The 144,179-nt window shown below is 40.0% G+C and overlaps 2 protein-coding genes across 4 annotated transcripts; both read left to right on the plus strand.

Moving 5' to 3' along the window:
- The first annotated feature begins 39,910 nt into the window (after positions 1–39,910).
- RMDN2 (regulator of microtubule dynamics 2) lies at positions 39,911–105,899 on the plus strand. Of its 3 annotated transcripts, XM_070476876.1 has the most exons (11): positions 39,911–39,999; positions 45,698–46,165; positions 63,588–63,762; positions 65,503–65,605; positions 67,694–67,754; positions 75,745–75,820; positions 78,854–78,931; positions 86,524–86,622; positions 92,950–93,003; positions 93,089–93,169; positions 105,538–105,899. In XM_070476876.1, the coding sequence occupies exons 2-11, from the start codon at positions 45,714–45,716 to the stop codon at positions 105,589–105,591; spliced, it is 1,233 nt and encodes a 410-aa protein (XP_070332977.1). In that variant the 5' UTR covers positions 39,911–39,999; positions 45,698–45,713; the 3' UTR covers positions 105,592–105,899. The 3 variants fall into 3 exon arrangements, with proteins under 3 accessions (XP_070332977.1, XP_070332978.1, XP_070332979.1); XM_070476877.1 differs by lacking the exons at positions 93,089–93,169; positions 105,538–105,899 and adding an exon at positions 91,485–91,545 and having other exon boundaries at positions 92,950–92,988; XM_070476878.1 differs by lacking the exons at positions 39,911–39,999; positions 45,698–46,165 and adding an exon at positions 50,433–50,568.
- On the plus strand, positions 47,713–48,700 carry LOC110127527 (large ribosomal subunit protein eL27-like). The gene has a single exon (XM_070476881.1). It carries the CDS (start codon positions 47,891–47,893, stop codon positions 48,221–48,223), a length of 333 nt encoding a protein of 110 aa, XP_070332982.1. The 5' UTR covers positions 47,713–47,890; the 3' UTR covers positions 48,224–48,700.
- Positions 105,900–144,179: the final 38,280 nt, after the last annotated feature.

Consider the following 144,179-nt stretch of genomic DNA (forward strand, 5'->3'; position numbering starts at 1 on the left):
TCAGATGATAGTATGCCTGCAAAGCAGGAGGCCCAGGTTCATTCCCTGAGTTGGGACAAACCCCTGGAGGAGGGCGTGGCACGGAGGAGGGAATGCCATCGACCGAGGAGCCTACAGTCCATAGAGTTGTAGGGTTGGACACGATTGAGAGACTTAGCACGCACTGGATATGGGAACTTTTTATTATATTTTGAATTTGTTACTGCTTGAACAAGGTATTAATGTATGTAGAGTTATTTTCTAACTGACTATTATTTGATGTCTCTTTTAGATTATTTTCTTTGCCAATTGTTTCTCTTTGGTTTGTGGTGAAGACAATCATACCATTTGCAAACAATAATTTTCACTCTCATTTCTTCTACCTGCTCCCTTCATTGCGTTTAATTGACTAGAACCTCCTCCTCATTGTAAAAATAGTAGCAAGACAGTCAACTCCTTACAGTCTTCTTGATCTTTAACATGAAGGCCCTTATTTTTCCACTATTGTACATGCTATAGCTTAGGGCACCCAACCCCTAGGCCGTGGACCACTACCAGTCCATGGACTGTCAGGAACTGGGTTGCACAGCAGGAGGTGGGCAGTGGGCTACTAAGCACAGTTGCATCTATTGCTCCCCATCACTTGCGTTAACACCTGAACCATTCCCCCCACCACCCCAGACCCTGCTCTGTGGAAAACCATCTTCCATGAAACCAGACCTTGGTACCAAAAAGGTTGGGACTGCTGGTATAGACTACATAGGTCTACATTAATGTTCTGTCACTTACTGAAGAAGTATTAATATAGTCTTCCAAAAAAAAAGAGTTCAGCTTTAACTCCAGTGATCATAAAACACCTATTAGACACCCCAGTGGGGAATGTAGAGTTGACAGTCAGTTGCAGGAACCTGGAGTTGAGGGCAAAGCCAAAATTAAGCATGTGGGATTCCTTGGCACATGGGGGAGTTTGTCACCATGAAACTTGGTGTGTCCACCTGGAAATGAGTGTGGCTGGAAAAGAGGGGCCTCAAGACCAGGACAGAACTCTGGGGACCCCGGGATGATAGGATGATGAGATTACAAAGATGAAGAGGATCCAGGAAGGAGACCACAAGATTACAACAAAACCCAGACTGCTGTGACCTGGAGCCAAGAAGGGAAAAAATCCACAGGGACCCCAGGCAGGGGTGGGGGCTTCCAGAGGATGCTGGTGGGCAGCAGGTTACGGGCCGAGGCTCAGAGAGACCTGATCACCCTGTTTCAGGGCTCAGGCAGGCACCTCTTCCAGAAGAGGAGGCCCCTGAGTCCAGAACCTGCTTCGCTCAGCACAGGGCAGACAGCCGCGTGGCCACACACAGGCCCGGCCCCAGCTCTGTGAAAAGAGCCCTTTGTAACTTCTGTAGGAAGGAAACACCTCCATCCGGGCAGGAACACTACTCGCTTCCTGTTAGAACAGACTGACTCAGGAACAAGGTCGGTGCCAACCCCAAGTCCACAGGGAGCAATGAAGGAGAGAGGAGGACGGGGCGGGCAGACATGTGCTTGGGGGGATCAGGTTAGCAAGACAGGCCCCAGAGAGCCTAGCGCGTGGGGGGCTGCCAGCTGCAAAGCCAGCTTCTCTCAGAAACTCTCCCCTCCTCTCCGTAGGCCTGTCCTCTTAAAGGGCTGAGAAATCACATAAGGCAGCCAGTCTGGGCACCTAGCGAGAGGGTACCTTTAACACTTAGATGCCTGCCAGCCCTTTCTGGGGAAGGTTAAAGCCAGTCATTCTTTCACATAGTCAGCAGCTCTTTACTTAGTACTTACTTTGTGCTAGGCTTGTGCCAGGGTTGGGGACACAGCATTAAAAGGACAGACGTGTTTCACTCCCCCTCGAACTTAAAGTCTAGCGGGAGAAATTAAACAGCCCACACAAACCCTTCTATAATCACAAGCTCAATAGGCCTGTACAGGCATATTCCTAGGGGCATGTGATGTAGCCCTGATGGATACCAGTCTGAGATTCCTGCCGCAGAATGTGATAAAATCTGTAAAAACAGGAGGGAGGGGGCAGGGGACAGGAAACTGCTCCCTGCGCTTTTAGAAGCTGGCTAGTCTGTTAGGCCAAGGCAATGATGCTTTAGGTCCCCAAAGCCCAGATGAAATAGTGGAGCATGAAAGCAGGACAGTTACTCCTGTCAGGAATGGAGAAGCTGCACCTGGCCGCCTAGGGCTGCTGATGTGGAGGGCGTTCACCCCTCGGGGCAGCAGCCTGGGATCCAGCAGCCGCTGTCACGAGAGGCCTGGGTTTCCTGAGGCAGAAATGACAGTATGTAACATGGTCAGCAAAAATGCGTGACTCTATAGTTGAAAGAAGAGCAGAAAATCATATGGTAGTTCTATTTTAAAGTTTTTAAGAAAACTCCATACTATTTTTTGTAGTGGCTACACCAGTTTACATTCCCACCAACATCACACAGGGTTCCTGTTATCCACAATCTTGCCAACACTTATCTTTTGTCCTTTTGATAACACGGTAATATCTATCTTCTTGTGGTTTTCAGTTGCATTTCCCTGATGACTAGAGATGCTGAATACCCTGTTCAGTTCAGTTCAGTTCAGTCGCTCAGTCATGTCTGACTCTTCGCAACCCCATGAATCGCAGTACGCCAGACCTCCCTGTCCATCACCAACTCCCGGAGTTTACTCAAACTCATGCCCATCGAGTCGGTGATGCCATCCAGCCATCTCATCCTCTGTCATCTCCTTCTCCTCCTGCTCCCAATCCCTCCCAGCATCAGGGTCTTTTCCAATGAGTCAGCTCTTCGCATCAGGTGGCCAAAGTATTGGCGTTTCAGCTTCAGCATCAATCCTTCCAATGAACACCCAGGGCTGATCTCCTTCAGGATGGACTGGTTGGATCTCCTTGCAGTCCAAGGGACTCTCAATAGTCTTCTCCAACACCAAAGTTCAAAAGCATCAATTTTTCGGTGCTCAGCTTTCTTCACAGCCCAACTCACATCCATACGTGACCACTGGAAAAACCATAGCCTTGACCAGACGGACCTTTGTTGGCAAAGTAATGTCTCTGCTTTTTAATACGCTATCTAGGTTGGTCATAACTTTCCTTCCAAGGAGTAAGCATCTTTTAATTTCATGGCTGTTAGCCATTTGAATTTCTTCTTTTGAGAAGTGTCTATTTCATATATATTGCATATGTATACTGAAGGTATTTCCATAAGCTATTTTAAAATAGGGAGAGCAAAGGGAATGTCTTTGCCTCGTGTGAAAGTCAAGAGAGACTTGGAACATAGGCTTCTTCAGGGTTGTGCCCATCTCTGCAGCTGAAGTATACCCAGCTAGTCGGCTTGGTCTGTAGCCCACACATACCCTGCAGACACGTTCCCCCAATGCCTCCATGCATAGCACAAACACTCCTACAGAGAGGACAGTGAAAACAGCCTACATCAATTCAGCTATATACCTTGGATTCAAGTGTTCTTTTATTTAATTTTCTGGTTACTGAATATTAAGTTAAACTTTCCTCTGATGGTTGAAAATAACTTAGTCTCTTTTCTTACATAAATCTAAACACCAAAAGTTATTCTGTTGTCTGTGGACAAATGAGGAGATTGAATCCTCAAGTCTTTTATTCTGAATTTCAATTTTCACTCTTTCCTGGGGTGGCTAAGATGGTAAAGAATCCACCTGCCAATGCAGGAGACCCGGCTTTGTTCCCTGGATTGGGAAGATCCTCTGGAGAGGGGTATGGCAACCCACTCCAGTATTCTTGCATGGGAAATCCCATGGACAGAAGAGCCTGGCAGGTTACAGTCCATGGGGTCACAAGGAATTGGACATGACTGAGCAACTCACACACACACACATACACATGTGACGGTACCTACAGGAAGTTGGAGTGAATGTATGAAAACGATAAATACTTATTTGGATATAGGACATTATCATTCCCAAGGTGTTTATACTACGTTGCTACATTTGATCCATGCAGGTGTCCTAGGGGTTAGGCAAAAACTATCTCACTTTTACAGATAAGGAAATTTATGTCCTGAGATGTTAAGTAACTTACTCAAAGACCAGATCATTAATTTGTTTGTTTTTTCATCTTGACCACTGTATTCCTCTGTACTGGTTTTAGGATTCTGGAATGGAAGTTATGTATATCTAGACATAGTTGTTTTAATATTCATCTCTTCCGGAAATTATGGGCAGGAAATAAAATCTGTCTAACAAAGAACTGTAAATTTATTGTTTGTCTGGCTAGTTAAATTTTACTATATTTTGTTTTAATCATGTTCATGAAATTTTGCAAATAGCCCAGAAGATATCCCCTAGAGTCCCAAATAAAACACAGATGCATCATACACACATCCAAATCAATTACATGGCGGTTCCAAACTCTTAATTTCAGCCTTTCATTAGAATGAAAATTTTGCTTTCATTTCACCAGTTTTTTGCAGGGGTTGTGGCTAAGGCGCTGCGGAAAGGAGTGGGGGTAGGGTGTATGAGAGCATCTTCGTGACTTTGGATAATCAGCAGCGCCATCTACTGTCAGTAAATAAGGCAATGAAGCGTTATAACCTGTCAACAAAAATTAAGGCTTAATGAGGGAAAGACAATTTGATAATCCTGGGACTTAATTGGCAAAGGTTTGTATACACACATGACATCCTTAAGCAACTTACAGAAAAAACCAAATGAAATTAAAATACAGTTATGTAATGCTAGCCCGCGAGCTGCATGCCCAGTCGCTTCAGTCGTGTCCAACTCATGCCAGCCTATGGACTGTAACCCGCCATGCCCCTCTGTGCTTTGGATTCTTCAGGCAAGAATACTGGAAGAGGAACTAACTTTGAAAGAGGATAAAGGACGGTGAGTCTCAGATAAACCACTTGGTAGATACGTGACTTCTCTTACCCTTAGTCTTTTCATCTATAAAATATGAATAATTTTAAGGTTACTTTGTTGATTAAGTAATACATGTAAAATTTACCCCAAAGCTAGCAGAACAAGGTGGTTATGTGAACACATTGATTGAGCACTTGCTTAGTGTCAGACTGTGCTAGAAACTTTCTTCACAGCAATCCTGTGAGATGGAAACATTTTGAGATAGTAGGTACCATTCCCAAGATTTCACAACTAAGGGAGAGCCAAGTTTAAATCAAATGTTTCTTCTGGTTCCAAAGTTGTTCTCATTCCTATTAACTCACAAAACATGGCTCTAAATTCCCTTACAATGTATTTCTGTGGATGTTCGCTTTGGAGCCTCAGTGAGAACCTGCTTTTCATGTACTGATTCAGGCCCCTTCCTTATGGTCTGATGCTTATGTATATACATTAGATCTGCTGTATTATATAAGTGTGCCCAGTCAGCCTAATCACAATAAACTGTGGAAAATTCTGAAAGAGATGGGAATACCAGACCACCTGACCTGCCTCTTGAGAAACCTGTATGCAGGTCAGGAAGCAACAGTTAGAACTGGACGTGAAACAACAGACTGATTCCAAATAGGAAAAGGAGGACTTCAAGGCTGTATATTGTCACCTGCTTATTTAACTTACATGCAGAGTACATCATGAGAAATGCTGGGCTGGATGAAGCACAAGCTGGAATTAAGATTGCTGGGAGAAATATCAGTAACCTCAGATATGCAGATGACACCACCCTAATGGAAGAAAATGAAGAAGAACTAAAGAGCCTCTTGATGAAAGTGGAAGAGGAGAGTGAAAAAGTTGGCTTAAAGCTCAACATTCAGAAAACTAAGATCATGGCATCTGGTCCCATCACTTCATGGCAAATAGACGGGGAAACAGTGGAAACAGTGGCTGACTTTATTTTTTTGGGCTCCCAAATCAATGCAGATTGTGACTGCAGCCATGAAATTAAAAGATGCTTGCTCCTTGGAAGAAAAGCTATGACCAACATAGATAGCATACTAAAAAGCAGAGACATTACTTTGCCAACAAAGGTCTGTCTAATAAAAACTGTGGTTTTTCCAGTAGTCATGTGTGGATATGAGAGTTGGACTATAAAGAAAGCTGAGCACCAAAGAATTGAAGCTTTTAAACTGTGGTGTTGAAGACTCTTGAGAGTCCCTTGGACTGCAAGGAGATCCAACCAGTCCATCCTAAAGGAGATCAGTCCTGGGTGTTCATTGGAAGGACTGATGCTGAAGCTGAAACTCCAATACTTTGACCACGTGATGCTAAGAGTTGACTCACTGGAAAAGACCCTGATGCTGGGAAAGATTGAAGGCGGGAGGAGAAGGGTTGGATGGCTTCACTGCCTCAATGGACATGAATTTGAGTAAACTCCGGGAGTTGGTGACAGACAGGGAGGCCTGGCATGCTGCAGTCCATGGGGTTGCAAAGAGTCAGACATGACTGAGCGACTGAACTGAACTGAGTTTAGTCATGCTGTATGTGTGTGTGTGTGTGTGTGTGTATGAAAGTAATATAAACTCTTAGAGAGTTTGATTTGCAACTTTGATCATAACCAAGGATGAAAAGGAGGATGAACCTACAGTCCCACAAGTCCTTAGAGCATTTTGTACAAAGCTCTCTGTTACTATCATCTCACTACATTATTAACTGATTTTTACAGAGCTTTGTCTCTGCAACTGAATATCTCAAGGGTAGAACTCAGGCTTGTTAAATGAATGAATGAATGAATGGAAAATGATTACATATCATTTCTCCCAGGATAAAGAGATGGATAGGGACCTTAAAATTCCCCCCACTCCAGCATATACTAATTACTCATGTGAGATTTATTGACTTGAATTGAATCAGGCTGGCTAAAAATTGTCCTCAGGGTATATCCTTACAGACAAATCACTTGAGGGCTGCTATCCTTTCCTCTTTTTAAGAACTAAATCCAAAGAAAATTTCTTTTATTTCAACTTTATCTTGTATGAAATGTGAGAGGATTTTACTGATATTCAAGATATCAGTAATTAGAAACTGCAAAAAATGCATATGCAAATTACAAATTATATTACCAAAGTGGCATTTAAAACTGAAGGTGGTTTGTCTCTCCTTTGAGAAGAAGGTGGAGGAGGAGAGGGGCAGGGAGAAGCAGCAACTTAACTACCTAGAAAAAAATTTTTTTGGAAGAAAGTTTTTTGTCCTTTCTGTCTTTATTGAATTTGTTACAATATTGTTTCTGTCTTATGTTTTGGTTTTTTGGCCACCAGGGATGTGGGATCTTAGCTCCCCAACCAGGAATCAACCTGCACTCCCTCCACTGGAAGGTGGAGTCTTAATGCCAGGGAAGTCCCCATTAAAGTGCTTTAAATGAAATATCATATACAGAGCAAGTTGCACTTACTGCTCACTTCATTCTCACTCACTCCATCTTTTCACTTAAAAATGAATGTCCTGAGCTCCCACTGTGTGTTGGATAGACAGTGTTCTAAGCTGTGATGGTTCTGAGTAAACAAATAAAATCCTACCCTCATGAAGCTTACATGGGGATTGGGAGGGGCAGGCAAGGAATCTGACAAATAACCAGATGAGATGCTATGGAGAAGAGCAACAGGGGGCAGGAGACCAGAGCACCAGGAAGTGCTGACCTAGATAGCACAGGTACTCCAGGCATCTCAGAGCAGAGACACTTAAGAACTGGTGACATCTTACACGGATGTCTGAGGGAAAGTATTTCAAACAAGAGGACAGGAATGATCAGTGGCCACATAAGGACAGGCCACATCACATCTGTGTACCTCAAAAAAACAACATCACTGACAAAGACTAGTTTTGCAGTATGCTCCAAAGGTTGTAAAGAAAGAGAGGCGAGGTGATGCTCTCTCTGGCAAGACTATTTCCTGCTTTATAACTATTTGATTTACTGTGCTATAAAGGGTGATGGGTTTCCAGGCTAGATCATGGGGCCTTACTTAAGTCTAATGTAGATGGAATGTGGGGTATTTGTAATAGAATACAGTGGAAAACAACTCTATTACCAGTGTACAACACAATGCTCTAAATTCCATTTTCAGCTCTGACATTCTGTCCGGCTATGATATATAAAAGGAGCAGAGGGAAAATTCATTACCTGTACTAGGGGTTGAATGGGCCTTTGTGGGTTGACCTGGAGACCCAACAAACACATCTAACATTCTCTCTACAGAAAAATGAGTTCTGGGTTTCAAATGCTACACTTACAGGCATTCCAAACAGAGACCATTCACAAATTGGAGGCTTCCTGTGGTGGGTCAGAGCATCCCTGGGGGCAGTGGACAGGAAGAAATTAAAGAGCAAAGCCCAGAACTGCCGTAGCTGGAGCATGATGGGGGGAAACACTAATCATGACAGAGAACCCAGACGGAATCCTCGGAGAGCTGCAAACTGCAGCGCCACACAGCCAGTGCTGTTCAGACACCAGGAAGGCAAGCCACAGCCCGTAGAACACTCTGCAAAGCCTCCGTAAAAGCCAACGGATCAAGGTCTGTAAAGAAAGAGGCTGCAAGATATCAGCGTGTTTGCGATTCACATGTTGCGTGGACGTGCCCTTTCTCCCTAGGCGGCCTGAGGCATCATCTATCTCTAAGATTAATAGTGTTAACAGCAGGGGGACTTCCCTGGTAGTCCAATGGCTAAGACTCTGCACTTCCACTGCAGGGGTCACAGGTTCGATTGCTAGTCAGGGAACTAAGATCCTGAATGCCACATAGCCAAAAAAATTAAAAAAAAAAAAAGATTGTCACAGCAAGAATGCAAAGTGGAAAAAAACTGATATTTGAATAACAGCTTTAGTTCTTTATTTTTTTTTTCCATTTATTTTTATTAGTTGGAGGCTAATTACTTTACATCATTGCAGTGGTTTTTGTCATACATTGAAATGAATCAGCCATGGATTTACATGTATTAATAGTATTATGCATCAAAACACTAAGCCTAAAAAAGTGAAGTCGTTCAGTTGTGTCCGACTCTTTGCGACCCCATGGACTGTAGCCTACCAGGCTCCTCTGTCCATGGAATTTTCCAGGCAAGAGTACTGGAGTGGGTTGCCATTTCCTTCTCCAGGGGATCTTCCCAAACCAGGGATCAAACCCAGATCTTCTGCATTGCAGGCAGACGCTTTCACCATCTGAGCCACCACGGAAGCCCACACATACTTTCCTGCAGAGTGGCAAATAGCTGCTGGTCCAGTTTCCCGAAGGGCTCCCCTCCAACCTCCTCCTCCCTACTCTCACTCTCCAGACTCTGTCCCTTTCCACTCCCCTTGGACCTAGAAACTAAAAAGTGAATGCCTGAGACTTCCCCGGTGGCCCAGTGGTTAAGAATCCACCTGCCAATGCAGGGGATGAGGGTTCAATCCCTTGTCTGGGAACTAAGATCCCACACCACACAACTAAACCTTCAAGCTGCAACTAGAGCGCACCCGTGCTCTAGAGCCCATGCTCCACAATAAGAGAAGCTTGAGCACCACAGTGAAGAGCCTGGGCTCAGCAACAAGGACCCAAGGCAGCCAAAATTTAAAATGATAATAATAAAATAAATAAAAGGAAACTCCAATAAAAAGGGGGGAGGGGTGAATGCCTGACCTGCCAGGGGACTTCCAGACCCTACCTAACCTTGTAGGCTTGGTAAAATATTTCTGTGCCCACCCTAGTCAGGTCTCTGCCAAATCTGGCTGTTGAGTCCCCTGGAGCCCACAAGAGGAATATTCTGTAGACCTTTCTTGGAGGATTTGGTTGGGTCAGAGAGATGAAGATTTGCTTGAGCCTGAATGACCCAGCCTGGCTGACCAGATTATGTTTGATTCCATGCCCTGGAGTGCTGCTCAGACAAGTCCTGGAAAGAAGGAAAAGGCACAACCCATAGAGGCAGGCTTGGAAGCCCGCAGCCCTGGAAAGACAAATGGATCATTCCTGGACAATCATGGTGCCGTGGGACCTTGCTTTATGATGGCTGAGTTTACCTGCTCACACAGATTTATTTTGTTGACCCAGGCCACAACCAATGCGTCACAAACCCAAGGCTACTGTTGGAGATAAAGGAAAGATTCGTATGAAAAATTGAGCTGGAGGAAGGGATTTGAGGGTTAAGTCCAAGAAATGCACCTGAGGACTCATAATTTCCTGGATCCATATTTCTTTCCTTTCACATCCTATGTGGTGTATGAGGGCTAAACCCTGTTTGATATCTCAATATCATAAAATGCTTTACAGTCTACACAGACATTCAATATGCCCAATCGTATTTAGTTCTCACAACAGCCTTATGCTGGGTGGTGATTATGATTAATTGTTTTATAAACAAGGAAACCAAAGAAACTCAGAGAAGCTCAGTAACTGCCTGCACCACTTTTGACGTCAGGCCCTTGGACTTTAACCCCAGTGTTCCTTATTACATCATGGTGCTCCTTTAAGTCCTCTTTGAATGCAGACAGTGTCCTCTTTTGTCTGATTTCGTAGGAAGCAGCCCAGTGAGGCTCAGCGATTTGTGTTCATTTCCAAAGCAAGTAGGTGGCAGCATGCTAGATTAGGTGAAGGTTGAAAGAAAATATAAGACAGGGTCTCAGGAGCTTGCTACCTTGCCAGGAAAAGAACACACGTATGCACGAAACTCTTAAAGAAAAACATAAGACTCCATCTTATTTTTTGTCGTAAGAACATATTGATTTCTATATATGAAATATCAGATGAGTTCAGTTCACCGTAACATTGTCTTTTAAACAGCAAGTGAAATAAGTACAAAACCTAGAAGTGGAAATTTTACTTGTGGATGTGTTCCTATAAACAAGGAGAACGAATCGAATGATAGATTTAGTTAATGAGGAAGAAGGCTATCCCAGGGTTGGAAAAGAATGCTGAGGAACAGCAACCTATTCTGGCTGTAGTTTTGGGAGAGACACCTACTCTGACTGTAGCACCGGGAGAGGCATAATTTCAGGTAATGCATATCTGCTGAACTTGCTGAGGAAAGGAGTTGGTTATGAGGTGAAGCCTTTAGACACCCTCTCATCTGTTCTCACCTATCTGTCTGGGTTTTTCTGTGTGGGTTTTTCTCTGTGGAGGATGAGACTAAATCACTTTTCGTGTAGTTTTGTGATTTGATCATTATACCTGGAGAAGGAAATGGCAATCCACTCTAGTATTCTTGCCTGTAGAATCCCTTGGACTGGGAACCTGGCGGGCTACAGTCCATGGGATCGCAAAGAGTTGAACATGACTGAAGCAACTTAACATGCACGCACACACCTGTCATATATGGGCTTCCCAGGTGGAGCAAGTGGTAAAGAACCCAACTGCCGATGCAGGAGACTTAAGAAATGCAGGTTCCATCCCTGGGTCAGAAGATCCCCTGGAGGATGAAATGGCAACCGACTCCAGTATTCTTGCCTTGAGAATCCCACGAACAGAGGAACCTGGAGAGCTACAGTCCATAAGGTCACAAAGAGTCAGGCACAACTGAAGTGACATAGCACGCACGCATGCGCACCTGCCACATATAGTGGGTTGGCCAAAAATTTCATTTGGGTTTTTTTCCATACAGTGTTATGGCCAACACAATATAAGGAGACAAAGATTTTTTTTTTTCTTTCAGCAGCTGGTAGGTGAATTCCTCTTCAAGAGTCCCATCCTCATTAGGAAAATACTCAATAGGGCCTCTCAAAGAAGGCTGGTCTCAGGGAAGGGGAGATGAGTGGGGCAGGGAGTGGTGGTGAGCTACTGCCAAGGCCATGCAGGAAGAGCATACAGTGCAAAAAGGTGGGGTTGTCCACTCCCTATGGAAGGATGGAGGTGGAGTTAGGAAGTGGACGAGGGAAGGAGGGGAGGGAAGATGCAGGAGATGGCTGAGTATGGAGTGGTGTCATCTGACCCCTATAACCCTTCTTTGACATCATTAACTTTGTGAGAGGAGAACGACCAGTTCCAGAGACCTCCGAGGGCCTGAGTGTCCAGGTTGAGGGAAGGCAAAAGAGAGAAACATTTGTGAATGCAGGAGCTTAGCCATGTTCCATTAGGAAGTATCCTAAATCCCTGAGGGCTGGGAGGTCTCAGGTCACACTGGGGTTCCATAGTTGATCACTTTCAAACATTTTTTTATCTGAATCAATGCAGATTGCTTGCTTTACTGGTTTTTAAATTTAGGGGAGGGCGGGGTGGTACCAGGTATCTCCTCAGTCCTCCTCAACTCAAGACACCCTGGTTCCCTTTATGCTCTATATTACAGTTTCTGAAAATGTGGTCTTTGAAGGCTCTTCAGGTAGTCTGTGGTTGCCCAGTGCAATGAGTAGGGTTTGTTTGAAGAGTATATTCTGCTCGAGATTTGAATTCTCCATAAAAGGGTACAGAAATAGATATTTGAAAATTATAACCACAGAGGTATATGCGAGGCAAACACTTCAAATGGTGTGGGGTGTGTGTGCGTGTGTCTGTGTGTGTTCTGTGGTTGCAAGCAGAAGCTTTGAGATAAGTGGTCCAAGGGATTCCTTCAGTGTGGTTTACAGTCTAAAAATTTAATTTGAGATGAAGTTAAGCTAAACACTTTCAAGACAGTAAGAAATCAAACCACTCTGAGAAACTTTAAAACAGCTATTTGAAACTGATATTTCAACTGAGAAAATATCTTGATCCTAAACATTTGAAATTTCGTTTTTGACCATAACGGGGGGATATCTTGGCCACATCACCCTCATGTTTAATTTTATTTCTAATAGTATAACTACTCAGCTTTGAAGTTCAGGGCTGAGACATATTTTTACCAAATAATTTGAGAAAAGATGGGCTAGGAAATCCATTCTTAGAAAAGGTCTTTTGAAAATCTTCATTAGTTTTTATCATTGTGCCTAATTTTTAGCTTCAGTATTAAAAAACACTGTTATATCCTTTTGTTTAAAACTGTGGCAAATAAAAAGGCACAAAATAAAGTCATTTGCAGCAACATGGATGGACCTAAAGATTATCATACTGAGTGAAGTAAGTCAGACAGAGGAACACAAATATCATATGATATCACTTATAAGTGGGACCTAAAAATGATATTACAAATAAACTTATTTACAAAACAGATATAAGCTTGAGGTTTTAATTTGCATTTCCCTGATAATGAGGTTCAGTTAGTTCAGTTCAGTTGCTCAGTCATGTCCGACTCTTTGCAGCCCCATGAATCGCAACACACCAGGCCTCCCTGTCCATCACCAACTCCCGGAGTTTACTCAAACTCATGCCCATCGAGTCGGTGATGCTATCCAGCCATCTCACGCTCTGTCGTCTCCTTCTCCTCCTGCTCCCAATCTCTCCCAGCATCAGGGTCTTTTCCAATGAGTCAGCTCTTCGCATCAGGTGGCCAAAGTACTGGAGTTTCAGCTTCAGCATCAGTCCTTCCAATGAACACCTAGGACTGATATCCTTCAGGATGGACTGGTTGGATCTCCTTGCAGTCCAAGGGACTCTCAAGAGTCTTCTCCAACACCACAGTTCAAAAGCACCAATTTTTCGGTGCTCAGCTTTCTTCACAGTCCAACTCTCACATCCACACATGACCACTGGAAAAACCATAGCCTTGACCAGACAGACCTTTGTTGGCAAAGTAATGTCTCTGCTTTTTAATATGCTATCTAGGTTGGTCATAACTTTCCTTCCAAGGAGTAAGCGTCTTTTAATTTCATGGCTGCAGTCACCATCTGCAGTGATTTGGGAGCCCCCAAAAATAAAGTCTGACATTGTTTCCACTGTCTCCCCATCTATTTCCCATGAGATGATGGGACCAGAGGTTAGATATCTTTTAATATTTGTAGTATCCTTCTGAATTTGCTTGTTTGTGAAGCACTAGTGACTTTACAAACATTTTCTTATTGATTCATGGTTCTTTACATGCTCTGGGTATTCCTCAATTATATGTATCGCAAAAATCTTGTTCCAGGATGAGCTTGTCTTTTCACTCTCCTTAAAAAATTCCTAATTTTGATGTTATCAAATTTAATCAGTTCTTTTTTTAATGATAAGTACTTTTAGTACATACACTAAAACCCAGCAATTCTACTCCTAGATATGTGCCCTAGAAAAACTTGTGCAAAATTCTCCAGGGGTAAAAACATTCATAGTGGCATTGTTCCTAGTAGGAAAAAAAAAACAACCCAAACTCAGATGCTCCCTAAATGTCCATCAAGAAAGGAGATAAATCCATGTAGGCAAATCCATACAAGGTAATGAGCTACAAATGCATGTATCCACGTGGATTTATTTCAATGAACATGAACTTGAGCAAACTCCAGGAGATGGTAAGGGACAGGGAAACCTGGCATGCTACAATCCACGGGGTCATGAAGAGTCAGATGTGACTTGGCAACTGAATAACAACATACCAGTAACTGAAAAAAAAAATCATTAAAATTCCAAGTCAGCCTAAGTTAAAAAATATGTTATTTGGGGGTAAAACAGACATGTTAAGCTTTAAAGAAAAGGAAGGCGGGGGGCACTTTCCCAAACCTCAGGATTAAGGTAACCTCTGGGGAGAAGGAGGGAATGTGAAATGAGAGGGGCACACGGGAGCCATCTAAGTGCTGGGGCTTCTGAAGTTCTTTCTATCCTAAGAAATGTTTGCATAGCTCTTTGCTTTATGATCTTCTTTGAAATGAGAGTCTGCTTTATGTGCTCATTGTTATAGGATCTACTTTTACAATGAAATATTTCAACAGATATTATTCTCCTAACAATTGTATTTGTCATTTGGTTTAAGGGAGCTGAATAGAAGATTCTGGGGAGCAATTCCCAAAAGCCGGCTGTGGAGCTGTTACATCAGAATCTTGTGGGGTGTGTATTAAAACTACAGACTGCCAGCCCCCATTCAGGTGACAGAATCTGGATGTCCAGGGTGGGGCTGAGAATGAGTGTCAGCTTTGACCAGGTAATTTTGTGCTGAGCCACCCCAGAGGACTTCAATTCAGTCGCTCAGTAGTCTCCAACTCTTTGCAACCGCATGGACTGCAGCATGCCAGGCTCCCCTGTTCATCACCAACTCCCGAAGCTTGCTCAAACTCATGTCCATCAAGTCAGTGATGCCATCCTGCCATCTCACGCTCTGGCATCCCCTTTTCCTCCTGCCCCCAATCCCTCCCAGCATCAGGGTCTTTTCCAATGAGTCAACTCTTAGCATCAGGTGGCCAAAGTATTGGAGTTTCAGCTTCAGCATCAATCCTTCCAATGAACACCCAGGGCTGATCTCCTTTAGGATGAACTGGTTGGATCTCCTTGCAGTCCAAGGGACTCTCAAGAGTCTTCTCCAACACCACAGTTCAAAAGCATCAATTCTTCGGCACTCAGCCTTCTTCACAGTCCAAATCTCACATCCATATATGACCAAAGGAAAAACCATAGCCTTGACCAGACGGACCTTTGTTGGCAAAGTAATGTCTCTGCGTTTTAATATGCTGTCTAGGTTGGTCATAACTTTCCTTCCAAGGAGTAAGCATCTTTTAATTTCATGGCTGCAATCACCATCTGCCGTGATTTTGGAGTCCCAAAAATAAAGTCAGCCACTCTTTCCACTGTTTCCCCATCTATTTCCCATGAAGTGATGGGACCAGATGCCATGATCTTAGTTTTCTGAATGTTGAGATTTAAGCCAACTTTTTCACTCTCCTTCACTTTTATCAAGAGGCTTTTTAGTGCTCTTCACTTTCTGCCATAAGGGTGGTGTCATCTGCATATCTGAGGTTACTGATATTTCTCCCAGCAATCTTGATTCCAGCTTGTGCTTCTTCCAGTCCAGCGTTTCTCATGATGTACTCTGCATATAAGTTAAACAAGCAGGGTGACAATATGCAGGCTGACATACTCCTGTTCCTATTTGGAATCAGTCTGTTGCGTTATTCCATGTCCAGTTCTAAGTGTTGCTTCCTGACCTGCATACAGATTTCTCAAGAGGCAGGTTTTCCTCTGCAAAACCTAAGGGTATCTATGGCTCCCTACTGCCCTCTTGTGGCCAGCTTTCCCACCCACCCTGAACAGAGGAGCCAGCCACAACGAGCGAGGCACCACTTCTGCCCTGGATCAGTGGTCTGTTCCGGTTTGGTGGTGGCCCTGAGAACTTTGCACAGTTGGGTTAGATGCCAAAACATGGCACCTAGAGCCCACAAGCTTGTCTAGCGTTTCTGTTGAAGTCTTAAGTGCCTCTCGTCCAGCTTACTCTCCTGAATCTTATCTGCACTCTCCTTCTGACAGTGATGATCTCAGAGCCCCACAGACCCTTCCTACCTGGCTCCAGACACTCCTGCCCCATGCTCTGATTCTGGATCCTGCCTCCCATCTGGACCCACCTTTCATACACACATCTGTCTTATGTTACCTGGTCTGCTATTCTGCCTGAACAAGTATCTGTGGTCTACCCAAACCCTGGTGCTGTACTCACCTGCAGGATCCTCTCCTGCCTGAGACTTCCATAAGACCAGGGCTGTAAAGAGGGTAAGACCCAAAGCCACAGAGGACTTCAGCCCTGAGGCAGAGGAAGCCTCTGAGGCAGAAATGAACATGGCCAGTGCCTGCTGCTTCTCCCACCTCCAGCATCCTTCCTCCTCCTTTTTCTCTCTTCCTTCCTCAAATGGTCAGAGTTTCTGATTCCTGACATTGAGCTTGGAATGGGCAGGTTGGCTCAGAAAAAAAATCATGGAGTTGGAATAAGTCAAAGGAGGATCCTGGACCAGACACCAGGGGAAGATTTTAAGTGTGTGGAGTCCCCACTCATTTTGCTCTGCTTTCGTCCCCAGCTTAGACTTGATATTGCTCTATTCCTGTGTTCCATCCCCACCCACCTACCCCAGGCCTCTGACCCTACCCTCAACTTTAACTTGCTTACTCGACGCTGCCCTGGCTGGTCGAGTCTCGGTGGTGGGGAGCACAGACCACAGCAACCCCAGGGCCACCTCAATAGCTTATTCCTATGGACTGTGGTGTTGACTAGAATTCCTGCCTAAAGCAACCTCTGCCTGATTCATTGGGGACGTTCCCTTAAGCCACCCCTCTATTTTCTAAGACATAGAACCTGGAGTGTTACTGAGAGTACTGTGACTTCACTTGCCATGCATTTAACCATAAAACAAAGTCTTTATTCATAATTAGACACTAGGGAAAATGAAAACCTCACAGTAACCATAAGACCTAAGTTATGAGCCCAACTCTGCCCTCATTGGCTATGTGATTTTGCTAAGAATTATTTTCTCCCCATGGATGCTTCACCTGTAGATGAGAAGACTGAACTGGATGGCCTAAGAGGTCTGCTCTAGCACTGATGGGTTAAAACCAGGTTCACAGTTGCACAGGCAAGTCATATGAACTCTTCGCACAGTGGCGCCCTTCTGGGAAACTCCAGTTGTTGAGTCAACATGTCTGTCTGTTTCATTCCTCAGTGAATGTCAAGGATAGGTCCTTGACTCAGTTCAGTTCAGTTCAGTCACTCGGTCATGTCTGACCCTTTGCGACTCCATGGACTGCAGCACGCCAGGCTTCCCTGTTCATCACCAACTCCCAGGGCTTACTCAAACTCATGTCCATCGAGTCAGTGATGCCATCCAACCATCTCATCCTCTGTCGTCCCCTTCTCCTCCCACTTTCAATCTTTCCCAGCATCAGGATCTTTTCAAATGAGTCAGTTCTTCGCATCAGGTGGCCAAAGTATTGGAGTTTCAGCTTCAGTATCAGTCTTTCCAATGAATATTCAGGACTGATTTCCTTTAGAATGTACTGGTTGGATCCCCTTGCTATCCAAGGGACTCTCAAGAGTCTTCTCCCATACCACAGTTCAAAAGCATCAATTTTTCAGCTCTCAGCTTTCTTTATAGTACAACTCTCACATCCATACATGACTATTGGAAAAACCATATCTTTGACTAGACGGACCTTTGTTGGCAATGTTTCTGCTTTTTAGTATGCTATCTAGGTTGGTCATAGCTTTTCTTCTAAGGAGCAAGCATCTTTAAATTTCATGGCAGCAGTCACCACCTGCAGTGATTTTGGAGCCCTCCAAAATAAAGTCTGTCATTGTTTCCAGTGTTTCCCCATCTATTTGCCATGAAGTGATGGGACCAGATGCCATGATCTTAGTTTTCTGAATGTTGAGGTTTAAACCAACTTTTTCACTCTCCTCCTTCACTTTCATCAAGAGGCTCTTTAGTTCCTCTTCACTTTCTGCCATAAGGGTGGTGTCATCTGCATATCTGAGGTTATTGATATTTCTCCCAACAATCTTGATTCCAGGTTATGCTCCATCCAGCCTGGCATTTCACATAATGTACTCTGCATATAAGTTAAACAAGCAGGGTGACAATATATAGCCTTGACGTATTCCTTTCCTGATTTGGAAACACTCTGTTGCTCCATGTCCAGTTCTAACTGTTACTTCCTGACCTGCATACAGATTTCTCAAGAGGCAAGTCAGGTGGTCTGGTATTCCCATCTCTTTCAGAATTTTCCACAGTGTGTTGTGATCCACACAGTCAAAGGCTTTGGCATAGTCAATAAAGCAGATGTTTTTCTAGAGCTCTCTTGCTTTTTCAATGATCTAGCAGATGTTGGCAATTTGATCTCTGGTTCCTCTGCCTTTTCTAAATTTGATTTGAACATCTAGAAGTTCACGGTTCACATACTGTTGAAGCCTGGCTTGGAGAATTCTGAGGATTACTTGCCAGCGTGTGAGATGAGTGCAATCGTGTGGTAGTTTGAACATTCATTGGCATTGTCTTTCTTTGGGATTGGAATGAAAACTGACCTTTTCCAGTCCTGTGGCCACTGCTGAGTTTTCCAAATATGCTGGCATATTGAGTGCAGCACTTTCACAGCATCATCTTTTAGGATTTGAAATAGCTCAACTGGAATTCTATCACCTCCACTAGCTTTGTTCGTAGTGATGCTTCCTAAGGCCCACTTGACTTCACATTCCAGGATGTCTGGCTCACCATTGTGATTATCTGGGTCATGAACATTTTTTGTACAATTTTTCTGTGTATTCTTGCCACCTCTTCTTAGTATCTTCTGCTTCTGTTAAGTCCATACCATTTCTGTCCTTTATTGTGCCCATTTTGCATGAAATGTTCCCTTGGTATCTCTAATTTTCTAGTCTTTCCCATTCTCTTGCTTTCCTCTGTTTCTTTGCATTGATCGCTGAGGAAGGCTTTCTTATCTCTCCTTTCTATTCTTTGGAACTCTGCATTCAAATGGGTATATCTTCCCTTTTCCCCTTTGCTTTTCACTACTCTTCTTTTCACAGCTATTTGTAAGGCCTCCTCAGACAACTATTTGGCCTTTTTGCATTTCTTTTTCTTGGGCATGGTCTTGATCAGTGTCTTCTGTAAAATGTCACAAACCTCCATCCATAGTTCTTCAGGCACTCTATCAGATCTAACCCCTTGAATATATTTGTCACTTCCACTGTACAACCATAAGGGATGTGATTTAGATCATGCCTGAATGGTCTAGTGTTTTTCCCTACTTTCTTCGATTTAAGTCTGAATTTGGCAATAAGGTGTTCATGATCTGAGTCACAATCAGCTCCCAGTCTTGTTTTCACTGACTGTATAGAGCTTCTTCATCTTTGGCTGCAAAGAATATAATCAATCTGATGTCGGTGTTGACCATCTGGTGATGTCCATGTGTAGAGTCTTCTCTTGTGTTGTTGGAAGAGGGTGTTTGCTATGACCAGTGCGTTCTCTTGGCAAAACTCTGTTAGCTTTTGCCCTGCTTCATTTTGTACTCCAAGGCCAAATTTGCCTATTACTCCAGGTATCTCTTGACTTCCTACTTTTGCATTCCAGTTCTCTATAATGAAAAGGACATGGACATCTTTTTTGGGTGTTAGTTCTAGAAGGCCTTATAGGTCTTCATAGAACCATTCAACTTCAGCTTCTTCAGCATTACTGGTCAGGGCATAGACTTGGATTACTGTGATATTGAATGGTTTGCCTTGGAAACAGAGACCATTCTGTCGTTTTTGAGATTGCATCCAAGTACTGCATTTCAGACTCTTTTCTTGACTATGAGGGCTACTCCATTTCTTCTAAGGGATTCTTGCCCACAGTAGTATATATAATAGCCATCTGAGTTAAATTCACCCATTCCAGTCCATTTTCATTCACTGATTCCTAAAACGTTGGTGTTCACTCTTGCCATCTCCTGTTTGACCATTTCCAATTTACCTTCATTCATGGACCTGACATTCCAGGTTCCTATGCAATATTGCTCTTTACAGCATCAGACTTTACTTCCATCACCAGTCACATCCACACCTGGGTATTGCTTTTGCTTTGGCTCCATCTCTTCATTCTTTCTGGAGTTATTTCTCCACTGATCTCCAGTAGCATATTGGACACCTACTGACCTGGGGAGTTCATCTTTCAGTGTCCTATCTTTTTGCCTTTTCATATTGTTCATGGGGTTCTCTTATTCTTTTTTTTTTATATAAAAATGTTTTTTTTTCTTTTTTTTTTCTTTTCTAGGCTAATTACTTTACATCATTACAGTAGTTTTTGTCATACATTGAAATGAATTAGCCATGGATTTACATGTATTCCCCATCCCGGTCCCCCCTCCCACCTCCCTCTCCACCCGATCCCTCTGGGTCTTCCCAGTGCACCAGGCCCGAGCACTTGTCTCATGCATCCAACCTGGGCTGGTGATCTGTTTCACCCTAGATAATATACATGTTTCAATGCTGTTCTCTTGAAACATCCCACCCTCGCCTTCTCCCAGAGTCCACAAGTCTGTTCTATACATCTGAGTCTCTTTTTCTGTTTTGCATATAGGGTTATCGTTACCATCTTTCTAAAGTCCATATATATGTGTTAGTATACTGTAATGGTCTTTATCTTTCTGGCTTACTTCGCTCTGTATAATGGGCTCCAGTTTCATCCATCTCATTAGAACTGATTCAAATGAATTCTTTTTAATGGCTGAGTAATGTTCCATGGTGTATATGTACCACAGCTTCCTCATCCATTCGTCTGCTGATGGGCATCTAGGTTGCTTCCATGTCCTGGCTATGATAAACAGTGCTGCGATAAACATTGGGGTGCACGTGTCTCTTTCAGATCTGGTTTCCTTGGTGTGTATGCCCAGAAGTGGTATTGCTGGGTCATATGGCATGTCTATTTCCAGCTTTTTAAGAAATCTCCACACTGTTTTCCATAGTGGCTGTACTAATTTGCATTCCCACCAACAGTGTAATAGGGTTCCCTTTTCTCCACACCCTCTCCAGCATTTATTGCTTGTAGACTTTTGGATAGCAGCCATTCTGACTGGCATGTATTGGTACCTCATTGAGGTTTTGATTTGCATTTCTCTGATAATGAGTGATGTTGAGCATCTTTTCATGTGTTTGTTAGCCATCTGTATGTCTTCCTTGGAGAAATGTCTGTTGAGTTCTTTGGCCCATTTTTTGATTGGGTCATTTATTTTTCTGGAGTTGAGCTGGAGGAGTTGCTTGTATATTTTTGAGATTAATCCTTTGTCTGTTGCTTCGTTTGCTATTATTTTCTCCCAATCTGAGGGCTGTCTTTTCACCTTGCTTATAGTTTCCTTTGTTGTGCAAAAGCTTTTAAGTTTCATTAGGTCCATGGGGTTCTCAAGACAAGAATAGTGAACTGGTTTGCCATTCCCTTCTTCAATGGACTATTTTGTCCTTGACTCACTATGACAAAAATCCTTTGAGGTGACTTGCTTGAGGTCACAAAATAAATCAATTTCAGAGGTCAAAACAATAGGCTAGTTCTCCCTCAAAGGTTTATTTCATCAAGACAGCCCAAGGCTAAAATCCCAGCCACCACCACCCACAGAAAAATCCTTGATAGATTTATATCTGTGTGGAACTTCACTTAAATGTTAACTTGCAAAATGGTATGTATTGAAACATGTAGATTGTCATCATTCAAAACTCTTCCTTTAAACTGCATGAAACATTTAAAGATGGTGGTAAAACTACAGCAGTCATCTCTTTCATTCCATGTTTTCTTTTTTTTTAAAGACAAAAAAATGTCAGTTTCATTCCACAGCCCTCATGCCACTCAGGCCCCAAGGCACTGATCCAGTATGGGAGTACTTAGCATCTCACAGCTTTTCATTCCAGAAGGTGAATACTTTACAAGTGAAGGTCACTGGCACAAAAACCCACACAGTTCTGAGTACTGAATCCCCAAATGCCAGTCAGGGTCCCAGGAGGAAAACCACTGAAAGCAAACATTTTTTCCCAAGGCGACACTATCTTATCTCTGACTTTGTGCCCTTATTGAAGAAGAAAGGATTGAATTCTTCCTGCTTTCCCAGAGCAGCTCTTGTGAAACAATGCTTATTTCTTATTTTCCTCTATCATAATTGCAACTTGCAAGCACATAGGTAAAAGGAAACTAGAGATTTTGTAGAATCTCATGGTCAAGAAGTGTCTCTTTAGATATTGATGATTAACTGTGTCACTATTATTTTTTTATGAATAGGCCAGTTTGCCTCCGAAAACTCTGCTACCCTGCCCAGGTAGGAAACCCCGAGGGATGGAGTAGGAGCGGGGAGCTGAGTGCTGAGAAGGCCAGAGACCAGAAAAGCCTTATGATCAAGCCATAGAAGAAACAAAATGCTAGACCTTGACACTGAAGGCCATAGACATGGCCGGACTCAGCAGCTGAAGCCAGAGCATGAGCCCAGAAAGAGACAGTGAACGGGAACAGGGGGAATCCCAGACTTAAAACCTGAAAATAACTGAGCTGCCTTGAATAGGCAATTCTGATTTCTCCTATCTCATTGCTAGCCAGGATTAAGGGATTAAAGATTCTTGACTTCGTCTATTATATAGACCTCTGTTAATGACGCTTTTGGCAATGTAATATATTGCTGGAACACATCCTCCTTTTTCATGCAGGCATTGCTCCTTCAAGTGCAAAAGTATTAGCAGGGGGCTAGCTTAGGTTCCTGATGAGCATTCTGTTTTCTGAAGGTGGTTAATTAACTAGAATTACTCTCAGGAGATAGGAAACACTCGAGACCGAACTATTTGATTTGAAGTCAGGTTTAAGATCTGACTCACTTTTATTGAAATGCCTTAGGAAAGCCGCCACATCTGTTAATGCAGTATTCATTGTTTCGTTTCCTCACTCACGAGGTTCCCTGCGCAGCAGCTGTTCCCCTCACTGTGCCTGCTGTTTGACAGAGACTGCCTCACACAAAAGGGCTGCAAGATAACAGTCACGTGCTTTCTAAACTAGCTGTGGCACAGGAATGATCCGTTAAGGCCATTGAGACATAGGGAACACCCAGGGAAACCTTTTTCACTCTCAGAGAGAAAGCAATGCATGAGGAGAGCCTCTGTCTTCTCTCTTGCCTTTGGAAGCAGTTGTGAGAGGGCATGATTCCTAGAGATGTGCAGCCATCTTGCAACCATGAGAATACAAGCCTTGACTGAAAGTCAACACGCTGTGGCTAGTAGCACGGACATGTGGAAAGTGTCGGGGCTCCTAATGACAATGTTGAGATGCCGAATCAATCTAACCTCTAGACTTTTTAAGATGTGGGATAAGGAAAATCTCAAGTGTTTAAGGCACTTCAAGTTGTTTTTTTGTTACTTGCAACCAGAGATGTCCAAGCAATATATTAAAAATCATAGAAGGCAGAACTAATTCCCATAAGCTGTGAAGATGGAACAAAAATGTTTTAGTTTTTATTCTAATTTTCCTGCTGTGATTCTTTGGATCTAGAAAAATTAGGGAAAAGCAGACAGATTAGAATCCAGACACTCTGATTAGACATTCATTTCAATCATTTTAAACATTTAAAGATAAAAGATAAAAAATAAATTTTAGTTTATCTTTAATGATTCCTAATTCTTTAACTTTCTAGTTTTAATATTTATATTTCTCCTCTTTTGCAAAAACCATACTTTCCAGGCCCAATGTCTTTCCTTACAGCTTTACAGTTGCTACCTCTACAATATCCTTAAGACAATATTTTTGAGAACTCCCTTCTTTCAAAGTCCTCACCACCTAGTTACTATCTTCTGTTCTTTTTCTTCCAGTTCACCTCCTCCATTCTGCTGAAGGCATCTCAAACCATAGGCTCTTACATAGACCATGGAGTACATAAGAATTCTTATTTCAGAAAGAAATCTTGCCTGAGTCTGCCAGCAATTGGCACTTTGTATAAAAATATTCTTAGAATCCATAGTGTATGAAAATAGAGCATTGAATGGCAACTAAAAATCAGGTGATGAGACAATGATTTTGCTTAAAAACTCTTCAATGCAAGAGATCTCTCAATATTTGCATTAATATGTTACCACATGATGTTAAGTACCGAGACAGTATTGTATCAAGACAAGGGAGAGACTGAGAAGACAGCCAGTGTACACAGTAGGCTGCGATCGCCTGCTGTGTACTGCAGAGATCAGCCTCTGGATCTCAGTTACACACTCCACCTCCCTCTCGATCAGAATAGCATACCTTGTTGGCTGATTAACCAGAAACCATTTGCAGTATCCTTTACTCTTTCGTTCTTCAACTCTGGAGGTCAGAAAACCCCTTTCCTGGCTTCTCTTGCAACTAGAAATGGCTACATGTTCCATTTCTGGCCAAGGAGTTACAAGCATGTTTCATGAGGATTTCTGAGACAGCATCTCTTTCCTGATAACCGGCGCCGTGTCTGTCTCTCTCCACTCTTCCTACCATGAGCAAGACAAGCCTTAGGACCAAGAGCCAATGCTGTAGATGACTGTGCAGGGAGATTGAGTCTGGCCTTTGATGGCATCATTGACTGGTGAATCAAAGCCAGAAAGCACTTGCCTTTTTTTAAGCTACTGTTAGTTGGATTGTTTTGTTATTGTTACTTGTGGTTAAAAGCATTCCTGAGTGGGATTTCCCCACTGGCTCAGTGGTAAAGAATCCACCTGCCAATGCAGGAGACATGGGTTCCATACCTGATCCGGGAAGATCCCACATGCCATGGAACAGCTAAGCCCATGCGCCACAACTATTGAGCCTGTGCTCTAGAGCCCTGGAGCCTCAACTACTGAGCCCATGTGCTGAAACTACTGAAGCCTTTATGCCCTAGAGTCCTTTGCAACAAGAGAAGCCTGAGCGTTGCAACTAGAAAGTAGCCCCCGCTCTCCACAACTAGACAAAAACCTGTGCAGCAACAAAGACCCAACACTACCAAAAATAAATAAATAAAATTATTTTTTAAAAAAGCATTCCCGAGTGATATGTATTTTCCACTTTTCTCCTTTGGGCAAAAATTCTTAGAGATCATCACATTTAGAGCATGTGGCCAATCAAACACACAAAAGTATCAAATATATTCCTTGCTTTCACTTTATGCACCCCTTCCTATGCACCATTTTCCTTCTAGTCTTATCATCCTTTATCTAGAGATTTACAACAGCTAATGGTGAGTATGTGACTTTAACCAGTGATATTTTCTGCATACATAAAATTCAAAGGTGGAAGAAAAAGTACTTTAACCACTGAACTAAGAAGCAGTAAGTTCCACATGCTGCAGAAAACACATCATTATCTGAATTTTAAGACACTTGGCAGTGCTGGTTGTTCCATACAGACAATGAAGTAGATCTGTTGACTCAACCTAATAGCTTAAATATAACCCACATTTCACCAAGATGCTCCAGAGGGTGAGTATATGCAGTATCACATTAATATTAGCTCACATTTGATGACTCACTGTCCCCAATCACTGATATAGGATCTTGATTCCCAAAAAATGAGGATGCCTCATGCATTTTCAGAAGTCCCCAGCAAGCATCTTAATATGTCCTCACAAACACATCAGTTCTGCTTTTAGAAAAACCCTCCTCTGTGTATGACTGTATCCACTGACCACCTGCTGTTTCCCAGTGAACACCATGGCTTCCCCAGGACTCAGCCCTGGTCTTCCAGACCTTACATTACATACATTAGAGTCTTCCCAGTGGGAAAGGAACCTCCATACCCTTCCTCCTGTATCTCGCTTGTCACCCAGGACAAAAGAATTTTGCCTACACCTCTCGTATGAAGCCCTCCACTACAAGATCTTTTTGGGACATTAGGTCATGTTCTCCACCTCATTTTCTTTCTCTAGGTCCCTAACCTCATCACTCCTACTTTATATGAACTGAATTTTATTATCAATATAAGTAAGCTATCCAGGGCCTGCCCTATGAATTCACAAAATGAGCCAAGCCACACCCAAATCCCAAGACACTCTCTCTCCATGTCACCTGTTATTTCCCCTGTCCACACCACCACTGCCTCTCCACTGGATGAACTAACATCCCTCCCAGCTGGACTCTCTGCTTCTACATTTGTCTTCCATTTCCTGCTCAGAGTATCCAGGCCAATCCTTTAAAAATGAAAAACAAATCCTTACACCCTCCCACTTCCTATTTTACTTAGAATGAAATTCACACTTCTTACATGGTGTCCATTATGTGGTCCTGTCTACACCTCCAGTCTCATCCTGGACCCACTGTCTCTCCATCACTATGGTGCACTATACCACCCATCTTCTCATTCATCTAGTGGCCAAGCTCACCCCTAGCTTAACGCTTTTGCCCAGCTGTTCCCTCTGTTTCTATTGTCCTTCACTTGATTCTCAGCTTAGAGGCTTAGAGCACTCTTCTCCACAAGGTTTTCTCTGACTGTCCAGTCTAAACTTGCCCCTCTGATATGTGCCCCTATTTCTTTTTTTTTTTTTTTTTTTGGCCACCGCCAAAGGGTTTCCCAGGAGGCGCTAGTGGTAAAGAATCCACCTGACAATGCAGAAGATTTAAGAGACACGGATTCCATTCCTGGGTGGAGAAGATCCCCTGGAGGAGGGCATGACACCCTACTCCAGTATTCTTGCCTGGAGAATTCCATGAACAGAGGAGCTTGGTGGGCTACAGCCCATAGGGTCACAAAGAGTCGGACATGACTGAAGCGACTTAGTACATGTGGCATGTGGGATCTTCCCCAACTGGGGATCAAACCCATGCCCCCCGCATTAAGAGCATGGAGTCTTAAGCACTGGACAAGCAGGGAAGTCCGTGTTCCCCTGTTTAAACTTACCATAGCCCTTAACTCTGCCAGCATGCTTTAGAGTTGATGACTTGTCTGTCGTCTCTCCCAGGTGAGAATGTTACCACCCTGCATCACCCTGAGTATCTTGTTCACTGCATTCTCAGGCTCCAGAACCACACTAGGCATATAATAGGTGCACAGTGAACCCTTGGATATAGCCTAGGTTGTAAATATACAGCCTTAGTTACAGACTTGAAGCAATATCTTTCTATTCATATAGACCTTTTCCTTTCAAAGCTCCAAAATGCATAATATGGAATGTGTTTTAGTTCAGTTCAGTCACTCAGTCTCGTCCAACTCTTTGCGACCCCATGGACTACAGCATGCCAGGCCTCCCTGTCCATCACCAGCTCCCGGAGCTTGCTGAAACTCATGTTCATTGAGTCAGTGATGCCATCCAACCATCTCATCCTCTGTTGTCCCCTTCTCCTCCTGCCTTCAATCTTTCCCAGCATCAGGGTCTTTTCAAATGAGTAAGTTCTTCACATCAGGTGGCCAAAGTATTGGAGTTTTCAGCTTCAACATCAGTCCTTCCAATGAACACTCAGGATTGATCTCCTTTAGGATGTACTGGTTGGATCTCCTTACAGTCCAAAGGACTCTCAAGAGTCTTCTCCAACATCACAGTTCAAAAGCATCAATTCTTTGGCCCTCAGTTTTCTTTATGGTCCAACTCTGACATCCATACATGACTACTGGAAAAACCATAGCTTTAACTAGATGGACCTTTGTTGGCAAAGTAAATATTTCTGCTTTTTAATGTGCTGTCTAGGTTGGTCATAAATTTTCTTCCAATGTGTTTAGGTCTTCGCAAAAAAAATCAGGAAATGATTTTCATGAAAAAGATCCAATAGTAAGTCACTGTAGAAGTAAAATAAAAAAAAATTTTAAAAGGTGCCTAAATGATGTGATTTAAGGGGTTATGATACCACCTTCGACTCCAAAGTTCATCTCAGGCAGAATTCCTGCCTCAGCACTATGACACTTGGAATTGATCATTCTTCGTTATACAGGGCTGTCTCGGACATTGAAAGACATTTGACAGCTTCCCTGCCCTGTGTCCCCTAGATATTAATAGCTTCTCCCTGGTGGTGACAACCAAAGTGTCTCCAGAGATAGCCAAATTTCCTCCAGTCAAATTGTCACCAGGACTTATTAAGGTGAAAAGCCCACAGTCAGGACTAATTATGTTATTCCTCTACCAGTTCTGTGCTGTAGTATCTATTTTGTAGTAAATGTTAATAATGGGTAGAGCTGGTCTAATTTCATTATTATTATTCAGAGTTGCTTTTTATTATTCATACAGTTTATTTTTCTAGTTGAACATTAAAATAATGCTTTTGTAAAGCACCCCAGAATGGCCTGTTTTGAGTTGAAGTTGTGTGGATTAAAATGAGGACACATGACATTCTTAAAATAGTAAATCTTTAGGAACGTGGCATGGCTTTTCATTTATTCCAGACAATTTTTATGTCTCTCCCTGGGGCTTTAACTACTTCTTCATGTAAATGCTGCTTATTTTCCACTGTTGCAATAGAGCACCATGATATTGGCTGTAGGCAGAGGCTCTGGATCCAAATCCCAGGTCCAGCACTTTCCCAGCCATGTGACCACGCACAAACTGCATAGCCTCTAATTACCGCAGCTTTCTAATTTGTAAGATGGGAATAATAGAACTTACCTCACAGGTTTGGTATGAGGATTAACATGAGTTTGTAGCATGGAAAACACTTAGAAGCGTGTCTGCTTTATTGTAACCGATGTTATCATTATAACAAAGAAAATCTTGCACAACCATTAGAAAAAACTAACAACCAATAGAAAAACTGCTGATGAGCATTTGAAACGAATATTATTTTGAGGGCAATTAGGCAATATTGATCACAGTTTCAAACATTAGTCCCTTTGATCTCGGAGTTCCAATTCAAAAAAAGTTACCTACCTGTTTAAGGAATACTTTAACTGTCAATACTCTCCAGCCAAAGACCACCAGGATCACACTTGCAACTGACAGCAAGATGTTCATAAAAGATTATTAGAATGCACATACAGGATTTGAGTTTGGCTTGGGTAGTTTTAGGGAGGATATAAGGAATGCTCTAAAGTGTGCATTGTCAGAAAGAGGGAGCAATTCTAGGAAGTGAATGTGTATATGCTCAGTCATGTCCGACTCTTTGTGACCCCATGGACTGTAGCCCGCCAGGCTCCTCTGTCCATGGGCTTCTCCAGGCAAGAATACTGGAGTGGGTTGCCATTTCCTTCTCCAGGGGAGCTTCCTGAAGGGTATCAATAAATCTTATGTATAAGGAGAGCAGACTAGAGGTAAGAGAAAACTGTAACCAGTGAGGAATTCAAAGTTACTCATTTAGCAAGAGAGGCATGTGTCTGGCCTTTTCATGGTGGTATCCTTGTCTGCGTTGGATGTTCCGTGAGATGTTTACATCCAACAGGAGAAGGCTACGCCCTCTCGGAACCATCCTCTTAGTGCCTTGCTTCTGATTCTAGTTCTGCTCCTGATATGGGTTTCTGTCTTCGGTGTTTTAGGTGGCTTTTGCTTAATACCATGACAGATCAAAGAAAAGACACTATCATGAATATTTAGATATTTTAAGTATACATGTGGACAGAGGATGTGGCCTCTTTACTGTTATTTTGTGACCCCCATCTACTCCTAGATTTTCATTTTTTACATTTTCCCTCTTCCTACCACAGCTCTTCATGAATGTATTCCCTGTTTGATTACTTTCAATGATCTAAGTGATGATCCCTAAAACCCAATCTAGTAAGTCTAATAAAAGCATTATGTTTAGGATTAACCAAAAGTACTGAGAGACACCATTTCCCTGGAATCACAAGAATGATTTTTCAGCAGTTCATGTAATGAATGCGAGCCTGTGTTATATTTGTTGGTTACTGCATAAGTTCAAAGGCTGCCAAATTTTATCACTCTTTTATTCCTGAGATATACTTCAGGAGGCTCTTACTTTTTGTGACAATGGTTGTTAGAAACTGAGGCACTATTTGGAAAAGTAAATTTCCAACTGCTCAAGCGTTTTGAACCTGCAAATTTAAGTTGTCCTTTTCAGTTATTCCAAGCTTTCATTTGAAAGTGTGTTTACTTGCTTACTCCTTCTGAGTAAAGTGCAACAGATGCTTGTGCTAGTAAAGGTCACAAGACCTTGTGTCATCCCCAACACCTCTGATTTTATATGTAGAGCCCTAGAAATATTCCTTTAGATATTGCCTAAGTGACCTCCCTAAGTCCCTTCTAATTCTGAGTCTAGGAATTCACAAACACACTATGGAACCTTGTAGCAAAGATCTGAACAAGTTGTGTTTTCCACAAAAGCACTGGACTGGAAATAATCTTAAGGAAATGGGAAATCAGTGCTAGATGAAGATAATGAACATGGCTTATCATCTCTAAGATCAAGACTTGAAAGACATTTCATAGAAACTTTATGAAACAACGAATAGTATATCTCTAGTCTCTCAGCAATAAAGGGTACTATTTATACTCTTTAACACTTTTAAGTTTTCTTTCCCTGCTGATTAAAATAAGTAACGCACAAGTGGGAAACGTTAATGAACTTCAGATTTTGTGCACGAAAAATTAACTACCGCTGCTTTACCTTTCTGCTCACTCATCATCTGGGCCTAAACTTGCTCTCACAATTCAGCCAACAAGGAGCAGAAATGCAAAGCTAGGCTTCAGTAGGAGAGGCAAGAGAGAGCCCTTCATAGTAAGTCAAGAGTATTGAGCTTTTTAAATTTATTTGCTTATAAATCAATGAGGTTACTTGCTGATTATATAGATTCTCTGAGCACCAAACCTTCAGATTTTTAGTTCTGACATGGGGTCCAGGAGTTTGCATTTCAAAATAAGATCATGAGTTGATGTTGCATGGGCCACCCTTTGAGAAACATCACATGTAGCTGAATTTCTAAAGTAAAGATGAGATCGGGCAGCCTTATTCTAGAGAAATGCCTGTTGTTTTCCACTCTGTGTCTTAATCGCTGAGAGACTGTTTCCTCATCTGTGAAGTGAAAATGAAAATCCCTGCTCTGTCCATCTCAGAGGTTGGGATGACCATCAAACACTAACATGTAGAAGCTTTGAATGCTCCCAAGTGCCCCACGATTGTGAAGCGTCCTGTGTCTGATAAAGGAGGCAGAAAGCATTCTCACACCTCTTGTATGAAATCTTTGACTGTGTTCACAGGTTATACACATCTAGGAATTAACTGGTGGGAGCAAAGGAATTTGGTGAGCAGATAATGATTGTGACATAAATGATTGATTCGGATGATAGCTCTAAACCTGCTGGCCAAGAATGAAAGAGCAGGTGCTGCTCATGTGAGGGTTGCCTCATCTCATCTCCTGCAGGCATGCTAGGACACATGGCTGAGGACTGCCCCACAGGCCCCAAGCCAAAGGGTGTGCACCTGTGAGGAGAGGCTGGAGAAGCAGGGACCACTTAGTCTCAGCAGGAGAAAGAGGACTATTTTCTTAACACTCTCCCTCTGGCAGGAGAAATAGTAAAGAAAACTCCTAATGAAATACTTAGTTTCCAAAACCAGAATTTCATTTGGTTCCTTTCAGCATGGTCTTTGAACCCCTTTTTGCATAAAAGAGCAAAAGTGAATAAAAACCAGATTCAACAGTTGTTCCTCTAGAATAAGGCTGCCTGATACTGTTTTTACTTTAGAAATTCGGCTACATAATATGTTTCTTGAGGGGTGGTCCATGCAACATCAACTCAGGATAATATTTTGAAATACAAATTCCTGGACCCCATCTCGGAAATAAGAATCAGAAGCTTTGGTACTCAGAGACTGTACATAATCAGCAAGCAGTTCAGTTGATTTGTATGCAGCTACACATCCCAGTCTTTCCATTTGTCTTCTTAGTTATAAATGCTAGCTAAAAGACAGTGCACTTTGCAAACCAGAAACTGTGACACTAAAACATTTCAAAGAGTACATATATTTTTAAAGAATTCCAAACTCTCGATAGTATAATTCTGATGAGAAAAGCCTTTTTGATAAACAGAGCTGACTTTAGGCAAGATTTAGGTATCTGAGGTGAAATCAAAAATTTCTACTTAATTTTGGAAATTTCCTTTTTCAGCTTCCTTACAATTCCATGGCCAAGGGGACTATTTCCCTTTACATTACCTTACGTGGAATTAGCCAACTAAAATAATTTTTTTTAAGCAATCACATAGGCTGATCACAGAAGTTCAAACTTGCCAAAATTTCTGGTTGAAAAGTGAAAATTTTAGATAACCTAGATAGTTTCACTTACCCATCAATCTATTTATTCATTTGCAATCTATATCACTAAACATCAGGTACTGAGAGTAGAAAAACGAATAAGGCAAATGGTCCATGCTTTTAAGAAAAAGTTATCCAAAACTTAGAAATTAAGAGTTTATAACATCCTCTTTCAATGCTGGGGCATTGCTTAGCAAGTTTTGTTTATTTCACTAGGAAAATGTACTTACTATATTCACTTGGTAGCTTCCTAGGTGGTGCAGTGGTAAAGAACCCACCTGCCAATGCAGGAGATGCAAGAGACATGGGTTTGATCCCTGGGTGGGGAAGATCCCCTGGAGGAGGAAATGGCAACCCAATTCAGTATACTTGCCTGGAAAATCCCATGGACAGAGGAGCCTGGTGGGGTACAGTCCATGGGGACACAAAGAGTCAGACATGGCTGCGCATAAGCCCACTCATACTAACTGATGTGTCAAGGCTAAGGATGTTGCTAAATATCCCCAAACAGAATTCTCCCTACACCAAATAATTCTCCAGTCCAGAAACAACAACAGAAATCAATAGTACTGAAGCTGAGAAACTCTCTAAAGAGACAAAAAGCCACTGTCTGGGGGAAATGAGGAGAACTTGTCGTTCTTGTGAGAGCAGTACCAGTGTAGCTTTAGTGGTTTCTGCAGCAAGCTGATACGTGAGTAAGAAGCCAGGAAGTGGAGGCTGTGAGTGGAAATTTTTCTCTTCAAGTTTTTGATAGCGATAGCTGCAAGATATGGTAGAGACACAGAGGAGAGGCAGGGTTTTAAGAAAGATAATGGCTGGTATCAAAATATTTAAAGTATTTGGATCAACTGAAATTTTCATTTTTTATTTGGATGTTTGATGCCTTTAAAACCATGACTTAAGCCACAGTAGTACTAAATTATTTTGATGAAAGATCTTTATTGATTCTTCCTCCTAAAAAGAGGAGAAAATCGTGATACATAATTATGGTCACCTCTCCATAATAGCAAACATTTAGCAGAGGAAAATAAAGGAAGTGCCTTTATGTCTAAAGTTGGATTCTCACAATTAAATACTTTATGAAGATTTTTGAAGCTATTTTCACTCTGCAAAATTTCTGTATGCAAATAACTAAATTATTCGAGTTAGTTTTGTCAACAGTCTTTAATTAATGAAATACATAAATGAGTTGTGCCTTCTGAGTTGTGTCTCCTATATGATGTCATCACGTCTGGAAGAGAAGCTCCTCTTAGCACCCTTTTATTTGTTTTGAGAAACGGGAGGTTTCCACTAGTAAGAGAGAGAGTAAAGGTTATTACTGTCAGAAATTTTTTTGTTTTAGGGAGAATCAGAATGGTTGCTTTGCTTCATGCAAGAAAGTCAAAGAGCCCCATTACTGAACAGGTAGTTCTTTCATTGCTAAAAACCTGGCAGAGGCTGACTGGCCGTGGGATGTATTAGCATTAGCTGGTAAGCAGACATCATAGCTGGAGGATGGGTGTTTCTCTTTCGTTGGACAGTTGTTAGCTGCTGCAGCTGGTAAAGTCAAGGGTACTTGGTTTTTTTTTTTAATGGAAGCAGCCAAGGCCATCGTACAGAAGATGATTTCCTGACATCAGCAGTTCTGTTAGAATTCAGCTGAAAACCATTGAGCATATTATCGTATGGATTAAAAGATTTTATGGGGTTACTTAAGCAACAAACCACAATTTCTATAGAATGACTTTTATGATATGTTTCCAGTTCTAAGCAGTCAAACTACAATTATTTTTGATTACAATACAAATGACTTGGTCACTTGCTTAATGAGACAAGCTTTCTTCTAAAATCATTATGGTGGTGAATTTCCTTCTTTTTCTAGATTCACTCTTTGAATGAGAGTCCAAATACACACCTTAATTATAAAGACAGGAACACAACTTTTATAAAATGGAAAAAGTTTTAACAGTGGTTGACTAGTTAATGTGTCTCTATTGCATTAGGACAATAACTGTCTCTATAAGCTGATTTGCACACCAAGAGGCTGCCTCTGTCTACTGAATGATTTCCTGAATGAGATATTGTTCCTAAAGGGAAAATAAGTTTTCTTTGGATTGTCTGAGGATAGTAGGTCTGGAAAATTGCTAACCCTAATTTTCCCAGGAGAACCATAAACAAAATTTACTTACCATCCATGTCCTAAACAGAAATCTTCTGTTTTAGTTTTATATACAATTAAAACTATTCAGTTATTTTGCCTAATTTGTACATACATATATTGTAACAATATTTTTCTAATTGATGAACATTTGACTTCTTTGCTATCTTCCACAAACAATGAAACTGACCTTGACGTATAAATTTGACATACACACTGTCAAAGATGTCCCATAACAGTTGCTCTGAAGATAAAGAAAGAATGCAGAAGGGAGGGACAAATTAACTTTTTGCTCTGAATTGGTTGAGTTCCATTTTAGAGTAAATACAAAGCAGTTGTTTGAACAGGCTGTACTCAGAAACTCAGTGTAAGAATGTGACTTACAAAACTCCTGTAATATCCGAAGAATCTTCATCCCTATCTTTATCTGTCATGGAAAAACTGCTGATAATCATTGGCCAAGGTTAGCATCAATCAGGCAACTTATATGACATTGAACAAAAATGTAATTTTTCTAACACAACAAAAATTTTCTTATAAGAATTCTATACTTTAATGAGGTGGTTATATTTTTAACAAATTGATTAATATTGAATTGCTACATTGTATTACATAAATATTGTTGCTAACTTCTTTTTTATACATGTTTTTTTTAAATGCCATTTAATATTCATTCAGTACCAAAATAGTGGGCTGTTTTATTGTATGATGTGACTGATGATTGATTATACTAATTGCTTAGTCTTATGGCAATAGTTAATAAACTTATCCTTATACCTTTTTCAATAAAAGCATTTTTCCCTTGGCAGGTCCAATTTTAGTTATAGGTATTTTTCCAGAAATTTCGGGAATAATTTTCTTGTGTTCTATAGATCCCTGAAATTTAAAAAAAAGCCCCAAACTCTTTATATTAGACACAGGGTTATTTTCCCCCAAACTCTATTCCTAGTTTATGCTGAACAAGATAGACCCACCATAACTTTCTACCCTGTGGTTTAGAGATAGTGGCAGAGCCCTAACGAGGAAGCCTGCCATGGGATAAGTGCTCTGATCTGGAGGTTCAATCCCCATAGAGGGAGCAGAGAAGGCTTAACGCCAAGTAACTGAAGTAGAACATGCAGACAGAACAGTATTACTTGAGAAGTGCTATGATGTGCTTACCAAAGGTGTTATGAAGAGTTCCCTTCCAACGTTCCATCGCAGGCAGCAAAGCCTCATTTGTACAATAACCTACTTCACAAGACTGTTGGGAAGATGAACTAAGATAATTCATCTACAGAATAAAGCAGGAACTGAGTGTAGGAGTCAATCAATCTTTCTGTTGTGGCTGTAGTTGCTATTAGATCTCCCTCCAGTTTACAGACCTAAGCTGGGGAACTTGGAGCTTCAGTTATGCCTGGATGGCTCCTTCATCCACCAACTTTGTCATTCAATTTCTTCTTGGAAATAAAACCACGTAGGTAAAACCCAAGAAATAAAAATGAAACACTACCCCCTGCACCACATACCCTTGACACTTCTCATGTTTCCACCATCTAAAAGACTACACATTTCGTAATGCTTTTCTCCTGAGAGTAAATAATACTCAAAAAAACAAAGCTTTTCAAACATTTATCAATATAGAATATGAGCACTGTGCCAGGCGCTGGGGATACAGAGATGAATACATCCTTGCCTTGAGTATGTTCGGAATCCAGGATGCAGCAGTCACTGAGCAGGTGGTAATAATAACCCGTGTACCGGAGAGCAGGGCGCAGAAAGTCGGCGGGGAGCGGGTCTGTGCTCATGGGAATGCCTCACCCTTCCACAGGGTTTCGGCAGGGCGTGGAGGAGTACTTCTTAGGGGGAGGAGGAGGACGTGTGAAGTAGCTTCTCAAGGGAAGCAGATTAAATTGGATGAATTGGTTTTTGACAGGTGGCAAAGAGCAGGGTATTACAGACACAGAGAGCAGCCTGAAAAGGACACAGACGCTGGGGAAATGTGTGATTGATGGAGAGAAAACACGGTAGTTTGCCTATAGCTGAAGTGAAGAATTGACGTCTGGTGAAAATGGTAAGAGAAAAGCTGGAGAAGTAGGTGGGGACGAATTGTGAAGGCCTGTACAGAAGAGGTGTTAGCTGACTGTAATGCCGTGCTAGTGGTGATGAGTAAGAATGTCTTTAGTGTGGGCTACTGTAACAAATTACCATAGACGGGGTGACTTAAATAGCCAAGATTTATTTCTCTTGATTCTGGAGGTGGGACATCAAAGATCAAAGCACCAAAAACATTGGTTTCTGGTGAAGGTCCTCTTCTGGGTTGCACATGGCTGGCTTCTCATTGTATCCTCACATGATAGAAAAAGAAACAGCCCCTATGTCTTCTTATGAGGGCATTAATCACATTCTAGAGAGGTCTAGTCTCATAACCTAATTATTTCCCAGAGGCCTCACCTCCAAATACCACCACACTGGGGATTGGGGATTAAATACAATGAATTTTGGAGGAAAAGGAACATTCAGTTCATGCCAAACAACGTCTCTGAGATTCCTTTGCTGTTGCTGGTCAGTTGCTCAGCTGTGTTCCACACTTCATGACCCCACGGACTGTAGCATGCCAGGCTTCCCTGCCCTTCACTGTCTCCTAGAGTTTGTTCAAACGTATGTCCATTGAGTCGACTGAGACTCCTAGTGATTTTCTTTTTCCCCTCAGACATTTCTTTCAGACCTCATTCCTAGTAGAGGGAGGTGGAGTCATTCCTTCTCTTTCACGGCATTTCTACAACAATGCCTGGCAAATACAGCTCCTCTTGTTTTACTATTTAGTTTTAACTTTGCCAAAGATCAATGGCTACCACTATGTGAGTGTCTACCTCTCAGATAATTTTTACTGCTCAGGAAACATAATCAAGGGGAAACAGGTGCGACACAGGCATATGAAAGAATCTGGCTATTTTACCCTACTCCCTTAACATGAAGAACAAGTTAGCACTTTCTTTTGGAGCAGAGGGTTGGCAAGGCACTGTTCTCAGCCCATATTCCACGTTTTTGTTGCAGACCTCTTCTGTGACATATGCTAGGGAAACAGTGGTGAACAACTGAATGGACTCCTGGAAAAGCTTAAATCTCAAGGTGCTTCAAACCTTTTAAGTGTTATCGAAGAGACAGCTGAGTTTCTTCAGGAAAAAAATCTTGTTAAAAGAGAAACCTATGTAAACCTGCTAGACAGGTTTACATTATATTGTACTCTGTTTACATAAAGCAAACATTAGCATTATATTGTAATGTCCTTGCAAACCACAAGATGTGAACAAAAGTGGTTCTTAGAAGGGACTGCTTTACAGTTCCAAATCTTAGATGCTAAGTATTAGTCTGTAGTCTTCCAAAATATAACATTACTTTAATAAAATGACTTTGGGGCTTCCCAGGTGGCTCAGTGGTAAAGAATCCACTTGCCAATGCAGGTGACACAAGAGGAGAGGCAGGTTCCATCCCTGGGTTGGGAAGATCCCCTGGAGGAGGAAATGGCAACCCACTCCAGTACTCATGCCTAGAATATCCCATGGAAAGAGTCTAGCAGGTTACAGTCTCTGGGGTTACAGAGTCAGACACAACTTAGAGAGGGAGCACACACACACAGTAGCTTGCCGTCTTCCAAAATATAACTTCAGTGCAGTTCAGTTCAGTTGTCGCTCAGTCGTGTCCGACTCTTTGCGACCCCATGAATCGCAGCATGCCAGGCCCCCCTGTTCATCACCAACTCCCAGAGCTTACCCAAACTCATGCCCATCGAGTCGGTGATGCCATCCAGCCATCTCATCCTGTGTTGTCCCCTTCTCCTCCTGCCCCCAATCCCTCCCAGCATCAGGGTCTTTTCCAAGGCGTCAACTCTTCGCATGAGGTGGCCAAAGTATTGGAGTTTCAGCTTCAGCATCAGTCCTTCCAATGAACACCTAGGACTGATCTCCTTAGGATGGACTGGTTGGATCTTCTTGCAGTCCAAGGGACTCTCAAGAGTCTTCTCCAACACCACAGTTCAAAAGCATCAAAATATAACTTAGTTTTATTAAAATGACTTGGCTAGGCTTATTTACTCTTGAATATAGCTTGCCTAAGGCTCAAAAACTTCCCTGGTGGCTGAGACTGTAAAGTGCCTGCCTACAATGTGGGAGATCTGGATTCAATCCCTTGGTCGGGAAGATCCCCTGGAGAGGAAATGGCAACCCACTCCAGTATTCTTGCCTGGAAAATCCCATGGATGGAGGAACCTGGTGGTCTACAGACCATGGGGTTGCAAAGAGTCAGACAGGACTGAGTGACTTCCTTTCACTTTTCCCTTTCAAAGCTCAAAATACATTTTATAGTCTTAAAGATCCTATAGAAGCTCCATTAGTAAATAGTTTCATATGGATTGTGAAATTAGTCTTCTGACACTACAGAGCAGTTTTTTGGTTGTCTTTGTGGGATTTTTTGATAAATAGGAGTGCATCCATTTTTAATTCCATTCAACACACTGGCAGGAAATCTACTACTCAAGACCATGTTTCCTGCAAGCCTAAATTTAAAGCTCAAAGCAAGGACAATACAGAAAGAGTGAGTGTGCAGTTTTTAATAGTTCATTTGACAGAATTTTATTTTCATTATATTGACACAAACCACAGAAGGTGAAGCTCGATAAAATCTCTATTGTTAAGCATCTGAGAAGAAAACGGTTTTTACCTAAAGGCAACTCAGGACCATGGTGGGGATTGGGGGAAGGACAAAGGAGAGGGTAGGAAGAACTGAGAGAATTAACTGAAAATACATAATTACCATATGTAAAATATATAGCAAGAGGGAATCTTCTGTGTGACACAGGGAGCTCAACCCATTGCTCTGTGACAACCTAGACAGGATGGATGGAGAGGAAGATGGGGGGGATGTTCAGGACCCAGAAGATACATGCATACCTGTGACTGATTCATGTTGATGTGTGGCAGAAACCAACACAGTACTGCAAAACAATTATCCCCCAATTAACAAAAAATAGAAACTGAGTTAAAGTTAGGATAACTTGATCAGTAATTCGCACGAGACATCCATGTTTGACTCTGTCATGTGGAAGGTTCAAGATTATATCTAGAAAACGGTAGAGAAAAAGGATGATACTAAGGCAAGGAGGTGGGTTTGGGGAGCCTCAGTGATGGACGAAAGCGCGCCAGGGGCAGCAAGAGCGCGCCGAACCTCCGCGGGTGGCCCTGAGCCAGGGCGCGGTGGTCAGGGCGGGGAGATGAGTTTTGGGGGAGGCGACAACCGGGCGGCAAAGTCCAAGCGAGTCGAGGCGCCCGGTGGGGCGCACTTGTCTCCTTTTGTAAAAGATGCGCTGGGCACCCGCTCCGGTGAGTTGACCGCCAGCGGGAAGAGGCGGGAGCCCGCGGGGCGAGTGGAGCCGGCCCCTCCCCCGGCGCCTCCGGTAGCTGGGTCAGGACGCCCCGGCCGCGGCGCTGGATCTTGGGACTCGGAAGCTCCAGGACTACTGACCGCCCGCCGCTTCGCTCCCGACCACCCCGCCAGCAGGTCCCAAGTCTCCGACGACACAGAGACCAGCGCCGCGAAAACAGGTGAATGAGCCGACTGGCAGTGTGCGTCTCTGCCGGCCAGGGTGGGACGCGGGCGAGGGCCGAGAGCCGAGGGCCCAGGCGGCACTTCCGGCGGCGGCCACCGCACTTCCGGGTCGTGCAGGCGTCCTGTCGGCCGCCGCATTGCTGGTGGGCATCCTCCCCCTGGCCCGCGGTGCTGTGTATTTTTGGGGCCGCAGAGCGGGTTTACAGCGGCTTCCTCCAGCGCCGCCTTCGACCCCGGAGGTCGCCAGCATTTCCACGCGGGCCCCCGGCTTGGGGTGCGTGGGGAGCGGGCAGCCGGGCGGAGGCAGCAGACCCAGCTGTTTCCGCCGGAGACACTTACTTCCTCTCTCTTGAGCTCCCTGGGTCTGTCTTACCTGTAAACCTTCGGCAAAGGGTTTTTGTTTTGTTTTGGCAAACTCGGATTCTCTACTTGTTTTACATAAAATGAAGCCTAAATTTTTTGTTCGACAAACATTTGCAAATAAGCCAAACATCAGGGAGCCCGAAATAAAGAATTACTAAATAGGAGAAAAAAAGTGAAAACCGAATGAAATATGAGTATTAGAATTCACTTAAGAAGTATCGAGTTATCCAGGTCGCTGTGGGGAATCTAATCGCTAATTCAAGGTCTCCGAGAATTCCCTTAAGCTTAAAACTCATGGTCAGTTGTAACCTGTACTGTGTACTTTTACCCGATTTGCACAAGTTTTCATCCATCTTCCGAGTTTACCTGAGTTCTGTATTTTATGTATTTCCCCGCTACGATTTGCTGATGAACTAAATGAATGTATATGCTAAATATTGTTTGAAAGCATTGCAAATAACTTGGTAAAGCATACTTTCCATATCTGAAAATTAATTGAAACTAGACCATGAAAATTAAATGTTTTCTGAAGTTAATTTTTTATGACATGTTCTACAAAGGAATTTTAATGTAGAAGTTTCTGTAGAATCAACATTTTGATGATTTACTATTTCAGCAGAATTCTTAATTCTCATATCTGCAAATAATCTTTGATTATGTATTACATATTAATTTTAAATACCAATAATTAAATTATATCTTATTGTACATTATTATTAGCACCTTACAAATTGAAACATGGGGCAGGAATAATACTTAGCATCTGATTAATCTGATTGTCTAATTTCTCTCTATATATGTGTATCTGTATTTTAAACCAAGATTTATTCTTTTTTTCTCTCTTTTTATCTTTCTTTCTTTCTACTGTGCGATCTTAGTTCCCTGACCAGGGATTGCTGGAGGCCCCAGCAGTGAAAGCACTGAGTCCTCACCACTGGACCAAAAGTGCTGAGTCCTAACCACTGGACAGCTAGGCAACTCCCTAGTCAACATATTTTTAAATTGCTATGTTTTGATAATAAACTGCAAGTGTCTACTGCTAATGTGATAATTAAAGTTATATAAATGATGTAATATTAACTTTGAAATTAAATACTGCAGGCAAGCAGGTGTTCTGTTACTCTCCTCTGTTACTCTTTTTAATGAGCTCCTTTTTTCAAATTAATTGACTTAGCACATTCATTTTATACTGATATAAAACTCTGACATAGTATGAGCTATTATTCTCTAGTTGTGGTTATTTGAAACCAATACCTGCTGCATTGATTCTAGCTTTTTTCCCAGTTGATTTTCATAGTTCTGAAGTCGTGTTTCAGTTCTGAACATCTCTGCCCACTCAGCAATTCTCCTTTATGTCCTTGTTGATGCTTTCTGAATCTTCATCATGCAACAGTACCAGGAGTTATCAAGGGTAACAGTTCTCATTCCTAGTTGGGTAACCTCTGGGTAAATGACTTGATAGCTATGTGCCTCAATTTGCTTATCTGCACAGTAGAGATAATAGTAAGACCTGCCTCAAAAAGATAATGTGGGATTGGTATAATTTCTAAAAAAAGGGTCAAACAAAATTTGATAACTCTTTCTCACCTGTTTAAACCTGGTACCCTCTCAGGAATAAGATCTTCCTTGGTAGATCTTGACTTCCATTTATTTACTTATTAAATTAAAAAATAATTCAAATGAGGCTATGTTTTTTTAATGTAAAGTTCAAAGAAGGCCCAGCAGGAATGAGCCAAGAAAGCAATCAATAGGAAGAGTTCTTTTAATAGACGTCAACGTCAGCATGTGAACATCCTGCATTAATCTTTGTATTGACAAGAAAGAGCTAAGATGATCAAGCTTGACGCCCAGTGATTATTAGATGTGATGTAAATATTAAATCATGAACATATAGTGACTTTTCTTGTATCTGTTGCCTTAATACACTTTTAAAATAATTTAGTTTAGGATATATTTTTTTGTTGAAATAAAATCGACCAGCTGATAATAATTACCTCCAACTTTAGGTAAAGTTACAAACTGGTGTGAATCTGCTGCTGGCATTTTTCCTACATAGGATGGGAGTGGACAGATGGTTAGAATTAGAGTTCATATTTATAATGATTAGGTAAAAATACTTTTTACTTAAAAAGATAGTGATGGGCTTCCCTGGTGGCTCAGATGGCCTGCAATGCAGGAGACCTGGGTTTGATCCCCTGGGTTGGGAAGATCCCCTGGAGGAGGGCATAGCAACTTACTCTAGCATTCTTGCCTGGAGAATCCCAGGGACAGAGGAACCTGACAGGCTACAGTCCATGGGGGCTCAAAGAGTCTGAAACGACTGAGCATTCCCTTGTCCTTTGTGCCGTTGTTATGCTACTTTCTTCTACATCTGATAAAAATCTCATGATGTTACTGTCATTTTTGCTGTAACAAGCAAGTATTTAATGAATCAATCTTAAAATGAGAAAAAAATGACTTATATTTTGCCATGTTTGCCACCACTGGTGCTCTTCATCCTTTGTATAGACCCATAAATTTCTGTGGTTATCATTTTATTTCTGCCTGATGAACCCCATTAGCATTCCTTATAGTGAATGGCTGCTGGTAATGGATTCTCTCAACTTTTCTTTGTTTAAAATAGTCTTTGAAATATTAAAATAGTTCAATATTTAAAATAAATATTATTTTAAATAATATTTAAAATAGTGTTTTAAAATTTCTTTGTTTAAAATACCCTCATTTTTGAAAAATATTTTACTGGGTATAGAAATGCAAGTTGAAAGTTTCCTTCAGCACTTTCAAAGGGTCACTCCATTGTTTGCTTGCTTGATTAATTTCTGAGGTGACATCTCTGAGACACTGTCTGCTGTAATATTATCTTCTTTCTCTGTAAGTAATGTTTTTTTTTTTCCCCCATCACTGGCTACTTTTAAGATTTCTTTATTACTAGCTTTCAGCATTTTAATGATATTTGGCCTTGGTTTAATTTTATTTTTCTTGGATTATGTTGATCTTCTTGGATCTTTGGGTTTATAGTCTTTGTCCAACTTGGAATTTTTTTTGGCCATGTTTCCTTTAAGGTTTTGTTTTGGTACCCCTGCTTCCTTTTAACTATATATGTTCTAGACTGCTTGATACTACCCTATAGGCTCTACTTGGGTTTTTTTGTTTAGTCCTTTTTTTTTTTTTTAATATGCTTGCTTTTTGGATCATGTTGAAAGGTTGTTGCTGAATGATAAGACACGGGATTCTTGGCCTCTGGAGGAGACGAATTCAATCCGGGGCCAGAGACGAGGCTGGATCGCTCAGAGCTTTTGTGTAATAAAGTTTATTAAAGTATAAAGGAGATAGAGAAAGCTTCTGACATAGGCATCAGAAGGGGGCAAAAGAGTACCCCCCCCCCTAGTCTTTAGCTGTATGTTATATAGTCACTCTCAGTCTGTTAATGAAAAGAAAGGAATGTCATAAAATTTAGAATGGCACCAGATAATTCATCCCTGGCCATAAAATGATTGACTTGAATCTTGTAGAAGGGCAGATTACCAACAAATAGTTTCCTTTACATAGATTAGGGAACAATATCTGAGTAAGTAAGTTAGGCCGTTTGGCGGAACCAACTTGAAGATAGAGTCTGGGGTACATTAACATAGCTTAAGACAACATTTCCATAAGAAAAAGAAATGTATTGGTTAACTCAAGGTTTGAGAGTAGTTAGCTTCAGGTGAAACCAGGTGTCATGGCAACACAGCATTTTAAGAGAAACCTCCTTTTAAATTTGTATAGAGAAGGAAAAAAACATATCACTGGTTTGTTTCCTCCTGCCATTTAAAAGAGATAAAAATGTCTGGCATTTGCAGCCTATTTCCTCCGTTTGGAGACCCCTGGCCTTCCTGCCTGTTACCCTCTCAATGTCTTAGTCCATTTAGACTGCTATAACAAAATCCTGTAGATTGGGTGGCTTATATACAGCAAAAATTTATTTCTCATTATTTTATAGTCTAAGAAATCCAAGATCAAGGCACTGGCAGATTCAGTATCTTGTGAGGGCCTGCTTCCTGGTTTAGAGATGACAACTTCTTGCTGTAACTTTATGTGGTGGAAAGATTTATACTGTTGTTTTCCTTTAGGGGCCTTCTGACTTTAAGAACAGTGATAAGCAATAAAACTAGTGAAGAGGGGATAAAGTAAAGAAAGATTATGGTGCATTTTGTCAAAGTAGCTGAGGTTATGTGGAGTTAGATGGGCCAGAGCTTAGGTCTTTGATGCAAAATGATGAAAATTCAGAAGGAGGAAAGAGTCAAAGAAATGAGTTTTTTGTTACTTTAAAAAGAAGTGAACATTTGAAAGAAAATAAAAGCATTAAGGACTCAGACAGAAGTAGAACTATGACTGAGAAGCAGAAGAATTCCTGGTCAGAAGAAGAAAGGAGGTGAAGCCTCACATTCATTAGTGTCTCTGCTTTCCACGTTGAATAAAGCAGAGATGAAGTGGGTATAAATATGCCAAAACTTTATATTATATATCCCAAAGCCTATTTAAAAATGTTGTTGATCTAAATCTGTACTCTAAATTGGAGTACAGAATGTGAACTAGATGCTAAGGAAAAGCTTTCTCTTGGGCTTTCCTGAAAGATTATGTAAAACCCAGACGTTAGCACACTAGTTACAGTCCATAGCGTCATGAAGTTAATTTTATACAAATAAGAGGTTCAGATACAGTTAGGCATAATTTGAATTCTTAAATAGTTTTTTTCAGAAATTTATAATGATGCTTTTACCTCTATCATACCCTTTAAAAATACATGACAAAGAGTAAATTTCAGATCAGATGTATAGAATACAGATTCTGAATTAAAGTTGATACTTTACACTGGTTGTCAGTAATATCCTTAAAGGTAGTATTTCTACTCACCCACATACATTATAGAGGCAATTTGGTTTTTTGTTGTCGTTTAGTCACTAAGTCGTGTCCGACTCTTTTGCGACCCCATAGACTGTAGACTGCTAGGCTTCTCTATCCATGGGAGTTTCCAGGCAGGAATACTAGAGTGAGTTGCCATTTCCTTTTCTAGGGGATCAATACGACCCAGGGATCGAACCCGTAGTTTCTGCCACATCTCCTGCACTATAAGTGGATTCTTTACTGCTGAGCCACTGGGGAAACCCAGATAGTAATTTCCATATAGAGGCAATTACTCATAATTTATTTTAGTTTGTGATTTATCAAGTGTTATTAAATTTTTTGTGATGTTGCAGACTTGATTTTTGTTGATAGGGAAAAAAACTAGTATTTTCGTCCTCGGCAAAGACAGAAATAATGTTCATTTCCTTTTTTTTTTTTTAATTTTAGAAACAAAACCTGAGAAATGCCTCATTCCATAAATAGAGAAATGATACTTGGCATTGTGGTGGGAACTGCTGGAATCAGCTTGCTGCTTTTGTGGTATCACAAGGTTCGTAAACCAAGGACAGCAGTGGATTTACCTAAATTTCTTTCTCTGGGTAATTCACTTGATTTGATGACTTTGCAAGATGAAATGCCTAGTGGCCAAGGAACAACAGCGATCTTTCAAGGAAGGCAGCTTCAGATACTGGAGAAGTTAAATGAATTACTGACAAATATGGAAGAACTCAAAGAGGAAATCAGAGTTCTTAAAGAAGCCATTCCAAAGCTGGAGGAGTATATACAAGGTGAACTTGGAGGGAAGGTAACTGTTCACAAGATAAGTCCTCAGCACAGAGCTAGGAAAAGAAGGCTTGCCCCAGCTCAGAGTTCAGCAACAAGTAATAGTTCAGAGGAAGCAGAAAGTGAGGGAGGGTAAGTTTCTTTAAAATGTTTTCTATGTTAAATGGATTCTTTATTGCAGTATTGCTATTATTTAGGTATTTTCATTATACATTCCTAGTCACATGTGCTGTTACTATTTAATAACAAGCAATAAAAAGGAGTGATTATTTCGGCTTATGTTATAATTAAAATCATATTCAATGGAGGTCAGTATTTTAGTTTAGAGCTCATTGACAAAGAGAATATAAGTAACTTACTAGTGCTGGTGGTGTCACTTGAGTATGAGGAAGACAGTGATCATTTGCCAAAACATGTAACCTGTTTTTAAATGTGACCAGTCTCTGACCCCTTATGTAATTAAGAACTGTCCAATAAGTGGTCTAATAAAACTTTCTGCGATCATAGAAATGATCTAAATCTGTCTGCCCAGTATGGTAGCCACAAGCCATGTGTAACTCTTAAGCACTTGAAATGTACCTTGTGCAGCTGAGGAACTAAAAAGTTTTAATCTCATTTTATTGTAATTAATTTAAAATTAAACAGCCACATGACACCAGTGGCTACTGAATTGGGCAGTACAGACCTAAAAAGAGTTGAGAATGTACAAGTGACTCAGTTCCATCCTTGCATAGGACAATTCATTGGATTCTAAAGTCAAGGCATGAATAATATCCTTTGGGGGGAAGACAAATGATTTATGAAAAAAAGGAATTGTGCCTGACTAGTGTTTCTAAGACTCTTAAGAGTCCCTTGAACTGCAAGGAGATCCAACCAGTCCATCCTAAAGGAGATCAGTCCTGGGTGTTCATTGGAAGGACTGATGCTGAAGCTGAAACTCCAGTACTTTGGCCACCTCATGCGAAGAGTTGACTCATTTGAAAAGGCTCTGATGCTGGGAGGGATTGGGGGCAGGAGGAGAAGGGGGTGACAGAGGATGAGATGGCCAAATGGCATCACCGACTCGATGGACGTGAGTTTGGGTGGACTCGGGGAGTTAGTGATGGACAGGGAGGCCTCTGCGATTCATGGGGTCGCAAAGAGTCAGACACCACTGAGTGACTGAACTGACTGACTGACTGAGTGTTTCTAAGGAGTAAAATAGGAAAGTAAGTAAAGATGCACTAGTGAATGTAACATAGCCTGAAATTCATTAGGGCAAGGGTCCTATGTTTTCATCATCGTATTCCTAACACCTGTTTTTGTGCCTAGCACCATGTGTATGTGCTAAGTCACTTCAGTCATATCTGACTCTGTGACCCTATGGACTACAGCCCATCAGGCTCCTCTGTCCTTTGGATTCTCCAGGCAAGAATACTGGGATGGATTGCCATTCTCTTCTCCAGGGAATCTTCCCAACCCAGGAATCGAACCCTCCATCTTCTGTGGCTCCTGTATTACAGGCAGATACTTTATTGCTGTGCCGCTGGGAAAGCTGAGTAGATGACAATAACTATTACTTAAATTAATAGACTATCTGCTGAATATAGGATTGGGAGAAGGAGGAGGGATCTAGAGAAAGGAAACAAGGAGAAGGGGTTTAAAGGTGATTTCACACATGAAGAAATGTAAATGATTGATCAAGTCTTGAGATCAATGCTTGCTGTTGTTCAGTCCCTGAGTTGTATCCGTCTCTTTGTGACCCCCTGGCCTGCAATATGCCAGGCTGTCAATCTTTTACTTGTATTGCTCTATCAAACCATGGGTTTAAAATAACTATTTAGTTTTCTGCTGTCGTCCTGAGTGGTAGCTGCCGAAATGAGCAAGTTCATGAAACCCGGGAACACGATGCTGGCCCTGGCCAGTCACTACGAAGGACACAAAGTGGTCATCGTGAAGAACATTGATGACGGCAGCTCAGACACACCACACAGCCATGCTCCGGTGGCTGGAACTAATCTGTCTCCCTGCAAAGTGACAGCTGCCACAGCCAAGAAGAAAATCGCCAAGAAGTCAAAGATCAAGTCTTTCCTGAAAGTTTATCATTATAATCACCTCAGGCCCACAACGTACTCTGTGGGTATCCCCTTGGACGAAACGGTTGGCAACAAGGATATCTTCAGAGACCCTGCTATCAAATGCAAAGCCTGATTAGAGGCCAAGGTCAAGTTCAAGGCTAGATACAAGACCAGCAAGAACAAATAGTTTTCCCAGAAGCTTCAGTTTTGTCTGTCTTGTTCAGTCATTAAATCCCACCCCACCCCAGGCCAAAAAGGTATTATTTGTATCACAGTGTTATATAAAGCTTTAGAAACCTCCCTTTCAAAAATTAGATTTTATTTCAGTTTAGGTTAAAGTAATACCCCATAATAAAATTCATTGTTTGTCCATTTCATTTGGGCTTTAAGAGACTACATGGGCCATATAGCCTTGCTCACTTAATAGAATTATCTAGTTTTTAAACTCATGTATTCTAGAAGAACCATTTGTTCTTGCTGGTCTTACACTGCCCTAAAAATCCTCTGTGCTCTGCCAGTTTATCCCTCTCTCCCCTTTAACCCCTGGCCACCTGTGATCTTTATACTTTCTCTACTGTTTTGCCTTTTCTAGAATGTCATATTGTTGCAATCATACAGTATGTAGTCAATTTGACTTCTTTTACTTAGTAATATGTATTTAAGTTTCCTCTATACTTTTTCATAGTGCATTAATAGCACAAATCTTTTTAGCACTGAATAATGTTCCATTGTCTGGATATACCACAATTTATCCATTTGCCTACTGAAGGACATCTTGGTTGCATCCAAGTTTTAGTAATTATGAAAACTGCTGCAATAACCATTCATGTACAGGTTTTTGAGTGGACATAAATTTTCATCTCATTTGGGGAAATACCAAGGAGCATGATTGCTAGATTGTATGGTAAGTATATGTTTAGTTATGTAGAAAGCCTCCAGTTGTCTTCCAAAGTGGCTCTACCATTTTGGATTCCCATAAGCAATGAATTCCTGCTGCTCTACATCCTCACAAGCATTTGGTGTTGTCAGGGTTCTGGATTTTGACCATTCTAATAGGTATGTAGTAACCTTACATTGTTGTTTTAGTTTATATTTCTCTAATGATGTATCATGTGGAACATCATTTCATATGCTTATTTACCATTTGTGCATCTTTGGTGAGGTATCTGTTAAGGTCTTTGGCCCATTTTTAAATGAGATTGTTCATTTTTATATTGCTGAGTTTTAAGAGGTCATTGTATATTTTGGATAACAGTCCCTTTTCAAGGGAAATAGTCTTTGCAAGTATTTTGCAAATACTTTCTCTTAGTCTGTAGCTTCTCATTCTCTTGACATTATCTTTCTCAGAGCAGAAGCTTATCAGTTATTTCTTTCATGGATCATGCCTTTGGTATTGTATTTAAAAAGTCATTGCCAAATTTATCTAGGTTTCCTCCCGTGTTATCTTCCAGGAGCTTCATAGTTTCACATTTTATATTTAAGTTTGTGGCCCATTTTGAGTTCAAAATGTGACGGGTGTAAGGTCGGTGTGGCCTCTGTCTCCAGGCCGTTCTCTGGTTTGTGAGGAGAAACTGAAGAATGAGGCAGTGTCTCCCTCTTGGACTAACAGCAGATTGAACAGATTTGGTTACTGCTTGCTCTGAAAGTGGGGGATTCCCTGAGCGTGGTGGTGCCTTCTTTGAAATGCAGCTCACTTGATATTAAGAGTCTCTGGGCTCTCCGCATTGCCCTTGTGGGTCCTGAGGTCAAGGAGAACCAACATAAATAAGCGGGTGATCATGTTGCGTAATTTGCTGTGAGTAACAAAGTCCTCTGTCTCTTATGCAAGAATCGTGTGTCTCCTGCCAGCAACCATGAAACAGGAACAGATTAATTCATTTGAATGTTGGGTAAAATTGGGTTATAAACTGACAGCGGTATGGTGAGAACTAGAGAGCTTTGAAAGGGATTTATTCAAGGGTTTCCCAAAGAAGGTTGTTAGAAAGGGAACAAAAGCAAGATGTAGTATTACAGTATACAGAATATGGAGAAGCTTGTTGAGGGAGTGTTTTATGTCATAGGTGGAAAAGGAAGAGGATGGTATTCTAATAGTTTTGTTAATCTTACCTTTAAATGGGTTACAATATAACAGCAGATCTCCATAATCTGTGCATGTGGTCCATGTAATCAGATGCCATGCTTTATTGCCAAGATAAATTTAGCTTTCAAGTTAGAATACACATTCCACAGTCACATGAATTGCAGTTTTTCAGAAAGATGAGCCATAGAACAATTTTATTTTGAACTGATGTCATTAGATTCTAGAATCTGCTATCATCATATTCTGTGTTATTGCCACGTTAATTCTATATGCAGCTTAAGCATTCAGCATCTAACCTCTTCCACCTACACAGGACATTTTTATGGCTAAGAATGATGGCTTAGAAAGGAAGGGAAAGATTTGCTTTGTATTAAATTCAATATGGGAAAATGCTTAAGGTAAGCCTTTAAGAAGAAAACAAAACATGTCTTCATATGTTTCATGTGCTAAAGAACATTGAAATATTCATAAACCAAGCTTTAATGCTTCCTTTAGTTTCCCACAGTGACTGAATATCTGGATATTTATCTGAAATATTCTCTCCAGACAGGTTCTGCTTTATCTATGATTAATATTTTAAAATAGCATTAGCCAGTGGGGTATAAGTTTATTGTGCTTATCAACTCCTTCAAATCTGTTAGTTCAGTAGTCTCAAACAGATACTATGACTTAATTATTTTCAAAACAGGGAAGTTCTCTGTTTGCCTACAGGGAACCCTTTTGTCGTGGTGCCCTCTATTATGTTTTTCCCTGACCTTTCTTTCTGCCTACCACCCTGAGGCTTTACATTTATCTTCCCAAGGTTTAGTAGAGTGGGCAGGTACCGTGTAGGTAGTTAGAAATAATCTTTTAGACTTAGGCATTCTTTGGGGGTACATCTGGGTAACCATCAACTTCACCTGTCTTAATTTCTTATTCCATTTCCATATTGATAAGGTAGCTATTATTCTTCAGGACGCTTGGCAGGTTTCCACCTGTGTTCCCTGTTCTTTTTTCCTCATTTGACACTTTTCTCACTCCAGTTGCTGCAAAGAGGACCAGAACTGCCAACCAAAATGTCCTGCAGATCAACTTACTTCAGACCTCCTGCATCGTGGAGGCTCTTCTGTTATTCAACCAACAAAATTTCTTGATTTTAAAGCAGCTCGTCCTTCTCCGATGCTTAAAGGCATTTCACGTAAAAGAAGTAAAATTTCCTCGTCTTCATCAAATATGCCTTTTTACCCAGCTTTCCTTGAAAGAAGATGTTCTTTATTTCCTAAATTTCAGAAAAGCAGTATGTCCTTTCATTCTGTACAAAGTAGAGCTAACTTTGATTCTGAAGAAAAAAGAAGCTTCAGTGATTTAAAGTCGCCTTCAGAACACTTTTGCTTTAGATCCAGAAGTATTTTCTGTACCCCGAAACTAAGTATAATTTCCTGTTATGGGAATGCTAGTACTTTTGATGCAAGTAGTTCATGCATATTTAATCCAAATGAAGTTGAAATCATTTCTAAAAACTCAGATATTACTGGTGCTGAAAAATATATACACTCTTATCCTCCTGAATGTAACACTACCTATTTTATGAGTTCTAAATAAAAAATGAATTCCTCTGCCGGTTGGGACACTGTTGCTACCTTGCATCAAAGCAAAGCAACCATGCTTACTCTTCCAAGTATTATTTCCTATTCCTCTGAACAACATGGAATTGACAATGATATTCAAGAAAGAGACCAGTTAAGGAGCAATTCTGTTTATCCTACTTCTCAAAGTCACGTAGAAAGACTTCTCAGCTATGGTTCAACAGCATCCCTCTCAAAGTGTAACTTGCCCTGTTCTCAATAACGTTGAATTTACTTCATTTTATAAAAATGCTAGTGGCTTTGCACTACCTCAAAATGAAGTTACCTCAGATCCCTTTGAAGATGAAACAATTCTCTCTCATTTAAAGATGAAGACAAATCTTCACTTAATGAAATTCCTAAATAAGGTCCCCTTAGACTTTACCCTCTCTTGGAAGGGCAGCTCAAACCAGATGCTCTCCCTGCAGGCAGAGTATATAGGCTGTAGAAATCACTGCTCAGATTTCAAGAAGTCTCCCTTGCTAAGCTTCACTGCACTTTCTGAAAAAGATTTCTACCTTGCAGTCTAAATTTAACATTATTTTCTGTATTTTTTAAAGATAGTTTATTAACATTGGAATATGGAAATCAAAGATTATCCATCTGTTTCAGGCTTTTAACAGATTTACTGCTTACCGACTGCCTAGTCCCAATTTTCTGAGTTACTGTTGTAATGTTTTGTGGTCTGAAAATAACATCAAGTTTTGATAAATAGGTCCTCTAAATGTATTACATTCTTAGAGAGTTTAACATCTTCTTTTATTCTACTTTAGTCATTAAAATAGTATTCCTATATAATCTATATATCTATATTAGTTTACTAATTCCTATTTATATCGGCCTTCCTAGCCCTATTTCTCATGCTAGACATCCCACTGATAGTGTTTTTATACTACACAAGGATCAAATCATAAATAAAAATATACTGTCAGAATATATTGAAACCAGATATTTTAATTAAATAGTTTTAATACACATTTGTGTATGTATATGAGAATTCAGAAAACTCTGAAATCAGAGATTTTTATGACTTTTTTTTAAAGTGAAAATTTTTAGATTTTTTTCCAAAATTTTTATTAAAAAAATTTTTAATACAATTTTTATTTTAAAACATGTCTCCAAAATTTTATTTTTGAAGTGAATATTTAGTTTTTTCCATTCTATTAAAGTTTATAAATATGTTTATCAGAATAACAAATGGAAAGTCATATAAGAATTAAAAATATGTAGAAAATAATTGTTTTTTGTAGACGGAACAAATTTGAATTATTTTCAATTATTTGTTATAATAAAATGCCCCCTAAGTTAATATCATTTGTACTAAGATGATTTTACTCTCATGTTTTTTTCCTTTTAATGTATCATACTTTTTTCTATTTTAATATTTTTGTTGTGTGAAATGCACACAATAAAATTCATTATTGTAGCCATTTTTAAGTTTGGTGGCATTAAATATATTCATACTGTTGTGCAACCATCATTATCTATCATGTTGCAAAAGTGAAATTCTATACCCATTAAGCAATAGCTCCCCGATCCTCTCTTCCCCTAGCCTCTTGACAGCTGCTATTCTACTTTCTGTCTCTGTAAATTTGATTCCTCTAGGTACCTCCTATAAGTGGAGTTATACAATATTTGTCTTTTTGTGAGTGGCATATTTCAATTAGCATAATGATCTCAAGTTTCATCCATATTGTAGCAAGTGTCAGCATTTCCTTTTTTAAGGCTGATAGTGTTCCATTGTATGTATATATCACATTTTGCTTATTCACTCTCTGTTGATGCTTACTTTGATTCCTTCTACCTTCTGAATAATGAATAATGCTGCTATGAACATGGGTGTATAAATATCTATATATTTATATTTATATAAATATAAATATCTCCTCCAGGCCCTACTTTCAGTTCTTTTGATTTACACCTAGAAATGGAATTACTAGATCATATAATAAATCTATTTTAATTTTTTTGAAGAACTTCCACTTTTTTCCATAGTAACCGCACAATTTTATATTTCTCTAAGAATGCAAAATGACTCAAGTTTCTTCACATCCCTGTCAATACTTGTTATTTTGGTTTTTTGATAATAACTATCCTAATGGGGGTGAGGTGGTATCTCTTTATGGTTTTGATTTGCATTTTATCCCATCATGTGGGTTGCCTTTCACTGTTGATTGTGTCCTTTGACACATTTTGAAGTTGTTTATCTATTTTTTATTTTGTTTGTGCTTTTGATGTCATATCCAAGAAATCATTGCCAAATACAATGCCATGAAGCTTTTCCTCTATGTTTCCTCTTAAGAGTTTTATATATTTATGTTGCTGTCTATTTCTTGCTTCAATTATGCTAGTGTTTGCTCCCTATATTTAGAAGCTCTAATGTTTATTACATATATGTTTATTTATATGCTTGTTAAATTGAATCTTTTATAATTATAAAATGTTCTTCTTTGTCTCACAAGTTTTAGACTTAGTTGATTTTATCTGATATTAACATAGCCACCCCTGTTCTCTTTTGGATATTATTTTACATTGAATATCTTTTTTCTTTTTTTGAATATCTTTTTTCATCCTTCTACTTTCTACCTATATGTGTCCTCAGTTCTAAAGTGAGTCTTTTATAGACTCCAGTTGATCCTGATTTTTCATCCATACTACCAGCCTGAGTCTTTTGATTGGAGAATTTAATCCATTTACATTTAAAGTAATCCCTAGTAGTTGCCTTTTTCTTATTTGTTTTTCATATGTCTTATACCCTATTGCCCTTCATTCCCCCCACCGACTCCCTTCCTTTGTGTTGACTTAATTTTTTTATAGTGATACATTTTTTATTCCTTTCTCATTTACTTTTGTGTATATTCTATAGATATTTTTGTGTGTTTAGCATGGGCATTGTGAATAACATCCTAAAGTAATAGCAGTCTATTTTAAACTGATACCAACTTAACTTCAACTGTATATAAAAGCTTTCTCCTTTACATCTTCACTCCCCCGTTTATATTATTGATATCACAAATTACATCTACATAGTTGTATAGCTGTTAGCTAGATTTATCATTATGTTTATACTTTTCTTTTTTATAATAATACTTTTCTCTTTTAAATACTGTAAAAGAATAAAAATGGAGTTATGAACCAGAATTACAATAATGCTAATTTTAATGTTTAACAACATATTTATTTACCTTTACCAGAAAACTGTATTTTCACATGACTTCAAGTTAGTACTGCCTAATATCCTTTGTTTCAACTTGAAGAACTCCCTTTACCATTTCTTTTAAGGCAGGTCTGGAGGTAATGAGCATCCTCATTTTCTTGTTTATTTGGGAATGCCTTAATTTCTCTATCATGTTTTCAAGAACAGTTTTCCTTTAAGAGGATATATACTTCTTGGCTGACAGTTTTTTCTTTCAGCACTTTAAATATATCATCCTGCTGCCTTTAGGTCTACAAGGTTTCCTCTGAGAAACCTAGTGGTAATTTTATTGATGATCACTTTTTTTGGTAATGATTTGCTTTTCTTTTGCTGATTTCAAGAATTTTATGATTTGTCTTAATGTCCTTCAGTTTGAGTATGTGTCTTGGTGTGAATCTCTTTGAGTTCATCCTATTTGGAGTTAATCAAACTTCTTATGTTTCTTTATCCATGTCTTTCCTCAAATTTGGGGGGGTTTTGGCCGTTATTCTTCAAAATAAGCTCTCTGTATCTTTCTTTCTTCTCCTTCTGTGACTCTTATTATGTATATATTGGCCTGATTTATGATGTTCCATAAAGTCTCTTAGGCTCTATTCACTTTTCTTCATTCTTTTTTTCTTTTGACCCTTCAGACTCAATAGTTTTAAGTGTTTTGTCTTCAAATTTGGTGCTTCTTTCTTCTGCTTGTTCAAGTATTTTCTTGATCTTTTCTAGTGGATTTCTCTACTTACTGCTTTTTATGTTCAAGAATTTCTGCTGGTCCTCTTTTTAATAATTTCTAGCTCTTTGTTTTTATTCTTTTTGTTCATATATTTCCCCAATTTCCTTTTGTGCTTTCTCCATTTTTTTCCTTTAACTCTTTGAGCGTATTTAAGGCTGTTATTTTAAAAATTGTCATCTCAATAAGCACAAAAGCTGTATTTATTTAGGGTCAGGTTCTAGAAATTTATTTTGTTCATTTGAAGGGCAGTCTTTCCCTGAACTTTGTATTCTTTGTGATCTTTTGTTGAAAATTGTACATTTTGAAAAAATAGTCATCTATTCTAGATTTGCAGATTGGCTGTATACCAGGAAGACCCACTCATTAGCCCAATACAAAGTCTTATGGGCTTCTCAGGTCTTTCCTAGGCGTTAGTTTTCTGTGGGCCTGAGTATGTGCTTTCCCCTAAATACGTAACTATTTTAAAATATCTTTTCAATAAGAATCTCATTCTGTTCTTCTTGGCAGCTTAGGTGTCTTATAATATTCCTGTCCCCATAATCTCTTGTGCCCAGGCATCCATTAGTCTGTGGTCCCTCTGTAGCTCTCACGTGTCACAGTGACTGCCATAGCTTTCACTGGCCTCTAATGTGATGCCCATATTATGCCTTCATTTCTGCCTGAACTCTAAGGAAAGCTAAACAGAAACTAGTTTTCTCGGAAGCCCTTCAACATGCCAGAGCATTGCAAACAATGCTGAGAGGAGCTGAGGAGCTGAGAATTGCATGACTTTTTCCCATCCATGCTGTGCCATACCAGGGAAGGGTGAAGCAAGGCTGAGTGAAAACACTGTGAAGTTTTCTGCCGTTTGAGTATGGGTTTTTCTTGATGGCTGCAAATCCTTGAGTACTTTTTAGATCTCCCACAAAGCTGTTTGAATCTGTCTGTTGTTTGTTTCATGTTTGCATGGAGGGATGAGGGCCTAGAGTTTCCAGTTTATCATCTTGTTGACATCTGTCTCTCTTAGTATCTTTAAAAAAAAAGTGGGAGCAGTGAGGTGTGTGTGGGTAAGGTTAGGCAAAGGGAACTAAATCAGAATGCCTGATATGGAAAGAGGCCACAGTACTGAAGGCAGGCATGTTTTTGCATATTCTGATGCAACTCACTACTGATGTATTTCTATAAATACACTATTTTCACAGCAAATAATGTCATTTTCTGTTTAAATAATACAATTATGCCTGCAAATATGCTATTGTTGCTGTTAAAGCAAGGAGTCAATTGTGCAACAATGAAGAGATACATAAAATGGCACAATTCTTAGTCAAATTTGGAGCACAAAATAAGCCAGAAAAGTCCTATTGGAAGATGAATGTTTGTAAGTAAATTTGACATTTGAGGGCAGACTTTTTCCGGGCCTGTTGAAAGTGTTAAAAGATTGTTAGACATTAGATAACCTATGAAAGGCAATTTTTTTTTTTGGCCCCCAGTAGATATCTAAGCTCTAACATAAAGTCAGTATGTGTGTTGTGTAGTTTCCCAGGCATATTTATTTCCCAGGCCCTATTTTTAAAATTTGCTTTTAAAACTTTCTCATAATTTTTAATAATGCCAATTATGAGTAGATGATTCCTGTTCACAGTAGGAAAACAATTTTTTTGCACTTGAGTGGGTTTTTTTTAATGTGGAGAAGAGACTAGGCTAATTGTTTTCTTTCTTAGTTTTTTTGGCCAGTTTGTCTATTGTCATGCCAATACCACACTGATTTACCACTGCTTTATTCTCTATATTATAGTCCTGATATCTGTTCTTTAAAATTGTGTTGGCTCTTCTCATTTTTTTCTCTTTAAAAAAATTTTTTTGAGGTACAGTTAATTTACAGTTTTGTGGTTGTTTCAAGTGTACAGTAAAGTGATTTTTTGCTGTAGAGTTTTCTCTGGATATATGCTCAAGAGTGGGATTTCAGGGTCATATGGTAACTCCATATTTAGTTTTTTAAGGAACTTCCATACTGTTCTCCATAGTGGCTGCACAAATTTGCATTCCCGCCAACAGGGTAGTCTCTCTAGTGAAGTCTCGCAGTCGTGTCTGACTTGTTGCAACCCCGTGGACTGTGGCCTACTAGGCTCCTCCGTCCATGGGATTTTCCAGGCAGGAGTAATGGAGTGGGTTGCCATTTCCTTCTCCAGGAGATCTTCCCAACCCAGTGATTGAACCTGGGTCTCCCACGTTGCAGGCAGACACTTTACCCTCTAAGCCACCAGGGAAGTCTCCACCAACAGTGTAGGAGGATTTATTTTTCTCCATACCATCTCCAGCATTTATTACTTGTAGATTCTTTAATGATAGCTATTCTGACTGGTGTGAGGTGATATCATATTGTAGTTTTGATTTGCATTTCTCTAATAATTAGTGATATTGAGCATTTTTTCATGTGCCTGTTGTGACCTGTATATCTTCTTTGGAGAAATGTCTAGTTAGGTCTTCTGCCCATTTTTTATTTTATTTTTTTTATGTTAAGCTGAATGAGCTATTTGTATATTTTGGAAATTAATCCCTTGTCAGTAGCACTGTTTGCAAATATTTTCTCACAGTCCATCAGTTGTCTTTTCATTTTTCTTTGTCATTTCCTTTGATGTGCAAATGCTTTCAAGTTTAATTAGGTTCTATTTGTTTATTTTTGTTTTTATTTCCATTACTTTAGAGATACATCCTCCCAAAAAATATTGCTGCAATTTATGTCAAAGAGTGTTCTGCCTATGTTTTCTTTTAGGGGTTTTATAGTACCTGGTCTTACATTTAGGTCTTTAATCCATTATGAGTTAATTTTTATATATGGTATTAGAGAATGTTCTAACTTCATTCTTTTACATGTAGCTGTCCAGTTTTCCTAGCACTGCTTATTAAAGAGATTGGTTATTGTCCATTTTATATTTTTGCCTCCATTGTAAATTAATTGGCCATAAGTGCGTGGCTTATTTCTAGGCTTTCTGTTCTGTTCCATTGATTTATATGTCTATTTTTGTGCCAGTAACACACTGTTTTGATTACTGTAACTTTGTAGTGTACTCTGAAGTCAGGACGCCTGATCCCTCTAGCTTCATTGTTCTTTCTCAAGATTGGTTGAGCTATTGGGAGTTTTTTGTGTTTACATGCAAATTTTATAATTTTTTTGTCTAGTTTTGTAAAAAATGTCATTGGTAATTTGATTGGGATTGCATTGAATCTGTCTATTTCCTTGAGTAATGGTTTGGTTCTTTTTACACTTGTGCTTCCATATTAAGTTGAGAGTCAGGTAAGTTCCATTGGAAAATACCATTGTGGTTTTGATTGGAATTATGTTAAAACTATAGGTTAATTTGGTACCATATGAAATTGGTTTAAAGTTAAGTTTTTCTGTCAGTGGATATGACATCTTTTCCCATCTATTTAAACATGTTTTAATGTTTTCTGATGATATTTTATAATTTTCTATAGAAAAATCTTACAAACTTCTTGTGGAACTTTTTCCTGGATACTGTGTATTTTTCCTGTTATAGTCCTATAGTATATAAAAGCTATATTTTATAAAATTACATTTTTTAACTTGTTCTATAGATATAGGAACCTGTGTGCTTAGTCACTCAGTCCTGTCTGATTCTTTACTGTCCCATGGACTGTAGGCTGCCAGGCTCCTCTGTCCATGGGGATAATTGATCATATATGTTAGTTTTATTTACTCATCTGTAAATTCTGTTAGATTTTCCTTCAATTTAAATACTGAATACCGTCTGTCTGCTTGAGCTGCTACAAGTACCATAGAATGGGTGGCTTATAAACAACAGAAATTTCTTTTTCACAGTTCTGGAGACTGGGAAGCTCATGATCAGGGTTACAGCAGATTCAGTATCTGGTGAAAACCTACTTTCTGATTCACAGACAGCTTCTTGTGGTGTTCTTGCTGGATGAAGGGAGCTAGGTTTTCTTTTTATTGAATAATCTTCAAATAATACTGAATTATTATTTCCCAATTCTTTCCCAAAGAAATCTTATTTCCCAATTCTTATATATTTTTTGTTTTTCTTTTAATATTGTGCTAACAGAACCTGCAGTACTCTGTTAAATAGAAGCAACAATATTGGATATCCTTCTCTATTTCTGATTTTAAAGAGAATGCTTATAATATTTCATCATTATATGTGAACTGTATCATGGTTTGGGGTTTATATTCTATTATAAGAAGTTCTGTTCCTTGTTTATGTGTTTGGTATTTCTTTTGTCTTGAAATGGAATTGAATTTATTGAAAAAAAAAATTTTGGTGACCACTGTAAAGATCATATAGTTTTCCTCATTTTATCTGTTATACTATAGAAATTTTCTTTATCTGTCCTTGTAATTCATGAGATAAACTCAGTTTGGTTATGATGCATTCTGTCATGTGTGTTGAAATTTTTTGGCTGATATTCTGGAGGATTTTTGTGTCAAAATTTATATGTGAAATTGGCCTATAATTTTTATTTCTTATTTTACTATACTTATTTGGTTTTGGCACTAGTTTTGCTAGCTTCATAAAATGACTTAAATAATGTTTCCTCTTTTTTAATTCCTTAGAATTTAAGTAAATCTAATTCTTTGCATTTATTGATGGAGCTCTCTATATAACTATTCTGTGTTTTCCCTCTCGCTATTAGCATAGACATACAAGTTCTGATTTAATGGCTATAGAATATTCAATTTTTTCTTATAAAAATAGCATCTCTATTGAGATACTATTCATATAACATAAAATTCACCCTTCTAAAGTGTACTGTTTGGTGGGTCTTAGTTTAAATAATAGTGTCTGATATTAAACTAGTTACTTTCTTTTGGTTATTATTTTCTTACTGTATCTCAGGTGCATAGAATTGTACTAAAAACTGTGTTTAGCTTATGCAGACTCTGATTAATGGTCCATGCATATGCCACTTTAACTCATTTATTTAGTTTGCTATTATAAACAGTATAATAAACATCTGTGAAACCACCTGCTAAAGCAAGACTAATCTGACATGCCATATCTGTCTTGTAGCACACTTTTCATTTGCATATGAGTTTGTTTCTTGACTCTTCTGTTTTCAGTTACTCATCCATCCTTTTACCAGTTGCACTGTCTTTAATTATTGTAGCTGCAAGATAGGTATGATATCTGGTGAGGTAAGTCTTCTCTCCCTGCTCTCTTTCTTAACGGTGCTTTGACTAATCTAGGCTGTTTACCTTTTCTTGTAACTTTTAGAATCATTTCATTAAATTGTATGAAATTTCTTCTTAGGTTTATAAAATTCGAGTTACACTGAATCTGTAATCTAGAGAGAATTCATTCATTTACAATATCAGTTGTTTGTAGCCATGAACATGATATATTTTTTCATGAATTTAGGTTCTTTTATAAACAGTTTTTAATATATCTTTTATCATCTTCTCCATAGAATTGTTACATGTTTTATTAAGTTTATTCCTGGGTATCTGACATTCTCTGAGATCATCATAAGTGAAATATTTTATTTAATTTTGTTTTTTAGACTTTTTACTGCTAATATATTAGAAATGAAACTGACTCATATTTTAGTATTATATGCAGCCAACTCACTAAACTCTGTTACTCCCACAATTTGTAGGTTTCTTAATGTGTACCATGTAGGTAACCATCGCATCTGCCATAATATGAAGATTACGTTTGAATAAGGGTGTGAAACAGGTGAGGAGGTAAATTGGCATAGATACTCAGTGGAGAACATACCAGGCAGAAAGACCAGCAAACACAGAGATAATAAAGCAGGGAGGAAGCCAGTGCTCCTGGAGTGCTGATTGAGCAGGAGAGTGATAGGAGATGAGGTCAGAGGTATTGGACTCAATCATAAAGGATCCTATAGATAACTCTAAGGACTTAACATTTTTACTATGATTTTGTCATCCATTGGAGGGTTTTGAGCAAAGGGTTATGTGATCTGATTCAGCTTTTTAGAGGACCGTTCTGGCTCCAATGTTGAGAATAAACTATAATGGTCAAGGACTAAAACAGAGAGACATGATAGGAGGCCATTGCATTAATACAGGCAACCTGGTGGTGGTCTAGACCAGGGGAGTAGTGGGTAAAGGTGGGGAGAGGTAGCTGGATCCTGGATGTATTTTGAAGACAGAAACAACAGACATTTCTGAATGTTGCTTAGCAGAGACAAAGAAGTCAAGGATGGTTCTAAATTTTTGGTTTGAGCAATTAGAAGAATGAAGTTGCCATTAATAATGTTGTAAGTTGAGTATCATTTATACAGTGTCTTCTTTATAAGGACTTTGAAGGAAATTTATTTGAGTCAGCATTGAAAATAGGTGTACTTCTCTCAAGAACTTGCTTCCTTTCTCTTTGTTAGTATCTGCTGGAGACTGTGACTGCTTCAGCTATTAGAAGATGTAAAATCACATTTATGTGTGTTTTGGCAAGGGTATAGGTATCTAAAGTATATGTACTTTTTTATTGGCCTTATTCACATTTGACTTTGTTTTTATCTTTTCTCACCACTTCTAACTCATTCTCTTGTGTGTTATATATCCTTATATAGTTCCTTAAGATCTTTTTTAGAACAAGGCAATGTGTGAATAAATGAAAATAAATTGTTGCATTATATGCCACCAAAAAGGAAATGTGGGAGGTAGTATGAATTTTTAACAACTAAGCTGAGGGTTAAAACATCATCTTGAACCACAAATTTATATATATATATACACATATATATGTGTGTGTGTGTATGTGAATATATGTGTGTATATACACATGTATATATAAATACATGATATATATATTTAATATATATATATACCTGACTGCCTCCGAGTTTAATAAATATATATACCAACTGCCTCCAACTCTGTATCATTCATTCAGCAATATCCAGTGAGTATCCATTATGTGTCAGGTGCTGTTCTAGGCACTTGATGACATCAGTTAATAAAACAAAGAATTGTTTTAAGGATCATGTTGTGAGGGAGCATGCATTCTAGTGGGAGAGATCCTGACAAAAATAACACATGTAGTAGGTTAGTAGAATATACAGTGTATCAGAAGACAGTATGTACTACAGAAAAGAAAAATGTCAAGCATGATAAGGGAGATTGGTGAAGGAAATGCATGTGGGTTGGGAAGTGGTGGTTGCAACATTAAATAAAGTGGTCTGGATGGGCTATATTGAGATGACAACGTTCATCAGAGACTTGAAGGAGGTGAGGGTGTGAGTTATGGCTCAGATGGTGAAGAATCTGCCTGCAATGCAGGAGACCTGAGTTAGGAAGGTTCCCTGGAGAAGGGCATGCTGACCCACTCCAATATTCTTGCCTGGAGAATCCCCTTGGACAGAGGAGCCTGGTGGGCCACAGTCCATGGGGTTGCAAAGAGTTGGACACGACTGAGCGACTAAGCGCAGCGCAGCACTGAAGGAAGAGCATCATCATCCCATCAGTGGGAACAGAAAGCAAAGGTCTTGGTGTAGGAATGTCCTGGCTTGTTTAAGGAGTAGCTGGGCAGCCAGCATTCAATTGACTGAATGAGAAATGTGCTGGGAAACGAGGTCAGAGAGTCGATTGAGATGGGAGGCAAACCTCATCCAGTTTTGTAGATGGTTATTAGGAAATGTACTTAGTTGCTCAGTCATGTCTGACTCCTTGTGACCCCACAGACTGTAGCCCGTCAGACTGCTCTGTCCATGGGGATTCTCCAGGCAAGAATACTGGGGTGGGTTGCCATGCCCTCCTCCAGGGGTTAGTACATGAGCTTTCTCTGAGTGAAAGAAGGTACCATTGCAGGATTTCAAGCCTCAGAGTGGAATGATTTGACTTACATTTTGAAAGGATCTCTCTGGCCATTAGAGTATAACTTTCCAGAGAGTTGATGATTATTTCTGCAATTTTAGGTATGTTACAGCTAATACTGACACCGAAGAACAGAGTTTTCCAGTCCCTAAGGCATTTAACACTCATGTGGAGGAATTAAATTTAGATGCCCTTATTCAGATGGCTGATAATTTACGAGTGAATGAGTCCAGAAAAGTGGAGAGTTTTGAGCTGCTTTGTGACCACAAAGAAAAGGTAAGATATATGTGATAATAACCTGTTTGTATAGTTTTAATTTTTATTTAATCTACTCTTCCATTCATGTTATGACCACAGCAATTGTGTCACAGTTTTCAAAAGCTAAATGACTGATGTAAATTTTTTTTATAATATTACTAAATTTTTTTTAAGTAAATAAAAAAGTTTATTCAAAAAACTAAGATCATGGCATCCAGTCCCATCCCTTCATAGCATATAGATGGGGAAAAAGTAGAAACAGTGACAGATTTTATTTTCTTGGGCTAAAAAATCACTGCAGATGGTGACTGTAGCCATGAAATTGAAAGATGCTTGATCCTTGGAAGAAAAGGTACGACAAACCTAGACAGCACATTAAAAAGTTGAGACATCACTTTGCTGACAAAAGTCCATATAGTCAAAGCTATAGTTTTTCCAGTAGTCATGTATAGATGTGAGAGTTGGGCTATAAAGAAAACTGAACATCCAGGAACTGATGCTTTCAAATTGAAAGCTGTGGTGCTTCAAACTGTGGTGCTGAAGAAAACTCTTGAGAGTCCCTTGAACAGCAAGGAGAACAAATCATTCAATTCTAAAGTAAATCAACCCTGAATATTCATTGGAAGGACTGATGCTGAAGCTGAAGCTCTAATATGTATTTTGGCCACCTGATGGGAAAAGCTGACTCATTGGAAAAAACCCCGATGTTGGAAAAGAGGGCAACAGAGGATGAGATGGTTGGATGGCATCATCGACACAATGGACATGAATTTGTTCAAACTCCTGGAGATGGTAGAGGAAAGAGGAACCTGGCGTGCTGCAGTCCCGTGGAGTAGCAAAGGGTTGGACTCAACTTAGAGTCAGACACGACAACAACAACGAAGGGTTTATTAGGCTCAAAGGTCATAAAAATGAGAACCAGAGATCCCGTTGATTATACAGATTGACATTGATTTTATCAATTTGATATATTTCTTAAATATTTTATAACAGAAAAAGGACAAGATGTACTGCTTCTCAAGGTAGGAAAAGCTACACTTTAAGCTCAATATCTTTCAGTTATTAATATAACAGTCATTAGTATTTCACTGTATTTCTACCAGTAATCATTTTTCAATGTTTAATGTTGGACTGAATTGACAAAGCTCATCCTTCCCGCCACCACCACCACCACCAAAGGGGAAAAAAGGATTTTGCAATATCACAAAGATCTATAAATCTTCTTCTTTCCCATGAGAAATTTAAGGCTAACTTTTGAGGATTTAGAAACTCTAAACACATGAACTCAAAGTTTTTAAATCTTTAGGGTTGTGTTTTAGGTAATTTAGGTAAAAAAAAAATGTGACTGTTCTTTTGAATATATATAATCTCAAATAATTTACAGATATTATCTGAAATGCCCATTGAGGCATCATATTGATAGTAGGTAAGTTAGAAAGGAGAGCAAGGAGAGGATACTACCACCCAGAGAGAATTTATGAATTCTAACACCTATCAATTTTCTCTTCTTCATAGTGTGGAGCTGGTGTCTGCATAATATTCATTGGTTTTTTAAGACCCAAATGTAACACTACATTAGATCACCATGAATATAGTGATCTATATTTTTTTATAGCCATGAATATTTGAATTTAAAGTGTGATATGCCCATGAATACAGTCATTTCTAAGTACCAGTTTACCTACCTAATTTTTTATAACATTGCAATAGTTTAGTCACATTACAAAGTTTATCTAATGGGCAGTTCTGTGTGTTCAGTTTAGAGATGAAATAGAGTTTATTTGGCGGTTTGCTCGTGCTTATGGAGACATGTATGAGCTATCTACAAATACACAAGAAAAGAAGCATTATGCTAATATTGGTAAGTATTTTGTGAATATTAATTATTCTCAGGTAGTAATCATTGTTATAGTAAACCACGAATGAACTTTTAGATAACAGTATATGGTCTCTAAAAATATTTGAGCATATTAGGATAGGCAACTGAAAAACTCAAATTCCATGCTTTCAAAATTTATAAAATCATAGAAAGATGATACATTAAGTGGTAATAATTTGAGAAGCAATAATAATGGTAGTCTTTCACCAAAATTAAAATAACCCTTCTTACTTCCTATAACATAGAACTCCAGGTGCCACAAAGAAATAACTACTCAGACTTTAATGTTTTTTCAAAATTTATCTCAGTAAACCAAGGTAAGCCTTGAGTTGACAATTGTTTAAGCAGAGTGATGAGTCCATGATTGTTCATTATTGCCATCCTGTTTTCTAAAGTAACAACAAAAGAATAACAGCCAGAATGCCACATGATTTGACAAGATCAATACAGAGACAGGCAATTGTAATTCAGTGCACAGGTAATAAGTGCCTGGCAAAGAACCCAGGAGCCAGGAAATTGGAGACTGGAGTTGAAGGGCATGGGCACTCAGTATGAAAGAAGAAGAGTTTGCTGACTCTTGCTCCTCATGACAGTATATTTGAACTTGTTATATTGAGGGAAGATTTGATCGGAGAGTACAAAATTCTTTCCTAACCTGCTAACTGTGGTGTCCCATTTTTGCATTACATCTTTTGAAGTCCTATGACTGATCACACTTGTCTTGCAAATCAAATATGAACCTTATATCTAAAAGGACATATTTGTAACTTTCAGGATTAAGTGATGGACACAAATAGACCACAAAATTAAAAAAAAAAAATTTAAGGGAAATAGGTTTCTTTTCAGGCTGAAGCTGCATCAGTGAGGGTACAAAACCAGTATGTATACTATCTGGCTCCCTTTTATATTTTCAGAGCCATGGAATCACCTCTATTTTAGGCTTATGGCAGTGCCCTCAAAGCTATTTTTGTTCACTTGGTAATGTAGGTAAGATGTTGATTTAGTTTTTAATGTTTATACATTAAAAATATTTATGTTTTTCAAGCACTAGTTATCAAAGTATTGACTCTTCTAATATATGCCCACAATGTAGTATCAGTTGTTATTTTAAAAGACTGCTTTTTAATTTTTTCCAATTTATGTAGATTTATACACCGGGTAGTTCTCTTAATGGAGAGAGCTATAGAATACCACCTTAACAAATTAACAAATAGGAGAATGATTTTAGAATAAAAGATTTTTATTTATAAAGATTATCTAAACTGCTTATTTAGAAGAGCATTTTTCAGATCATTGGATCACATCATTGCTCTTCAAGCAAAAAAAAAAAAAAATAGAGCAGAGAAAAGGAAATTGTATAAAATAAAACAGCAGGTTTTTGAGAAATATTTTGAGAATGTGGTTTAAACAAACCTCTATTCAGAAATTAACAGATTATTAAAAGTTATTCTGAAATGAAGTAAAATTATTTAGGAGAATTATTTATGCACTGAATGTGTTCACTGTTATGAATGATTAGGTAAGAACTTCTCTGGGACACCTTCCCTTACTCTTTAGATAGAGTTGCTGTCTCCATTCTCTGCTATGCTCTTTTTAACCTTGTATTTATCTTTACACATAATTTTTTTGTTTATATACCTGCTGCCTACTGAACAGTGAATTCTTGGAGGTCAAGAATTGTGTTTTATTTGACTTTTTATTCCCAGGGGCTCACATAATATGACATTTAGAAAGTACTCCATAAATGTTGGTTGAGTTAATTATAAAGCAGTGTCTATTAATAATGATTGAATGACTTCTTTTGCATTTGGTTAAATCACTTAGTCCAGTGAGTCTACACTTGAATTTGCATCAGAACTGGTAAAGGCCAGTTAATGCAGATAGCTGTGTCTCAGAGGTTGTGATCGAGTAAGTCTTCCATGTGGCCCCAAATTTGCTTTTATAACAAGATTCTAGGTAATGGCTTCTGGTTTTGGGACCATACTTTTGGAAACTACTGGCTTAATTCAATAATTTACCCCCTACCAACTCACATGAAGGTACCAAACTGTAAGTACATTTATCTTTCAGGAAAGACATTAGGTGAAAAAGCTATTACGAGAGCACCCAAGAATGGATATTGTCATCTATGGTAAGTACATAGAATTTATGCAATAATTGTTCTTGTTCTGTTTATTCTCATGTGTTTTTCAGTATGTATATTTTAAATGTTTTTAAGATAAACTTTCACTGAATATTTCATAACTGAATCTACCAAGTCCAATAACTTTGAATATGATAAATTCTAATTAAATTATATTTATATAAGATTTTGTTTGGAAACAAACGCTAGAATGATGCCATGTTTCTAAATGAAATGTAGGGAGAATGCTTCAAAGAATAAAATCACATCAGCCATTATACCTTGATGACAAGGTATACACATTCATAAGTGAAAGAAAAGCCTGTTTCTAGTATAAGAAAACTCAAACAAAGGAAATTTAATTAGTTGGATGGTTGTAGGTGGGTATCCTTGGGACACCCAAGAAAAAAATTATTCTTGAGAGTATTGTTTTGTTTTGTATCCTTTGTATATTTAGAATTATAAAACACAGGAAGAAATAGATTTTTTTTAATTAGCACTTTATTTTACTCACAGTTACAGTTTTGCAACATTTCTCAGTTCCTTAATTATTTTTTCTCCCCAGCAATATAGGTATGTTAGGTGCTAGTAATACATTGATCTATGACCCTTCTCTCCGACCTAGGTTTTCAGAAATCCACACCTCTTTGGGATTCTTTTATGATTCTGAAATGCTTTAGGCAAAATCTCTCTTAAAATGGCTTCTTTTCTGCAGCTCCACGTTTGTTCTCCTGGAAATTCTTATTTCCTCCACCAATTCAAAATTGCAATCCATTTTCCCACAGCAGACCTGTTTCTTTGTATTGCCACCAGCAGGGGGAGCGCCACTCACAAACTCTCACTTTAAAATTCCTGGGCAGGAGTCAGAACATTTTTTATGTCCCCCAAACACTGAAGGATAAGCTCTAAGGGACATGCCAAAATAAGAGCAAATCTTTTGAAGCTGCTATCACATGGCTTAAAATGAGATACAAGCCTAGCCCGTTCCCTCTCCCATGAGAAGGTGGGACAAGACTCCCAAGTACACTAGCAATTCTATTTGCAGAAATCTGCGCCCCCTCCAGCTCTCTTCTGCTACAGAGAACTCTTTGCCTTCTCTTAGATAGCCTGGAGATGGATGAAGAGTTAAGCCTGGCAGAACTTGTGAGTCATTTCACTCATGCATGTGTCATGCATGGATGAACATCTTGCTTTAGGAACTGGCGTACCTAATAGATAAAGTATTGTTCTGTCCCCTTAGTGCCTCTGCCAGAATTCTAGGAGGAAGGTTAACATCCTGGTAGATATCTTTAAGGTCATTTCTCCAGTATATGAGGGTCTTGGCTATTATTTCTATAGCCAACATTACCTTCCTTTTTTTGCATAACACTATCAATTTGCCAGCAAATTTGGAGAACTCAGCAGTGGCCACAGGACTGGAAAACGTCAGTTTTCATTTCAGTCCCAAAGAATGCTCAAACTACCGCACAGTTGCACTCATCTCACACGCTAGTAAAGTAATGCTCAAAATTCTCCAAGCCAGGCTTCAGCAATATGTGAACTGTGAACTTCCAGATGTTCAAGCTGGTTTTAGAAAAGGCAGAAGAACCAGAGATCAAATTGCCAACATCTGCTGGATCATTGAAAAAGCAAGAGAGTTCCAGAAAAACATCTATTTCTGCTTTATTGACTATGCCAAAGCCTTTGACTGTGTGGATCACAATAAACTGTAAAAATTCTTCAAGAGATGGGAATACCAGACCACCTGACCTGCCTCTTGAGAAACCTATATGCATGTCAAGAAGCAACAGTTAGAACTGGGCGTGGAGCAACAGACTGGTTCCAAATAGGAAAAAGAGTACGTCAAGGCTGTATATTGTCACCCTGCTTATTTAACTTATATGCAGAGTAAATCATGAGAAATGCTGGGCTGGAAGAAGCACAAGCTGGAATCAAGATTGCCAGGAGAAATATCAATAACCTCAGATATGCAGATGCTACCACCCTTATGGCAGAAAGTGAAGAGGAACTGAAAAGCCTCTTGATGAAAGTGAAGGAGAGTGAAAAAGTTGGCTTAAAGCTCAACATTCAGAAAACTAAGATCATGGCATCTGGTCCCATCACTTCATGGCAAATAGATAGGGAGACAGTGGAAACAGTGTCAGACTTTATTTTTGGGGGCTCCAAAATCACTGCAGATGGTGATTTCAGCCATGAAATTAAAAGATGTGTACTCCTTGGAAGGAAAGTTATGACCAACCTAGATAGCATATTAAAAAGCAGAGACATTACTTTGCCAACAAAGGTCCATCTAGTCAAGGCTATGGTTTTTCCAGTGGTCATGTGTGGATGTGAGAGTTGGACTGTGAAGAAGGCTGAGCACCAAAGAATTGATGCTTTTAAACTGTGGCGTTGGAGAAGACTCTTGAGAGTCCCTTGGACTTCAAGGTGATCCAACCAGTCCATCCTAAAGGAGATCAGTCCTGGGTGTTCATTGGAAGGACTGATGCTGAAGCTGAAACTCCAATACTTTGGCTACCTCATGTGAAGAGTTGACTCATTGGAAAAGACCCTGAAGCTGGGAGGGATTGGGGGCAGGAGGAAAAGAGGACGACAGAGGGTGAGATGGCTGGATGGCATCACCAACTCGATGGACATGAGTTTGAGTAAACTCTGGGAGTTGGTGGTGGACAGGGAGGCCTGGCGTTCTGTGATTCATGGGGTCACAAAGAGTCAGACACGACTGAGCAACTGAACTGAACTGAACTGAGTATTAATAAATTAATATGTGTTAAGGTACTCTATTCTTCCATTTCTAGTATAACCATAAGGAATTTCTACTGATCAAGCTACACTGTCTTCATCTCTTTTGGTATTGTAAATGGGTGCTGATTAGCCAGGTTTGGATGCAGAAAGAATACTCAAGCCCTACTCTTAACTCTGAGCCTCTGCTTCCTCTTTCTCTGGTGTCCTCTGCCTTGTCCTATGTGCTGTGTGTGTTTAGTCACTCAGTCGTGTCTGACTCTTTGCAACCCCATGGGCTGCAGCCCACCAGGCTCCTCTGTCCATGGGGATTCTCCAGGCAAGAGTACTAGAGTGGGTTGCCATGCCCTCCTCCAAAATATCTTCCCAGCCCAAGGATCGAACCCTGGTCTCCCGCACTGTGGGTGGATTCTTTACTGTCTGAACCACCAGGGAAGCAGCCCTCCTTCTCCCATGCAGGCGTCTGTCAGTGAAGAATCACATTAAAAAGGTACATTTGATGTTAATCCTCAATTTGAGGACACTTATCAGTGTGAACTCCCAAATTTCCATACAAGAACAACCCTGAATCTTCCCTGAAGGCATCATGAACACTTTAAAATTCACTGTGTGAGGACAGATTACGCTTAACTCTTCCTTAGTGTATTTCCCAGCCTGTCTTCCACTAATCTGGCTGCTTCTCCTTTGTTCATCTATTTTCACTTTTGTTGTGTGTGTGCATGTTTGCTAAGTCGCTTCGGTCATGGCCAGCTCTTTGCCACCCTATGGATTGTAGGCCACCAGTCTCCTCTGTCCATGGGATTCTCCAGGCAAGGATACTGCCGTGGGTTGCCGTGCCCTTCTCCAGGGGATCTTTCCGAGCCAGGGATCAAACCCATGCCTCCTGCAGCTCCTGCATTTCAGGTGGATTCTTTACCACTGAGCCACTAGAGAAGTCCTTTTGTTGTGTACTCACTGCCTCATTTGGGCTCCCCCAGTGGCCCAGCGGTGAAGAATCTGCCTGCAGTGCAGAAGCTGCAGGACACGCAAGTTCGATCCCTGGGCCGGGAAGATCCCCTGGAGGTGACTCACCCCACTATTCTTGCCTGGAGAATCCCCATAGACAAAGGAGCCTGGCAGGCTACAGCTCATGGGGTCACAAAGAGTTGGACATGACTGAAGCGACTTAGCTCGCACACAGCTACCTTATTTATAACGGTGATATTTGACCATGAGGGAAATCTTATCCATATACACACAGAAACACACAGAGTACTGATCCATTTGTGTTTCACGTGTTATTTTTATTCAGTATGACTTTTTAATTAAAACACAATTAAAATCTGGTCAGTTAACAAAATTTAATAAATTCAAAAGTCAATTTTATCTTAATTTTTAGAATTTATTGTGATGTACCTACTAGATTTAAGAATTCTCATTCAATTAAATACAGTAATAGAGGTTTAGGCTGATGGAAAAGAAAAACTAAAACTTTGGTTTGAGAAGCAATGGGTGAAATTTAGGTGTATTGATTCCATAGTCAATTGTAATAAAATATCATGAAAATATCTTATTCTGCTGGAATTTTCCTCAATATGTTAAGACTTTTTCTCATTCATTCAGTATAAATGACAAACCATGGCCTCCAGGCCAAATGCAACTGCCTGCTTTTGTAAATAAAATTTTATTGGAGCACAGCCATCCCTGTGCATTGTACATAGCAATGATGTTGAATAGTTGTAACAGACTCTCTGATCCTACAACCTAAAATGTTTGCTACCTAACCCTGAAGTGAAAGTTTGTTGACCCATGGTTTACAGGGCTCTGTGATGGTTTCTGCTGCTGCTAAGTCGCTTCAGTCGTGCCCGACTCTGTGCGACCCCATGGACTGCAGCCCACCAGGCTCCTCCGTCCATGGGATTTTCCAGGCAAGAGTCCTGGAGTGGGGTGCCATCGCCTTCTCCACTGTGATGGTTTATAAGCCTTCAATTTGAAATAAAAGAACAATCATTAGGAAGAATTTCATGAAGGATTGATATCAAGGGAATAATTGAAAAACAAATGTTATTTTAAAAACTTGTTTTTCATCTTCATATTTTCCAAATGAAGTTGCCTTGTAACTTTAAAGCTACATAAGCTTTCTGTAAAATTCTATTGTTTTTGTTGTACCAGTCTAAAATACTTCTAGAATCAAGAGAGCAAAATTACCAATGGATTTGCAGTTTGTTAGCTGATCAGGCCTGACCTTAATTATAAATAATGTCTTACATATTCATTGTTCTCTACTGTTCACAAATTATATCCACATGCATATGTTTCACAGAACAACCTGTTTCCATTTTATGGAAAGTGTAAACAAGGCAGTCTGTGTGTATGGTGTTTGTGTGTGGAGGCTGGTACATGTGTGTGCCATGTGATGCTGTGATTAGTAACCAAGAGTCACACAATAAGTGGGGAAAATAAAAGCCAGATCTTATATTTGTATATACTCAGTATTTCATCTTTTGCATTACTCTTCCTCTGCTTTTTCACAGTATAAATAGCATTGGAACTAAATCAAAAGCTTCTTGGAGTTGATTTAATAGTTGCTTACTAGTTGTTGAGACAGGGCTGCTTGTCAATTATTAAAATATTTGCTATAGATGCAAAGAAAATATAGAATTTTTGTTAAAGCAAATATAGTTAGAACAACCTCTAGATGGAGGTCATAGACCATATTGTGTATAGTTGCTTACTTGTTCCCATCAACCTAAGAGTTTACAAAGTAAAATTTTAAATTACATTTTTTTAAGATAAACAGTATCAAAAAGAACAACATATATACCACATACATGTAGTTATAGGTGAGATTGATTGCCAGAAAAGAAATGATGGTTCTTTTGGGAAAAGTGGTCAGGTGAACTTTGAATTTATGGTTTGTAAGAAGATAAATAATACTTTAGACTTTAAAGAAACAGACAAAAAAACATAAGACTCTGGTGACAGATTATTTATAAGAGAAAATGCACATATTTCATATTATGGTTTTCATAAGTCGTGTTTTTTCCTTTTTTTCCCCCTTCACTTAGAGTGACTTGTAAAGAATGTGCTGAAAGAACTCTGTAAAAGCTAGATCAGATGTGCATAAGCTTTTCTGATTTTTCAGAAAACAGAAGATTTATGCCACCACTGTAGATCAGTGAACATCGAATCTTTTCCATTGACTCCAGCACGAATAGTTGGTTGGGTGTTCTGTGAATGATGAAGTTCAAATAGATCCAACATAGATTTTTCTAAAAATGTGACATGATCTATTTTTTCTTTGCTAGTGGATAGAGTATGGAAATTAAGCTAATTGTCTGGATTTAAGGAAAGCATGAAAACAAGTTCACCTGCAATCTTCTTGGAGACGATGTTAAAATACAGGCAAGATTCTGGGTTACCTGTGGTATGAGAATGGTTTGAGCCTCAATTATTCAATAGAATATCTGTTGACAATGTCATTATTCTATCATTCCAGATCTGAATCTTAGACACTAGTGTGTTCAGTCATTTTTTTCAGTGGGTGAAGATATGGAAGGTATTCTTATAAAGGTTGCAATTGGCACAAAATTAGGAGAAACAGTGTGGATGATGGATGACAGGAGTAATTAAAAGACTTTCACATGGGAAAGAGATACTAAAAAATATGTGAATGGGGATAAATATGAAAGGAGGGATGGAGAGAAAAATGTCAAAATTTAAGGACATGAGGGAAAAACAGCTGGAAATTAGAAGGAAGCATGAGTGTAGTTAACAATAATGTATTAATATTGGTTCATTATAAAATTTTTCAGTATTGTATATCAATATTGCTACAGTTGTGTTGGGCTTCCCAGGTGGCTTCGTGGTAAAGAATGTGCCTTCCAATGTAGGAGATGCAGATTCAATCTCTGGGTTGGGAAGATCCCCTGGAGAAGGAAATGGTAACCCAATTCAGTGTTCTTGCCTGGAAATCCCATGGACAGAGGAGCCTGGTGGACTATAGTCCATGGGGTCATAAAAGAGTCAGGCACGACTAAGTGACTAAACAACAACAGTTATGATAAATGTATTATAGTAATTTATGATAGTATTTAAATATAGTAATTTAAGTAGTATCTCCTAATATAGGTAAGTTCTCAGCTCGCCTTTAATAGGTTGCTTTTGTCATAACTCTTGCTTTTACTTTTAGCACATTATTGACTTTTCTAATGAAAATTAAGAGGTCAAAAAAATTATAACTGAAAAGTGGCCATTTTATTGGTTGTGCATAAGTTGTTGTGAATTGTGTGATCTTCTGTGTCCAGGAATGGTCTGACTATTCCAAATTAAGAAAATTGTTCTCTTCACCTTCTTATTTTAAAGTTCACATGTTTATCCACAGAAACAATCAAGATAAATAACACCCAAAATTGCATTTCCATTTCAGTTATGAAAATGCAAGTGAAAATTAGGACCTACTTTTGAAATACTGATATTTAAGTAAATGAATATTTTGCCTCAGACAGAAAAACTCTAAATACTTTTGTACAGAAATAGTCTGAATATAAAAAGTAACATATGCCCAATTTTTAGAGGAAGCAGTTTGCTGAACAAATATTGTATCCAGTTTATAGTCAAGTAATTATTGATGTAAATTTTATATTCCTAATGGAAAAAAAGGAAAGAATTCATGAGATGCAATACTGTAGTAATGTGTGTTTCTGAGGAAGGATTGAAGGGCATGGGAAATTTTTGAAAAAACATAGTCTAAAATTATCTTTGATTTTAATATTTTTAAAAAATTTTATATTAGTTTTTGTTTTTAGTGATGATACTTATTTTAATTTTCAAATGACATTAACGAGAACCGTGAACTTTTTATTTTTATGAAAAAGAAACAGGAATCTATTGACAGAGTATATTTTTCAGTTTAATACTTTTAATCTGATTAGTCTTTCCTGAGAGTCTCTTTGTGACTTTGATGTTGATGATTGTGATAGCAGCAGCTCATCTTTCATGAAACTCACTCATGCCGGGCACTATTCTAAGCAATTACATTTTAGATCTTTTACCCTCACACCACATATACAAGATAGAGGGTGTTAGCATCCCCAGTTATAGATGAGGAAACTGGCCTCATATTTATGTCAAATATTTATTATTTTTAGGGTCCTTGCATCTATATGAATACTTTTGTTAAATATTAATGAATAGTTTAGATATATTTTTTAAATGTTAAATTTCATGATATTTCATTAAAAGTTTACACAGTATCCACTGTTTTTATCCTTTTCAGGTATGCAGTTTTGTGTGGCTATGTATCTGAGTTTGAGGGCTTACAAAACAAAATTAACTATGGATATCGCTTCAAGGTATTTCTTGATATTAAAAATGTTTTAATGTAGCTTGTTAATGTTCCATTAACAAGTATAAATCAAATTATTCAACAAATTTATCTCTAGGAATTCATCTTTTTTACTTAAATGAAATGTCAGTCTTTAAAAGTACTGTGCCAAAAAGAATCAAGCTCTTTGGTTGATTAAAAATCATTATTATTATTATAGAACCTGAAAGAAGTCACAGAGTAGATGAGTATTGTTTTTCTAAAGGCAGAGCCTTAGCCTTTTGGTCGTGAGCTCACCTACATCATAAACATGGCTGGAATTAATTCGTTAACATTTTCTACAAATTAATTTGTTAGGAGGAGTAGAATTCAATGTAGGACTTAAATTTGCCATGATAAATGAGTAAAATAAGTAATGAGCATACTCATTATTTATAATGTGCCTGTAGATATAGTTACAGTGGTTACAGGACTGGAAAAGATCAATTTTCATTCCAATCCAAGAAGTGCAATCCTAGAGAATGTTCAAGCTACCATACAGTTGCATTCATTTCACATGCTTAGGCTTCAGCAATACGTGAACCAAGAACTTCCAGATTGTACAAGCTGGGTTTCAAAGAGGCAGAGGAACCAGAGACCAAATTGCCAACATTTGTTACATCATGGAGAAAGCAAGGGAACCAAGAACTTCCAGATTGTACAAGCTGGGTTTCAAAGAGGCAGAGGAACCAGAGACCAAATTGCCAACATTTGTTACATCATGGAGAAAGCAAGGGAGATCCAGAAAAGCATTTACTTCTGCCTCATTGACTATGCTAAAGCCTTTGAATGTGTGGTTCAGCAACTGGAAAATTTTCAAAGACATGGGAGTACCAGACCACCTTACCTGTCTCCTGAGAAACTGTTTGTGGGTCAAGAAGCAACAGTTAGAATTGGACGTGGAACAACTGACTGGTTCAAAATTGGAAAGGAGTACATCAAGACTGTGTATTGTCACCCTGCTTATTTAACTTCTTTGTAAAGTACATCATGTGAAATACTTGCACTGGATGAATCACAAGTTGGAATCAAGATTTCTGGGAGAAATATACACAAGCTCAGATATGATACTACTCTAATGAAAGTGAAGAGGATCTAAAGAGCCTCTTGATAAGGGTGAAAGAGGAGAGTGAAAAAGCTGGCTTGAAACCCACCATTCAAAAACATAAGATCATGGCATCTAATTTCATCACTTCATGGCAAATAGATGGGGAAAAAATGGAAACAGTGACAGATTTTATTTTCTTGGGCTCTAAAATCACTGCAGATGGTGGCTGCAGCCATGAAATGAAAAGATGCTTCTTGGAAGAAAAGCTAAGACAAACCTAGACAGCATATTAAAAAGCAGACAGCACGCTGCCAGCAAAGGTCTGTATAGGCAAAGCTATGGTTTTTCCAGTAGTCATGTGTGGTTGTGAGAGTTGGATCATAAAGAAGGCTGAGTGCTGAAGAATTGATAAGTTTGAATTGTGGTGTTGGAAAAGACTCTTGAGAGTCTCTTGGACTGCAAGGAGATCCAACCAGTCAATCCTAAATGAGATTAAACATGAATATTCACTGGAAGGGCTGATGCTGGAGCTGAAGCTCCAATACTTTGGCTTCCTGATGCGAAGACTTGACTCATTGGAAAAGCCCCTGATGCTGGGTAAGACTGAAGGCAAAAGGAGAAAAGGGCAGCCCAGGATGAGATGGTTAGATAGCATCACTAACTCAATGGACATGAATTTGAGCAAACTCCAGGAGACAGTGTAGGACAGAGGAGCCCGGCATGCTACAGTCCATGGGGCCACAAAGCATAGATAGGACTTAGCAACTGAACAGCAACAACAAATAGTTACATTCACTCAGTAAGTAACCCCTCCAGGTCAATAATTGTAAGGATGGGAAAAGAGTTTTCTTCCTTTTCCAGCTCCCTGTAACCATTTGACAATGTCAAGTGGGTAGATTCCTCTGTTACCTAGTTCTGCTCTTCTCTTTTCCATTGTACCCACACAGTGAAAGAGGAGAGTGAAAAAGTTGGCTTAAAGCTCAACATTCAGAAAACTAAGATCATGGCATCTGGTCCCATCACTTCATGGCAAACAGATGGGGAGACAGTGGAAACAGTGTCAGACTTTATTTTTCTGGGCTCCAAAATCACTGCAGATGGTGATTTCAGCCATGAAATTAAAAAGACACTTACTCCTTGGAAGGAAAGTTGTGACCAACCTAGACAGCATGTTAAAAAACAGAGACATTACTTTGCCAACAAAGGTCTGTCTGGTCAAGGCTATGGTTTTTCCAGTGGTCATGTATGGATGTGAGAGTTGGACTGTGAAGAAGGCTGAGCGCCGAAAAATTGATGCTTTTGAAGTGTGGTGTTGGAGAAGACTCTTGAGAGTCCCTTGAACTGCAAGGAGATCCAACGAGTCCATCCTAAAGGAGATCAGTCCTGGGTGTTCATTGGAAGGACTGATGCTGAAGTTGAAACTCAAGTACTTTGGCCACCTCATGTGAAGAGTTGACTCATTGGAAAAGACCCTGAAGCTGGGGCGGATTGGGGGCAGGAGGAGAAGGGGATGACAGAGGATGAGATGGCTGGATGGCATCACCAACTCAGTGGACATGGGTTTGAGTAAACTCCGGGAGTTGGTGATGGACAGGGAGGCCTGGCGTGCTGCGATTCATGGGGTCGCAAAGAGTCAAACATGACTGAGCGACTGAACTGAACTGAACTGAACTGAACTGAAGTATTAGGTAGGCAAGTCATGGGCAGACAAAAATGCAACTTGGCTGTTTTCTCTTTTTAAAGTGACATCCTCTGTAGCCTTATTAAATCATAATCGCACTTGTAGTTGTGAGCATTTTGATGATTGAATTATTAATAAGCTTAATTGTATTAATGATAAAGTAACACATTTATCATTAATGTGAGGAGGGGAGGAAACAGCATCATAAAGTCCCTTTGAAATTGCTAGGCAGAGTGTCATTCAACACTGCCTGAAACTTGGGAGATGACTTTTTTTTTTTAATTTTCTTTCAGGAACATCTAGATAAAGCAATCGAATTTTTACCTGAAGAACCCTTTTTGTATTACCTCAAGGGAAGATACTGTTACGCTGTAAGTTGATTGCTTCTATCTATAAACCTTATGTGAATATACTGTGATTATATGATAGATTTTCAGTGGCTTCCTCTTGTTCTACCTAGTGCCTGCTATAGAGAAAATTGTGAAATCAATGCATATTTTATGAGTTGATAAATTTAACGTATTATATAAATATATGTTGCATTACATACAACATGCTCAGTCGCTCTAGTTGTGTCTGACTCTGCGACACCATGCGCTGTAGTTCATCAGACTCCTTGTCCATGGGATTCTCCAGGCAAGAATACTGGAGCGGATTGCCATGCCCTCCTCCAGGATATCTTCCTGACTCAGGAACTGAACCCACATCTCCTGAATCACCTGCATTGCTGGTGGATTCTTTACTGCTGAGCCAGTAAAAAAGGCCACATACACTGTTTGATTTTATAAATGTATATGTCTTTTTTCTTTACTGCTTTCCCTTTTCCCTAGAAGTAGTCACAATGTTTCCCTTTATATGTGCTTTCTCAGATGGTGATCAGCCACCTACACCCGTGTACCCTATATTGATGCATGGCTCTCTCTTTTGTGAGAGGATTTTTTCACTTATCCGAGTTTACTGAACATATAGTATGTTCTCACTGGCCAGAAAGTAAATAAAAAACCATCCTTATCTTCAAGGAACTTAATTTACATGGGAACCTAAGATGTATAGAAGTAAATAAAAGCAGCTGGTAAGTCTGAAACCCAGTGTGTTAAATGACACTCATTTACAGAAAGTTAACACAATGTGGAAGTGTATCTTAACAGCTGCATGAAAAATTGCCCCAAAGAGAAATGCTATTTCTGAATGAGAAAATTGGGGTAGGCAGAAGATGAAGCTTTTTAATTGTGACTTATAGAGGATTAGAGATAAAGCAGGAGGTTTTACTTTTAATGAGCACCTGCTGTGTATGTCACGTGTGCATTTTATACTTTATATTTCTTATCACATTTCATCCTTTTAAGAGTAAGCAGTTTCTATTGTGCCAGTTTTCAATATTTTTTTTAAATAGTGTCATGACAGTAAGGGACTCCCCTGATTTAAAAATCATTGACCCAGACTCATAGGAGCCTGGAGCTAGAATGTACCCTATTGGATTAGGCTTAAAAGAAAACCCCAAAAACTCAAGAAGGAAAACTTAATTCCAAATGGAACCTGATCTTCATGCCACAGACAAATGGCAGAAGCTAATGCTAATCCTCCCTGGAGGATTGTACCTTCACACACAAGCCTTAGAACATTCCTACAGAGTTGAGCTCATATCATAGTCAAAAATAACAGAATACATACGGGGAAACAAGCCATCATAAACGGCAGTCAACAGAACAAATGAACAGAAAGAATAGAGGTACATCTGAAAGGACTTCAGATTTTGGAAACATGGAATACAGAGTATTAAACAGAGTATTCAACAGCTATCTATGTATTGTGTTCCTAAAAATAAAATGAATTATGGGAAAATGGATAAAGAGCATGAGACTACAAAAATGATCAGGTAGATATGAAAAAGATGGAACAATTTTTGATATATCTATGTACATCAAAAATACTAGAGTGAGTAGCTGTTCCCTTCTCCAGAAGATCTTCCCAACCAAGGGATCAGACCCAAGTCTCCCACATTGCAGGTGGATTCCTTACCAGCTGAGCCACCAGGGAAGCCCAGGAATACTGGAGTGGGTAGCCTACCCTTTCTCCAGAGGATCTTCCCAACCCAGGAATCAAACTGGAGTCTCCTGCATTGCAGGCGGATTCTTTACCAGCTGAGCTACCAGGGAAGCCCCGTATAATTGTGTTCCTAAAAATAAAATGAATCAGGGGGAAATGGATAAAGAACATGAGACTACAAAAATGATCAGGTAGATATGAAAAAAAGAAACAATTTTTATGTATATTTTTGTATATAAAATTTTTATATACACTTGTATATACAGCTTTTTATATACGTTACCTTATGTAAAGTAGATAACTAGTGGGAAATTGCCATATAACACGGGCAGCTCGACCCAGTGCTCTGTGACAGCCAGAGGGGTGGGATGGGGGTGGGGGAGTGGGAGGAAGGTTCAGGAGGGAGTGGATATGTGTATACACATGGCTGATTGACACTATTGTATGGCAAAATCCAGTACAACATTGTAAAGCAATTATCCTCCAATTAAAAATAAATTTTAAAAAGAAGTATATTATTTCTGATTAAAAGAAAATTCAGTGGAAGGATTTAGTAGTAGATAGGCACTGCTAAAGAAATTATCTTTTGATAATTAATAGAACAAGAGACAAAAAAGTACCAGTAAGTATCTAAAACATTGATTGGAGACTTACATTTAATAATTTTCATCTAATAAACATAGTTGAAACCATGTATCTAGCCAAAGAGGACATACATTTTTCAAGCATATGCAAAATGTTTACAAAATTGACCATACATGAGATCATGAAGCAAGTCAGAATTGATATCATACAGGTTTTCTGATCAAAAAGCAATTATATCAGTATTAGAAATTTAGAAACAAAACAGCTTAAAAACCAAATCTTGAATTAGAAATAATAGGAAATGATAAATAAGGAGATGCCATTTTATTCCCATTTGATAAAACTATTAATATGAGATGTTGCAAAAATATGGAGTAACAGAAATTCCTACATTGTTGTGGGAGCACAGATTGATATAACCATCTTAGAAACAATTGGGTATTATCTCTTGAATTTGATTGCTTGTTTACTGTGTGACACTGGTACCTACCCTATAGAAACTCTTGCAAATGTGCTTTAGAAGGATTCATAAGAATGGCTGTAGCAGCCTTGTTTCCCAGAGCAAAAAAATGGAAGAAGACCCAAATGTCCACTGAAAAAAAGAGTGGATGAAAAATCACTGATGTATGTTTAAATGATGGACTGTCTCAGAGTTGTTTAAATGACTGAACTTCAATTACTCTAGATGAACTCTTAAAACCTATAATGTTAAGAGAAAACAACAAGTCAAAGAAGATGAACAACATAACTTCTTTTTTAGTTCAAAAAAAGGCAAAAATAAGCATAGCAATAAAGTAACATTATGTAGAAAAGCCAGGGAATAATTTTGGGGGGATAGTATTCTTTTTGAAGTATAGTTGACTTACAGTTACTGTCTTAGTTTCAGGTGTAGAACATGGTGAACGTAGTTTTTATAGATTGTGCATGTATGCTCAGTTGGTTCATGTCAGACTCCTTGTGACGCCATGGATTGTGGCCCACCAGGATCTTCTGTCCATAGGACTTCCCAGGCAAGAATACTGGAGTGGGTTGTCATGCCCTCCTCCAGGGGATCTTCCTGACCCAGGGACTTAACCAGAGTCTCTTACATCTCCTGCATTGGTAGACAAGTTCTTTACCACTAGCGCCACCTGGGAAGCCGCTTGTATAGATTGTACTACATTTAAAGTTATCATAAAATGTTGACTATTCCCTGTGCTATACAGTGTATCCTTATAGCTTACATATGTTAATAGGTACATAATACCAATAGTTTGTACCTCTTTTTTTAAAACTGAGCTATAGTTGATGTACAATATTATGTAAGTTTCATATGTACAACATAGTAATTCACACTTCTTAAAGGTTACATTCCACTTGAAGTTATTATAAAATATTTATAGAATAATTTTTTTAAAAAAATAGTGGTTAATAGCTACCTTCCTAAAGGAAGTCAGTCCTGACTATTCATTGGAAGGACTGATGCTGAAGCTGAAACTCCAATACTTTGGCCACCTGATGCAAAGAACTGACTCTTTGAAAAGACCCTGATGCTGGGAAGATTGAAGCCAGGAGGAGAAGGGGACGACAGAGGATGAGATGGTTGGATGGCATCACTGACTCAATGGACATGAGTTTGAGTAAACTCTGGGAGTTGGTGATGGATGGGAGGCCTGACGTGCTGCAGCCTACGGGGGGGTTGCAAAGAGTTGGACACGACTGAGCGACTGAATTGAGCTGAATTGAATGACTACCTCAGAGGCCTGGCATGCTGCAGTCCATAGGGTTGCAAAGAGCCAGACACGACTGGGCAACTGAACAACAAAACAATGGCTGCCTAGAACCCTTGAAGATGGCATTGCGAAGGAAGGCACTTGATGGGGTTGTGGAGAGCATAGCTCCTCTTTTAAGTACTCATTCCTGAATCCCTTTAATCTTTTATATTATATATTTACTATTCATATTTGTTAAAAGTGAAAAAATTTAAAAAGAAAGCAAAAAACAAATGACAGTATGAGATTTAATTTTGGTGGTTGTTGCTTTTTAAAAAAATTCCCCTGAATTGTAAATACATACACCAGGCCCTCACGGCACACTCCTTCTGGATTGAGGAACCTTGGCCTGTTTACATTTCTGACCTGCTGCGTTCCGGTCTGGTTGGGAGCACGGCAAAGGCAGAGTCCTGCAGCTACTGTATTCTGTACAAAGAAATACTATTCGTCATCTCACAATCAAGAATCACGTGAACGAACAGGATCAGCATTGTTCCCCACTCCCACCCCTCTGCCTTCGTTTAGACACGAGGCTGCTTAAGAGTATTTCAAATTGGTTTGGTGACCAGTGCTTTTAGCTCATGGTTAGAATTATGAAAAAGGAAGGCAAGATGCTAATACCATAAAGGCTATATCTCTCGTGTATATAGCATGGATCTATATCTATATATATTATATTGTATGCATTTCGGACTCTTTCGTTGACTATGAGGGGGAAGAAACCCCATTTCTTCTAAGGGGTTCTTGCCCACAGTAGCAGATGTAATGGTCATCTGAATTAAATTTGCCATTCCAGTCCATTTTTAGTTCACTGATTCCTAAAATGCTGATGTTCACTCTTAACCATCTGCTGCTTGACCACTTCCAGTTTACCTTGATTCATGATCAGAATAGAACAGAATGATCTCTATTCATTTTCAAGGCAAACCATTCAATATCACAGTAATCCAAGTCTATGCCCTAACTAATAATGCTGAAGAAGCTGAAGTTGAATGGTTCTATGAAGACCTATAAGACCTTCTAGAACACCCAAAAAAGATGTCCTTTCATTATAGGGGACAGTAATGCAAAAGTAGGGAGTCAAGAGATACCTGGAGTAACAGGCAAATTTGGCCTTGGAGTACAAAATGAAGCAGGGCAAAGGCCAATAGAGTTTTGCCAAGAGAACGCACTGGTCATAGCAAACACCTTCTTCCAACAACACAAGAGAAGACTCTACACATGGACATCACCAGATGGTCAATACCAAAATCAGATTGATTATATTCTTCGCAGCCAAAGATGGAGAAGTTCTATACAATCAGCAAAACAAGACCGGGAGCTGACTGTGGCTCAGATCATGAACTCCTTCTTGCCAAATTCAGACTTAAACTGAAGAAAGTAGGGAAAACCACTAGACCATTCAGGCATGATCTGAATCAAATCCCTTATGATTATACAGTGAAAGTGACAAATAGATTCAAGGGATTAGATCTGTTAGACAGAGTGCCTGAAGAACTATGGATGGAGGTTTGTGACATTGTACAGGAGGCAGTGATCAAGACCATCCCCAAGAAGAAGAAATGCAAAAAGGCCAAATAGTTGTCTGAGGAGGCCTTACAAATAGCTGAGAAAAAAAGAGAAGTGAAAGGCACAGGAGAAAAGGAAAGATATATACCTGTTTGAATTCAAAGTTCCAAAGAATAGCAAGGAGAGATAAGAAAGCCTTCCTCAATGATCAATGCGAAGAAATAGAGGAAAACAATAGAAGGGGAAAGACTAGAGATCTCTTCAAGAAAATTAGAGATACTAAGGGAACATTTCATGCAAAGATGGGCTCAATAAAGGACAGAAATGGTATGGACCTAACAGAGCAAAAGATATTAAGAAGTGGCAAGAATACACAGAAAAACTGTACAAAAAAGATCTTCATGACCCAGATAATCATGATGGTGTGATCACTCACCTAGAGCCAGACATCCTGGAATGTGAAGTCAAGTGGGCCTTAGGAAGCATCACTATGAACAAAGCTAGTGGAGGTGATGGAATCCCAGCTGAGCTATTTCAAATCCTAAAGGATGATGCTGTGAAAATGCTGCACTCAATATGCCAGCAAATTTGGAAAACTCAGCAGTGGCCACAGAACTCAGTTTTTATTCCAATCAAAGAAAGGCAATGCCAAAGAATGTTCAAACTACCACACAATTGCACTCATCTCACATGCTAGCAAAGTAATGCTCAAAATTCTCCAAGCCAGGCTTCAACAGTACATGAACCGTGAACTTCCAGATGTTCAAGCTGGTTTTAGAAAAGGCAGAGGAACCAGAGATCAAATTGCCAACATCTGCTGGATCATCGAAAAAGCAAGAGAGTTCCAGAAAAACATCTGCTTCTGTTTATTGACTATGCCAAAGCCTTTGACTGTGTGGATCACAACAAACTGTGGAAAATTCTGAAAGAGATGGGAATACCAGACCACCTGACATGCCTCCTGAGAAATCTGTATGTAAGTTAGGAAGCAGCAGTTAGAACTGGACATGGAGCAACAGACTGGTTCCAAATCAGGAAAGGAGTATGTCAAGGCTGCATACTGTCACCCTGCTTATTTAACTTACATGCAGAGTACATCATGCAAAATGCCAGAATGGATGAAGCACAAGCTAGAATCAAGATTGCTGGGAGAAATATCAATATCCTCAGATATGCAGATGACACCACCCTTATGGCAGAAAGTGAAGAAGAACTAAAGAGCCTCTTGATAAAAGTCAAAGAGGAGAGTGGAAAAGTTGACTTAAAACTCAACATTCAAAAATCTAAGATCATGGCATCTGGTCCCATCACTTCTTGGCAAATAGACGAGGAAACAATGCAAATAGTAAGAGACTTTTTGGGGGGAGGCTCCAAAATCACTGCAGATGGTGACTTCAGCCATGAAATTAAAAGACGCTTATTCCTTGGAAGAAAGGCTATGGCCAACCTAGGCAGCATATTAAAAAGCAGAGACGGTACTTTGCTGACATGGGTTCGTCTAGTCAAAGCTATAATTTTTCCAGTAGTCATGTATGGATGTGAGAATTGGACTATAAAGAAAACTGAGCACTGAAGAACCGATGCTTTTGAACTGTGGTGTTGGAGAAGACTCTTGAGAGTCCCTTGGACTTCAAGGAAATCCAACCAGTCAATCCTAAAGGAAATCAGTCCTGAATATTCATTGGAAGGACTGATGCTGAAGCTGAAAAAAGCTGAAACTAATGCTTTGGCTACCTGATGCAAAAAACTGACTCATTTGAAAAGACCCTGATGCTGGGCAAGATTGAAGGCAGGAGAAAGGGACAGCAAAGGATAAGATGTTTGGATGGCATCACCAACTCTATGGACATGAGTTTGAGCAAGCTTCAGGAGGTCGTGAAGGACAGGGAAGCCTGGCATGCTGCAGTCCATGGGGTCACAAAGAGTCAGACATGACTGAATGACTGAACTGAAACTGACAGCCTGATATTGTATGCATACCCTACATATGTGCATACACACATGCATCTGAGGAGAGATTATTCATTCAAAAGGTAGTCAACTGTCTGAGTGATATTGCTTTATATTTGCAGGTCTCAAAACTGAGCTGGATTGAGAGAAAAATGGCTGCTACTCTGTTTGGAAATATACCATCCTCAACTGTACAAGAAGCTTTGCAAAATTTCCTCAAGGTATGTTTTGCCTATCCATTATTTCAATGTCAGTCTGGCTCCTGTCTTCATCAGGCCCGCCTACCCTTGCTGTCAAGGAAATCTTTCTCTTCTCCATGTGTAGACCTCTAACTGGAGCCCCAGATTGTGTCCTCATTTTGGCATGTTCAAACTACTTCTTAGAGGATAGTTATGTGCTGAGTCCTAGGTGTGGCAGCCCTTACTGCCAAATCCATTGTAGCTCTCCAGACTGTTTACATACAAAAGTATTCATGCCCTAATTTTTAGAAAGCATGCATGCTCAGTTGCTCAGTCATGTCCGACTCTTTGACACCCCATGGGCTGTAGCCTGCCAGGCTCCTCTGTCCATGGGATTTTCCCGTCAAGAATACTGGAGTAGGTTTCCATTTCCTCCTCCAGGGGATCTTCCCATCCCAGAGATCAAACCCATGTCTCCTGCATCTCCTGCATTGGCGGGTGAATTGTTTACCACTGGGCCCACCTGGGAAGGCCTCCTGATTATTAGACTTGGTCCAAAATACTCCTGATTATCCTAACATAGAACCAGTTTAATCTTAAAGAACTAAAAATTGCTAAGAAGATGAGTTATTTTAAAAGTTACTCTTTGAATTGTAGACAGTTCTATGGAACATTCGTGGGGCATCAGACCAAACCAGGATTTTCATTACCATCCTAAAATGTACAATTGCTCTACTGATAAACTCTAAATAGTAATATGTGTGTGTGCACACATGAATATGTGTAATATATCCACGCATTTAACCAACTTGCTGTTGGGCTAATCTCTTCATTTTTCTCTGGAACCAATTATGGAATCTTACTGATTTTTCTTTTCCCTCCTGCCTACTTCAGATCTGTAACAATATAGAGAAAATCAGGCTCTGAACAGTGTTGTCAAATATATTTTAAAGGCTAGTATTTTTTGGTATATTTTAGGGCTCGATTTTGTAGAACCAAGGAGTTTTAAAATCATATATTCTAAGATAGCAAATATACTGCACTTCTCTGAACAATGGCTAGTGGTTTTTGAAAAAATAAGTATTCTGAAATCAAGCCTGCACCCAGTGGGATAAAGTATGGATATACAAGTACAAGGGCTGTATGTTTCTTCTTTTTTATTTAGTATGATCTTTTTTGTTTTATAAAAAAGGGAATCAATACATCAGGAATGTAACTTTTTCCAGTGTCACACAATGGCAGGTCAAAGACATGAATGAAGTCTGATAATGTATTATCACTTCAGCTTCTTTCTAACATCAAGAATTAGATCTCCCTTGTTAAATTTTATAAGGATATAGATCATCATGCATTTAAAATGATTTATAAAAGGTGCTATGTTCATGGGGCTTCCCTGGTAGCCCAGCTGGTAAAGAATCAGCCTGCAATGCAGGAGACCCTGGTTCAATCCCTATGTTAGAAAGTTTTCCTAGAGAAGGGATAGGCTACCCACTCCAGTATCCTTGGGCTTCTCTGGTGGTCCAACTGGTAAAGAATCTGCCTGCAATGTGGGAGACCTGGGTTCAGTCCCTGGGTTAGGAAGATTTCCTGGAGAAGGTAACAGCTACCCACTCCAGTATTCTTTCCTGGAGAGTCCCCGTGGACTGAGGAGCCTGGAGGGCTACAGTCCATGGGGTCACAAAGAGTCAGACACAACTAAGTGACTAATCACATGTTCATTAGCAAAAATTTCATTTGAGCTTTAAACCCATTTTTTTTTCTCATTTTAAGTTTTTAATGAAAGCTTTAAACCCATTTTTGATGGTATCAAAGTTACAATTAGAGGGTCAGGTTTTCAGGACATGGAACGAAAGTTCTTCAGGTGCTTCTGCACCTGAAGTATTACACAGATAAAATCAAAAGTAAGTAAGAAGCACAATGATGTAGAGGTATAAACTCTGAAACCAGACCACCTGGTTAAATCCCAGTTCTGCTTTTTACTGGCTGACTGACATTGGGCAAGTTACTTAATATCTTTCTCTCTCAGTTTAATCAATAACATGGAGGTGATAGCGTTGTTATGAAGGTTAAATAAGTTAATCCAAGCAAATTGCTTAGAGAGTGCCCAGGACCTGTAAGTGCTCAATAAAGGCTCAAAGAATTTTAACTGAATTAAATTGTAAAAGGAAAGAAAGTTAGTCACTCAGTTGTGTCCATCTGTTTGAGATCCCATGGACTGTCGCCCGCCAGGCTCCTCTGTCCATGGAATTCTCCAAGAAGGAATACTGGGGTGGGTAGCCATTCCCTCTCCAGGGGATCTTTCCCACCCAGGGACTGAACCTGAGTCTCCTGCATTGCAGGCAGATTCTTTACTGTCTGAGCCGCCAGGGAAGCCCTCATTGTAAACATCTCGTGAACCCGTCTTGAGGACCTCACCATTCAGTTATGACTTGGATATTGTCTGAAATGCGTTCCACAGCGTTTGTCAGACGGTGAGAAGGCATCAGGAGTGCCTCACCCCGTGTTTACTGCAGCCCACGAGGGTACCGAGGAGCCTGGACGGCTGAGGGCTGTGGGGGACTGAGAAACCTGGGGGGACAAGCGGGGAAAAAGAAACAGCACATACCGTGGCTCCCACACTCCATGTTTCTGCACCCCCCTAGTCCCAACAGGAAGCCCTGCCCCACTCCATGCCTCCAAAGAGGTTCACAGGGGCACAGCTCCAGAGCCAGGCAATGCACTCCTGTAGAGAGAGAGCTCTAGTTTTAGAATCAGACAGTTTAAGACCTGAGACTTTTACTGTTAATATGACATGGACCTGTTTGTTTATTTCTCCTAACCTTAAATTCTTTATCAGTAAGGTAGGCATAATAATACCTAATTTTGTTTTTGTGAAAATTACACGAAATAATACATGTAGTGTTCTTGGCCCATGGTCTCACACACTAAGTGCTCTGACTAAAAATACATATTGCTGATATTGCTGTTATTTTTGCATATAACTGGTGAAATCTGGTTCTCCACAGCCCCAAAACATCTAGGGAGGTGATTTGAGACCAAGAGTCATCTGCAAATTCCATGTTTGGATTCTTTTAAGATATAGCATGCTTCCCACTTCATCCAAAATTCTGGCCTGATTCCCTCAGTCAATGGTTTATAACCTTGTCCATGCGAACTGAACAGAACTGATATATTTGAATTGTCTGGAGAGCTTTAAAAAATGCTAACCCAGGCTACAACCCAGACTAATTATTTCAGAATATCTGAATATATTAAGATATAGTTTATATACAGTTAGATACACCCATTCTATGTGTACAGTTCCGTGAAATTTGACAAATTTGCATACTTATGTAATTACCACCACTTTGCCTGTTTTAAAATTGTATATAAATGGAATCATAGCTTTGGTACTTTGCATATCTGGCTTCCTTTGCTCTACATGTTTTGAGATGCAGTCAATTTATTGAATGTATTTGTGATTGCCTCGTAATATTCCATTACATGGATTTACAACAATTTACTTATGCATTTACCTATTGATGGACATTTGAGTTGTTCCCAGCTTGGGGATATTATGAATAAGCACTTATGATCATTCATAGGCAAACTTTTATGTAGACATGTTTTAAATTTTCTTAGGTAAATACCTATGATTGGAATTGTGGTATAACGTGGTTTTAGAGCTTGACCTGTTTTTAAAGTTCTCATGGTCCTTCATGTGAAGCCCATGGTATGTTGGAGCACTCCTGGATGGGTGTGTGTAGTAGAAGACAGGTGTGGCAATTTTGGCCATCCTGATGTCACTCACTGTTTGCAGTCACAAGATCCCCGAATCTTCCTAGTGGTTTCACCAGCTCCTGAGCTGTCTTCTGTGATTTGATATGACAGAGAGCTGCTGCATGAGTTAATGAGATGTTTTAAAACAAAGCTAATTTATTCAGCAATGTTTTTTAAGCATATACCTAATACCAAATGAAGGGAACACAGAAATGACCATCACAGCTCCTGCCTTTGGGGAACTTGGATGACCAAGATGAAGTAAGCAAGTACAGTATTTTCTGCCAGATGTTATGGCATAGTTCGAAGAACATCATAGAAACTGCCCGTTAATTAAAACATTCTATTGAATGACCCAACTTTCCTTGTTATGCAGCTAATGCCTTTGGCAAAGGTCAGAATCTGCTCCATTTTAGAATGTAAGTATTGTTAGTAGCCTGCCTATGTTCCTTTGTTGTTGTTCAGTCACTAAGTCATGTCTAACTCTTTGCGACCCCGTGGCTGCAGCAGACCAGCCTTCCCTGTCCTTCACCCTCTCATCCTGCTTTCAGTCTTTCCCAGCACCAGGGTCTTTTCAGTGAGTCAGCTCTTCCCTTCAGGTGGCCAAAGTATTGGAGCTTCAGCTTCAGCATCAGTCCTTCCAATGAATATTCAGGGTTGATTTCCTTTGGGATTGACTGGTTTGATCTCCTTACTATCCGAGAGACTCTCAAGAGTCTTCTCCAGCACTACAATTCAAAAACATAAATTCTTCAGTGCTCAACCTTCTTTATGGTCCAACTCTCACATTCATGCGTGACTACTGGAAAAACCATAACTTTTAAAAAAATTTATTTATTTTTTTAGTTGAAGGATAAATGCTTTACATAATTTTGTTTTAACTCAAAGAGTTAAAATGGAAATAATTGGACAAGAGAGAAGAAGCAGGAGGACCAGAATCCATTGGCACCATGGATGGCTCTGTTGGGCTTTCAAGGCTTGGCCAGGACTGAACAGTAACTTCCTTCAGTCTGTCGGCAACTCCAGTGTTTCACTAGCAGGTTCTAGGCCAGATCCACACACTGTTCATCTGCTCAGTCTTAAAGAGTTACACCTAGTCTGGCTTCCCAGCCCAAGAGATTTTGTCCTCCTTCTCCTCCTCCCAGGACCCTTCTCTTGGATTCTGCAGAGAATAAGTGGCCTTTACAAGGGATGTGCTCTCATAAGGTATTGGAACACTCCTCAGAACCCTAGCTCTTGCTTTCACCTCTATCCATCCTTAAAATGTATGTATCTTTTGACTCAGAAATCCAACTTATGGGAATCTCTCCTGCACACATAATCACATGCACATGGGCATATAGGAGCAAGTATGTACATTGATCATTGTTAGTAATAGTGAAAAATAAGTCTAAGTGTCTAACAGTGATGCTTAATTTTAGTGTATATGCAATATGAAATACAGCTCGTAGAAATGATGAAGTAGATCTGTCTATGTGAACACAAAAATGTGTCTGTGATACATTGAGGGAAAAAAAGGTTTGGAACCAATAAGTAGGAAATGGTCCTATTTAAATTTTTTTCAGAAATCAGTCATCTTGAGTAGTGGAGAGGTGGGAGGTGGGAGGCGGGAGGCAGGGAGTTCCTCTACTTAAAGGTCTGTAGGATGCATTTGTCAAACTGTTGATAGTGGTTACCCCTGGGGAAATAGATCATAATTGAGAATAAAATTGAAACAGAGAAGCTTTCACTTTTTAATTTTGAATATGTCTGAAGTATTTATAAGTTGTAAAACAAGCATGTATTTGTAAATTTTTTTTAAAGCATCCTCCTTTTGGGTTCTGCCTTCTTCTGTGTTGGGAGTCAGGGTCCCAGCCTGGGAGCCTCCGGCATAAACTTTCATAAGAGCAAAATTTGGCTCCAATGCAAAGACAGACTTAGGTTCTAAGAAGAGTTCTCTAGTAGCAACACCACATATCTGGCGAAATTCTTATTTACCAGAGATGAAGAAAAGGAACTGGTACATGAGACACTAGCAGATGAGGAGTAAAGGACTTTATAATACCCAGTAACTAAAATCTGCAAGGTGGTTTGCCACTTCAACTAGTTATTTTAACCATCTGCCTTTTATTTAAAAGAACTTGATGTCATGGGCCTGTTATTATTCAGCTCATACAGAATGTGTTGAAATTATCAGAAATCAAATATTAATGTAGTGGAAGATGCTTGCCATGAAATACCAGTCACACTGCACTCCTGCTTCCTAAGGAGATTGTAGGGACTTGTCCTGAGGAGACTGTACCACCAGTTGTTTGGCCCCTGGAAGAAAAAAAAGAAAGGATAGAGAAGGGGAAGTGAGGAAGATGGTTATACAAGGTGATTCCCAAATCCTAAAGTATCTCATTGCTTTGTAAGCTTTATGACCACAGTAATAATCCCATTTCAGTGGGTAAGCTCAAAAGCTGTATTTCCACCCAAAAGATACTTGAGCTGATAAAATGATTCAGATGTGACACAACCAACCTAAATTCTTAGGGTAACTTGGTTAATGTCTGATTTATTGAAATATATCTCCTTTACTTGTTCTAATATTTCCCTGATAGTCTCTTTTCTGTTTTCTCTTAAAATCAGGTTGAAGAACTACAGCCTGCATTTTCTAAGTCCAATTACATGTTCATGGCCAAGGTAATGAAAACCACTGTTTTAAGATCACTTTGAATCCATTGCACAAAAATGTGTTGCCCTTCATATTATTTTTTTTCATTTCTAGTGTTATGCCGATCTTAATCAAATTGACAATGCTGTGAAGTTCTGTAATTTGGCGGTGTTGCTTCCTTGTATTACCAAAGAGGTAAGTCCACACAGTAACAAGGAGCACTGTTTATTTTATTAGTGCAGTTCCAACCTCAACTATGAGTAAGTGGCTCAGATACATCTGGAGTTTTTTTTCCTATCCTCAAAGATTTTAACTTGGATTTAACATGTACTATGAAGTTTTAAAAACTGCTATAGATAACCCTTCACCAGGAGACCCCTTGTATCTTTAATAGGCATGAAAATCAGGTGTGGGCTAGCAGTTAAGATACCGTGATGCTCGTTGGGTGTTACGCAGCAGGGAGTAAGGCCCCAGGGGAAGGTTGGAGGAAGGTGTAAGTCTGCAGAGCTGGTGATTACACTGGGGGAGGCAGCTAGCAAGCTAGACAGGCCACCGCCCCGACAGCAGGAGGAGGTCCAGGCAGTGGTCCCGTCAGTCCCCAGCGCCCAGCAGGCTCTGACTGTCCGAGGCCGTGGAGAGGACTGAAAATATGTACTAGCATTTTCTCGGTCTTTGAACACCGTTCATGAAAAAGAAGCAGTCGTATTACTCCTTGCCTTTTTTCCCACTAATTCAGAATTCTGGATGTGCTCTAAGTTTTAGGGATTTCACAGCATTAACAAGCTCGGTCTGTATTCCTGTATTCTTTTTGTGGGAACAAAAAGAAACAGATAAATGTTTCCTGTTCCCATCTCATGTGCTGTGCTGTGCTCATTCAACTCTTTGTGACCCTTTGGGCAGGCTCCTCTGCCCGTGGGATTTTTCAGGCAAGAATACTGGCATGGGTTGCCATTTCCTTCTCTAGGGGAATCTTACCAATCCAGGGATCAAACCCGCGCCTTTTGTGTCTCCTTCATGGGCAGGCGGATTCTTCACCACTGAGCCACCTGGAAAGAAAACAGCCCTCCTTCTCCAGAAGACAGTTTGTGTAACTTTTTCAGCAGAAAACAGATTGTGTACCCCCAGGTTGCTTGCTCCTTTTTAGTGGTCAGGACCCTACTGTCTTTCACATCTCTCCTGAGCAATGCCAGTTTGGGTTACATGCAGTCATTTTAAACTAAGTGTCTATGCATTCTTATTAGAAACTTAAAGTGAACGTCGCTCAATCATGTCCTACTCTTTGCAACCCCATGGATTATACAGTCCATCAAATTCTCAAGGCCAGAATACTAGAGTGGATAGCCATTCCCTTCTCCAGGAGATCTTCCCAACCCAGGGATCAAACCCAAGTCCCCCACATTGCAGGTGATTCTTTACCAGCTGAGCCACCAGGGAAGCCTATGCATTCTTATTAGAATACAAGATTAAAATGCAACATGATAATGAGGTATAGTACCTGGTGTGAAATGCAGGTATCTATGCATGACATTTAGGGCTCTCACAAGAGGGCCAAATTGATGAGCTTCAGAGTTTGATCCTTGGTTGCTAAGTCTTCTCTCCCTTTCCTCCTCCCTGCCAGCCAAACTTATCCTCCATGGCTTCAAATGCTACATACCTACCAGGGATCCTCAAATGTGTGTCTCTAGACCTCCCCTCTGAGTCTAGACCTGATTATCCAACATCCTGCTTGACATCTCCGCTTGGATGACTCACAGACATCTCAGACTCAACTCATCATTAGGCCTCTGCATCCGCTCTCCCTCCATCTGCCCCTCTTAGTAAATGGCACCTCCACCCCCCTAACTAGGAAAGCTGGGAATGCTCTTTGACTCTTACTTGTCTCTCAGCCCCCCAAACCAGATGTCTCCCCAGTCACCAAGTTCTCAGAGCTGTTCTAAAACATGCCTTGGGTCATCCAGCTACGTGCGTGCTCTCTCTCTCCACCATCTCGCTCTCCGGCCAGCCCTCCAAGCAGGGCACCGTCCTCTCACCTGAGCTACAATCATGTAAACCTCCCAGCTGGTCTCATAGCCTCTTGCCCCGGCTCCATCACTGTTGGCTCTCAGTGTCAGCCAAAGCCATAGATTAAACATAAACCTCACACGGCACTTCCTTGCTTGAAACACTTTGCTTTTAGGATGCGTTCAGAATTTTTAGCATGCCTTTCGGGGCTGGCGCCTCCCAGTCTCTCAAGCTTCATGGTTTCCCTCCCTCCTCCTCTGCGCCGTGTTCCTCCCACCTTGCACCCTTGGCATTTGGTGTTCCCTCTTTCTGAAACATTCCCTTACGAACCACCCTCCACTCCCTTCATCCTTCAGGCCTCACCATAAATGGCATTCCTTCAGGAAAGACTCCCTTGGCACTCTCAGGCTAGAAGGTACCTCATGCTTTTCCTTCTTCTTATTTGGCACGGTTGTGATTCTATAGTTATTTGCGTGGTTGTTCCATGAAAGTAGCAACTAGGTGTTTTTCATTCATCACTCTCTTCCTGGTACCAAATGTAGTGCCCGGCATATAACAAGGACTCCATAAGTATTGGTAGGAAGGCTCCAAAGACTAACACCTTACAAAAGAAAAAGAGTAGCGCTAACAGTAATACTGAATAGCTGCGCTGTGCTGAGTCACTCAGTCGTGTCCGACTCTCTGCAACCCCATGGCCTGTGGCCCCCCCAGGCTCCTCTGTCCATGGGGATTCTCCAGGCAAAATTACTGGAGTGGGTTGCCACGCCCTCCTCCAGGGGATCTTCCCAACCCAGGGATCGAACCCAAGTCTTCCACGTTGCAGGCAGATTCTTTACAGTCTGAGCCACCAGAGAGGTCCAAGAATACTGGAGTGAGTGGCCTCTTCCTTCTCCAGGGGAACTTCTCCATCCAGGAATCGAACCAGGGTCTCCTGCATTGCAGGTAGACTCTTTACCTGCTGAGCTAGTAATAAATGTAGCTAAGAAAGCTGGGCCATGTGGAACTATTTATGTAATAAGCAAAACAACATTAGCAAATATTTCCCACATTACTTATTTTTTGCAGTAATTTATATTCCCAGTTTTTTTTTTTTTTAACATGGTTCGGATACTGTCAGGAATATCTCAATTTCTTTTTCAGTTAGAAACTAGAATGAGGCAAGTTATCTGTAGTATCCACTCTCTCTAAAGGTTTTCTAAGTTGAAGTATATCCCATCAGTGATTTCGCTGGCCCAGTTATTTATTTCCAACATATCTAGCTTTGGCATTCGTTACAACAAAGGCAGCTCAGCTGTGGTTTTTCTCTCCCTGTTGTGAACTTGCATAGCATCTGCGGTTCTTTCCGTGGCACTCTTCCTCTCTTCTTGGCATCACAGATATTCGTGAAATGACTTCTGTCCTTATCAAGGAGCCTGGTGCTCGTCACGCAGCACTTAATATTGGGACTGTCAGCCCTCGGGCCTCTGGAGCCCAGATTCGTGCGTGTAAGCTGCTTTATGTTCCCAGAATCTGAAATTACGGTATTTTATTATTCATGTGGACTTTTCTTGACCCTAGAAAGGTAATGTCAGGTCCTGGGAAGCATTCCTTCTTTTAAAGTAAAAGGGATTCCTGTGTCTGAGACAATGTGAGAATGATCACTGAGTGAAATAATGATGACCTCAGTGGCCAGAAAGTTGTTTGCCCAGAGGAAGTGTCCAAGTTACTGGCTCAGAGCAACCTGAGAAAGCTCAAAAAACACTGTGTAAAAAACATTGTGTAAGATTTTGTGTTTCAGTGAGGGATGTGCTAATTCAGTAAAGAAAAAAAACTACTTTAAAAATGTTATAAAACTTTGAAATGACATTCATTGCTCCTCTAAGACAAGCTCTTTTTAGACAATAAATACAATGTACCAGAAACAACCACGGGAAGAAGAAATTAAAGCAAGTGATATAGTTGTCTTTGAAATTACTTGTAGTTTAAAGTCCTGGGCTTTATTTACAACCTGTTCTATAGATTGATAATCATCACTTTCCTTAGTAACCACTCTTAGTAAAAAAAAAAAAAAAAAAATCCTAAATTTTTTTTGTTTTTGGCTGCACCACTCGACTTGTGGGATCTTAGTTCCCCAACCAGGGATTGAACCCAGAGCCCTGGCAGTAAAAGCACTGATTCTAACCACTAGGCAATCAGAGAATTCCCTAAAATCCTAATTCTACTTTAAATATCTTCAGTTCTAAGTTCTGTTTTAATTAAGATCTCATATTTAATTATCTTAGTTAAGACTATCGGTTTTTCATATAATTTAGAAAGTATAGTCAGTCCTCAACTCTTAACCTGTCTTCCTGTTGTAGGGAATCCAACAGTGTTGTCCAGGGTCTCATTTGTTAGAAATTTGTATTTGCCTATCTTTTTCTCATGTAAATGTATTTCTTGTACATTATCTTCTGTGCTATTCTTGCCTGGAGAATATATTCTTCCTTGTACATTAAGAATTTTTTTTTGATAAGGCCATTTTGGAGTGGATACTTTCCCACTATCTGAACAGACATTTCCTGAATTGTAGGTAGGAAGTGTCACTCTGTTTACGTACTCCAATTTGTGCTCTTTTGTCTCTTACCTTCTGTTTATCTGCATTTAAAATATATTATTTCTAAAGTATGCTATGCTGTGCTAAGTTGCTTCAGTCGTGTCCGACTCTGTGCGACCCCATGGATAGCAGCCCACCAGGCTCCCCTGTCCACGGGATTCTCTCTCTCTATATATATATATATATTATTTATTAAGCTTTCTCAGTATCTAATGGCCTTAGCATATAAAAAACACCTTAAAGAAGTTTTTTAGCGTTCCTTGTAATTAATTTTTTTTAATATGCTGTTTTAAAAAAAAAGAAACTAATGACTTGATGGACATGAGTTTGAGTAAGCTCCGGGAGTTGGTGATGGACAAGCAAGCCTGGCGTGCTGCAGTCCATGGGGTCACAAAGAGTTGGACACGACTGAGCAACTGAACTGAACTGTGATTAATTTTCTTAAAATAACTGTTGATATAGCATCAGTTTGGGATCAGTCATTTTTGACCAATATGCAGTCTAGTAAAGTTGATGTTTGATAAATCATTATTCAAATGCCCAGAGTATAATGGCTTAGTATAAATAAGTCTCTCTCTTATTTGTCCGAAGTCTTTAGTAGACAACATTGATGTATTTCTTCAAAATGTAATATTTTCTGACACTTTGAGATCAAGCAAATCTGTATTTTTAAATGTGTGTGCTTGAGTAAGTGAAAAAAATTACCTTTATTCATTTATATTGTAAATATGGTGCTGCTCAGTCAGAAGCTTGGGATACAGTGAGAAATAAATCAGATCCTTCTTTGCCACCATGAATTCTATAGTCTGAAGGCAGGCACTGAACAAGTAATGGCAATAAAGTATGATGAGTGTAGTGGAGATGAAAGCACGGAGTTTATGAGAAAATAAACTGGGCCTGCAACCTGAACCAGGGGCTAAGAAAAGCCTTCTTGAGGTTCTGGTAGGTAACTGAGATTCTAAGGATTTAGAATTTAAACCCAGTCGTTTAGATCTTTAAGACTTTCTTGAGTGTGGGAGGCTTGTTAAAAATATGAATTCCTGGCCTTTTTCTAGAGAAAAAAGTGCCAAGCTGCAGAGGGTGCTGACAACAACCTATCAGTGTGGCTCACTCTGTCCACTGGGATCTGCCCTGCAGGCCTCGCGCTCCGATGGCCCCTGGGTGAGAGAACAGAGGAAGGCAGGGGGTGGCTGAGTTCTTGGCATTGCAGCCACAGGAAATGAGGACCTTTGAGGACATGGCTGTGGACTTAGGGAGAGTGGGCCTGCTGGACCCATCTCAGAGGAAGCCATACAGAGATATGACTGATGGAGAACATCAGTTGTTGGATCTCCCTGGGGGATGAGCTCTAAAAATAAGATGTGCCTGCCCAATTGGTTCAAGGGGAAGAGCTAGGGTAAGAAGAGAAAGGGCTTGCCCAAGGCCAGAGTCTAGGCTGAAAAGTCTTAAAAGCTAGGACCTAACTTCCATGCAGAATATCTGTAGGAAGGAGCCATCTAGTGTCAGGGTTCATTCAGTTCAGTCTCTCAGCCATATCCCACTCTTTGCAGCTCCCTGGACTGCAGCACACCAGGCCTCCCTGTCCATCACCAACTCCCAGAGTTTACTCAAACCCATGTCCATCGAGTCAGTAATGCCATCCAACCATCTCATCCTCTGTTGTCCCCTTCTCCTCCTGCCCCCAATCCCTCCCAGCATCAGGGTCTTTTCAAATGAGTCAGCTCTTTGCATAGGTGGCCAAAGTATTAAAGTTTCAGCTTCAGCATCAGTCCTTCCAAAGAACATCAGGACTGATCTCATTTAGGATGGACTGGTGGGATCTCCTTTCAGCCCAAGGGACTCCAAAGTGTCTTCTCCAACACCACAGTTCAAAAGCATCAATGCTTTAACGCTTAGCTTTCCTCACAGTCCCAACTCTCACATCCATACATGACTACTGGAAAAACCATAGCCTTGACTAGATGGACCTTTGTTGGTAAAGTAATGTCTCTGCTTTCTAATATGCTGTCTAGGTTGGTCATAACTTTTCTTCCAAGAAGTCAGTGTCTTTTAATTTCATGGCTGCAGTCACTATCTGTAGCGATTTTGGAGCCCCCCCCAAAAAAGTCTGCCACTGTTTCCACTGTTTTTCCATCTATTTACCATAAAGGGATGGGACCAGATGCCATGTTCTTAGTTTTCTGACTGTGAGCTTTAAGCCAGCTTTTTCACTCTCCTCTTTCACTTTCATCAAGAGGCTCTTTAGTTCTTCCTCACTTTGTGCCATGAGGGTGGTGTCATCTGCATATCTGAGGTTATTGATATTTCTTCCAGCAGTCTTGATTCCAGCTTGTGCTTCATCCAGCCCTGGCATTTCTCATGATATACTCTGCATATAAGTTAAATAAGCAGGGTGACAGTATGCAGCCTTGACATACTCCTTTTCCTATTTGGAACCAGTCTGTTGTTCCATGTCTAGTTCTAACTGTTGCTTCTTGACCAGCATACAGATTTCTGAGGAGGCAGGTCAGGTGGTCTGGTATTCCCATCTCTTGAAGAATTTTCCACAGTTTGTTGTGATCCACACAGTCAAAGTCTTTGACATAGTTAATAAAGCAGAAGTAGATGTTTTTCTGGACCTCTCTTGCTTTTTTGATGATCCAGCAGATGTTGGCAATTTGATCTCTGGTTCCTCTGCCTTTTCTAAAACCAGCTTGAACATCTGGAAGTTCATGATTCATGTATTGTTGAAGCCTGGCTTGAAGAATTTTGAGCATTACTTTACTAGTGTGTGAGATGAGTGCAATCCGTGCGGGAGTTTGAGCATCCTTTGACATTGCCTTTCTTTGTTATTGGAATGAAAACTAACCTTTTCCAGTCCTGTGGCCACTGCTGGGTTTTCCAAATTTGCTGACATATTGAGTGCAGCACTTTCACAGCATCATCTTTTAGAATTTGAAATAGCTCAGCTGAAATTCCATCACCTCCACTAGCTTTGTTTGTAGTGACGCTCCCTAAGGCCCACTTGACTTTTCATTCTAGGATGTCTGGCTCTAGGTGAGTGATCACAAACATTGTGTGATTATCTGGGTCATGAAGATCTTTTTTGTATAGTTCTTCTGTGTATTCTTGCCACCTCTTAATATCTTCTGCTTCTATTAAGTCCATACCATTTCTGTCCTTTATTGAGCCCATCTTTGCATGAAATGTTCCCTTGGTATCTCTAATTTTCTTGAGGAGATCTCTAGTCTTCCCCATTCTATTGTTTTTCTCTATTTCTTTGCATTGAAGGCTTTCTTATCTCTCCTTGCTCTTCTTTGGAACTCTGCATTCAAATGGGTATATCTTTCCTTTTCTCCTTTGCTTTTCGCTTCTCTTCTTTTCACAGCTATTTGTAAGGCCTCCTCAGACAGCCATTTTCCTTTTTTGCATTTCTTTTCTTGGGGATGGCCTTGATCCCTGTCTCCTGTACAATGTCAGGAACCTCCATCCATAGTTCTTCAGGCACTCTATCAGATCTAGTCCCTTAAAGCTATTTTTCACCTCCAATGTCAGAGTAAATAGTTTGAATTTGAGGAAGAAAGGAGTAACCTGAACTCAAAACAATAACCTGGGTTCTTATAAAAGGACATTTGCATAAATATGGGCAAATATCAAGTGCTTGAAGCATAATGAAGGCCTCACAATTAATCAGATAGCTGTGCAGTGAACATGCCTCAATCAAAGGAGAAGACATGTGTACCTGCAGGAGAATAACACACCTTTTGAATGTAACCAGTGTGGCAAAGACTTTTAACTAAAAGTTATCACTGAATGATCAGCATAGAATTCATATGTAAATGAATGAGTTGATGAATGGATGTGGGCAAACCTTTAACAACCTCTCATCAATAGCAGAGATTTCACACTGGAAAGGAGTTCTTTGAACATAATGAGAATGGGGAAGTATTCACTCACTGCTCAGCAATAACAACACATGTTAGGTCACATTAGAGAAACCCTATAACTGTAACAAATGTGGGGAACACTTTGGCCAAAGAGTTAACCTTTTTTTCATACCAGAGAACTCACACCAGAGAGAAACCCTTTGTGATCATTACGGAAATGCCTCTAAAATAATTCTTCTTTGAAATGATATGAGTGAACTCACACTGCAGAGAAACCATATGAACATCATCTATGTGGTAAAGCCTTTAGTTGATGCTCTAACGTTAGCCATCATGAAACAACATACACCGGAGAGGAACCCTAGAGATATAATGAATGTGGAGGAATCTTCAGTCTCAGCACCAACCTTTATAAACAGCAGAGAGCTCACAGAGTGGAGAAACCCTGCAGCCGTCAGCCAACACTCAAGCCTTACAGAACACTCAGAGTCAAGCAGGAAGGGAAGCAGCAAGTCTTTACCAGGAGCAGAAAGCCATTTGGAAACTACAAGATAGTTCATGTCAGAGAAGCAATTCAGTGAAATAAACATGGGAAACCCATTACTCATAAAGCAACGCTCCAGGACATGGGAAGACTTTCACTGTGTCAGGCACTCTCAGTGTTATGAATGAGGTGATCATGCTTTAGTCAGCCTTCAAGTTCTTACACTTGAGAATTCCTCAGGCCTCAAGTCATTGTAGAAATGCCTTCATCTGGATCTTAAGAAAATTCATACTCGGGAAGGGGGGAACCTATCAGGAACCTTAGTACGAAATTCAACATATAATTAGACTTTTGCCAAATGTATTACTGAAAATAATGCCAAGTAAAGATGTAAAACTACGATGCCTTCTTAGAAATGTTGAATACAGATTTTGGTGAGACATAATAAACAATGAGATTAATAAGAGTTGTTGATGAAAAATCTAATACATGGGTATTTGTCTTTAAAAAATCATGACATGGGGCTTCCCTGGTGGCTCAGTGGTAAAGAATCCACCTGCCAGTGCAGGAGACATGGGTTTGATCCCTGGTTGGGGAAAATCTCACATGCCATGGAACAATTAATCCTGTGCTCGACAATTACTGAGCCTGTGCTCCTGAATCCTGAAGCCTCAACTACTGAAGTCCCTGCTCCCTAGAGCCCAAGTTCTGCAATAAGAGAGGCCACTGCAATGAGAAGACCATGTACCACAACTGGAAAGTAGCCCCCACTCCCTGCAACTAGAGAAAAGCCTATGCAGCAACGAAGACCCAGCACAGCCAAAAAATAAAATAAATATTAAATTTTTAAAAAGTCATGAAACATTATGCTGAGTAATTGAAGTGTTTTCCTTTATTACATCACTGTTAATTAGTTAATCAGTTTCCATTTTTTATACAGCTCTAAACATATTTACAAAGACTTTGTTTAATCAGACAACACCTTTTAATGTGACTGAAAAATGAAACATATAAAAAATGTGTTCTCATTACTCTGTTGTTGAAATACATACCTACTTGGCAAGGGTGAATGAAAACATGGACAAATATGCATACTTTATAAGTAATTCAAACATCCCAGGTGATACCAATGTGGGTGGTATACACACCATATTTTATGAAATACTAGAGAAGTAACAAAGGCTTGGAACTGATAAATATGATGTGAAAAAGCACTCTATCAAGTGTATTGTTGTTTTTCAGTCACTCATTCGTGTATGACTCTTTGCTATCCCATGGTCACCAGGCTTCCCTGTCCTTCCTTCACCATCTCCCAGAGTTTGCTCAAACTCATGTCCATCGAGTCGGTGATGCCATCCAACCATCTCGTCCTCTGTCATGCCCTTCTCCTTCTGTCCTCAGTCTTTCCCAGCATCAGGGTCTTTTTCAGTGAGTCGGCTCTTCACATCAGGTGGCCAAAGTATTGGAACTTCAGCTTCAGCAAGTATAGTATGGCTGAAATGTTGAATTCTTGAGAGAGAGAAGAGATGGATAGGTAAATGACCCTCAAGAATAAGCAGTGTTTAGAGAACAAGATCCCTGTCTCAGAGATGGAGCAGTTTTAGGTCTGACACATCCCAGGGTGTGCTCATGGGGAGTGGAAGAAAATATGAAGAGGCACCGTTCTGCAAGACTGGGATACACAATCCATGGGAACAGTGAAGTCTCCAACAGTGGTGGTAGAACTCGATGTGGAGACAGTGACCAAGATGCCAAAGTCATCAAAAGTAAAATAAAAAGAGAGTGATCAGGAGTTTGTTAACAAATATGAGAAACAATCGAGGGCAATTACCCTCTACCATTGGCCCTAACCACTCCCTCATTCTCTTCCTGAGCTCCCCTCAAAAATATTCTCTTAGCAAATACATTGCTGATTATGCAAATATGACCTCAAAGCAAGTTTTCTAACAGGAGTTCCAGGGAGCTCTGTCTGGGAAAAGGGGGAGAAGTGAGAGGTTGAGTCAGGAAAGAGAGTGCATAGAAGAGCAGTATTGGGGTGAGTACCAAAGAGGATTAGTGGTCTGAACGGGGTGCATTTTAGGCAGTGACAAGAAAGCATGACTGGAGGTGGTGGTTTTAGCTGGGGTTTTGTTTTGTTTTTTTGTTTGTTTTAGCTGAAAGGCCTTGCCAGTGTCCTCTATCCACACACACAAAAAAGTAAATTAATTAAAGACTGGGGTGGAAGCCCTGGGAAGAGGTAAAAAAAGGAAGGGGTGTGTGTGTGTGTGTGTGAGTGTGTTAGCAGTTGGATTGGGTAGGAATTAGAGGAATTCTTTGTGATGCCTCCAGAGGGCAGATATTGCTAAGCCATGGTCTTAATTTTAAACCTTTTATTGTAGTTTGAGTATATTTATTTCTTAAGGCATTTAATTGAAACAGTTCTTTCATCTACATCATTTGTCTGTAAGAAATTGGTTCCTGGATTTGAGAAATTGTTACTGAGCTCTGGTAGTCAACTGCCTATTTAATAGGCACTTACTTAGAATCCTCTAAATGAGCTTCCCTGGTGGCTTAGAGGGTAAAGCATCCGCCTGCAATGTGGGAGACCCAGGTTCAATCCCTGAGTCAGGAAGATCCTCTGGAGAAGGAAATGGCAACCCACTCCAGTACTCTTGCCTGGAAAATCCCATGGACGGAGGAGCCTGGGAGGCACAGAGTCAGACAAGACTGAGCGACTTCACTTCACTAGAATTTTCTTGGTGCCAGGCACTGAGCTAGCCCTAGGATTACAAAGTTAACCTTGAATTATGGCTTTTCTATAAGTTCTTTTTAATAATGCATCACTCACCTAGATTCATTAGCCATATTTTCTCACAGTCTTCAAACATACTGATTTGATAGAAGGTAGACTTCTAGTTTATCAGTCACTGCAATAGAATCACTGTATTAAAGCTTACGATTAAAACTATTGAAGAACTTCCAGTTTTTTTAAAAAAAAATATAGCCAACAACTGCTTCCAAAATCTACTTTGTCCAGTTTTTCCTCCTCTGTTTTCTTTAAATATGTTACACTCCTTAAACCCTTTCTGATAGGTGGTTGGTGTCTGTTAAACACAAAAAATGCATGGGAGCACCCTACCATCTGAATTTATTTCCACTCTTCATAACTTCCACACTTGTTTTAAGGAAATAATAACACACATAGAGTCCTATGAAACACATTACATGATTTTAAATCTTAAATTACCTGATAAAAAATAGGCAGTTTGGATCTTACCATGGAATCTTGTCTGGATCTTACAGAGGAATCTCAGTTGTTCAAATTCTGCTGCTAAGACTCAGACCTTTTCCACATGTTATAGTTGAAGAAGAAAACAATGTTATCATTAACACGGTGATGGATGCAGTGTGACAGCTTACGCAGAAGGGGCTCTGCTTCCTGTATCCACCACCCCAGACCAGCTGGAGAAAGAGCCTGGAAATAGCTCTCCGTATCACTTACATTCTCAGAGATGCAAATCATACTGGTCCTAAGACATGCACAGTTTCTTTGTGATGGTCTTTCAAAAAGTACCCCCTTGTTCAACAAGTCTATTTCAAAGTACCTAGAGTATCAGGGTGAAGTATGAAATTTTATTGTGTATTTGTGTTTTCTTTATAGGATAAAGATGCTCAGAAAGAGGTGAAAAAAATAAGCACTTCCTTGAAGAGGTAAATAAAAGAACTTGCTCTTCAACAAGTCAGATATGGTCTACTAAAAATTTAATCAAAGTTGTGGGTTTTTTTATTATCCTTTTTTCTTTTTTGATATAAGGACAGTGTGCTCAGATCTGAAGTTAAAACCATGTTTCTGCAGGATGCATTCCACTGGTAGCACTATAAAACTAATTATGTTATTTGGAGAAATCTATTTCCTATAATGTCACTACTTAAACATGTACGCTTTATAATTTTCCTATAAATAATGAACTATAGTCTTCAAAATATTTCCTTAAATAAAATATTTAAATCAATTCAATAAAATGAACTCTAGTGAGTGTTTTATTGCTGCTTCAATGGAGACTTTACAGAACAATTTTATTAATGTGGTAGAAAAAGGGGGAAAAGGCAAAGGACATAAACAAGTTGATAAGAGAAAACGAAAGGGGAACTATAACTAGTAATTTTTAAAATGTGAAGAAAATTATAATAGGATACTGTTTTACCATCAAAATAGCTAGGACTTTTTTTCCTTTAAAGAAACATTCAGTACTAACAATGATGCCACAAGTTGGACCATTCTCATACACTGCTGCTGGGAGAGCATTTTGACCAAACATTTGGTAAAATTTAACCAGAGCCTTAAAAATATATAAACTCTTTATCTCATAATTTTATTTTACAGAAAAAAATCTTAAAGTGAAAAAGTACACTTATGCACAAATGTTCATAACAGCATAATTTTTTACAGCAAAACCCTATGTATTATGGTAATAATCCAGTCAATCCTAAAGGAAATCAGTCCTGAATATTCACTGAAGGACTGATGCTGAAGTTGAAACTCCAATACTTTGGCCACCTGATGCAAAGAACTGACTCATTGGAAAAGACTCTGATGCTGGGAAGGATTGAAGGCAGGAGGAGAAGGAGATGACAGAGAATGAGATGGTTGGATGGCATCACCAACTTGATGAACATGAGTTTGAGCAAGCTCCTGGGGCTAGTGATGGACAAGGAAACCTGGTGTGCTGCAGTCCATGGAGTCACAAAGAGTCAGACACAACTGAGCAACCGAACTGAACAGTAATAAAGCAGTTAACTGTATTAGAATATAACTACAATAGAATATTTTTGACATTAAAAATAATTTCAAAAATGACATAAGGAAATGCGCAGAGCATCTTAAGTTCAAGACAAAATAATATATGCCCATGATCTCAACTCTATGAAAATGTGCATAGAAATTCATCTATTGAAAATGTTCATATTTCTATGTTGTGTTTTATTTCTAATATTCCCCAATTTTTAATAGTTAAAAGGATTTTTCAATTGAGCTTAACTAGCAGTGATCTATAGATTCCCCACTACCCTTTAACCAGCCTTATCCTGGAAGTCAGGTCAAAAATTGCTTGTTTGCTATCCCAAATGCATGGACACACTTGTACACTAAATTTCAAGCCTTGTTCTAGTAATACCAGTTCATCAAACTGAGCTAGTTTCTCCCTTTCATCGTCTATAACAGCCCATCAAGATACCTAAATCAGTCCAACTGATTCGTGCCCAAACTCTGACAACTAGTTTAACACTGAAACTACTAGCTAAAGAGACAAAAGAGTTTTGCAGGTACACTTATGTCCACAAAAGCTACCTCTGGCTATCTCTAAACAGCTAGGAGGATGTGCAAGTTGAAACAGGTGATTCTAGCAGCAGAACATAATGTGGAATTAGTCATGTTGTAAGCTTTACTGGAGCAGCTCATTCAAGCGTGCTGTTACTCTAGCTGTGTCCGACTCTGCGACCCTACGGACTGTAGCCCACCAGGCTCCTCTGTCCATGGGACTTCCCAGGCAAGAATACTGGAGTGGGTTGCCATTTCCTTCTCCAGGGGATCTTCTCGACCAACGTATTAAACCCACATCTCCTGCATGGACAGGCAGATTCCTTACTACTGAGCCACCTGGGAAGCCCATTGTGCATCCCGACTTATATTAAGTCTGTGTTTATATATTTCCACCTTCTCCCCACAAGATAAGGACAGAGAAACAGCGGGGGAGTGGTGAAACTTACTTTAAATGACTCATTCCACTTGCTCTGTGTGTAGGGGGAGAGCCTCCTTATGGGCTGCATGAACTTCTGATTGGGCAGTTAACAAGAGTATTTCACTTCACAGTTAAAGATAAGGTCACATTGTAGAACCAAATATGGTTAATATCTTGATGTTCTATGATTTTTTTACAGTTCCCAAACCTATATTTTGCTCTACGCGCCTAAAGTCAAGTCATGTTTTAAACATAGCTTTGTTGAAGTATAATTGAGATACAAAAAAATGCACAAAGTATGTAATTTGATATGTTTTGAGATATATGCATATACCACTATGAAACCTTCACTGCGAGATAATGCAACCCCTCTCTCCTGACTCTCCCTACACCGCCCTCCCCATCCCCAACCACATATCTGTTTTCTGTCACTAGTAATTGCATTTTCTAGGCTTTTATATAACTGGATTGTATATTATGTACTCTCATTTTTGTCTGATTTCTTTTACTCAACATAATTACTTTGAGATTCACTGATGTCATTCAGTTCATTTCAGTCGCTCACTCATGTCTGACTCCTTGTGACCCCATGGACCGCAGCACACCAGGCCTCCCTATCCATCACCAACTCCTGGAGTTTACCCAAACTCATGTCCATTGAGTCGGTGATGCCATCCAACCATCTCATCCTTTGTCATCCCCTTCTCCTCCTGCCTTCAATCTTTCCCAGCACCAGGATCTTTTCAAATGAGTCAGCACTACGCATCATGTGGCCAAAGTATTGGAGTTTCAGCTTCAACATTAGTCCTTCCAATGAACACCCAGGACTGATCTCCTTTAGGATGGACTGGTTGGATCTCCTTGCAGCCCAAGGGATTCTCAAGTGTCTTCTCCAACACCACAGTTCAAAAGCATCGATTCTTCGGCGCTCAGCTTTCTTTACAGTCCAACTCTCACATCCATACATGACCACTGGGAAAACTATAGCCTTGACTAGACAGACCTTTGTTGGCAAAGTAATGTCTCTTCTTTTCAATATGCTCTCTAGGTGTGTGTAACAATAGTTTATTCCTTTTTATTCCTGACTGGTATTTTGTTACATATGCCACAGTTTTGTTGTTGTTCTTCTCCATTCACCTATTAATGAACATTTGGGCATTTGCCAGTGTTTGATTGTTAGAAATACATCTATGAATCTTCATATAAATTATTAAAATGGACATATGCTTTTGTTTCCCTTGGATAAATATTTAGGCAGAGAGTGGCCGAATTATATGGTAGATTTATATCTAGCATTTTTAAAAGCTGTCAAATTGTTTTCCAAAGTATCATTTTATAGTCTAATCAGCAGTGTATGAGAGTTCCACTTTTCCTAGCTTCTTAACAACACTTGGTATGGTCAGTCTTTTTTTTTTTTACTGAAGTATAGTTGATTTACAATATTATATTAGTTTAAGGTATTCAACATTGATTCAGTTACATATTTTCCATTATAGATTATTATAGGATATTGAATACAGTTCCCTGTGTTGTACAATAGAGTCAGTCTTTTGCATTTTAGCTGCTACTCTGGGTACATAGTAACATCTACTTGGGATTTTAATTTGCATTTCCCTCATGACAAATTATACTGAGCTTTTTTTCATGTGCTTATTTGCCATTCGTATATCTTCTTTGGTGAAGTGTCATTCAATATTTTTTGCCCATTATTTTAACTGAGTTGCTGCTTTTCTTTTTTGTTGAATTTTGAGAGTTCTTTAGGTATTCTGAATAGAAGTCTTTTATTAGATACAGATTTCTCTCCCTGTAGCTTGTCTTCCCTAATAAGTGTCTTTCACAAGACAAATGTTTTTTATTTTGACAAGACAATTTATATGTTCATATATCTTGTTCTTGGTGCTGTATCTAAATATTTTGCCTAATCCAAGGTCATAAAGATTTTCTTCTACATTTTCTTCTAAAAGTTATTTAATATTTGGTTTTACATTTAAATCTGTGACCTATTCTAGGTTAATTTTTGTATCTGATCTGAGTTATGGATTGAAGTTCATTTGTTGTGTGAACGGATTTGCAATTCTTCCATCACCATCTGCTAAGAAGGTTATTGTTTCTCCACTGAATTGCTTTTGCTCCTTTGTCAAAAATCAGTCTTTCATATATATGTGGGTCTATTTATGTACTTTCCATTTTGTTACACTGATCTGTTATCAGTAATAATGCCAATACCACCCTTGGTTAGTTACTTTAGTTTTCTATTGTCTTGAAATCAGATATTCCTCCAAGCTTGTTCCTTTGCTAACTCTTTTTGACTACTCTAAATTCTTTACATTTGCATATGAATTTTAGATTTCTTTTTTTTTTTTTTTAGTTTCTACAAAAAATCTACCCAGGATTTTGATTGGCATCGTGTTGGTTAATTTGTCTCCTCAACTCAAGGAGATGCACCTACTATGCACCATTGCCTGGAAACTCTCCCCAGATAGTGACCTGGGGCAACTGTAGGGCTTAACTTTATTACCTGTGTCTCAGGAACCACTATCCTTTATTTCCTGCTGACTAATATCTTGAAAACAACTGATTCATTCATATCCATTGTCCATGTTTTGGATTTTGAAAGACAGAAATTGTTAATTTGGCAAGTTGTAACTGTGGCACTTTTCAGACTCTAATATATTGACTTCATTTTTTTAAAGATGTTTCTATAACATTCAAATATATTCATTCTATAAAATAAAGCAAATTGAGCAATTGTACTATGAAATTAATTAATTGGACTTTGGTTAGAACTCTGAGATAATTTTTTTGTTTTTATATAACATTCTTAAATTTTTGTCATAAAGTTTGCATATGTATAATTAAATTGTATCTTTCCTCCTTCTTAAATACTTTATATTTACATTTCCTTATTTAAATTGGGAAGCCTGATTGGGAAAATAGTCTGTTGAAATGGCAGGTAGAAACGGCGTTAGAAATTATTAATGCCACATAACTCTGCCTCTGGCAGAGCCCTCATTGGACAGCCAGCCCCTTCCAATCTGGCAGGCTGTGGTATAGTGTGGAAATCATCTGGTGCCTAACACAGTCTGTTCTCATTTATAAAAGATACCAGTCATGAAGATAGTGATTTTCCAGCCAACCTACCATTTAGTTGTTTATTTTGTCTCTTTGAAATGCATTTAGTTCCTTAACATTTTTCAGCCCTAGGATCTCAAGGTACCCAATAATCATAATCAATCACATGTACATTGAGCTAACATGGAATTATCCAAGGGCTGATCCAAGTTTGTGTGCCTCAAGTTTACACAATGTGGAGTCTACCTCTAGCGCTACCTGGAAAGCCCAAGAAAAAGGATAGAAAAATACAAAATTAGGTATGAAAGTAACTTTATTTAGAATGAAAAAGACATCACAACAAATTATGAAGTTTTAAAAGCTGACAAATGCCACAAATATAAAAAAATTGAGAAAAATAATATGTCATTATTATTTATGAACTCTGAGGCACATCTCTGGGATATTGTTTCCTGTACTTTGTCACATACTCTGTTCTTTTTGTCATAAGTTGTTAATTTTTAATGTCATTGTCTATAGAAAGGATATAGGATAGTTACACTGGTCTCTCGCCTAGCATGAGTGATTGACATGTATTAATATTTTTCCTTTTGGATGGTTTAGAAATGCCCCTCTCAGCCTCCTTTCTTGTTACAAATGGCATGCAATGACTTCCTCGGCGGCACAGCTTTCCCAGGATGAGTGAGCCGGCACAGCTTTCCCAGGATGAGTGAGCCTTGGGAGGACTCCCACCCCTGGAGCACTGTGAGCTGGCCTGGGGGGCCCTGTGGCAGTGAGGGTCCATCTCTGCCCAGTCTCGGTGCCTCCAGCTCCCAGTCCCATCACACCCCAGCCGTGAGGAGGTCCCAGGAAGCCTTGAAACCCAGATCACGGTGGGCCCTAAGCAGGAGACCAAGCAGCACCTTGTTCACATCCTCCTCCTTGGAGTCCAAGTCAGGGTCTGAAGCTCAGTGCAGGTCCCAGGAGCAAGCTGTCGCTGGGGCCACTGATGAGCAGGCTGGAAGTCGCCCATTGACCCTCTCACCCACCACATCCATCACAGTGTTCTCATGCCTAACATTTCAATGAAAGCTTTTTACTTGCTGAGATGGGTTGAGAAAGTGCTCCCAAAAGGGAAAAAATTTCTGCCTTCAGATATGAAGTGACAGGGAGAGAGCAGAGAAAGAGAGAAGAAGACAGCAAAGAGAGGAGGCAGGTCAAGGACCAGACAAGAGGCAGCAAGCCTCAGGCAATGCCAAGACCAACCTTTCTACTGCAAATTTAAGGTGCTTCTTACTTCCCTAAAGACAATACAGAATTTTTTTTAATTTTAGTTTCTTTTTTTTTTCGGTTGCCATAACCTTCAGCCAATGAAATACAGACCACATACTAGGATTAGGCATTGTGGCATTTCTATGACCCAATTATTATTTTTTTTTTAATTTTAATTTTATTGCTAGACTTTAGTTTCTAGTCTGTGGTTTTAGCAATAAAGTAACTCCTCAGCTGCTTGGTCTCTTGCTTAGGGCCCACCATTATCTGGGTTTCAAGGCTTCCTGGGACCTCCTCATGGCTGGGGTGTGATGGGACTAGGAACTGGAGCTTAAAATGATTTAAAGTACCATCCCTGACAGCATGGCAGAAGTACCTATTGTTTTGGAGAATATTTGGCCCCTGGGCTCATTGCTAATGGATTGGAAAAATAAAAAGATGACCTATTATTTTTATTGCTTGAGAGACATGGTCTTACAACATATATGTATAGTGATAGCACACGTATCATGTTTATAACATTTTAAAAGTTTTCTTTTAAATGCAAAACAAGCCAGGCTTTATAGTCGTATTAAACTTCTAATTTTTCTAAGTGTTCTCATGCATAATATTTCAATGAAAGCTTTTTACTTGCTGAGATAGATTGAGGAAATGCTGCCATCCTCCTCTGACCATGGAAGAAACTGGAACAAAGGTTAGATTTGCTGGAGGTCACATACCGAGTTCAAGAGTGAGCAGTGACCAGACCCCTGTGTCCTGACTCAGCCTGGGCCTGTGCAGTGATGAAAGACATCATAATTGGAGCCATACAATCCATCTTAAACCACGTGAGATTTAACATCCTGCAGGAACTAACTCTATTTCCTTTTGTTTTCATTTACCAACCAAGTGATTAAAGCAGCTAAAAAGATAGATGTCTACAAAGATAGACTTCTTAAAATTTGTATAATTGCTAACTTGCCAAAAATGTACACGAATTTCCCACAGTGAAGGAGATGGTCCATTGGATGGGAAAACAGTTATTTAAGATGGGCTTTGGATAGGGAGTTTAGGGTCTGTCTAAGATAAATTCATGGCAGTGGCCTGGAAAGATGCCTTCTTCTCCTTAGGGTATAATTTACTTACATCTGGTTGTGGTCATTTCTCCAAAAGATGATGCCCATAGTCATAGTTTGTTTCCCTTTTAATTTTGATGCAAATATGTGAATTTTCACTGTTCCATAACTATAATTTACATTTCATAGCTTACTTAATGGAGATTATGACCTATCTCACAGTTGCAAACCCCCCCTAAACATGGATTGCTTTATTTGGCTCACTGAGTTGACCAAGAAATCTCAATGTGAGGGGTAAGTTTATTTGGATTTTTCCCAAACTCAGCTAGATACCATTAACACTGGGTTCCTTTATAAAGAGACCAGCACACTGGGATGTGGAAGAGACAGCGACACATCCCCTCCTGACCTTCTTCCTCCTTCTCTGGCTGGGTGTGCTCTCAGAACAGGGACCCTCTTGGGGACATACAGGCCCTGGGAGAGAATGCTCTTCTGAACTTAATTAGCTAGACCCCAGCTGAAGTTTCTAGATCAAGGGAAGAGCCAGTGGACTGAGTCAGGTCTCAAAAGAATCATCTAACCAAGCACACAGTGACCTACTGCTGCCAGCCTCTGACTCAGCCTCGGTCCTTTATTGAGGTATAAGTTACATACAACCAAATGCAATCATTTCAAGTGCAGTTTGCTGAGTTTAGACAAATGTTTATGCCAGTGTTATTCCTACCACAAGCAAGGTATAAAATATGTGCATCGCTCGGGAAAGTTCCCTTGTGTCCCATCCCACTCAATCTCACCTGGCCCAGGGCTAGGGAACCTCAAATCTGCTTCCTGTCACTATAGGTTACTTATTCTTAACAATGAATGAATAAATGAGCTCATTCTTTCATTGAGCACATTTTTGAGATTCATCTATAATATTTTTGGGGGGTGGGTATATCAATAGTTCATTCCATTTTGCTGCTGTAATATTGCATAGCTTGAATATGCAGCAAATTGTTTATCAATTCACCTGTCTGAAAGTGAAAGTCACTCCATGGAATTCTCTAGGCCTGAATACTGGAATGGGTTGCCTTTCCCTTCTACAGGGGATCTTCCCAACCCAGGGATGGAACCCAGGTCTCCTGCATTGCAAGCAGATTGTTTACCAGCTGAGCCACAAGGAAAGCCCAAGAGTACTGGAGTGGGTAGCCTGTCTGGGGTTGTTTGTAATGTGGGATTATTATGAATGAACCTGATCTGAATATTCATGTAGAAGTCCTTCTAAGGATGTGTTTTTATTTGGAAAGTGAAGTCACTCAGTCATGTCCGACTCTTTGAGACCCCATGGACTACCAGGCTCCTCTGTCCATGGGATTTTCCAGGCAAGAGTACTGGAGTGGGTTGCCATTTCCTTCCCCAGGGGATCTTCCCAATCCAGGGATGGAACCTGGGCCTCCCGCGTTGTAGGCAGATGCTTTACTGTCTCAGCCACCAGAGAAGTTTTATTGGAGGGTGGGGATTCCTATTCCTAGAATAGGAATCGTTGTGTCATTTTGTAAGTGTCTGTTAGCTTTAAAGGAAACTGCCGTGCTGTTTTTCAGACACTTGCACCATTTTGCATTCCCATTGAAATGTCTGAAAGTTCCAGTTATCTACATCCTCACCAATACTTGGCATTTTAGCTGTTCTAATGGATGTGTGGCAGCATCTCATTGTGGTTTTAATTATGACTAGTGATTTGAGCAGCAATTCTGTGCTCCTTAGGTATCTCCTTCTGTAACTCAATCACTCTAACTAGCTCCATGATACTAAATTCAATAATACCATAGCCAAAAGTATCCTTGTAAGTTGCTGGCAGGTTGTTACTTTTTCTTTCTTGCCTTAATGCTGGCAATACATAATAAATCTGACAGAAACTGTGATTTCCCTCTTGTCCCAGGATAAGACCATCCAAGCAGACTTTTAGAAATCCCCTGCATTGAATCTTGAGCAGGTGGATTGAACCTATGGCATTGACACATTGCTGGGAAAAGGGAAATATAAACCATGTGTCCATCCCTCTTCCTCCATTGCTATTCTCTGCTTATAGGAACCACAGATGATACAAGCTCATGACTACTCCTGATTTCTGTGACCTCTCACAATACAGTCTATGCCACTTAGAGTGAAGTCACTCAGTCGTATTCGACTCTTTGTGACCCCATGGACTGTAGCCTATCAGGCTCCTCCCTCCATGGGATTCTCCAGGCAAGAATATTGGAGTGGGTTGCCATTTCCTTCTACAGGGGATCTTCCCGACTCAGGGATTGAACCCGGGCCTCCTGCACTGCAGGCAGATGCTTTAACCTCTGAGCCACCAGGGAAGCCCAATGCCACTTATAATGTTATTCAATTTTAAATTTTTTTGAATTGTTACCTACTCCATATGCACATGTATTCATTCCCTAAATAAATTAAAATATGCCTCATCTTATCTTTTATGTGTTCTTGTCACCTCTTCTTAATATCTTCTGCTTCTATTAGGTCCATACCATTTCTGTCCATTATTGTGCCCATCTCTGTATGAAATGTTCCCTTGGTATCTCTTAATTTTCTTGACGAGATCTCTAGTCTTTCCCATTCTGTTATTTTCTCTATTTCTTTGCACTGATCACTGAGAAAGGCTTTCTTATCTCTCCTTGCTATTCTTTGGAACTCTGCACTCAAACGGGTATATCTTTCCTTTTCTCCTTTGCCTTTAGCTTCTCTTCTTTTCTCAGCTATTTGTAAGGCCTCCTCAGACAACCATTTTGCCTTTTTGCATTTCTTTTTCTTGGTGATGGTCTTGATCACTGCCTCTTGTACAATGTCACGAACCTCCATCCATAGTTCTTTGGGCACTGTCTCTACCAGATCTAATCCATTGAATCTATTTGTCACTTCCACTTTGTATAATCATAAGGGATTTGATTTAGGTCATACTTGAATGGTCTAGTAGTTTTCCCTACTTTCTTAAATTTAAGTCTGAATTTGGCAATAAGGAGTTTGGCCAGACATCCTGGAATGTGAAGTCAAGTGGGCCTTAGGAAGCATCACTACAAACAAAGCTAATGGAGGTAATGGAATTCCTGTTGAGCTATTTCAAATCCTAAAAGATGATGCTGTGAAAGTGCTGCACTCGATATGCCAGCAAATTTGGAAAACTCAGCAGTGGCCACAGGACTGGAAAAGGTCAGTTTCCATTCCAATAACAAAGAAAGGCAATGCCAAAGAATGCTCAAACTCCCGCACAGTTGCACTCATCTCACACACTAGCAAAGTAATGCTCAAAATTCCCTAAGCCAGGCTTCAACAGTATGTGAACCATGAACTTCCAGATGTTTAAGCTGGATCAGATTTAGAAAAGGCAGAGGAACCAGAGATCAAATTGCCAACATCTGTTGGGTCATTAAAAAAGAAAGACAGTTCCAGAAAAATATCTATTTCTGTTTATTAACTATGCCAAAGCCTTTGACTGTGTGGATCACAACAAACTGTGGAAAATTCTGAAAGAGATGGGAATACCATACCACCTGACCTGCCTTCTCCAAAATCTGTATGCAAGTCAAGAACCAACAGTTAGAACCAGGCATGGGACAACAGACTGGTTCCAAATTGGGAAAGGAGTCTGTCAAGGCTGTATAGTGTCACCCTGCTTATTTAACTTATATGCAGAGTACATCATGCAAAATGCCAGGCTGGATGAAGTGCAAGCTGGAATCAAGATTGCTGGGAGAAATATCAATAACCTCAGACATGCAGATGACACCACCCTTATGGCAGAAAGTGAAGAACTAAAGAGCCTCTTGATGAAAGTGAAAAAGTTGGCTTAAAACTCAACATTCAAAAAACTGAGATCATGGCATCTGGTCCCATCCCTTAATGGCAAATAAATGGGGAAACAATGGAAACAGTGACAAACTTTATTTTCTTGGGATCCAAAATCACTGCAGATGGTGACTGAAGCCATGAAATTAAAAGATGCTTGCTCCTTGGAAGAAAAGCTATGATCAACCTAGACAGCATACTAAAAAGCAGAGACATTACTTTGCCAACAAAGATCTGTATAGTCAAAGTTATGGTTTTTCCAGTAGTCATGTATGGATGTGAGAGTTGGACTGTAAAGAAAGCTGAGGATGGAAGAATTGATGGTTTTGAACTGTGGTGTTGGAGAAGACTCTTTGGAGTCCCTTGGACTGCAAGGAGATCCAACCATTCAATCCTAAAGGAAATCAGTCCTGAATTCATTGGAAGGACTAATGTTGAAGCTGAAACTCCAATACTTTGGCCACCTAATACAAAGAACTGACTGCTTGGAAAAGACCCTGACGCTGGGCAAGATTGAAAGCGGGAGGAGAATGGGACAACAGAGGATGAGATGGTTGGATGGCATCACTGACTAAATGGACATGAGTTTGAGCAAACTCCGGGAGTTGGTGATGGACAAGGAAGCTTAGCGTGCTGCAGTCCATGGGGTCGCAAAAATTCGGACACACTGAAGGACTGAACTGAATTGAACATCTTATCTTGCTTCTGTGTTTCCATAGTAGTGGTTTAGTCGCTAAGGCAGGTCAGACTATTGCAACCCCATGGACTGTAGCCTGCCAGGCTCCTCTGTCCATGGGATTCTCCAGGCAAGAATACTGGAGTGGGTTGCCATTTCCTTCTCCCAGGAATCTTCCCAACCTAGGGATCAAGCCCAGGTCTCCTGCATTGCTGGCAGATTCTTTACCAACAGAGTTACAAGGGAAGCCCTTGTGTTTCCATGGTGCTCAATAAATACTTTCAAAAATAAACTAGATTTTCATGGGGCTCCCTGGTGGCTTAGATGGTAAAAAATCTACCTACAGTGCGAGAGACTCAGGTTCAATCCCTGGAAGATCCCCTGGAGATTTTCGTTAGAGAGAGTGAGACAGAGAGACAGAGATTGAACTTACTCTAGATTTCATGTGAACACAAACTTTTTATCCCCAGCACTTTACGAGATTCCTCCCCACCCACTCCCTTCTCTTGTTGACAGTGTAAAACAAACCAGTTAGCCTGGAAATTATCTTTATGAAATAAATCAGCGTTATTGTTTTGAGTTTTTGCCCCGCATGTATTAATTCAAGAAGAACATATGTCTTGGTTCAGTAACAATTTGCAGAAAGCCAGACATCCCATAAAAAAGAATTTGTTGGTTGAGATGTTTATCCCTCCAGCTATCTTTTCCCTTTTTATGACCACAGAGAATACTAGTGTTTCTTTACTTTTCAGAATCATCTGCTCAGGAAGACTTCTGGCAGTGGCTCTGACAGGAAGTTCCGCTGTGCTAAAGCTGTGGGTTGTTATGAGACCTGGTTGCTTCCCACTCTTCAGTCTGCACATAGGTGTATCAGCTCCCACCCAGACACTGCCGGGAAGAGCATCTTTCAGTTGGAACACTACTTGTGTCTCACGTGAGCCAGAGGGGCTGGGCCTAGACACACAGCTCACCCTCTAAACTGGCCTCTGTCGTTCTGTGGTGCCTACATGATGGGGAGCAGTGGGTCCAGAGGGGCCCAGTGTCCTGCTGCTTCACTACCACCATCTGACATTTTGTTGTCTTTGTTTAGTCACTAAGTCGTGTCTGACTCGTTATGACCCCATGGACTGCAGCACCCCAGGCTCCTCTGTCCTCCACTATCTCCTGGAGTTTGCTCAAATTTGTATCCATTGAGTTAGTGAGGCAATTTAACCATCTTGTCCTCTGTCGCCCCCTTCTCCTCTTGCCCTCAATCTTTCCCAACATCAGGGTCTTGTCCAGTGAGCTGGTTCTGCACATCAGGTGGCCAAAGTATTGGAGTTCAGCTTCAGCATCAGTCCTTCCAGTGAATATTCAGGATTGATTTCCTTTAGGATTGACTGGTTGGATCTCCTTGCTGTCCAGGGACTCTCAAGAGTCTTCTCCAGCACTGCAGTTCAAAACCATCAGTTCTTTGGCACTCAGCTTTCTTTATGGTCCAACTTTCAACAACCATATGTGACTACTGGAAAAACCATAGCTTTGACTATATGGACCTTTTGTCAGCAAAGTGATGTCTCTGCTTTTTAATACACTGTCTAGGTTTGTCAGCTTTCCTTCCAAGGAGCAAGTGTTGTTCAATTTCATGGCTGTAGTCATGGTCCGCAGTGATTTCAAAGCCCAAGAAAAATCAAATCTGTCTCTGTTTCCACTTTTTCCCCTTCTATTTGCCATGAAGTGATGGGACTGGAAGCCATAATCTTTGTTTTTTGAATGTTGAATTTTAAGCCAGCTTTTTCACTCTCATCTTTCACCTTCATCAAGAGGCTCTTTAGTTCCTCCTCACTTTCTACCATTAGAGTGGTATCATCTACATATCGAAGATTGTTGCTGTTTCCCCTGGCAATATTAATTCCAGCTCATGATTCATCTAGCTCAGCGTTTCTCATGATGTACTCTGCATAGAAGTTAAATAAGCAAAATGAAAATATACAGCTTTTTTGTACTTCTTTCCCAATTTTGAACAAGTCTGTTGTTACATGTCCGGTTCTAACTGTTACTTCTTGACCTGGATATAGGTTTCTCAGGAGACAGGTAAGGTGGTCTGGTATTGCCATCTCTTTAAGAATTTTCCACAGTTTGTTGTGATCCACACAGTCAAAAGCTTTAGCATAGTCAATGAAGCAGAAGTAGATATTTTTCTGGAATTCCCTTGCTTTCTCTATGATCCAATAAATGCTGGCAATTTGATCTCTGGTTCCTCTGCCTTTTCTAAACCCAGCTTGTACATCTGGAAGTTCTTGGTTCACATACCACTGAAGCCTAGCTTGAAGGATTTTGAGCATAGTGTTACTGTCTGACATAGAGGATGACATTGAGAGGGCCACAAAAATTAGACTTTTTCACAGGAGAACTAAGGCTTTTCAAAGACTGAGCTTCAGTTAACTGATCTTCCGTCAACCAATAAAATAAATATCCATAATGATCCGTGAAGCCTTCATGATCTTGAAGTGCCTTCTGCATTAAAAAGGAAAAAGTAGGGAATTCCCTGGCAGTCCAATGATTAGGACTCTGAGCTTTCACTGCTGAAGGTCCAAGTTCAACCCCTGGTCAGGGAACTAAGATCCCACAAATTGTGTGCTGAGGAAAAAAAAAATAGAGTAAATAAAAGAGTAAATTATATATGCTAAGTGTTAATATTTTATTCCCTGGCAGTCCAGTGATTAGAACTCTGAGCTTTGACTGCTGAGGGTCCAAGTTCAATCCCTGGTCAGGGAACTAAGATCCCACAAATTGTGTGCTGAGACCAAAAAAAAAGGGAAAGAGTAAATAAAAGAGTAAATCATATGAGTTAAATCTTAATATTTTAATATAAATGCTTGAATAATGAAAATCATGTTTGAAACATTTTAAAAAATTGACATCTCCCAATATACTTACATTTATTTATAACATATATAAAATACATAAATATAATCTCTAATGTATACTTATATAATATAAATTTAATTTAAAATTACATTAATTCTCCAAGAATTACATTAATTCTCCAAGCCAGGCTTCAACAGTACATGAAGCCAGGCTTCAACAGCACGTGAACCGTGAACTTCCAAATGTTCAAGCTGGATTTAGAAAAGGCAGAGGGACCAGAGATCAAATTGCCGACATCTGCTGGATCATCGAAAAAGCAAGGGAGTTCCAGAAAAACATCTGCTTCTGCTTTATTGGCAACCAAAGCCTTTCACTGTGTAGATCACAACAAACTGTGGAAAATTCTGAAAGAGATGGGAATACCAGACCACCTGCCTTTCCTCCTCAGAAATCTGTATGCAGGTCGAGAAGCAATAGTTAGAACTGGACATGGAACAACAGACTGGTTCCAAATTGGGAAAGGAGTATGTTAAGGCTGTATAGTGTCACCCTGGTTATTTAACTTATATGCAGAGTACATCATGCGAAATACCAGGCTGGATGAAGCACAAGCTGGAATCAAGATTGCTGGGAGAAATATCAATATCCTCAGATATGCAGATGACACCACCCTTATGGCAGAAATTGAAGAAGAACTAAAGAGCCTCTTGATGAAAATAAAAGAGGAGAGTGAAAAATTTGGCTTAAAACTTGACATTCAGAAAACTAAGATCATGGCATCTGGTCCTGTCATTTCATGGCAAATAGATGGGGAAACAATGGAAATAGTGACAGTGTTGGAAACAGTGACAGATTTTGGGGCTCCAAAATCACTGCAGATGGTGACTGCAGCCATGAAATTAAAAGATGCTTGCTCCTTGGATGAAAAACTATGACCAACCTAGCCAGCATACTAAAAAGCAGAGACATTACAACCACTACAATATTGTAAAGTAATTAGCCTCCAACTAATAAAAATAAATGGAAAAAAATAAAACATTAAAAAAAAAGCAGAGACATTACTTTGCCAACAAAGACCCATCTAATCAAAGCTATGGTTTTTCCAATAGTCATGTGTGGATGTGAGAGTTGGACTATAAAGAAAGCTGAGTGCTGAAGAATTGATGCTTTTGAACTGTGGTGTTGGAGAAGACTCTTGAGAGTCTCTTGGACTGCAAGGAGATCCAACCAGTCCATCCTAAAGGAGATCAGTCCTGAATATGCACTGGAAGGACTGATGTTGAAGCTGAAACTCCAATACTTTGGCCATCTGATGTGAAGAACTGACTCCTTGGAAAAGACCCTGATGCTGGGAAAGATAGAAGGTGGGAGGAGAAGGGGACGACAGAGGATGAGATGGCTGAATGACATCACCGACTCGATGGACATGAGTTTGAGCAAGCTCCGGGAGTTGGTGATGGACAGGGAAGCCTAGTGTGCTGCAGTCCATGGAGTCACAGAATCAGACATGACTAACAGACTGAACTGAACTTAACTGAATTATGTAATTAATTAATTATGTAATATATATTCGACTGAAATGTTCATGATAAAGCACAGAGCATACAGGACATTTTAAAGGGTAAGAGTACCTCCTTTCTTGATTAAAAGAGAAATTCTTAGCAAAGCATAAATAAAGGGATACTTTAACAGGATGAAAGATATTTATCTCAGCACATCGTGCTTATGAACACAGAATTTAGAAGCATTTGTACAGAAGTCACAACCAAAATAAGGATGACATTATCACTACTATTATTTAATATTGTTTTGGAAGTACTATCTCTAATTAGAAAAGATACTTTAATTACAATACAACACTTGAAATTAATATATTAACAAGGAATAATAAATATCATCCTTTATGTAGGTAAATAAACTTCTATGCATGAGAAATGTGAGAAAATTAAGTTCAAAACTATTTTCAGTAATAAGAGAATCTACTGAGCTAGTGCAGTAAAACATTAATGTGTAGGAAGCAATAGCCATTACCAATACAAATAACAAACAGATAGAAGATGTAATAAAAGGTAATATCTCATTTACCAGTACCACAGTAAATCAAAAATCTAGGAATAAATAAGTTTCATACCTGATACATAAGCAAAGAATCCGCCTGCAGTGTGGGAGACCTGGATTCAATCCCTGGGTTGGGAAGATCTCCTGGAGAAGGGACTAGCTATCCCCCGACTCCAGTATAATGTCCTGGAGAATTCTATGGACTGTATAGTTCATGGGGTCACAAAGAGTCGTACATGACTGAGTGACTTTCACTTTCACATAAGCAAAAGTCTAAGCACTCAAAAGCTTTGAATAAATAGATATAGTGTATTTTGATTAAGGAGATAGCATCCTAAGAGTCAACGAAGGTTCCTCAGTAAATCTACAAATTTAGTGTAATTCCAGTTAAAGCACTAACAAGACTCTTTTTTGTGTTCTAAAATTCAAATGGAAAAACAAACAGCAAACATCTTTGTGCAAATTCTGAAACAGTCAAGGAAAGGCAACCATACCATGCAGATGTGAAAAATGTACTATAAATCTATGATAATTAATGCAGTATTGTGAATGAGTAGGTAAACAGATCAGTGAAACAGAAGTGAAAGGTCATAAATACATCCAAATACACATTCAAATTTAATATGTGATAAAAGTGGTGTGTAAAATGGATCATTCAAAAATGACCGCCAGGCCATCAACAGATGAATGGATAAAGAAGCTGGAATACTACTCAACCATAAAAACGATGCAGTCTTGCATTCGTGACAGCACAGATGGACCTTAAAGATATTATGCTAAGTGAAACCAGTCAGATGGAGAAAGACAAATACCACATGATCTCACTAATATGTTGAATATTTAAAAACTAATAAACAAATAAAAACAAAATAAATGAACAAGCTGGACAAAAACATGTAGACACAGAGAACAGAGCAATGGTGACCAGAGGGGAAGGGACAGGGGAAAGGAGAGCAAATTGAGTAAAAACGGTCAACTGCATGGTGATGGATGGAAAATAAACATTGGGTGGTAAGCACATGGTAGGGTATACAGAAGTAGAAATATTATGTTATTAATCAATGTTACCTCAATTTAAAAAAAAAAGAGTCCCTGGAAGAAAAAGGAGGATGTGAAGACAGACTGTAAAATTAAGCGGCTGGTTTAGATCTAGTTTAACCAGCAGGAGGCAGCAGCATCTTGAGATCTGCCCTCGCGCAGCGGCGTGATGCCCAGCCTCTTCAGGGTCCCAGCACACAGAGGCTTACCTTCCGAGTGTGCACGGCTGCATCTGCAGCTACTGTAACTCTGCGTGAAAAGTCCACACGCTCTTTAGCTCTGAATACCACAGCTGGGAAAGATACCAACCAGGAAGGAAACCGAGGCTCTGGATTGAAAAGGACAGGTAGAAAAAGAGAGGAAAAGGGAGGGAAAGAATAGCCTAGCAGGGCGCACACCCAGGGGACCCTTGTTGATGGACACCCAGCTTGAAGATAAAGAGCTGCCTATGCTAGAGAACCATGGAGATCTCATCACGGAGAGATCTGCTCTGTCATCTGGCGACATTCATCTCCTTTAGGACATCCATGCCAGGAGCCCAGTGTGACTCCCACCTGATTTTGATTAAGCCACGTATCTGTTGCTGGGGGCACTTCTGCCTGCTGTCCCCAGCTCATAGAGTTCACATAAGAAGGAGGTAAAATGACAAGTGTGGTACAGTTTGCAAACTTTGATGGGAGGTAATCATTCACTTTGGTACTTGTGACGTGCACTCAATTTGCTGTTATCACCTTTTATTTCCAAAGGAGTCACAGACTATCAGACCCAGCAAGAATTCAGATACCCTCTCCCAAAGGAAGTGAAGGGTAAGAGCCATGGAATAATCAGCGTCTTTTGCTGCTGTCCAAATTCAGGTCCTGGAAAGGAGCATTTACCCAGAGAGCCTTCTGCTTCATTTGCCTTGATCTTGGCAGGCAGCGAGGTGTCCTGTGGAACTTGATGAAAGACACAAGGCTCAAGCCAGAACAGGGCAGCAGCGAGGGCTTTCCTGGAAGCAGAGCTCACATCAAACGCTCTTCTTCTCTGCTGACATATGTAACTCTTTAGCGGTCTGATAACACACAGAGAGATAGAATCTCAGGTTCCTGTGGGGAGAAACCAGAGCCTGAGAGATGTACTGAGCTGTTAGATGCAGGGCTCTTTCTGGAAAAGCCTGATGGGAAAGCAACTCAGCCAAAACTCCACCATACTGACCCAAGTGCAAGGATGACCAGGGCTGCCTCTAGGATTCTTGTGGCCTTGTTATCTATTTCTAGAGAAAAAGTAGGAAGAGGTCATGCACAAAAAACAAAACAAAACAAAACATGGGGAAAGTGCTGCCTTATCCCTGGAGTTCATTTATTTCCCAGAAATACAGGCTTCTTGGGAAAGGTAGCAGGAGAGAGAAAAAAGTTCTGTGTTCAGACTCAGGTTCAAATCCAGACTTTGGCAAGTGATTTAAGCTCTTTGAGCCTTAGTTTCTTTATTGTAAAATGATGATAAAAATTTCTACTCTGCAAGATTTTGTTAGGAAGATTAAATAAATGTGTATAAAATAACAAGCGTGTAGAAATGGAGAATATTTCTCAGCTTCCCTCCTGGAAGGACAGAGAATCTTCCAGCTCTCTATATATTCACTAGATGTTTCCACATTGCTTTTTATCCCTGCATCCCTGTGGCACCACTGATACTGCCCACAGGTAAGAATTTGGTTAAGTGCTGGCTGACGATTCTGGTTGTTTAATGACTGTCTCTAGAAACAGGCCCAGCCCTGAGCTCACTGCCCAGAATCCCCCAAAGAAGTATATGGCAGCACGCAGAGGATGTTTTGTGAGTCCTGGGAGAGGAGCTGTTTTTCCATTCCTTCACATGTTCTATTGCCCCAGCACACTGCTGCACACACACCAGAGAGTGAACCCATGCCAGTTTTCTTGGTTTCACTGGATCTTAAAAGACAGTTCCAAACCCAAGTGAGGTGATCCTGAATTCACATTGTTTTATCTGATGGTGTTTTCCATTTCCTGTTGGGTCTGGAGAGCTTGGCAGAAACCCAAGGAAGGAATCCTACAAACTGCTGGTAGAAGATGCTCTGTGAAATGCTTTATAGCCCTTCGCTTCTACCTCCTCTCACAGGGTCACTACGCCCATTTTATAGGTGATGAGACACGAGTGCCCTGAGGGTGAATAACCCATGCAGTCTGACAGGGCTATAAGGACGGCCCAAACTGAGATCACATCCGGCACTTTCAGGAGATGATGAAAGAAGGAGAATTTTAAGAAAGGTTAAAAATGTAATACCTTCAGGTGTTTGTAAGCTTCCGAAGCCTCTGAAAACTGGCAATTGTTGCCTTTACTTGCATGTTCAAGTAAAGTGTAGCCCAGGACTCTTTTTGCCTCCCTGCCCTCTTCCCATCTCTGCTCTCCCTCAACCCCTTCCCCCAAGCCCAGAGGAGGACCTTGGGGACTTGCCTCAGCCGGGTCTGCCTTAGTGGTGGGCGCCCTTCAGCAGCCACAGGAGCATCAGGCAAGGCAGGGCGGCTGCCAATTTCAATCTTTCTTTGCACAAGGCTCTCTGCCCCTCTCCCCTTCAGGGTGTTTTTGGTTTCTCCCAACAATCAAGTAAGCCCAGTTCCGTGTTACTGGTTCAGTGGTCTCAGTACCTAGGGTAAAGAGCCAAGAAGAGAACTGATGTTCGTCTTGTGTATACTGTTTTCTGGAAAATTCGGGACTGTCTCCTGCGTGGTTCAGGGCTGCTCACCACTGTCTGTGCTGCAGGGCCGCTTGCACCGTTAGTGTCAGAGCCTCAGCGTTTGGGTGCAGAGTCTGTGTCCACCTTTCATCTTCCTGAGCTGTGGTGCCGCCAAGCAGAAGCCACACATCTTTATACCCACAGCCCCTAGAATAAAACCTGCCATATAGCAGGCGCCTCAAGTCCTCTGGAATCGGTATGGAGGGGCGGTTCATTACACTTGGAATTCTCATAAGCCCACAGGGTTGGAACCAATAGGTATACTATCGACAGGTAGGAGCAGACACACCTTGGTCTCACCTGATCCAACTCTGGAGTCCACATCTGCGGACATGCCTTGGCATCTTGCGTACCCGCCCTGCCCTTCCCAGCACTAGGAGGGCCAGGCCCGTGGGTCCCATTGAGGTAAGCCCCCTGGATGCCAAACAGAGCATGGAGTTCCTCTGAGCTCAGCTTGACTTCAGTTTCATAAGTTGTAGCGTAAGGGAGTTAGAGGAGGCGAGGTTTGGAAAAAGAACGAGACCGGCACTTTACACGAACAGATCACCTTTAATGAGGTGAGAAGGGGCAGCATTCGGATTAGTGCACTGCTGCGTTAACCCAAGAGAAGAGTAAGTATATACAGGCGTATATGTGGCAATCTACTGTCTTAAGGGGGCCTGTTCTTCTCCAGGGTTGTTTGGAGTAGTTATCTCTTAAATGGCTGGGACAAGGAATTCTGGAGTTCAGCCAGAGGTTGGGACCGGCTGGGAGCGTAATCAACTTTAATGTCCATTTTTTTCCTTCGGGTGAGAGAGTTCTTTGTTTTGCATAGAATGGTGGGGAGGGCCTGGAGGGGAGTTTTAACTTCAGGCTATTTTGAGCCGTGTAACTTTCCTTTGTAAGTGATGATGAAATAATCATATTGTCTCAGCAATGGTTAAAAGCCAGGTGCTATTCAATGTTTTGTATATATCACTTTAATCCTGCAAAGGACAGTGTTCATTTTAGAGTTGCCTTTTAGAATTTTAGTCATTTGAGATTGTCCTCATCATACAAATGAGAAAACTATTGCTCAGAGTGGATAGTTAACTGACCTAATGTCACACAGCAAGAGAATCACAGAAATGTGATTCTTATTCAGATCTGTCTGGTTCCAAAGTCCATTGACTGGCCATATATGGAGGCTGACATGAGGTCTTTTAAGTTGTTCTTGAGCACCCCTGGGGGCACGGCATGTTCTCACTTCTTCACTGGAAGCCCTGACATCTTCCTTTACTAAGAGACACTGTCCTTACTATCTACATGCTCTGCTCCTCTGATATATTATTACTATTTCTGTTTTGATGGAAGCATCCACCTTCCCTTTTACTCTTGTTAACTAGAAGGCCAGGCCTCCACACATGGAGGAATTAATTTTGAGGACAGATTAGAGAAGACTTCCTCTTCCTCCACTGCCAGAAAATCATCCTGTGTCTGAGGCGGACGTGTGGGTTACCTGAGGGGTTAGGAAGGCCAGCAAGAAAGGATGCTGGACTGGTCCTGTTCTCCCACGGCCCTAACATCTCCAGGGTCACCATGTGCCCCAGGATGTCAAAGGTCAGGCTTTGTTATGAGGATTAAATGGAACAGCGGGGTGCCCAGCACAGTGCCTGATCACACAGACTGCAATCCCTATGGGTCCCCTCTTTCAGTTTCTTACTATCTCTGTCTCTCTCTGCTGGACCTTCCTGCCATTCTCCCCACAGGCTACCTTCTCTTCACTGAAGAATTATGTTCAGGCACCCAGCGGACAAAGAGCAAGAAACCATTTCAAGTTGGGGGAAAGGCAATGTGGGCTGGGAAGACAAAGAATGCCAGCCCTAAAGCCCAGGGATGGGAAGGCAAGCTGGTAGGAAGAGCGAGGATCTAATTTTTTCACTGCTGTGAATAACTCTGTGTGTGTGTGTGTGTGTGATTCAGGTGGGTGAGTGGAAGAGACAGAGAGAGAAATAATAGCTATAATTAATAGTCATCATGTTTTGAACACTTATAATCTAAGTCTGGGCTTGAGTTCTGGCCCATTAATAACCATCTGTGTGAACTTGAACCATTCATTTAAACTCACTAGGCCTGTATGATCTTATGCTTTACAGTTGTGACAGAGGTATTATTATTCTCATTTTGTTAATGAACAGATTGGCTGAAGTCACACAGTTGGTATAACCACTATGATTGCATACTATGTCAAAAGCTTCATAATGAGCATGTTTTATGTACTACACTACTTAATTTTCACAAAAATGTAAGAAAATGTTATGTATTAACTTTTTAGCAACAGATCCATTGCAACTTAACATTCAAGGGCAAGTACAAAGCTATGAGTTGGGAGCCTGAGATCAATTTGCAGTGCAATGGTAGATTTTAATATATGGCCTTAAACCTGGACATTGTATTAAAAAGCAGAGACATTACTTTGCCAACAAAGGTGCATCTAGTCAAAGCTATGGTTTTTCCAGAGTCATGTATGGATGTGAGAGTTGGACCATAAAGAAGGCTGAATGCCAAAGAATTGATGCTTTTTGAACTGTGGAGAAGACTCTTGAGAGTCCCTTGGACAGCAAGGAGATCCAACCAGTCAATCCTAAAGGAAATCAGTCCTGACTATTCATTGGAAGGACTGATGCTGAAGCTGAAGCTCCAATACTTTGGCCACTTGATGCAAAGAGCTGGCTCATTAGAAAAGGCCCTGATGCTGGGAAAGATTGAGGGCAGGAGGAGAAGGGGATGACAGAAGATGAGATGACTGAATGGCATCACTGACTCAATGGACATGAGTTTGAGCAAGCTCTGAGAGATAGTGAAGGACAGGGAAATTTGGCGTGCTGCAGTCCGTGGAGCCGCAAAGAGTCGGACATGACGGAGCGACTAAACACAAAGATTAATTAGCTCATTCTGATTAAACAAACAGGTAGTGAGGACCTGCTTCCTCTCAGGCATGATGTTAAAGTGAAAGTCACTCAGTTGTGTCCAACTCTATGCAACCCCATGGACTATGCAGTCCATGGAATTCTCCAGGCCAGAATACTGGAGTGGGTAGCCATTCCCTTCTCCAGGGGATCTTCCTAACCCAGGGATCAAACCCAGGTCTCAAGCATTGCAAGCAGATTCTTTACCAGATGAGCCACAAGGTGAGTAGCCTACCCCTTCTCCAGCAGATCTTCCGGACCCAGGAATCGAATAGGGGTCTCCCGCGTTACAGGCGGATTCTTTACCAACTGAGCTATCAGGAAAAGTCTGATGTTAGGTGAGAAGGATATAAAATAAACAGAATTTAGCGGATAATCTTGAGTAGCTTGCTTGTTGACATTAAGTACTTTGCGGGTGTTTTGTATTTTTCCCCTAGACTGTGGAATATAGAGAACATGGACTCATCTTCTTACCCAGAAACCTGCTTATCACACGGAGCCAGTTCCTTCACAGCAGGAGGGGTTGTTGCTTGTGACTTGGTGCCCTGGGCAAATCAGACCTGGAAAGTCAGCCTCTTAGAAGCAGCTGCCCTCTCCCTCTGTGGGGAAGGAAGAGGAGAGTAGTGGAAAGAGGGGTTGGGGGAGGGCAAGGTAAGATCATAGGCTAGAGGCTGGCGAGAGTCACAAGGCCCTACCAGTGGACCAATCCCTCCTGCTGCAAAGGAAAAAAGAGGAGTAACAAGTGGGCACCTAGGGACTGAGTCCTGGGTCCTCAGGAATGACCGCCCCCCCGCCCCGGCCAATCCTCACTGGCCTCTACATCCCTGATGAGAGCAAAATGTGAAGGCTGTGCAACAATGACTTAATTCTGCTCTGTACTACCGTGGTTTATATATTTTTCTCATAATTCTCACAACTTTTTAATTCCTTGTTGGCAGACACCATGATTTATACATCTTGTCATCTTGCTTCCCAGCCTCATATTGGCAATAATAATAGCTACTCTTCCTATTGGAGCTAACATCTACACGTGGTACTTTATTCCAAAAGCTGTGCTAAACTGGTTGCATGCATTATTTACTTGAATATTCATAATCATTTAATTTGAAAGCTTATTCCCTCCATCTTACACATATGGGAACAGCCACTGACAAAGGTTAACTTGTATTGATTCCACACATTTCTACAAATTGGTAGAGAAAAGATTTGAAGAAACCTCTTCACCTCACATTACATACACTTCGTGTACTTAGCACAGCATCCCTGGTCCCGTGCACCCTAACCCCCCATACCTTCTCAGGGAGTGACTCCTACAACCAGCTCTTTTCTGTTCTGCTTCACCCTCTCCTCACTCCCTGTTGGACCCCTGTGTCCTGCAAACACACATCCCTAAGAATCACCTGCTTTGAAAAAACATCTCCCTCGACTGTACACCTCCTAACTTGTATCCACTCACATAGCACAAATCTCTGTGATTCCCCTCGAATGTTCCTGAAAAAGCCAGCAATGTAACCCAGCCAGAACATTATTTTCAGAACTCAGATGTTTTTGTGGAATCTTAAACAGTCCATAGTGCTTATGCCCTGCCTGCCTGGAATGCAAGCTAGTTTTTAGTTGGGTAAAAACTTGGCCAGGGTATCCTACCATGGATCAATTTCTAACAAACCTCCTGATCGTCTCATTAAGAACTTGGGATCAAAAGAAAACATGATTCTGTATGAAATCCACATTTATTTCTTAATGTTAGAACAAAGAATCTTTTCACTGTACAGCTCTGAATGATTGCTTCAACCTCCACATCTATCGAATTGCTGTAATAACATGTTATTTTGTTGGATTATGATGATTTATGTTATTATCTGTCTGGAGGAGGGCATGGCAATCCACTCCAGTACTCTTGCCTGGAGACTCCAATGGACAGAGGAGCATGGTGGGCTACAGTCCATAGTCGCAAAGAGCCGGACACGGCTGAAGCAACTCAGCATGCACGCATACATGTTATTATCTGTAGGATCTACATAATAGAAAGCCAGGTAATAAAAGTAAAAAGTTGGGAGCACTCTATGAAGGCAAGATACTACTTAAAGGACATGAGCTTAAAAAACTGAAATAAGCTCTTATTTCATGTGGGATGATTATTCCTATGATTTTTATTTATGACTTGCTCCTCATGTGCTTTAAAAGAAGCATTGCAATTTGAAATTGATTAGTAATTCTTTTTTTTCCCATTTTTTTAAATTGGAGGATAACTGCTTTACAATGATATATTGGCTTCTGCTGTATAACAACGTGAATTAGCCATATGTATACATATATCCCCTCCATCTTGAGTCTCCCACACCCCCACCACAATTTGGAGAAATCCAAATTGTAGGGAAGTGCTCAAGATAGAACCAACCCAACTTATCCCTCTAGGTCATCACAGAGCACTGAGCTGAGCTTCTTGTGTTATACAGCAGCTTCCCATTAACTATCTATTTTACACATGGTAGTGTATATATGTCAATACTATTCTCTCAGTTGTCCCACCCTCTCCTTCCCCCCTTGTGTCCACAAGTCCATTCTCTACGTCTGTGGGAATAGAGATTCCTTCCCTGCAAATAACTTCACCAGTACTATTTTTCTAGATTCCATATATATGTGTTAATGTATGGCATTTGTTTTTCTCTTTTTTTAAATTTATTTTCCTTTATTTTTATTAGTTGGAGGCTAATTACTTTACAATATTGTAGTGGTATTTGCCATACATTGACATGAATCAGCCATGGATTTACATGTGTTCCCCATCCTGAACCCCCCTCCCACTTCCCTCCCCATCCCATCCCTCTGGGTCATCCCAGTGCACCAGCCCTGAGCACTCGTCTCATGCATCCAACCTGGACTGGTGATCTGTTTCACACTTGATAATATACATGTTTCAATGCTATTCTCTCAGATCATCCCACCCTCACCTTCTCCCATAGAGTCCAAAAGTCTGTTCTATATATCTGGTCTCTTTTTCTGTCTTGCATATAGGGTTATTGTTACCATCTTTCTACATTCCATATATATGCATTAGTATACTATATTGGTGTTTATCTTTCTGGCTTACTTCACTCTGTATAATGGGCTCCAGTTTCATCCATCTCATTAGAACTGATTCAAATGTATTCTTTTAAATGGCTGAGTAATATTCCACTGTGTATATGTACCACAGCTTTCTTATCCATTCATCTGCTGATGGACATCTAGGTTGCTTCAATGTCCTGGCTATTATAAACAGTGCTGTGATGAACACTGGGGTACATGTGTCTCTTTCAGTTCTGGTTTCCTCAGTGTGTATGCTCAGGAATGGGATTGATAGATCATATGGCAGTTCTATTTCCAGTTTTTTAAGGAATCTCCTCACTGTTCTCCATAGTGGCTGTACTGGTTTGCATTCCCACCAACAGTGCAAGAGGGTGCCCTTTTCTCTTCACCCTCTCCAGCATTTATTGCTTGTAGACTTTTGGATAGCAGCCATTCTGACTGGCGTGTAATGCTACATCATTGTGGTTTTGATGTCCATTTCCCTAATACTGAGTGATGTTGAGCATCTTTTCATGTGTTTGTTAGCCATATGTATGTCTTCTTCGGAGAAATGTCTGTTTAGATCTTTGGCCCATTTTTTGATTGGGTCATTTATTTTTCTGGAATTGTGCTGTAGGATTTGCTTGTATATTTTTGAGATTAATCCTTTGTCTGTTGCTTCATTTGCTATTGTTTTCTCTCATTCTGAAGGCTGTCTTTTCACCTTGCTTATAGTTTCCTTTGTTGTGCAAAAGCTTTTCAGTTTAATTAGGTCCCATTTGTTTATTTTTGCTTTTATTTCCAATATCCTGGGAGGTGGGTCATAGAGGATCCTGCTGTGATTTATGTCAGAGAGTGTTTTGCCTATGTTCTCCTCTAGGAGTTTTATAGTTTCTGGTCTTACATTTAGATCTTTAATCCATTTTGAGCTTATTTTTGTGTATGGTGTTAGAAAGTGTTCTAGTTTCATTCTTTTACAAGTGGTTGACCAGTTTTCCCAGCACCACTTGTTAAAGAGGTTGTCTTTTTTCCATTGTATATCCTTGCCTCCTTTGTCAAAGATAAGGTGTCCATAGGTTCGTGGATTTATCTCTGGGCTTTCTATTTTGTTCCATTGATCTATATTTCTGTCTTTGTGCCAGTACCATACTGTCTTGATGACTGTGGCTTTGTAGTAGAGCCTGAAGTCAGGCAGGTTGACTCCAGTTCCATTCTTCTTTCTCAGGATTACTTTGGCTATTCGAGGTTTTTTGTATTTCCATACAAATTGTGAAGTTATTTGTTCTAGTTCTGTGAAAAATACTGTTGGTAGCTTGATAGGGATTGCATTGAATCTGTAGATTGCTTTGGATAGTATACTCATTTTCACAATATTGATTCTTCCAATCCATGAACATGGTATATTTCTCCATCTATTTGTGTCCTCTTTGATTTCTTTCATCAGTGTTTTATAGTTTTCTATATACAGGTCTTTTATTTCTTTAGGTAGATATACTCCTAGGTATTTTATTCTTTTTGTTGCAATGGTGAATGATATCGTTTCCTTAAATTCTCTTTCTGTTTTCTCATTGTTAGTGTATAGGAATGCAAGGGATTTCTGTGTGTTAATTTTATATCCTGCAACTTTACTATATTCATTGATTAGCTCTAGTAATTTTCTGGTGGAGTCTTTAGGGTTTTCTATGTAGAGGATCATGTTATCTGCAAACAGTGAGAGTTTTACTTCTTCTTTTCCTATCTGGATTCCTTTTATTTCTTTTTCTGCTCTGATTGCTGTGGCCAAAACTTCCAACACTATGTTGAATAGTAGTGGTGAGAGTGGGCACCCTTGTCTTGTTCCTGACTTTAGGAGAAATGCTTTCAATTTGTCACCATTGAGGATAATGTTTGCTGCGGGTTTGTCATATATAGCTTTTATTATGTTGAGGTATGTTCCTTCTATGCCTGCTTTCTGGAGAGTTTTTATCATAAATGGATGCTGAATTTTGTCAAAGACTTTTTCTGCATCTACTGAGGTAATCATATGGTTTTTATCTTTCAATTTGTTAATGTGGTGTATTACATTGATTGATTTGCAGATATTAAAGAATCCTTGCTTTCCTGGGGTAAAGCCCACATGGTCATGATGTATGATCTTTTTAATATGTTGTTGGATTCTGTTTGCTAGAATTTTGTTAAGGATTTTTGCATCTATGTTCATCAGTGATATTGGCCTGTAGTTTTCTTTTTCTGTGGCATCTTTTTCTGGTTTTGGTATCAGGGTGATGGTGGCCTCATAGAATGAGTTTGGAAGTTTACCTTCTTCTGCAATTTTCTGGAAGAGTTTGAGTGAGATAGGTGTTAGCTCTTCTCTAAATTTTTGGTAGAATTCAGCTGTGAAGCCATCTGGTCCTGGGCTTTTGTTTGCTGGAAGATTTCTGATTAGATTTTCGATTTCCGTGCTTGTGATGGGTCTGTTAAGATCTTCTATTTCTTCCTGGTTCAGTTTTGGAAAGTTATACTTTTCTAAGAATTTGTCCATTTCTTCCAAGTTGTCCATTTTATTAGCATATAGCTGCTGGTAGTAGTCTCTTACGATCCTTTGTATTTCAGTGTTGTCTGTTGTGATCTCTTCATTTTCATTTCTAATTTTGTTGATTTGGTTCTTCTTTAGTTTCTTGATGAGTCTGGCTAACAGTTTGTCAATTTTATTTATCTTTTCAAAAAACCAGCTTTTAGCTTTGTTGATTTTTGCTATGGTCTCTTTTGTTTCTTTTGCATTTATTTCTGCCCTAATTTTTAAGATTCCTTTCCTTCTACTAGCCCTGGGGTTCTTCATTTCTTCCTTCTCTAGTTGCTTTAGGTGTAGAGTTAGGTTATTTATTTGACTTTTTTCTTGTTTCTTGAGGTAAGCCTGTATTGCTATGAACCTTCCCCTTAGCACTGCTTTTACAGTGTCTCATAGGTTTTGGGTTGTTGTGTTTTCATTTTCATTCATTTCTGTGCATATTTTTATTTCTTTTTTGATTTCTTCTATGATTTGTTGGTTATTCAGAAGTGTGTTATTTAACCTCCATATGTTTGAATTTTTAATAGTTTTTTTCCTGTAATTGAGATCTAATCTTACTGCATTGTGGTCATAAAAGATGACTGGAATGATTTCAACTTTTTTGAATTTCCCAAGGCTAGACTTATGGCCCAGGATGTGATCTATTCTGGAGAAGGTTCTGTGTGCACTTGAGAAAAAGGTGAAATTGATTGTTTTGGGGTGAAATGTCCTATAGATATCATTTAGGTCTAGCTGGTCCATTGTGTCACTTAAAGTTTGTGTTTCCTTGTTAATTTTCTGTTTAGTTGATCTATCCATAGGTGTGAGTAGGGTATTAAAGTCTCCCACTATTATTGTGTTATTGTTAATTTCCCTTTTCATACTTGTTAGCATTTGCCTTACATATTGTGGTGCTCCTATGTTGAGTGCATATATTTATAATTGTTATATCTTCTTCTTGGATTGATCCTTTGATCATTATGCAGTGTCCTTCTTTGTCTCTTTTCACAGCCTTTAAAGTCTGTTTTATCTGATATGAGTATTGCAATTCCTGCTTTCTTTTGGTCTCCGTTTGCATAAAATATTTTTTTCCAGCCCTTCAGTCTATATGTGTCCCTTGTTTTGAGGTGGGTCTCTTGTAGACAGCATATATAGGGGTCTTGTTTTTGTATCCATTAAGCCAGTCTTTGTCTTTTGGTTGGGGCATTCAACCCATTTACATTTAAGGTAATTATTGATAAGAATGGTCCCATTGTCATTTGCTTTGTTGTTTTGGGTTTGCGATCCTACAACGTTTCTGTGTTTCCTGTCTAGAGAAGATCCTGTAGCATCTGTTGAAGAGCTGGTTTGGTGGTGCTGAATTCTCTCAGCTTTTGCTTGTCTGTAAAGCTTTTGAATTCTCCTTCATATCTGAATGAGATCCTTGCTGGGTACAGTAATCTGGGTTGTAGGTTATTCTCTTTCATTACTTTAAGTATGTCCTGCCATTCCCTTCTGGCCTAAAGAGTTTCTATTGAAAGATCAGCTGTTATCCTTATGGGAATCCCCTTATGTGTTGTTTGTTGTTTCTCCCTTGCTGCTTTTAATATTTGTTCTTTGTGTTTGATCTTTGTTAATTTGATTAATATGTGTCTTGGGGTGTTTTGCCTTGAGTTTATCCTGTTTGGGACTCTCTGGGTTTCTTGGACTTGTGTGACTATTTCCTTCCCCATTTGAGGGAAGTTTTCAGCTATTATCTCCTCGAGTATTTTCTCATGGCCTTTCTTTTTATTTTCTTCTTCTGAGGCTCCTATGATTTGAGTGTTCGGGCATTTCACATTGTCCCAGAGGTCCCTGAGGTTGTCCTCATTTCTTTTGATTCTTTTTTCTTTTTTCCTCTCTGCTTAATTTATTTCCATCATTTTATCTTCTACTTCACTTATCCTATCTTCTGCCTCTGTTATTCTACTGTTGGTTCCCTCCAGAGTGTTTTTTATCTCATTTATTGCATTATTCATTTTTAATTGACTCTTTTTTATTTCTTCTAGGTCCTTGTTAAACATTTCTTGCATCTTCTCAATCTTTGTCTCCAGGCTATTTATCTGTAACTCTATTTTGTTTTCAAGATTTTGCATCATTTTTATTATCATTATTCTAAATTCCTTTTCAGGTAGATTCCCTATCTCCTCCTCTTTTGTTTGACTTGGTGGGCATTTTTCATGTTCTTTGCCTGCTGGGTATTTCTCTGCCTTTTCATCTTATTTAGATTGCTGTGTTTGGGGTGGCCTTTCTGTATTCTGGTAGTCTGTGGTTCCTTTTTATTGTGGAGCTTTCTCCCGGTGGGTGGGGTTGGACAATTGGCTTGTCAAGGTTTCCTGCTTAGGGAAGCTTGTGTCAGTGTCCTGGTGGGTGAAGCTGGATTTCTTCTCTCTGGAGTGCAATCCAGTAGTGAGTTTTGAGATAGGTCTATGGGTTTGGTGTGGCTTTGGGCAGACTGTATATTGACAATCAGGGCTATGTTCCTGCGTTGCTAGAGAATTTGCATGGTATGTCTTGCTCTGGAACTTATTGGCTCTTTGGTGGTGGTTGGTTTCAGTGTAGGTATGGAGGCTTTTGGATGATCTCTTATTAATTAGTGTTCCCTGTAGTCAGGAGTTTTCTGGTGTTCTCAGGTTCTGGGCTTAAGCCTCCTGACTCTAGATTTCAGTCTTATTCTTCCAGTAGCTGTTTTTCTCTTTCTGATTACTTCAGTCTGTATGATGACAGACTCTAGGTTCATCCACCTCACTACAAAGGACTCAATGAAATTGATTAGTAATTCTTAATATGCATCTAGGTTCCTGGCTACAAGAGAGATTCACTGAATCTGGGAACTCAAGTTGGGCTCCCCCTCCATCTCCTCCCCCCATGTGATTGATGCCTGAGAACGAGAAGGAAATGAGAAAGTGAAGTGGCATACAGAGAAGGCTCATGAGTAATTCTTTGCTTTCAAGAACCTTTCACCTGAAAAAATTACCTGGAAAGTATCATGAAGGGCACATGATTTCTAAGTGCCAGGATCAGAGTTGTGGAGAGGGGAAAAGTTATTATAATGTGGCCTCGTGTGGCTGGCTTGGCCCCAGGAACAAGTCTCTTCAGGGAAGACATCACCAACACAAGTGACAAGGATTAAGACTTACTTTAGGGCATGAAACCTCATTAGCTCAGGCTTCATTAACCTGGAATTTATGCCAAGAGACTGAGTCTGGTTTGATGTTTATCTTGGATTTGCCAGTCCTTTTTTCTGGGTCATGCAAATTCACTGGAGAAATCCAAATTGTAGGAGAGTGCTCAAGATAGAGTCAACCCTTCATTGACAACAGGGATATGTCCGCGGGGGCTTCTGAATGCTGATGAGACTCTGAATTCCCCCTTTTCAAGGCAGTCAAGTGGAAATGAAAGATTTCCGTGATCTTCATATTCCTAACAATCCTCCATAGGCATTTCCGAACCTGCCTAAGGATCCTTCTTTCTCAAACAACTTCTTTCTTTTTACTGTCATGGCCAGGAGTTGCTTTTTTTTTCTGTGACCATTTTCTACAAACTTTTTAAAAACTAGTGCTTAAGAATTACCGGGTCTCTGAAGTCAAGTAGAAAACTTTAACTCTACTTTGGATGGCTTCCCATGCTCTGGCCTTGTTATCCACAGGATTCAAATTTGTGGCTCAGTGATTTACTGTGTGTGTGGATCCCAAGTCACTAACCCCATGGTTGCCAAATCTGCAAATGTCAAGGTGTTGTAGTTCAAAGCAGTGCTTCTTTTATTGAACTTTTTATTTTATCTTGAACTTTTTTATTTTATATTGGAATATAGTTGATTAACAATATTACATTAGTTTCAAGTATACAGCACAGTAATTCAGCTATACACATATGTGTATCTATTCTTTTTCGAATTCTTTTCCCTTTAAGGTTGTTACATAATATTGAGCAGCCTTCCCTGTGCTATACAATAGGTACTTGTTAGTTATCCATCCGTCGATAGAGGAATGGATAAAGAAAATGTGGTAGATATGTATAATGGAATACTACTCAGCCATTAAAATGAATTAAATAATACCACTTGCAGCAACATGGATGGACCTAGAAATTGCCATACTGAGTAAGGTCAATCTGACAGAGAAAGGGAAATATTGTATGATATCACTTATATGTAGAATCTTTTTTAAAAAATGATACAAATGAACTTATTTATAAAACAGAATCAAAGCAGTGCTTTTAAACCCCAGTTCTTATATTTTAATTCATTGTGAGACTGAAAGTCATTTGCTGCCAAAAATAAAGAGCCAACAAGTACAAATAATGTACCTTAAAAATAAGTGAGAGTGACTGATTTAAGGTAATCCCATGAATTGATATATACTTTTTTGAGTGTGAGAAAGTCATGCCTTCCAATTGCCAAAAGCCCACAGCCTGTCTTACCTAAGACCAAACATTCAAGAGCAAATGGCTACCATGACATATCATTAACAGTTGGGCACTTCAGTACTGTGAGTTTAAATGTCCTGGTAAGTTTTCAGAGGTTTCACGGGAATGTCAAACATGTGCATATTGTCTACCAGAGCAGGAGAGAGCTTCAGAAATGCTGCTAAGAAAGACTACAAGCTATTTCCAAGGACTCCAAGAAATGCCATTTATATACCCAGAGATACATGAAATATTAAAATTCAATCTTGTCTGGTCCCTGAAATGGTTCCCCAATAGCATGTTAGTGAGTATACAGATACACCTATTCCCCCACTCTACCTCAATTATTACCAAACACATCACAGTCATTCATTCAGCTGAAATCTATGGAACAGGCATAAGAGGGCAGCGCTGGACCATGCGTGGGTTTCCAGCAGGAACAAAGCAGACGGCCACACCTTTCTGTACCTCAGGTCCTTGTCTGGGATCTTCTCATCCCCTCTCGCAGGTCTGTGTCTCTCTGGTCAACTCCTAATCACCTGCCTAAGCCCAGCTCACGTGGCATCTCCTCTGCAGAGCCTTTCCTGATCCTCATCTCCTCTCATTCCTATAAGAATCAGGGGTTTCCTAATCTTTATTCCCATAGCACTTGACAGGTATCTCTGTTACAGCGTCTGTCACCCTGTGTCAGGGGAGTTAAGTGTTTTTCCTCAAATAGAAAATGAACACCTCTGAATCAGGAAATGTGTGTGTTTTTATAACAGTTTTATTTTATAACAACCTAACAGTACTTAATGGTGTTTAAGAAACATAAATCAGATGCTGAATAAATGATGATCTGGCTGATCTGAATGATATAAAATTATATTTGATTTACGGTGTCCTGCATTTAACAACATATAAGAACTCTTCAAAAACACATTTCAGAGTGTTCCCTGTGACTATCTTAGAGGATGAGTTTGTTTATTTGATTGTTGCATTATCTTAGGCTGTGCAGAAGAATTGTGACACTGTGGCACACTCTCAAACCACATAAAATTACAGAGACCCAGTAGTTCAGGAAGAAGAAAATCACTGAGTCAAGACTTCAACGCTTGAAGCCACAACTTGTTTTTCAGTTTTGTTTTAGTGTCTCTAGTCTATGAGAAAATGCCTCCATTTCCAAACAATCTGGAATATTGCCTTCGTGAAAGATGCCTCTGACCTGTTTCTGCCTCCTAATGACTTAACTTGGGGTTTCGGTTTTGTGAGTTCATGTCTCTCTGTGAGGCAGGATCAGCCTGCCAGGAGTTTATTATCACTATTAGTTGATGCCTTGAGAAGCTGAGGGTATAGACCAAAGTTGGCAAACTTTTCTTGTAAAAGGCCAGAGAATAAATATTTTTCACTTTTCAAGCCCTGTAGCCTCTGTCACAACTGCTCAGCTTGGCCATTGCAGCAGGAAACCCCGTAGACAATCAGTAAATAAACATGGCTGTGCTCCTACGTAACTTTATTTCTGGATCCTGAACTTTGAATACCATAAAATGTTCATGTATCACAAAATATCAGTCTTCTGATTTTCGCCAGCAATTTAAAAAATGTAGAAACCATTCATAGCTCACATAGCTGCACAAAAACAGGCAAGGGGCCAGATTTGGCTCATGGGCCATAGTTTGCAGCCTCCGCTGTGAACCATGGAAGAGTCATTACCAGGAGGACCAGTGGCCAGTGGAGCCTCCTGGGGCTATCTGAGCAGTCGGAACAAACGCTCAAGAGATACTGAACTTTTATTAGTGGCATTGGAGAGCCTCACAGCTCTCAGCAACGCAGTGTCTTTCTATAGAAATAATTGTGCTTCTCACATGCCTTGTTTCCTTGACCTGAGTTTATTTTCCACTGGGAGTATTGGGTTCTCCAACTATGGGTGAAGGTCAGGTTAATACAAGTCAGCTCCTATGGGTTCAGAGAGAGTGATACATGAGCCCAAGTGGAGAATCTCAGGTATATGAAAATCACATCAACCATTCATCACCTCTTAATATAGCTCTTTAGATCAAGACATCACGCTTTGTCCTACAAGAAGCGGCTTTAGGAGATTGTCTTCGGATTGGAATGACCAGACAGAACGGAAACTTAGAGAAGCAGCCACCCAAATTGTTTTAGTTCTCACCAGCTAGTCTCAGCTCTGCCCAAGCAGAGGCCATCAGGACCAGAAATCGAGGGTTCTGTTGTTCCAAGGTGAAGGTGAGGGAGAAGTAAAAATGGAGTTCCAAAGTCTTGGAGCCATAGCATTAATCTCCTTGTTTGGCACTTTCTGATGGTCCAGCAGTTAAGAATCTGCCTGCCACTGCAGGGGACATGGGTTCAATCCCTGGTTTGGGAAGATTCCTCATGCTTTGGGGCAACTGAGTCCATGTGTCACAGCTACTGAGCCATGCTGTGGAGCCTGAGAGCTACAACTACTGACCCCGTGTGCTGCACCTATGGAAGCCCAAAGCCTCTGCACCGCCTCAAGAGAAGTCACCACAATGAAAAGACCATACACCACTATCAGAGAAAGCCTATGCCCAGCAACAAAAAGCCAGTGCAGGTAATAAATAAAATAAATAAACAAAACTTTAAAAATATCTCCTTGTTTGGTGTTAACTTTTCCACCAGAATCTTACTTGGTACAAGTTCTTTCCTCTAGCGATCTTGAGGTATTGAGTGTGCTGTGCTTCACAACTGAGGTAACAGGCACTTTTCTGTTTCAGACCCACTTCCTCCAGGAAGATTTCCTTGATTTTCTACCCTAAGCTGGAAAATACAGATCTCTCCCTCCTTTGAATTTCTGCAGCACTTCATCTGTGTCTTCTCAAGGCTCTTGATGTGTAACTTCATATTATATTTATCTTCACACCCACTTGCTGAAAGAAGCAAGGTCTCTGAATCGTTCCTATGCAGGTATCATGGTGCCTTACTCAGTGGAGATATTAAACAAAAAGTTACAAACTACATGAAAGTAAAAATCAAATAAGCTGGCAAATTGATTCCTCCATAGCACTGCTATAGAGGAATAGAAAGTCCAATAGAACTTTCTGCTGCTGGAAGTGTTTTTCATCTGTGCTGTTGACAAGTAGCCACTAACTACATGTGACTACTGAGCTCCAGAAATGTGGCTGCTGTAAACGAGGAACTGAACTTTTAATTTTATTTACTCTTAATTTAAATTGCCAGATGTGACTAATGGCTACCTAATTGGGTCGCATAGGTCTATACAACAAAAAGTAATTTCTTTTTGTGAGTGGATTATTTAGGCAGTGATCATACCATCTGAATTTGAAATATAATGCAAATCATTTATTGGGACCATTGTGCAGGAAATGCAGCAGAATGATTGAATATTCCACTTTTCAAACAACATAAAGATGCCCAGCTCTGTGGCATTTATGTCCTGGAGAGTGGAGTCTGGTGAAGAGAGACAATAAACCATGAACCAGGAAAGAAATTAAAAGACTAATTTTATGTTCTGTTAACAGGAAATAAGTCCTATGAAAAAGAAAAGCAGAAAGAAGCAGAGCAAAGTCAGGGAATTGAGTGCCTGGGCCAGACTGAGTATTAAACAGGGAGGTCCAGACAGGCTGCATTAAGATGAAATCTGAGCTCTGACTACAGGGAGATGATGGGAGGTTTGAGCCAAAAAAAGAAAAGTGAAAAAGGTACTAAACTCTGCAGAGCAAACAGCAGATCTATATTATGAAGTGAACACGTTGTCACAAATAAAATGAGCCTAGTGGAGCAAAGAGGAAGGAAAACAAGTTTTTTTTTGTTGTTGATTTGTATTAACCAAGACTCCCTAGAAGTTTCCAGAACCAAAGGAATGAAAACTAAGTGGTAGGCAGGCTCATTCTGCTCTTCCTTGCAATAAGTTTCTGGAAACTGTGATGGAAAACGCAGCAGTAAAAATTCAGCCTTGTTCTTTCACCTCTTTGTCCAGCCTGTGTTTTGCCACTTTTACCCTCAATGTCAAGACCAAGTGCTAGGAAACCAGAGTGCCAACTGGATCTGCTTGGGGGCTGTGGAAACAGCAGAAGCTTAAGATTGAAGTAGTGATTGCGGGGAAGGGCAGCGGGAGCCCCGAGGTGCCTGCAGAAGGGAGGAGCAGTGAAATGTGAACAGCGAGATGAGCACCAGTGGAGCCTGGCAGGGCCAACACAGAGCCTGCCAGACCCAGGGAACACTGGCCGCTTTCTCCAAGTGTGGGCAGGGAACCGTACGGGACTCTCAGAGCGGGGTGTGACCTGAGCCCTGGTGTTCCTGGGCCTTAGACATGAGTCAGAGTTGTTAAACCGTGAAGCCAGGCACAGCAGAGAAAGCACCACCGGAGGTGCCGAACATCAGATCGTAAGATCCTGGAGACTGCAACCTGAGGCTTCTCACTTTTCTCAGCAAGTCCACTGAGATAAGAGTGGAAATCCTCCTCGATCAGATATATTAGAAATTTCACTCCAAGGTCAGAGGTAGAAATATCCCAGAAGAAGTTTCATTAAGTGCTCCAAAAAATCAATTGGAAGTCCTTTGGTGACCATAAAGTTGAAGAATCAGCAGGCCATTATAACTTGTATTGTTCAAAGCATCACTGTCAGGTCTGTGAGTTCTAACAGACTTACAGACACAGAGAGCCTGCTCTCTGGTAAATTCTTCAGGAATTGTTTTAGTGCTCCCAGGGGAACATGATTGAGAGTGAGCTTGAGAGTCCAAGGCAGGAAATAGTATAGACCACACTCGGGGTTTTTTTGTTGTTGTTTTTTTAAATTGGCATATAGGGTGTTTGACCTTAATGCCTACCCCTTCATGGTACCTCTTTCAAAAAGTCTTCCCTAACTATTGATTCTAAAGAGTTTCCCCAACACACACACACACACACAAACACTCTTCTATTGTTTATAGCACTCACAATTAACTCAGTCTTACATCTTTATTTCCCCTCCACTCACCCTTCTAGGGGCTTCCCTGGTGACTCAGTGGTAAAGAATCCGCCTGCCAATGAAGAAGGCTCAGTTTTGATCCCTGGGTCAGGAAGATCCTCCAGAGAAGGAAATGGCAACCCACTCCAGTATTTTT

This window comes from Odocoileus virginianus, chromosome 2 (genome assembly GCF_023699985.2).
Source record: "Odocoileus virginianus isolate 20LAN1187 ecotype Illinois chromosome 2, Ovbor_1.2, whole genome shotgun sequence".
Lineage (NCBI taxonomy): Eukaryota > Metazoa > Chordata > Mammalia > Artiodactyla > Cervidae > Odocoileus > Odocoileus virginianus.

What these genes read in the sequence shown, in the direction of transcription:
- RMDN2 (XM_070476876.1), top strand. Translation starts at nt 45,714, where the DNA reads ATGCCTCATTCCATAAATAGAGAAATGATACTTGGCATTGTGGTGGGA. An exon ending in GAAGCATTATGCTAATATTG is followed by an intron (nt 65,606 to 67,693) that starts GTAAGTATTTTG and finishes TTTATCTTTCAG; the next exon opens with GAAAGACATTAGGTGAAAAA. An exon ending in AATGGATATTGTCATCTATG is followed by an intron (nt 67,755 to 75,744) that starts GTAAGTACATAG and finishes TATCCTTTTCAG; the next exon opens with GTATGCAGTTTTGTGTGGCT.
- LOC110127527 (XM_070476881.1), top strand. Translation starts at nt 47,891, where the DNA reads ATGAGCAAGTTCATGAAACCCGGGAACACGATGCTGGCCCTGGCCAGT.